This window comes from Kogia breviceps, chromosome 14, assembly GCF_026419965.1.
Source record: "Kogia breviceps isolate mKogBre1 chromosome 14, mKogBre1 haplotype 1, whole genome shotgun sequence".
Classification (NCBI taxonomy): Eukaryota; Metazoa; Chordata; class Mammalia; order Artiodactyla; family Physeteridae; genus Kogia; species Kogia breviceps.
In genome coordinates this window covers 84,557,872-84,669,003 of record NC_081323.1, presented here as the reverse complement: position 1 = coordinate 84,669,003, position 111,132 = coordinate 84,557,872, and the positions used below count along the sequence as shown (strand labels likewise).

Below are 111,132 nucleotides of genomic sequence, written 5' to 3'. Positions count from 1 at the left end.
CACAACTACTGAGTCTGCGCGTCTGGAGCCTGTGCTCCGCAACAAGAGAGGCCGCGATAGTGAGGCCTGGGCACCGCGATGAAGAGTGGCCCCCCTCTCGCCACAACTAGAGAAAGCCCTCACACAGAAACGAAGACCCAACACAGCCAAAAAGAAATAAATTACGTTTTTTTAAAAAAAAAACCACCCACTCAATTGTCAGACATCTTCAGGGCCCGAGAGAAACTACTACGGCAGTTTTGTGAAAACAGCCACCGCTGGCTTCACTTTGACCTTCCTCTGTGTACACCCTTCTTTCAGCTCCTCTGCCACAGACATACAATTATTAAGTATTATTATTGCTTGGTAATAACTATAATTACTACAAGGACTGCCCGAGATGAAAAAGGAGAAATCGAATTATCAGATGGACTGGTGTCAGAACTGGACAGTCTGTTTGTATCTCGAAAGGCCTGAATCACTTCTTCGTCCCCAGCCTTCACACGGGGCGCACAGACTGAGGGCGGAGACCCCAATGCGGGAGACTGGACCACTGCAGGGCAGTGGACGGGTCCAGCGTTCGGCAACAGAGATGCCAAAACCTCCCGCGCTCCTAGAGAGGACCCGGAAGCGCGGCGCAGTCCCGGAAGACGAGGTGCTGACACACTTCCGGCCTTTGTGACTCATTGTGTCTGTGTCGAGGCGTCAGGAGGGCCTAGATCCGTGCGCGGCGCCCTTCGGTCGGCCTGAGCCCCAGAGTGAGCTCCCCTTGCTCGCCCAGCGCCCCCAGGCTGCTCCCGGGGCTCACGGTGAGACTTGGGGCCGGCCTCTGGGGGGGCAGGGCGGGGCCGCAGGGGTGTGTGCGTTGGGGTGGGCTCTGCAGCTGCGGCCCCGGGGTCCCCTCCGGGCGGCCGGGGCACAGCGTGACGCGAGTCCGTGCCCGCGTCCCCGCCCCAGGCCCGGCCGTCCCCTCCCCACCGCGGGCCCAGGCGGGGAGGGGGCGACGGCCCTTGACCGGGGGTCCTGGGAGGCCGTCTGCTGGCCCCTTCCGGGCCCCTCTCCTGCAGTGTCGTCATCGTCGCTAGACGTTTCTGAGAACCGGGTCGCGGGCGAACCGACCCCTGTCTGAATGTTCTGCTCTGCTTTCGTCGCCATTTGCTTTGATTCCAGTGAGAGATTTCTTTTTTCGGGGTCCTTGCAGGACCTCGAGGTGAAACATGCGGAAGGCTGAGAAATGGGCACGTTTCAAGGTGCCGCATACGTGTTTCCAGATCACCTGCTTCTCCGCACCCCACCCCAACCCCCGAGCGGTGATTAAAGAGCTTTTGAAACCTAGTCAGAGTGGGTGAAGAAATTTGGATCTAGTAGAGATTATATGTACATCCCACTCTCTTTCAGCTTTATGGACTATTTCGAAGGCTTTTGAAAACGAGCTGTCCGGTAGATGAAGTGGATTTTCCATTTCTGGGTAGCAGTTATTCTGCCTGACTTGGAAGGGGTGAAGAGTGAAAGGAATTTGTGGAGATTTCGCGGGGCCATTAGGAGACTCAGTGACCTTGGATAAGATAAGACACTTCCGCCAACTCTCAGTTTTGTCATCAATCAAATTAACTAGGTTTTCTCCAAAGGCCCTTCCAACTTTGAGATAATTTGCTTTGGTCAATGTAGTTGAAAAATTCAGCTGCAGTTCAGCCTGACACTGACCCCCTGCCCTCCGTTTCCTGCAGTGCCTCCAGTACTCAATAAGATACTTTCATTATAGAGAGCAGCTGTTACATGGCCTAGGACCAAAGAAAGCATTTATTGTACAGACCATTGCTAGGCGGATTGGAGGTGGTCAGTAAATAGTTGTCGAATTGAATTGTGGATTCATTGCAACCAGTCAGCAAAGCCCTGTTACTGTATTTGCCAGCCACGTGTGGAGAAATAGCTTTGTTACTTAGGGAACTATAATGATCATTTGCCCCAGAATGTTTCTCCAAGTTTATATTATCTCTGAATTACTACGCACGATGTTTGTTCATTATTTCAGGCAGTTTTCACCAATCTTAAAATACAAACAGGGAAGCTAGCTACTTAATATCAGTCTTTTGCTGAGGGAAGCTAGCTACTTAATATCATAGTCTTTTGCTGATTCCCTACTTGATCTAAGCATTTAAATCTTTTCTAACTTATTGTTTCTAAATACAGATGAGTGTTATGTTAAATGTCACCTTTTCATTCTGAGTATCAGTATTCTTTGGGTAGCTAGTTGTCTTTTAAAGGTAGCTTTTTCAGGTTTTAAAAACATCTTAGAGCTCTGTTCAGAAATGGGTGGGAGGCAGTTTAAACTTTGAAGACTGTGCCCTGGAAAAGATACTGGCCTGTTTAGAAAATAGCCTTTGGAATAAACTGAGCTTGTAACTCCAAGCCTTTTTTGTAAGAAAATCTTTCGTATTTACCTTCGGGGAGACCCAGGTACTCGGGGTAATCTTATCTAAATCGGATAGTGTGTCAGAATGGTTTTCAGCTCAAAGGGACCCTAGAGGTAGTTTTCGGCTCCTCTGTTCCCTCCCCCACCCCACCCCAATTTGACAGATAAGGATACTGGATGTCAAAGAGGTTAAATAACTCACCCAGGGAGGGACTCACTCTTATTCATGGGAGACTAGAATTCAGGTGTTCCACCCTGTGCTACTTTCACTATTACAGGATTTCTCCTGTTGCTTAATCTTTTAAGCAGGCTGAAAATTGGAAAGTATAGTTACATCTCTTAAGTTTATTGAAAAAATTTAAAACACTTCTCTAGTGCCTACTAAATGCCAGAGACTGTTTTAAGTGCTTCATATGTGTTAACTCCTATAATCCTCACAGCAGCTCTGTGAGACAAATACTGTTTTTTAACCCAGAGAAGAAACATTTGTACTTAGAGTAACTAACCTAAAATCAGCTGCTAAGTGGTAATGCAGCTTAGTGAAACTCTTCCATGCCTGTAATTTGAGGGCAACTTTGAATACTGTATGAATGGGCCAAAAAGAGTCACATTCAGTCAAGTATTTTTTAAAAACTAGTGCTTGCAAAGAGGTCATACTAAGAGATCTAAGAGGTACAAAGACGCCTGCTCTTAACAGTAGTCCAGTCGAAGAAGACAGCATGAAAAATTAAATTACCGAGAAAGAACTTGACTAACAAATGCTTGGTGGAGACCATTAGGGCTTAGAGTTCAGAGAGAGGAGAAAAGATTGTGTGCGCAGATCCTCTGAAACCTAAAATAAAACCCAGCCCTTCTGCCACTGTTGTGACTTTCCTCCTGCCCAAAGTAGGAGCAGAGAAATGTTGGGGTGGGGAGGGTACATGTCGAAATTGGGGGAAGAGGGACTGTGACCGTGCCCTCATCTCTGTCCCTTTAGGTCTCACTTCCTCCTCAGAATCCCTTCCTGTTGAGTCCCACTGACCCAAGGAGGATCCTACTCTTCAAAACTGGCTAAGGTGTGGGCACAAATTAGGATTCCTTTCCTTTAGTCTCCTTAAATGCCTAAGATGGAACAGAATTTTCATGAATGAGATTTCTGACACCAGGCTAGATGCCGCACTAGCTCTGCTCAGTTGTCTCTTTTGAAGGTTCCACCTGGTTAGAGGTTAGATGATTCCCACTTGCATCTCCTGCCGTGTCTCCTTAGTCACGCAGCTCTCCAGTGAAAACAGTGGATGGCAGGTGAGGCCCATTCCTGAGTGGTCATCCTTCATAGGCCTTCCTCTTCGAAAGGATCCGTGTGTCCACAGAAGCCCTTCCTTACCCCACACGTTGGGACAGAATTAGTTTGGTATGATGGTTGGAGCTTGAACTGAGGGGGTCCCACAGACCTAATTTCAAATCCTCGCTCTACCATTCAGTTGCTCTGTGACCTTGGGTATGTTATTTAACATCTGTAAACCTCAGTTTTGTCATTATACAGTGAGACGACAGTGGTACCTACCTCCTGAGGGTGTTGTGTGAAATGCCTGAGAAAGCACTCAGTTAACATCGGTTCTTCCTATAATGCCTACTAGAGGCCTCTTGAACAGATGAGGGGCAAGTTGCATTTTAGCTTAGCTCTGAAGGATAAGTAGGATTTGAAAAGTCAGAGAAGACTGGAAGGGAAATCCCAGGCATTATCACGGGAGAAAAGGATGGTGTTCAAAATACAAGACGTATTTAGGAAGTACTGAGTAGACTCATTTTGCTGGATGGAAAAGGTTCATGCAGGGGAGGGAGAGAAATTCATGGGAAATGAAGCTTGATGGGGAAACTGGGCCCAGGTGCTGGGGAGTGTTGACTGCAAGGCTCTAGAGTTTTAGGAAGAAGATCTGAGAGAAAGGTGGGAGGTGAACTGGCGGGGGATGAAGGCAGGGCACCAAAGAGAGGATGCTGGCCTCCACGGAGCTTGGTAGAAAAATAAATATGAACAAAGAATTACTTCTCCCTGGTGCTTGGAGACTGAATGCATGTAAGGAGAGAGGAGTCAAGGAAGGTGAGATTCTGCGCCTAGCTGATAAGATGTTCGTGGGCTGTCTGATCACTCATTGCCACTAAAGGCAATAAGACGGCAGGGGGAGCTGTAACGGTTTGAGTTGTTTTTTTCTTTTCCTTTCCTTTTTCTTTTTCTTTTTTTAAATATTTATTTATTTATTTGGCTGTGCTGGGTCTTAGTAGTGGCACGTGGGATCTAGTTCCCTGACCAGGGATTGAACCCGGGCCCCCTGCATTGGGAGCGCGGAGTCTTAACCACTGGACCACCAGGCAAGTCCCTGAGTTGTTCTTATTTCTTCTGTGCCATTTAACAGTCTCCCCAGTTCCCCAGAAGATAAGTAAACAAAAGTCCTTGTCCTTGAGGGGCTTAGTTGGGAGGTGGAGATAGGAACTGCAACTAAAGTGATGATGATACAAGGAGAGTAGAAGTGCCTAAGATAGGAACAGAGAAAGTACCAAGGGCGTTCAAAGGAGGAAGATATCTTATTTAATTCAGAATGTCAGAAGAAAATGTACATCTTGAAGGGTGAGTGAAAATTTGGCCAGTAGAGGTGGATAAAGGTGGGAGATTGGTCCCAGCAAAGGGGTGAAGATGCAGAGTCGCACCCTATGCTTGGAGAACAGTAACGGGCCCGGTAGACGGAAACGTAGGGGATCACGACTGAGGAAAGTAATGGGAGCGGAAAGGTCCAGTGGGGTGTGTTGTGGGAACACTGAATCGGTAGATGTCAGGGATTCATTGACAGTGACTGAGGGGGAGGAGGGAATGACCGGAAGCATACTTTGGCAGTACTAAGTTGACCTTGATAATGGTGTTCGTATTAGAAAGGGGAGAAGTGGACGCTAGAGAAACTGTATGGAGCTAAGGCCCTAGTCTCGGCAGGAGATGTGGAGCCTGGATTAGGGTGGTGGAAGAAAATTCTGGGAGGCCTAGCTGGAAGAGATAGGCTCTATTTTCACTTTTCAGAATGAAATAAAGAGCTAAGCCTTACAGGAATTATTTAGCCTCCAGCTGGGAGAAAGCTAGCCAAAGGAGTGATCTCTTGGACTCCCTACTCACTGCCTCTTCCTCTCAGGGTCCCAGCTCCAGGGGGGCTGTTTCCTGGAAGCTGCCTTGTAGCCGTCAGTCACTCCTCGGGGCTTCTCCAGCACTCAGGCTGTAACCTCCTGCAACTGTTGGCACATCTGCTTTGTGCTGTGATTATTTGTGTAAAAATAGGAATGGTGCTTCTCATCTTTTTATTCCCCTCGGTCTAGCAGGACACTTTGCATACTGTAGATTGCAGAAATGGTTAGGAAATTGAATACTCGTAACTGTAAGGACTTTCCAGGTAAAGCTGCTGCTCTGAAGTTGAAAAACAGTACATTTCCTGCAGCAAGGTGGGTGGAGTGCAAAACAGGTCTGAAGGAGTGGATGGGAAGGGCTAGAAGATGGTCTGCAACAGGACTTTTACCAGTTTAAAATCATTGGAGAAATGACTTAATTCCCACATTGTTTTTACATTTATGTAGAAAGCCTTTTTGAATATAATATTCTTTATTGTTATTATAGACTGCTGTTTCAATAAAGATTTCTGGTTTTCATTAAGGACCAAAGAAAGAGAGAGAAAAAACTAATCCTGTGATAAATCTCAGATTAAAATCATATTCTTTGCGATTAGAACAGTCATCTCCAAACTTTTCTGGTCACACGTTCCTGTCAGTAAAAACTACTTAGAAAAATTACATACATGTACCAGTGTTTTGTATAATTAAAAAAATACATTAAGTTGTGCTATTCTAGAAAAAATTATGTGCTTTCAATGTACATGATCATTTTTCCATCAAAATTACTAATAATTTTTCAGTGAGAGCCATGTAATTAAAAATACTTTGCTAATTTAAAACTCTTGACTTATCTCATTGTTATAGAGCAATTGGATGCTCTGTCTCTAAAAGTTGAATTTGATGCTTAATTTTGATGGCTGTAGAGGTGGAAAAAAAAAGATGCTTCACAAAGATTTGTCAGTTCAGATGGAAGCGACACATTTGCCTCTGCTTAGCAACTCATGATTGATCCTATCCACCAACCATGTTAAATGTTTTTTCTTGAAATTCAGCTAGTACGTTTCCATTTTCCATGCCCTTAAATCACCTGTTCTTACAAACTAATCAAAAGGTGTTTTATAAAGGGTGGAATGAATTGGGAGATTAGGTTTGACATAAGTACATTACCATGTGTAAAATAGGTAGCTAGTGGGAACCTGCAGTACAGCACAGGGAGCTCAGCTCGCGCTCTGTGATGACCTAGATGGGTGGGGTGGGGGGGAGGGAGGTCCAAGAGGGAGGAGATACATGTATACGTATAGCTGATTCACTTCGTTGTACAGCAGAAACTAACACAGCATTGTAAAGCAGTTATACTCCAATTTTTTAAAAAAAGGTGTTTTATAATTTTAACAAACAGATTTAAGACCCACTAAAAATCCTCATTTGGAAGATTTTTAAACTAATTAGGAAATATTTCCAAGTTTTTTAAATGTGTAGATAATAAAGATTTTCCAGGAAACTGAGTATCATTTTTGGCAGTTAAAATTATATAACAACACACATCTGTTCTTATAATAGATCTTTCCTCACACTTTTTTTTTAAGCAGCTACTTTCTCACTTATCGGTTGACTTCTTTTTTTTGTTTGTTTGTTTGTGTTTTTTTTTTTTTTTTTTTTTTTTTTTTTTTGGTGGTACGTGGGCCTCTCACTGCTGTGGCCTCTCCCTTTGCGGAGCACAGGCTCCGGACGCGCAGGCTCAGCAGCCGTGGCTCACGGGCTCAGCCGCTCCACGGCATGTGGGATCTTCCCGGACCGGGGCACGAACCCGTGTCTTCTGCATCGGCAGGCGGATTCTCAACCACTGCGCCACCAGGGAAGCCCATCGGTTGACTTCTTAAGTTTGATTTAGTTCCACATTTTTTTTTACCTTCTAACTTGGCTGAGTTAAAAGTTGCTGTGCAAGGGCTTCCCTGATGGCGCAGTGGTTGAGAGTCCGCCTGCCGATGCGGGGGACGCGGGTTCGTGCCCCGGTCTGGGAGGGTCCCGCGTGCCGCGGAGCGGCTGGGCCCGTGAGCCGTGGCCGCTGGACCTGCGCGTCCGGAGCCTGTGCCCCGCAACGCGAGAGGCCGCAGCAGTGAGAGGCCCGCGTGCCGCAAAAAAAAAAAAAAAAAAAATTGCTGTGCAGTTTTCTTGTTTGTGTGTGTTTGTATCGTTAGTATTTCCCTAATTGTAGTTTCTCTGAAAGAATCTTTAAAGCTGCTTGTCTCTCTTTTTTTTGAGATGTAATTGAGATATAACATTATATTGGTTTCAGGTGTACAACATAACAATTCAATATTTGTGTATATTCCGAAGTGTTCACCACAATAAGTCTGGTTAACATCTGTCACCATAGTTACATTTTCTTTTTTTGTTTATTTTATTATTTATTTTTGGCTGCATTGGGTCTTCATTGCTGCATGCAGGCTTTCTCTAGTTGCGGCGAGCGGGAGCTACTCTTCGGTGCGGTGCATGGACTTCTCATTGCGGTGGCTTCTCTTGTTGCGGAGCACGGGCTCTAGGCGCACAGGCTCAGTAGTTGTGGCTCACGGGTTCTAGAGCGCAGGCTCAGTTGTGGTGCACGGGCTTAGTTGCTCCGAGGCATGTGGGATCTTCCCGGACCAGGGCTTGAACCCGTGTCCCCTGCATTGGCAGGTGGATTCTTAACCACTTTGCCGCCAGGGAAGCCCTCTACATTTTATTTTCTTTTGATGAGAATTTTTAAGAACTACTCTCAGCAACTTTCAAATGTGCAGTACAGTATTATTATTAACTGTAGTTACCATGCTGTACATTACATCCCCAGGACTTAATTATTTCATAACTGGAAGTTTGTATCATTTGACCCATTTTGCTCACCTCCTCCACGCTTGTCTCATGTGGGACATGTGACAGTTCAGCATTTAGACCAAGTGAGCTTGGTAGTGTCCATTTGTACATTAAATATGGTTTATTTTTTCTCACTTTTAAAATATAAATAGATATTCTGATATTTTCTTTCTCTGTCCAAAGTAGATCATTTTGTACTGACCAAGGCACCCATAAAAATAATAGAAATAACTAGACGGTGGGTTGGCAAGTCCTGGCCTTCAAATGTGGCTTGAGTGTTGACTCTCCTAGGTAGGTAGCTTCCTGCTCCTGAGCAAATCACATGAGCCATCCGAGCCGCAGTCGTGTCATCTGTGGGATGGTGCTCCAGGGGTGTCGTGGGAGGGGGTAAGATGGCTAGCGTGCTGCTGAAGCGGGTGCCTGGCACCCCACTAACATTCACCTCTCGCTGGGCTTAGCGTGTAAACACACGATGTCACAGCCTGCCCTCCTCCTGGAGGGACGGTGCTCAGGCAAACACTGAGGGGGGAATTTGCCAGTTGGAAGTTTGTTTGCAAACCTTAATATCTAAAGTGACAGGGAAAACAGTGTGGCTCTGGAGGCTTTTTTTTTTCCTGTTTGCTATTCAGAGGCATTTTTAAAAATTTATTTATTTATTTATTTATTGGCTGCGTTGGATCTTCATTGCTGTGCGTGGGCTTTCTCTAGTGGCGGCGAGCGGGAGCTACTCTTTGTTGCAGTGCACGGGCTTCTCATCACGGTGGCTTGTCTTATTGTGGATCACAGGCTCTAGGCGCGCGGGCTTCAGTAGTTGTTGCACGCGGGCTCAGTAGTTGTAGCTCGCGGGCTCAGTAGTTGTGGTGCACGGGCTTATTTGCTCCGCGGCACGTGGGTTCTTCCCAGACCAGGGCTTGAACCCATGTCCCCTGTGTTGGCAGGCGGATTCTTAACCACTGCGCCATCAGGGAAGCCCCCAGAGGCATTTTTAATGCCTTGATGTGTAGTCTTGTATGAAGTATTAACAGCACAGGTCACTTTTCATAAATGTACCAATAACTTCTTTTTTTTTTTTAAACTCCTTCAGGAATAGTACAGAAACAGATATCAGAAGACATTTCCCAGGACAGAAAGGAGAGCACAGACCCTGTTTGGATCAAGTCAGGTCCCTGAGCCTGAATGATGACTGCTGAGTCAAGGGAAGCCACCGGTCTGTCCCCCCATGCTGCCCAGGAGAAGGACGGCATCGTGATAGTGAAGGTCGAAGAGGAAGATGAGGAAGAGCACATGTGGGGGCAGGATGCCAGTCTGCAGGAGTCTCCTCCTCCCGACCCAGAGATCTTCCGCCAGCGGTTCAGGCACTTCTGTTACCAGAACACTTTTGGGCCTCGAGAGGCCCTGAGTCGACTGAAGGAACTTTGTCACCAGTGGCTGCGACCAGAGATAAACACCAAGGAGCAGATCCTAGAGCTGCTGGTGCTGGAGCAGTTCCTTTCCATCCTGCCCAAGGAGCTCCAGGTCTGGCTGCAGGAATACCGTCCCGATAGTGGGGAGGAGGCTGTGACCCTTCTGGAAGATCTGGAGCTGGATTTATCAGGACAGCAGGTAAGAAGAGGGGACACCTGTCATGTGTGAGCAGCACGTGGACTTTGAGACTGGAGCAGAGAGAAAGTTACTTAAGGTTCATATTCATAGTCCTCGTGGTGCTTTGATCCTGTTCTGCTTGGATATTAAAAAGTATTCTGGCCCTGTCCTTCCTGCAGCCACTGGTATATTTACTGTCTTTTTTCGTTTGTTTAAATTCCTGTTTAAAAGGTGATTTACCCACAAGCCCAACCTGTTTGTCCTCAGGTCCCAGGTCAAGTTCATGGACCTGAGATGCTCGCAAGGGGGATGGTGCCTCTGGATCCAGTACAGGAGTCCTCGAGCTTTGACCTTCCTCATGAGGCCACCCAGTCCCATTTCAAGCATTCATCTCGGAAACCCCGCCTCTTACAACCACGAGGTAAGAAGCAAGGTTTCACATAGGGGGAAAGAAGCAAACTCTTCAGGATGGGGGTGCCCTCTGTTGCTAAATGCCTGTAATAAGAGAAACATGTTTATTTCTATTGTCGTTATTACTAAATATCAGAGGAAATATAACTTACAGACCAATTTCAGGAGTTAAATAATGTTACCAAGGAGGTAAGTGAAATGTGCATAATGAACTTGGGTGGACATTATAGTATTTGTTGAATTGTTAGTATTCTGGATGTCTAGCAGGTTTGTTTTTTTTTTTTTACAGGAAAGTCCTAGGAAGAGATGAAATGTAGCCAACACTCTAGTGTGTCGTAAATTATCTTTAAAAGGATCATTTATCAATTCATTTTATTTAAAATGTATAAAATGCTGTGTAACATCACTCTATTTCTAGGTTACTTTGAAAAATTCCAAAGAATGGAAAAAATATTTTGTTTTTGGTTGAGGAACATGAGGCGAAAAAAAACCACTTCAGGGTCATGTCAATAAAAATCAGTTGAATTTTTTTTCCTTTGAGGGAAATATTAACAATATTTTTATCCAATTTTAAAATCAAAGTCGATACCTAGAATATCAGTAAAAGAAAAAAAATAACATGCTAAAAGTAGGTTGTTCAGCAAGAGTTGACAAAGGCACAGTCCTTAATCAGTGTGTTTATTTATGATGACATTCAGGATAGGAATGTTAGAGCTTAAGGAAGTATTGTCTTCGGTGCATTCTGCAGGATAGCCAGCGCTCGTAAGCTGGAGAAAGCCTTGGGAGCCAACCAGTGTGCTGTGATGTTTATCCACCGCTCTCCGCCCAGTCCCGTTAGGTCCTCGTAGGGTTTGTGAGCTCTCTGCACACTCCACCAGGTGAAGTCAGGAAATGGAGGAGGAGCTTCGTGGTTTTAAGTGCCAGATTAGGGCTTCAGGTTTCCAGAGTAACAGCTTTCCAGACCCTGGAACGTACAGTTGTTACACCGTAAGTAGTTCTTGAAGGAATTGAGGCGTAGGCACTTTTTCTCAGTTTCTCTGTGTGCTGCTCCTCTTCCAGAGTGTCTCCCAGCTCCCAGAGGGTTAAAGTGCTGGGGACTCGATCTTTTTCGACACTTTGCTTCAGCTTATGTTATCACTGTATATTCTGAAATAGTTACAAGGTTTACTAATTCTGTTTCAAATTAGTTTTTCTAGTATCTTTGCAGAGCTGTAACGTCATCTGTTCACCAGTAACATTTCAAGACCTAACGTTACTTGGCAAGGGAGGATTTTGATTTTGCTGTTTAAAATTTTTCCAGTTTTTCTTGCACATCACAGTTAGTGTGATCCTGTGTTGTAGACGTCTTTTATTAGATGAGTGTCAACCACCAGACCTTTATACATTTGTAAATGTCTCACTGACATTTGAACCATGTGTTGTGCATTTTATCCAAAAACTGTGGCTAAGTGAGGGAGAAAAGCAGAGGGACAAAAAAATGGCAGAAACTTACCCAGAAGTAAGAAGAGCCCCTTCCTTCTCTGTGTTTCAAGATATTACTACTAAAGATTTTTAAAACTGTTGCATTTTCCACAACTGAATGGGATTCTGAAGTCCTGGTATGCTGTTCGTTGGACTGGAGAAAATTAAATTATGAGCCAGGCTTGAATGTGGGCTGAGTGTTACCTACTTCTGTGGCTGAGAGTAGGAACCCGGGTTCCAGTTCTGGCTCTGCCCTCTTAACAGGATGACGTTAGGCAAGTTGTTTCCCCTCTCGGGGCCTCGGTTTCCCCTTCTTTAAAATGAAGGAGTTGGACCAGGTGATTTTAAAGACCCTTTTATGACTCCTTGTTACTCCTGCTCAAGAACAGAGGTCTTGGGAAGACACAGATCATGCCTTTTCTTTCTTATATTCTCTGTAGTTCTCAGTTTATAGTCTCTGTAGTTCTCAGTTCTGTAGTTAAACACTGAACATTGGGCATGCTGGTACAGGAAAGAGGGTGCCCCTGGGCCCTTCTTTGAGGGGAGGCCCAGAGCAGAGCTGGCTTCACTCACAGCTCCTTTCTCCTCCCTCAGCTCTCCCTGCCACCCACGTTCCTGCCCCTCATCACGAGGGGGGTCCCCGAGACCAGGCGATGGCATCTGCACTGTTCTCGGCAGATTCCCAGGTGAGCTGTGGGCCCCTCTGCCCTCCTGAATCCCTCGCATCTGCCTCTTCCTGGAGCTCTTCCAGCGGTCGTCACCAGGACACTGGCTCTTGATGTCCCTTCCCACAGAGTAGCCCCACTCCCACCTGTCCACTAGAGCCTGGCGTGGTCACCTTTTCTTTCCCAGCATCCTGGAGGTTTGCAGTCACCTCCGTCCCTGACTCCAGGTTTGGGCAGTGGGACTGTCCCTGGACTTTGGGGGAACTGAGCGTGGGGGTCTCGTGTTATTTCAGGCGATGGTGAAGATCGAGGACATGGCCGTGTCCCTCATCCTGGAGGAATGGGGATGTCAGAACCTGGCTCGGAGGAATCTGAATAGGGACACCAGGCAGGAGAATTATGGGAACGTGATTTCCCAGGGTAAGATGGCTGCAGGATTATTGTCTGATAAGATTGTATTGCCTCTTTTTCTGTTAGTTCTGGGATCTCTGATGTGTTAGAGACTACTGAGCCCTTTTCTTCAGACCAGATAGAGAAGGAGAACAATTTGAGTTTCTTTAATCCCAAAAGCCTGGTACTGGGACTTCCTGATTCCAGGTGGATCTTTTACCTCTAGGTAGTTTTTGCTGTTTGAAAGCAGAAATACTTTTATGTTCTGAATCCCCACCTCTTCAACTACTCTGTCACCATTGAGGATTCTGCTTCATTCCCTGTGGATACAATTAAGTGCTTTTGTCAGGAGGCGTGTCTGTATTTCCTAGTATAGAGGGCCAGGTGAGAATTGATCATCAATCTAATCCTAACCTGGGACCATGTCCCTGAACCTACACTGCATCCTGCCATGGGCCTTCAGTCTTGCATCCTGTGAGTGCTGCTGCACGACAGCTCTGTATAATTCCATGAACTTGCACCTGTACCACCCTTATGGTCAGGATTCCCAGATTCCAAACCTAATGGTGATCTTCTGTGAAGAGCTCTGGCTCCTCCTGAATGTGTAGTAAGAATAAAGAACTTCCAAGAGGCATCAACCAGATAAGACAAGGTGACACGGTTGACAAACAGTCCCACTTGTCTCTATTAGGTCTTAACCCCTGGGAGACAGTACTGAGAGCAGGAGGCTCTCACATCAGTCCTGTCATAGGGAAGGCCACTTCCTAAGACTTCTGCCTGGGGAGGGCAGTGGTAGGGTGATTGAAGGGAAGTTACAAAGAAAGGATGTTACTACAGAAACCTCAAGTTTTGTTTTGAACCGTAGGGATAACTGGGGTTTTGTTGTTTCTTAGTACTTGCTCTTTGGATGAGGTGAAAATTAAGGCAAAAAACTGATCTCTTTTTGTGAGCCAGGTAGTACCCACCCCTTGCTAACTTAAAACAAAACCAAACATTGGGAACAGCCGGGAAACTATCCAGATTATCAAGGACCTAGGCTTGGAATTCAAATGAAGTAGACCAATTTCCTCTTCCTTATGATCAGGTCAGTATTGTGATTTCATCATTCAAGTCAGAGGTTAGATACTCACCTTCAGTGATTGTGTTGAGATAGTGCACACTCACTTGGAAAGGTTTCTTAAGGCCAAGTAAATAAAGAATAGATTTGGGATAGTTTGACTTTTTCCTAGACAAATGTAAACATGCATAAAATAGTGTTTTTGTACTGAACAACTTTTAGTCTATACTTAAAAAACAGGGTGGCACCCAGAATATAGCAGTCCGCAGTAAGAATATATTCCGGTGTTTTAACAGGCAGATTGCTAAAATCAGAGGGTCAGCTCTGCATTTGTAAGATCTTGTCTTATATTGCATCCTTTGTGGGCTGTCTCCAGAATTGTTTTCAGTCTCTTTGTTCTCAGTCGTTTGTTAGTGCTGGTTTCAGTTACATGTACTAATGCCCCAACCAGTTTCTTCACCCTCATCCCTGTTGCTTGAGCACTGTCAGCTCTGTGCTGCTGTCCCTGGTGGAGAGAAACTAGTTTCTGTGTCTGAAGGTCTGCGTAACCTGCCAGGTTCTTTGCTCCTTGTTTTGCCTGTTAACTATCACCTTGTCAATAAAAATCTCACAGAATTGGCAGAGTATTTGCTCTTTTTTTTATTAATTGCATTCCTTTCTTTCTGGTAATACCACTTATCATTATCTAGGAAAGACCTGTCCGTTCTTTTTTTTAACTCATAAATTCTTAATTAGTACTGGAACATGATTTTTAAAAAAAATTTTTTTTTTAGCCTCACAGCATGTGGGCTCTTAGGTCCCCAACCAGGGATTGAAGCCGCACCCCCTGCATTGGAAGCATGGGGTCTTAACCACCAGACCACCAGAGAAGTCCCTGGGCCATGATTTTTTTAATGTGTATTTATTCTTTCAAATTAATTACCAGTGACCAAATTATAGAACCATGAGTTGTGACCTCTTATGTTCCTTAATTCCTCAGCCCTTCCTTCCTCGCCTGGTTCTGTTCCCTCTGCACACTCCCTCCGTTGTCCTTTCCACGCTTTGCCTGCCCTCTCATTTCCCCGTTCTACTCCCTGTTGTCCTTGTGTTTTTTCCCTTGTTTTTCTACTATTTTATCTCCAGTTAATATTGTGAGGTCATTTTGCAGGCAGGTAGAAGCTTCCTGGAAAACAGTGTCACTTGAGTAACTCACATATTCAGAAGAAAAAGATGCTATTTGTATTTTTTATTTATTGTGTCAGGTTGTGAAAACAGGAATGAGAATGAGGAGTCCACCTCAAAGGCTGAAATTGCAGAAGACTCAGCATCACATGGGGAGACCACAGGAAAATTCCAGAAAGATTTTGGAGAAAAACGTGACCAGCAGGGCAGAGTAGTAGAAAGGCAGCAGCGAAACCCTGAGGAGAAAACTGGAAAAGAAAAGAGAGATCCGGGGCCAGCTACAGTCAAGGAAAAAAAAAACCCCAGCACAGGAGAGCGAGGTCCAAGGGAAAAGGGTAAAGGACTGGGGAGAAGTTTCAGTCTGAGCTCAAACTTCAACACCCCTGAAGAAGTTCCGACAGGAGCGAAGTCCCACAGATGTGATGAATGTGGTAAATGCTTCACAAGGAGTTCAAGCCTTATTCGCCATAAAATAATCCACACCGGAGAAAAGCCCTATGAATGTAGTGAGTGTGGGAAAGCCTTCAGTCTTAACTCAAACCTTGTCCTGCATCAGCGAATCCACACAGGAGAGAAGCCTCATGAATGTAACGAGTGTGGCAAAGCCTTCAGTCACAGTTCAAATCTCATTCTGCATCAGCGGATCCACTCTGGGGAGAAACCCTACGAATGTAACGAGTGTGGGAAGGCCTTCAGCCAGAGCTCAGACCTCACTAAGCATCAGAGAATCCACACGGGGGAAAAGCCCTATGAATGTAGTGAATGTGGAAAAGCTTTCAACCGAAACTCGTACCTTATTTTGCATCGGAGAATTCACACCCGAGAAAAGCCCTATAAGTGCACGAAGTGCGGCAAGGCCTTCACCCGGAGCTCGACCCTCACTCTGCATCACAGAATCCACACCAGGGAGCGAGCCTCCGAGTACAGCCCTGCCTCCCTCGATGCTTTTGGAGCATTCCTGAAAAGCTGTGTGTAAAGCGAGAATTTGTCAACAAGCCATTCCCCTTTTTGTTTCTAGAATTATTTCAGAGATGTGTGCCCATGGAGGGGAAAAAAAAGCCTCAACAGGTTAAAAAAAAAAATCACACTTATGGATCCTTACAGTCACATCAGCAGTGTTCTGCCTTTGCCTAGTCTGTGGGCGTGTAACTCCTGCACAGCCCCTGCAGGGAAATGCTAGTCATAGGGATGGATAATCCACATGCTATTTCCACACAGGATAGAAGCACACACACAGGAAAATGTCAAGCTTTTCAGTAATGAGGAGACCCTTTAAGGCACTCTTGAACTCTCCGCAACCATAGTACATAATTGAAAGACTAAGATCGGCTCTGTGAAAATGACACTGAGGTTCAAAACCTGCTTGCCGCAAACACGCCCTACTTGGCCAACGTCTTGCTGAACCTTATTTCTCCAAAAAGAGGGACAGTTTGAACAAAAACTACATCGGCACATGCTGCTCAAACTAGTTAAATATATACAGTAAGTTCTGTACAGTCGCTGGTAGCCTACCAAAGCTATAGAAATCTAGGACTGCGCTGTCAGTATCAAACCAAAGATTTCTATCTCTTCCTGAAAGAGAGGGCATGTGCACCAGTCTACAGTTCCAAAGGACGGCTGCAGATGTAGATGGTTCCCTCCTCATGACTGAGATAAATCCTACTGAAATGGCAACCGTGGTTCAAAACACTTCTCTCCCTTTGCGAAATCCCCGAATGCCCTAAAGCACTATCGCGTTCCTAACTGCGTTTCTCCACAGGTTAGCACTTGATTGCATACTGTCTTTGAATCTTTTGTTGTTCCACGTGTGAAAGTTTTCATCCCTCCCCAAAAGAGAGGCTCCTCTTGTTGGGGGGGGGGGGTATATTTATGTCCCCGACAGCCCTGGACGCAGTGCTGACCACGTGAGAAGTGCTCATTAGGCCCGACTTCTCGCAGGGCTTATACATTCACGACAAGGCCTGTGAGTCTCGAGTACCTGAAATACGGTCGCGTGGCCCAGCTTGTGAGCCCGAGGTGTGGCTAAAGCTCTAGGGTCACATGCTATTTTTGTCCTAAATATAAACGAAGGGTGCTGGTCAGCCACCAGCATAGACTATCTAGACACGGATCAGAGAGTAAACACCGTGAAGTGTCAGACGACTTTGTTGTCATCCGTCATCTTAAAGGACGATGTGAACACTTACTAAGGCAAAGATGGCAAAGATCTTAACCAGAATTTCTTCAGTCAGTTGCTGAACGACATGGTGATTTGGGCACTTTCTGAATCATTTGTAACTTTAAAGTTCAAAAGATGTGATTTCTGTTGCTTTTCAGAAAAAGGAACATGGGAGGGAGCATGTTGTTTCCCACACCTTCCAGAAACTTCGGGAAGACATTTGAGGTCGTTAGCTGGCAATTACTAAACGTGTCTGTTGCTCTGAGAAGCTCACCAACATGCTAGGATGTGGTTGGTCGTATTGTAGTCATACGGCACAATGTCTTTTCTGTTTCTCATCACTAGAGACTGAGGTGAGGTTATGAAACTTTGGTCTTTCCCATCGTCGGTGCAGAAGGGTGCGCTGGCTTCTGCGTAGAAGCCAGCGACGGGCCATTTTCAGACGCGCACACGGGAGGTCATCGGGCAGGGCCTTGGGTAGAGATAACCGCCCGTGAGAGCGCGCGGGTGGCGGCGGACAGCCCGCAGGGACTTAGACGAAGAGCACACGTGAAGACTAGCCCGTAATGGGGGGCCCTCACGCAGAGTCTGAGGTTTTCCGCCAAGAACCAGAACTGTCGCTCGCCACTGGTTTGCTAGCCAACATCCCCAGCCTGTGAGACAGTGTCACTTCACGGGGAGCCGTGGAGGTGGGGGCAGCTGTGGCCTCAGCTTTGGGCCAAACAGCACTTTCTCTCTGGCCCCTCTCTAACTTGGAGCCGCTCCAGCTTCCCGGTAGCTCCTAAGCAGTTGCATCAGTGTTGCCTGGGGGAACTTTAAGGAAGTCAGCTGGTGACCAGAGTAATTCTATCCATCCAATTTAAGAAAAACAGGAGAGAGACTCCAGAACAGCACACCTAAGTAACTTTTTATAGTAAGGGAAGGTAGAAGAAAAGCTTTTAGGAATTTTCTTCAAAGAGTGAGACATCGTGGTGGTCCCATAGAAAACTGCTGATGCTTTTGAGCTAAGGCTCTTGCTGCCAGGAAGCAACTGGAAGCAGTGAGGCGCTTAACTCCGGACACCGATTGAAGCGCCGACTGTTGTAAACAGGGAAAGAACGCTCGTCAGGTCCACCCACATTGGCTTTTTTATGCGGACATGATTCAGCCATCATTTCTTTTTAATGGGAGTTAGCTATAACCTGTGCCCCACATTTAATTCCCGTTTCCTGGGCCATCGTACTGACTGTGTGGGATGGCCACGCGCGTTGCTCCAGATCCTCAGCAGATGGACTCCTTGAAGCAGCTGTTTGAAGACAAGTTTTCTGAAGAAAACCGGCTATCACTGTTTATTAAAACCATCCGCATTGCATTCATTTATCAGCTCTTCAGCGCAAAGTGTAATAGAGTCGTGGCCCAAAAGGCTTACAACATCTAAATTAGTGCTCAGGATGGTATTTGAAAGTTCTCGACTGACTGAAGTATGTTAACAGTTTAAGTACTCTAGTTAACTGTTAGCAAGGTAGTTGACCCAGTGGAAGTTTTTGAGAGGTTTTTAAAAATATACCTTAACCTTGCCAGGAAGAGAAGTAAAAGTCTTCAAGTTGTGGGGCATTTATTTCTACTTCATCCTGGCAGGCCAGGCTAAAGCCTAAGACTACAGATGTATGAGGCATCTTGACATGGAAGGCACTTAGTATTTTATTAAAGGCATAAAAGTGAAACTGCTAAATATGTACAGAGAGGTTGACACATTTGATACCTCAGACAATTCACATCTTACCTGGCGTCAGAGAAGTCATCCCAGGAAGGAACCTCTTGAATGTGATAAATATGGCAAAGCCTTTAATCACATCTCAGCCCCTAGCATCAGAAAGCTCACACTTGTAAATAAACTTTATTAATATTATATGTGAGGGAAACTTTCATGTGTAGCACTCATTGCTTTGGACAGAAAATGAATTCCGTCAGTATGTTCCAATCATGTATTGAATTTCAGAAACACTGCAGAGGAAGCTCAATCTTAACTCCAGAGGATCCACAGAAGAAAAAAAAATGTGGGGAAATGCTAAAGAAATAGCAAAATGTACAACTTCTGACAAAAATTGTTAATGTTGGGTACTTCTGTATATTTTGTATGACCATAATGTCAGTGTCTGTGTTTTGTACGTCCAGCCCCTGTTGTTATTCTGTATATTCCCTGTAAACAGATGATGTATTTTTATTTTAATCTATTTGACCAGAACACATCACTCCAAAAGAGCAAAGTTTTGGAGTAGTGAAGAAGTTGACGTGGTCATAGACAAAAAGTCAGTTCGCAGAACTGAGGAAGGGGAAAACGAGAAAAAAACCTTTATAGTTTGGTGCTTATCAAGTCAAGAGCTTAGGAGATGAGTGGAATCGCTAGGAGAGACAGGCGACTAGGGCACTAAAGTGGAACAGTCTGCAGCTTCCTGAGAGTGTCCTCTTCAAAGCCAGGAAGTTGACCGCTTAGCTGCCAGATCAGCATTTCAAGCAAGGAGCATGGGTTCTCTGAGCTTGTCGGGGGAGGGAGAAGGTCTGCCCCCCATCAGTCAAGAAGAGGGCATGTCCTGGGAGGGCCAGTGGGGCCACTTACCTTGACCCAGTGGTGCGAAGCATAGCCCTGCTTCCTCCACGAACTCTTAAATTCCTGTGTTTAGAAAACTTGGGATAGGAAAACACCAGGAGGGGCTCTTGCCTGGAAAACAGGCACACAGGCATCCAGTCCCTGGGATTGCAGGGAGGCTTGAGAAGCCTTTTGCAATATTCCCGTCTCGGCTGTGTCTCCTGTGTACCCTCCTTGCTCCCACTCACTTCCCCTGGCCGGTGATTATGAGGAGAGAGGGCTTGTGGAGATTCATAGCTGCGAAAGAACTTTTTTCTGATTTTTATCCTGGAGTTGATCACCTTTTATTGCAGGGTCTCGTCGTCCTGACGTCCTCATCTAAAGCTAGCATCCTACCATCCTCACGGAAGAGTCCCCGTGTGAATTGGAGTAACAGTATCAAAACGTAGTCACACAGCGACAGCAGTGCTTACCAGCGGAGCCGTGTGTCTGTGGCTCCCGCTCTGCACAACTTCTCAGACATACTGAGGAGGGGGGGCTGTGGTTCCCCAGCTACTGAGGGAGGGGGCTGTGGTTCCCCAGCTGGGAAACCACGCGAAGCTCTGCAGATTGCAAAGTGAAACGTAGAATCAGAGAAAAGAAGTCAAGCGGTATAAATAGATCTTTTCATAGAAGCTAGAGTAGATTTTTATTTCAACTACTACTGGAGAATATAATAAAAAGTATTATTTGAAAAGTTTCCCTAACATTTAGGTTTCGTTTTTAGAATGGACACACTACTGTACATTGAAAAGTAGTTACTTATTTTGCTATTCAAATTAATTTTTTATTATATCTAAAAATGAAATTATCTGTTTTACTTTTCAGAGCTTTTGTAAAACAAACTTGAAGTTATAGGGAGGTTAAGCCATCTCCAATTCTGCAGGTCAAACAAAAGTTTGGGAACTATTTTGGACATCTCATAATACAGAATGTCTTCAACATGAGAACGTAGTTTCATATTGTCTGGTTCTGTTTTAACAGTGGATACCACAGACCTCATGTTTTTCTCTTGTCCTAAAACAGTGGAAGGTAAAGTGGGCATTAGGTTGACTTCTGAACAATGGTCTGCTGTCCGTCTAACAGGTTTTTTGTTTTGTTGTCCTTCTAATCGTTGAGATTCTCACCTCCATTTACTAAAGAATCATGACTCACTTCAGATTACACGGTAATCGGCAAAGTTAATGGGTCTTAAAATTAAATTTTCTCCCTTCAGCAAGCACTCATTAAGCAGTCAGGCCGAGTGCGTTAAGATACAAAGAGTAAGTTCTGTGAGGGATTGAAAGGTGATGCTCAAGCTGGGATTTCATTCCAGTTTCAGATGCAGGTTTCAAGTTCCTTTGGTCCAGGGAAGGGACCGGGCAGCCCGAGTCGCTATTGTTTAGTCTCCCGACAAGGTCAGGTTTGCTCGGAAGGAGAGTGCGCGGGGGCAGGGTTGCAGGGGCCGGACTCCCAGCTGCGGAAGAGTGGGGGAGGAGCCCTGCGGAGGGAGAGGAGAGAGACTGGGGGGCGCGTGCTGGGGGCCGGAGCTCGCCTGCCTTCCCCACCCCCTGCCTCCACTTCAGCCGCTTGACAGAGTAAAGTTTTTAGTCCGCCGAGCGAGGAAGCAGGTTGTGACGGCACAGGAAAATCTTGTTCTAAAAGTCTGTGAATTTAGGGATAAGGGGCAGGATATGCAAGCAAAATCAGTTATTTTCACATGAACATAAGTATTTTTATTAACTTTTAGTTAAATAGAGGTTATTACACCCAGGTCGACACGATAAGCCTAAATCTATATAGAGAGCTAACTCAGGCATTGATTGTCTTGTTTATCTGTAGACTGGATAAAACAAACCTTTCCTGTTTTGTCAGTTCCTAGTTTCTTAGTGTAGAATAAATTAGACGAAAAGAAACCGACTTGTCTTTGTATATCCGCAGAATTAAGTTATTGCTGTTGATACCTGGCCTTTTCATTTCCCTGACCTTTGAAGCATCCAGATGCTTGGTAGATGTTCAGTGAATGATTTTTTAATTGAATTTGTTCATTTAAAATTCTCATTAACATTTCTAGAACGGCTTCTTTCAGTAAATAATGGAATTTTAGAGGAAAAGTGGGGTTTTTTTTTTTTTTAAAGCTAGGAAACTCCTCCACTGAAAATAGTCATTTGAGCACTAAAGTTTCAGTCGTGAGAAATGGCAGGAAAATAAATTGGTAATGCGTTCATAGTCAGTGGGCCATTTCAGGAGGCCAGTGGTGTCTGACAAAGTTTAGAGTAGCGAGGTGGGGAAGGAAATTGTGGGGATTTGTAATAAACATTCTCTTTATGTTGTTTCTCTTCAGGATCATGATAAAACAATAAATTATCATCTCTAGGTGGCAGTAGTTACGATGTTTGTTTTTTGTTTTCCTTGGTTGCATAAAATGTGTGTTTTGGGTAAAGAAAAAAGTATAATTTCAAAGTCAAAAACTAGGACTGTGACACAAACAGTCCTCACCCAAATGACATGTTCTAGGTAATTTCACAAGCGCTTAGGTAGCTTCTTGGCAACATAATGAAAAACCGTGGAATAAAGTTGCTTTTAAATGATCCCCCAAAATAATTTTTTCACAGGATGGAACCATTAAACTAACCTTTGGAGACTGGGATTGACATATACACACTACTATATATAAAACAGATAACTGATATGTACCTACCATATAGCACAGGGAACTCAATGGCCTATATGGGGAAGGAAGCTAAAAAAAAAAGAGTTGATACATGTATAACTGATTCACTTTGCTGTACAGCAGAAACTAACGCAACATCGTAAATCAACTGTACTCCAATAACAAAAACAAAACCTTTGACCACTTTATGTGACTTAAAAAATTGAACATCCTGATAGTAAGAGCAACATGTAAAGTTGATATTTTAGACCTTCAAACTATGAACTCCAACCTGATAACCTTGCTTTTGCAGAACTTACTGAAACAAACTCAATGTGATTTTTTTTCACTTTGTCTCATTTAAATAATTGATTTTTTTTTCCACCCTATTTAGAAACCAGAGAGAAATGCAAAGTGTTCTGTTTTCCTCTGTTCTTCAGTTTCCTTATCCTAAAGGAGTACTAACCCCTGCCTCACTTGCTTTCCAGGGCTATGGTGAGATAAACAAATTTTTTTTAAAGTAAAAGGTGGCACATGTGAAAAAGCAATGTGTTTGTACTTAGGTATCACAACCAAATCTTAATTCAGGGGTACTAAACCCTATCCTGTCCAACTATCTTAGCCTAGGTTCCCTGAGAGCTGAACCTGAGGCCGGGGCTCGCGTGCAGATGATTTATTTTAGGAGATGATTCCAGAGAACAGCAGGCTAGACAGAAGCTGGAAGAAATCCAGTGCATTATTGAACTCGGTCACTGCTGTGGACGACGGGCCCCGTGAGAGATTCTGGTCCTGAGTTTATTAACGGCTGCGTGTGGAGAGGACCAGAGACTCCAGCGTCCCCAGTGTTGAGAAGAGCCCCAGGAGTCGTAAGGGTCAAGGTGACCTTCCAAGAGCATCTCAGCCTTTCACTGCGTCCAGTTCAAACCCTGGTAGCTTCCTCCTCCCTGCATTCCTGTGCCTTAGTTACAGAAAGCTGCCTGGGGAAAACCTGCAGACATGGCCCCTCCATGGCCCTCGCCCCTGCTAGCCTACCCTCCTCTCGGCCGTAGTACTGGGGCCGCTGTCCGGGTGTTCCCTGCTCCCCACGCTCCCAGGCCCACCATGGCCTCACCTCACCCTTTCTCCGCAGACCCCCCTTGATGTGCTCTCCCAGGGGCCTCAGGCCATCCCCATGCCTCGCTGGCTGGTCCTCCCTGCTCCCGGGAGCCCCTCCCTTGCTGCCCGCCGGCGGGATGTGGCCTTGCTCTCCAGCGCCTCCAGGCTCCTCCCCACCCCTCAGTGCCTGTTCTCCATTTAAATAAGCACAAACTTGTAGCTTTAAGGAGCAAAAGCAAATTTTTTAACTCTTTGGTTTGACTTTGACCCTTCCTTTTAGCTACCAAATTCCTCTGCCACGTGGACCAGAACTGCTGTTTTCATCTCTTCACCGCTGATATCCTTCCTCTTAAAGCCCCTGGAACTCAGCTCTTTTTTGTGCGTTTTGTTTTTTTTTTTTATTTTTTGGCCACGTTGTACAGCACGCAGGATCTTAGTTCCCCAGTGATGTGCCCCCTGCAGTGGAAGCACGGAGTCCTAACCGCTGCACCGCCAGGGAATTCCCTTGTAACTGGGCTCTCATCCCAGCCTCTTAGATGGCACCGTCGGAGGTCCCCAGTGTTCTTGACAGAGCCCTTTCTCTCGCCTTCATTCTCCCTTACTTTTCTAGAGCGTTTGACGTTTCCTTGAAACCTTGTCAGCTGTTTGCATTGCACCGCCCATCAACTCCTCTCTCTCTCCCTCCTTCACTCCTGAATAATAACCACCATGAGCTTTCTCTAATCCATTCATCAACTTTGTAGAGACAGTTGCCCCATGACACAGATGTGGACACTGAGGCCCGTAACGTGAAGCAGCTGACCCCGTGAGTGGCAGAGCTGGATTCAAAGCGAGGCGTGTCTGACTCCAGCAGTCAGGTTCTTTCCACTACTTCATGTCCTTTCTGAGCTGAGTTATCCTCCCACCTGCATACGCCACCCGTGTGATCCCACAACTACGTTTATGGAGCGGCCTAGCATAGTGCTTACACACGCGGGCACCGGAGCCGGTGTGCCCAGGATCAAACCCTTCATCTACCACTTACGTGCTGTGTCTTAGTTTCCTCATCTGCAAAATGGACATAGCGTTATAAGCATTAAATGAGCCGTTACATGTCAGGCAGCTCCAGCAGTGCCTGACCTACGTGTTCCAGAACTACTAGCTATTATTTCCCCCATGGACCTCTCACTCTTTTCTGAATATGAATTTACCCCTCACAAAAGTCTCCCTTCTTTAAGTGAAACATGCTGGCAGTGTCCTCCATCCCATGAGTCCCTCCCCAAAAGACGTTACCTTGAAATCAGGTCTTTGTGAAAATTTGGGACCCATGACAGTCCCAGATGTTATGGACAGAATTTCACATGGCCTCTGAGTCTCTCCAGCTGCACGAATCCCTACTCAGTTCTTTCCCCTGCCCCAATCCTTCTTCAGCTCTTGCAGTTCCAAATCCTCCGGGGAATGGTATTTCTCTGGAGCCATGGGCATCATTGCACAGGTTTAAGAGGCCTTTCTTGTCCCAAACGACACATCCTTTCACCAGTAGCCACCACCACTGCCTCCAAGTCTCAGGTGTCTTTGGCACGGCCTCCACTCCAGATGCTTGAACACACACGTGCTAGCACGCCTCCCCCCCACGCCCCCGCCTGGGTTATCTGTCATCATGCGCCCTGCGTTTGGTTCTGGACTCCACATTTTAAAAGAGAGACAGACCAACCGCAGGCTGGTAAAACCAAAACCACCTCAGGTGTGCAATAAAGGGTTTTGCTTGGTGAGGAGAAAACACATGAGAACTTGGTCTCTGCCCTCAAGTATCTAAAGGCCTGTCATGTAGAAGAGGCATTCAGTTTGTTCTGCCTCCAAGAAATCAACCTAAATCCCTTTCAACAAGCATTATTGTCAGGCCGTGTGCTGGGTGTCAGGGATAATAAAAAAGAAAGAGGTCCAGCAGTGAGTAAGGCAGATAAGTAAAGCCAGCTCTTCCCAGCTGCTACCAGGACTTTGGGCAAATTAGAAAAAGGCACCCCTTCCTCAAGACACTTGCCTGCCTTGTGCTAGCGAGTTGTGATAACCGTACAACTCCTGAGAAGAAGATGACTGGTGTTCCCAGGGTTCAGCAGGGCCCAAGGTGCACACCCAGAAGGAACGGCCCTAGTGGAAGACGCTCGGAGAAGGAACCTCATTGCAGAGCCAGCCAGAGCAGGTGTCTGCATCCAATCAGGTCAGGTATGACACCCAGGGGTCCTGGGCAGGAAGGGGTTTTGCAAGGGGGGGAGGGCTGGGCCAGATGCCCGTGGTGATCTCCTTCTACTCAGAGATTATGCAATTTTTTTCTGGGTTCTTCCACCAACAACGGGGAACAAGCCGGCAACCTGCTCTTGTAAAAGCCTTGGCGGGAAACTGTACTCTCTCTTGTCAAGAAGGCAAGTGGCCCTCTCCAGAGGGGGTAGGACAACAACAACAGAAAAGGATCTGTGGTGGGCAGAGCCACAGCCTAGGGCAGGGCGTGGCGGGGGGGGGGGGGGCGGGCAGTGCGCTGACATTAAAACAGAGATCAGAAATAATATGGTAGCCAAGAGTTTTGAAGATGAAAATGTCCTTACTATTGGTACAGGTAATTACAAAGCTAGTTCACTCTCATGTGATCCAAACGCTTTAAAGTTCTCAGAGCAGGTTATTATGCCCATTTTCCGGATAATTAAGCTGCATCTTCAAGTCCTCCAAGGCTCCTTAGCAACAGCGCTCCAGCTCTAAGCTATGGGGTTGTGTAACTACATCACCTTTATTCTCTTTTCATTTTCTTTAGCTGGATGAATGTCTTTGCAGCTTCCCAACAGGCTGTACGGGTGGAATCCCTGTGGGAAGAAAAAAGGGAAGTTTTCAGAGCTGTGATGGGTGAGGAGCTTGCCTTGTTCTAAAAGAAACCAAGGTTTGATCGCCCTCTGCTGGCCAAGCATAGTGATGGCAGCAAAAGTAAGTGATGGCGAGACTGAGCGAGGAAGATCCAGAAAGCAACCTTTTTAGAGAGAACCACTGACCACCCTGCTGGAAGAGGAGGGAGGGAGCCCAGACCTGCAGTAGCTAGCGTAGCTTTTCCCCTTCCAGACCTCTGCTACCAAGCGGGGTCTTTTTCTTTTGCAAACCAAATAATCTTTCAAGACCAAAGACTTCGTTGTACAGCAGAAACTAACACAACATTGTAAAGCAATTATACTCCAATTAAAAAAAAAAGACAAAAGAAAACCGAGCAATGCAGAGAAAGTTAAGTGGGAGAGTATAGAGGTTATTTAAATGAGGAACGGTGGACCCTCAGAGGGTCATCATACACTTCACATTCCAAGATTCAGAAGCAACTTTCAGACAGGATCATAGGACTGTTGTAGGTGGTCTTTGGGACAGCCACACGTGGTAGTTTCCAAATATTTTGAAGGACTGACAAGAACAACTACATGCATTTTGTGAGAGAAAAAGATCAATCAAGACTAGGATCAATGTGGGACTTCCTTGGCGGTCCAGTGGTTAAGACTCCGTGCTTCCACTTCCGAGGGCCTGGGCTCAATCCCTGGTCGGGGACCTAAAATTCCCCAAGCCCCGTGGTGCAGCCAAAAAAAAAAAAAAAAAGACTAAGATCAATGAGTTGAAATTACAAGAAGGCAGATGTTTGCTTTTTGTTTGTTTTATTTATTTTATTTATTTTTTGCTGCGTTGGGTCTTCGTTACTGCACGCGGGCCTTCTCTAGTCGCAGCGGCGGGGGGGGGGGGTTCCCTTTGTTGCGGTGCGTGGGCTTCTCATTGCAGTAGTTTCTCTTGCTGCGGAGCACGGGCTCTAGGCGCGCGGGCTTCAGTAGTTGTGGCTCGCAGACTCAGTAGTTGTGGTGCACGGGCTTAGTTGCTCCAGGGCACGTGCGATCCCCCCGGACCAGGGCTTGAACCCGTGTCCCCTGCATTGGCAGGCGGATTCTTAACCACTGCGCCACCAGGGAAGTCCCCTAGATGTTTGCTTTAATTGAAAGAACTTTTAGCAAGTAGAATTCTCCAGAAGGCGGGAACTGTCCTCTAGTAAACTCCCTGCCACAGAGCTTTGCATGTTAGGAGACATCACACTGTGTGCCCCCAAGATGACATGTCACTTAGTCACCATTTATTGGTCTCGTCTGTATTATCATGGACCATGTATTATTATGGACCATGTCCATAGTTATTTGTTTACGTATCTGCCAAGAACTACGTGTATTTTTCATGTTTCATTTTCTCCTTGTGCCTGAACCCAATGGCTGACACATTGTAGGTTCTTGGTTAGTGTTTGCTGAATGAATTCATTGGCAGAGTATGAGGTTCTTGTAAGTCAAAACTGTTCTGAAGAAGAAATGCAGAGCCACCAGCCACAATGGCTAACTTTTCCTTCGTCTGCTCTCTTGTGGTTTTGTCATATGGCCATGGTTATATCAACAGATGATAATGGATCACGTAAGTTAACTTATTTTACCACAGTCTGATTTGGATGGGAGCATACGGATCTTTTTAGTCTGCTGAGATATAGTAAGGACACAGGACTGAATTAGAGCATCTGGATTCTACTCTCAGCTCTGCTACTAATTAGCTCACTAGTGTGCCTCGGAGCTGACCTCTTAAGGCACAGGTGGGTTTCTTCATCTGAAAACAAGAGCTTAACCAGCTTTTCCCTAAGGTCTCTCTTGACATCAGTATTTTGCAACTCTAGGCCCTTTGCTGTAGAAAGAACGACGGGCTTGGAACGGGAAGGATTTCCTTTAAGCCTCAACATAACAACGTACTGGTTGCATGACTCGGCAAAGATCCTTTTGTCTAAGAGGTTGGACAGAGCACTGCCAAGGCATCGATACATGTGTGGCTCAGGAATTCCCTGGCGGTCCAGTGGTTCGGACTCTGAGCTTTCACTGCAGAGGGCACGGGTTCAATCCTGCCAGCCCCACAGTGCGGCCAAAAAACCAAACAACAGCAACAACAACGAAACACGTGTGGCTCGTGGAACTATGCAGGTTTCTGAGGTTTCTGGTTTCCCCCTCAGCCCGAGTGATTCTGTTCTATCTAGCTCTTGGCCACATTGCAAAAGAGCATGTGGGATGGGAGATAATGTGACTATTTTTAGAAACAATCTGCTACACACATTTATCTTCAATTTATCAATCCTTTGAAACACAATCCTGAGAATACTTACCCCTGTGAAATCTCTGTTTTATAGACCAGGAAACATGGGCTCAGGAAAGTAACTTCTCCAGTGTCATACAAGTGAGATGTGGGAAAATCAAGATTCAAACTTGGCTCTTTCTTCAGAGTCTATACTTTTAAGCCCCTTACTGCCTCTGAGTTAGAAGAAGTCAGGATAATTGTGGTGTTTAAGGCACTAAGTTTGGGGGTAGTTTTTTATGTGGCAATAAAGAATTGAAACCAAGTGCTTAACACAGTACGGGCCCACAGTAAGTACTTAGAGGAGGTGTGTGGAGGGGGTGGTAATGGTGAACGAAGGCCATTGGGGCTGGAGGTGAAGGGAAAAACTAACAGGAGTCTGGGGCAAGCTGTAGGTCATCCAGCCCCAAAATTCACTCTGCAAAACTCCTGTCCTCCCCATTCCCAGGGCTCTCCCACTTCAAAGCAGCACAAGATGATGCAGGAAGTGGCCGTTTTTGAGCAACTCTCTTAGAAAGTCCTTCCTTGTATTGAACTTTTCTTTCATTTCCAATCATTGCTCTTAGTTCTGTCCTCTGGGCCCCAGAAGACAAACTTCATTTTCAAGTGACGACACTTCACAAATTTGAAAACTAAGACCGCTTTGTCTCTCATTCTCCCCTTGTCCTCTCCTACCTAAGGTAAGAAAAATTCTCCAGATTCTCCTAGGTGGAATGGCATGGTGTTCAGAGCTCACACCTCCCGATGATTTCGTCATTTCTGGATGATCACTGGGTTTTGAACACTCCTCTTAACGTGTCCCACCCAGAAGGGGCCCATCTTAGACGTCTGACCAGTGCGTGGGGGAATGAATGAAACAAGACTGACTGTGTGATAACCGTTGAAACTGGTCCGTTGGTACATAGGGGACTCACTGTTGATCTTTTGTATGTCTTTGAATTTTTTTTTTTTTTTAATTTAAATGATCATAGAAAACATCAGGGAAAAACGTCTCATCTCTACAAATTTATGGTGCATTCTGACACGGTATCCCCTACGCAGGCACGTTGCTGTCCCTCAACATGTGTGCCTTTTGAGGGACCAGGCAAAAGCAAACTCATGAGGGCCGGACGGGGTGGGGCTGAGATCGAAAACATTGAGAATCTTACAGTCCCGTAACCTGCAGTTGATCAACAGCGGCGGGGGAAAAGGTAGGCAAGGACCTCTGTACCAAGTCCTGGAGCATCAGGAGCCTCTGGAAGGCGGCCTCAGAGATTTCTGCCCAGGAAGTTTCTAACCCGCAAAGCCCCAAGGGCACACATCTGAGTGTGATAACTGAATCTCGGGCTTCGTGGGCTAAGCGTGGGGCTCTGTGTCCATAAACGGGGACCGAGTTCTCACGCGGTGCCCGGCCCGAGGGTCACAGGGGAACCGGCCTCTGAAGTCCACGAGGAGGACCGAGGCCGCCGCGCCGAGCCCACGCCTCTCCTTGGCCCAGGGCGTCGGGGGTGGGGTGCGAAAACCGCCAAGACTTCATCTGGTCGGCCCCTCCTTGGTTAAAAAAAAAAAAAAAAAAGGAATGGGAAAGAGGTCCCCGCCTTTTCACGTTGCGAGGGCGCCTCCACTAGGCACTTTCGCTCCTCGACCTCCCGAGTACCCGAGACACCGAGATGCCAAAAAGACCTCCCAACTTCCTAGAGGGGCCTCTGCGGCCCCGCACAGCTCTCCCCGGGCGGGGCTATGACGCACTTCCGGCTGCGTCGGCGGCGGAGCGCGTCGAGGTGTTCCAGCGGCCCGAGCGGGTTTGACTCACGGTGAGCCTACCGGTCCGCGGTTCGCGTGGCGGGCGGAAGCGGGAATGTCCACCGAAGGGTGCGGGGAGGGACGAGTGGGTTAGGCAGCTGTGGCCTGTGGGGACTCCCCAGACCGGTCCTGGGAGTGTGGTGGGAGGAGCCGCCAGTCCCTGCCCAGTCCCAGACGGCGGAGGCGTTTGCTCCCTTGAAAGCATTCCCGCCCCCCCCGCGAACCCCCCTAGGGGGTTAAAAAGTAAAAGTTGGTCTCTTTCGTGTTCCAGGGCAGTTTTTCTCTGCGCTCGCTGAGCCGAACGGCCCGTCAGTCTGAGCGGGGCTGCTTTCTCTTTTTCCCTGGCTCTCAGTAGGAGGTCCGAATTCAAGGCTAACTGATAAGAATTCGCCCGAGGGTTGGGGACCTCGTGTGAGAAACTGGGCCTCAGAAGTCCTGGGGAGTGTCTGTTCCAAGGGAGGGAATAGGGAGGGCTTTGTTCAGTTTAGAAAGCACGTTAACAGGGATCTGCTCCAGTTTGGAAACCCATTTTTAGAGGACCATTTATTTATAAATAGTTTGTCAAGAGAAAAGTGATCTGGTGAGTGAGGTACTTGGAAACCTCTTATATAAGGAGCAGTTGAAAGAACTGTGAAGAAAAGACAACTGTTTTCAGGTATTGGAAGCCTACAACGGAGAAATAAGTTTTGGTCTAGGACCAAACTAGGATCAGTGAAGAAAGAAGATAAAAAGTGATGCAGAATTTGGTGCGGTTTAAAGAAAACCTGTAACAATTAGAACTGTCCACCAGTAGAAATCTGTGCTTCATGAATTAATCAAGTTTGCCTTTGTAGGAGTTTTCAGGTACAGAATGAGTATGTCAAAAGCATTCTAGCATTAATTGGTAAGTCGTGTTAAATTGTTAGACTGTAATCATTTGGTTTATTTATGCCTCATCTTGTTCTAGAATACATTTGGAGCGCTTCGATAAGGGCATATAAGCTTTGGGAAATCAGCATAAAAGAGGGGTGGAAAAAACCTCAGAACAGAACAAAGGCCTCTGCTTGTAGAAGACCATGAACTTTTCCTTGATGGGCCTCTTGTGCTAAACATTCTACCGAGCTTAAAATAGTTCACTGTGGTTGAAGACAGTGTGAGTAATGAAGCCCCTGTTTTCTATTCACATGCTTTTGTATTTTATAAGCACCTTATTAAGAAAAATTCGAAAGCTAAGACCTTGAGGGCATCCCTAAATGAACCTTTAGACAAACGCAACATGACCAGTGAGGTCATGACCAATACTGGCTTTGCTAGAGGCAGACAAGGAAATCTGAGAGGCAACAGGGGCTGAAATCTTTGAGACCTTGTTGGCCTCGTGATGATTTTGGCTTTTACTCTGTATGACACACAAAGCCTTGAAAGGTGTGAGCGGAGGAATGATGTGATCTGGCTTGTGTTTAACAGGCAACAGATGATGGACTGGTGGGACAGCAGTGCTGGAGGTAGCGAACTCTGAGTCTCTTAGTTGTAGAGATTTGCTCATGAATTGTGTGCAGAATGTGAAGGAGGAGTTGGGTGCCCAGGTTTTTTGGGTCCGGAAAAAACGGTGGAGTTGCCATTAACTAAGATGAGCAGCTTTGGGGAAAAGATGGGAAGTACAGTTTCAGGCGTGTTAAGCTTGAGATGCCACTGGACATGCTGGTGGCAACGTCAAGTGGGTAGTTTGTTGTGTGAGTCTGGAGTTCAGAAGAGAGGTCCAGGCTGCAGGTAAGTTGGCAGCTGTTGAGTATATAGATGGTACTTAAAGCCACGTGACTGGATGAACTCTCCAAAGAGAGTGAGTACAGTTAGGAAGAAGGCTCCAAGCACCCAGCCCTCTGCTTGTTTGTGGCCTTGCTGAGGAATGAATTTGAATTGTGGGCACTGCAAAACTGGTGTGCTAGAATAAACCATTGAGCTGTTGAGCCAGCCCAGCCAGTTGCCCAGCAGCAAAATCTAGGGAAACTTTCCTCTTTAATTATGACTATGTATGTGTTTTGCAGAGGCGATTGTGTGATATAGTGTCATCTGTGAGTTTGAACTCGCCAACTTCTGGGAACAGATCCCATGTGAACATGATACAGGACACTCACTGTTTAATGCCCCCTGTGCTGGGTTATAACTCCTAGTGTCTTGCAGAGTTTCCCAGGCTGGATCCCAGAAGCTGAGCAGTCTTTCCTGTTCTTGGGGTGCCCTCCTCTGAAGAGAGTGGGAAATTTTGTAACCAGTTATGTTACAAAGTTATTCCAACACTTAGGAGGTCCACTTGAAAGGATGTCTAAGGAATGCTCCCAGCGCTGCTACATCTATATTTAGGTTATTTTGGTGCTAATACCTTTATTTTAAGAGACTAGATGACAGTGCTTCCGACCCCCACCCCCCACCCCCCACCCCCGCTCAGTTTTCAAGTAATCCTGAACTTGAGAGCTTCAGTAGTGTACTGGGTGCAGAGGATAGCCTAAACGAGTGTTCAGTGCTGATGCTGGTCCACTGTGTTGGAATACCTGTTGGCACCTCATAGGATGCTTCAGAACTTGGGTACAGTAGAGGGGAGTCCCAGCTAGCATCCCGAGACTTGTATTGTGTATCTGTCTTAGGCATCCCTGCAGTCCTAGCTTCGAGCCCATGGCAGGTATTCAGCAAACGTTGAGTGAATGGATTTCACTTTTTTGGCATATGAAGAAAATGGAAGTAATTATATTTACTGTAGATGTTTTCAATATTCTAATGTATCAACTGACAAATATATAGATGTTTAAAACTTAAAAGAAAAAATACTCTTAAACATCTTTTGTTTGTATTGTCTATTGTGGTTTAATTTTTCTTCAGTTTCCTCTCAGCAGTATGTGTCTCATCAAAAGCAATACCTCTGAAAGAACATAGGTTACTTTTAGTCTAATCTCTTGTCATTCCATTTGTCTTTCTGTGAAAGCTAAACATAAACGGCATTTTAAAACAAGAGTATGCCCTGCTAAAAAATGGGTCAAGTGAAGCTCAAATTACATCACGAACTATGCTCAATCATTTAAAAATATGCCAGTTAATTCCCGGCTTCTAACATGATTCCCGGTTCTAGCCCTGGCATTTGACTGCTAAATTTTTAATGCTGAAGCTAAAAGTTGTAGGTTTAGACAGACTTCATTTGGCCAGTAGATGGCCTGTTGAGATCTCAGGAGTTGTAAAATTCTGAAACAGTTTTTGGAGCAAAGTTAATTTAAATTTAGTTTTAAGTTTACGCCACAGTGCTTTTTTTTTTTTTTTTTTTTTTCAAATCGAGGTATATTTGATGTACAATATTATATTATATAAGCTACAAGTGTACAACATAGTGATTCACAATTTTTTTTAAAGATTATTCTCCATTTATAGTTATTATAAAATATTGGCTATATTCCCTCTGCTGTACAGTATACCCTTGTAGCTTATTTCTTTTATACATAGTGGGTTGTACCTCTTAATTTCCAGCCCTATATCGCCCCTCCCTCCTTCTCTCACCCTACTGGTAACCACTGGTTTGTTCTCTGTATCTGTGAGTCTGTTTCTTTTTTATTATATTCACTAGTTTTTTTTTTATTTTTTAGATTTTGCATATAAGTGATAATATACAGTATTTGTCTTTCTCTGTCTGACTTTTCACTAAACATCATATCCTCCAAGTCCATCCATGTTGTTGCAGATGGCAAAATTTCACTCTTTTTTATGGCTGACTAGTCTACCATTTTGTGTGTGTGTGTGTATACACGTGCACACCCCACATCTTCTTTATCTGTTTATCTGTTGATGGACACTTAGATTGCTTCCATATCTTGGTAATTGTAAATAATGCTGCTATGAACATTGGGGTGCATGTATATTTTTGAATTAGTGTTTTCGTTTTCTTCAGACATATATGCAGGAGTGGGGCTGAGCCACAGTGCACTTTTTCAGAGAGTGGAGGCAAAGTCAAATCAAAATAGGATATCCTGAGCTGACTCCAGAAAGATATTTGACAGTCATTGTTATATGGTAGTTTTACAGTGGCCATAATTTCCACAATTTCCTGTGCTAAAGGTGTGGCTATAAAGACCAAAAAGCATACATACTTTTTCTTTTGGTAATTTTATGGTAACCATATTTTCATAGGTATAACCTGTAGCCCTAAAGAACCAGAAACCCAAAGGACCAGTACTCCTGCTACGCAGAGCCCCATTTTAGTGACACTGTTTCTGGAGTACCTATATGATGACCAAGGTACTGGGCATGGCCGCAGTTCTGGGCCCTAGAACTCCACAAGAGCAGGGGCCTGTGATTGTGAAGGTCGAGGAGGAGGAGGAGGAGAAAGGGAAGCACCTTCCCAGCCTGGAGATGTTCCGCCAGCGCTTCAGGCAGTTTGGGTACCATGATACCCCAGGCCCCCGGGAGGCCCTCAGCCAGCTCCGCGTGCTCTGCTGTGAGTGGCTGCGGCCCGAGCTGCACACCAAGGAGCAGATCCTGGAGCTGCTGGTGCTGGAGCAGTTCCTGACCATCCTGCCCCGGGAGCTCCGGGCCTGGGTGCAGGAGCACAGCCCGGAGAGCGCGGAGGAGGCCGTCACTCTCCTGGAAGATCTGGAGCAAGAGCTCGATGAGCCGGCGCAGCAGGTAGGCCGGGGGGACCTTCTGCTCTGTGAGATTTGGGAAGCGCAGCAGCCATGCACGAGCGGGTCTGCTCCCACACTGAGAGTAACTGGATGGGCCTTCCGCTGAGTTAGACCAGGTCTCCTCCTGGTTTTCTTCTGCTGTCCTACATGGAATTAGGGAATTGCCCTTGGGAGCTGAATGGGATGGATGCTTTTCTCTTTCCTAGAGGTTCTACATAGCTGTCCTGAGATTTTCTTTTGTTCGGGTTCTTAAAGTGAGCTGTGCGCAGACCCAGCTGTTCCTAATTGTCTCTAGGCCTCACCGCCTCCCAGTGGACAGAAACAGTGGTGGGAGAAGATGGCATCCTCAGGAACAGTGGAGGAATCCCTGAGCAGCCCGCAGCCACGGTCTGTGGAGACCAGTTACAAATACGAGTCTTGGGGGCCCCTCTACATCCAAGAGACTGGTGAAGAGGAGGACTTCAGTCCAGAGCTGAGAAAGATTCAAGGTAGGACCATCTCTCAGGCCCCCACTCGGCGCCCAGGCCCTTGTGGTTGAAGAAACACTCGTCCTAATTCCTGGTTGTGAGGTGGTCCCCTAGGCTGACTCAACTGATCTGGCTGACGAGGCAGAATGAGTTCCTTTCCCCCCTCAGGTGTGTCTCAGTCAGTCCTGGCGTGGGAACAGATGACACGCCTGTAAAGGCAGAGTTGAAGTGAGTGTAGTAAGGAGACTGTTCGTGGAAATGAGGACAGCTGGAATGAACCAGTAAGAGGTGGTGCTGCTTCATTTGTTAAAGACTTAGTGAACTTGCTGTGACCAGTTTGGGATTCTGCAGAGATGGTCCTGCTAATTTCTTTTTCAACTTACCCCTCATTAAGCTATTTAAAATGTTTAACTTTTCTTAAGTTATTTCCTTCTCACACATAGTTCATGGCAACTTGAAGGGAAATCTGTACGTATAGCCAAGTGACTGCTCATCGTGGGGACTGAGAGGGATTTTAGCTGCTGCTTCAGTCAACAGTGGACGGTGAGGAGGGGGTGAGCCTAGAAGCAGCTGGTAGCAGAGGAGGGAAAGAGATGGTGGGTGGAGAGAGAGACAGGGACGAGGAGAAGGTGGCTGAGAGGAAAGTACCTTGTTGACTGAGGCTTCTGGACTTGCGGAGGGATGACACTTCTCAAAGGGAGCCCACTTTTCAGTGTGACTTTCTCTTACTCCCCTTTTCTGTGTGTGTGGATGGTTAGGTGGCCTTTTAAGAGGTACGACTGCCTCGTGAAGTGCCCTAAAAAAGCTAAACTGCTTCAGTCTGATTTTGACAGTTACTTTATAACTAAGAGAATGATAAGACATAGCCAATGTAGGTGAAATGATGAGAGTTAAACCCTCATGGGAGTTAAGTACTGTCATTCAGATTAGTAAGGATCTGGAACTAGAATGATTATAAGTGGACCAAACGTCCTCTTTTATTGCTTTTATAGTCAGCTTCTGTGAGAATAAGGATTTTGTGAGTTTGCCACTAGCCTCTTCTCCCTTAATTATCCTTTTTATTTTCCTTTATCAACTTTGACCCTTCCACAATCTTTCTTTCTTGTTTCTTTCTACCTGAGCATCACCCAGCTCCTTTGCTGCTGTCTCAGTGTGCTTGGTTTTGCCTCATTGCCCTCTATACCCGAAGTTCTCCTGGCAGAGAACACCAAGTACTCCTCATACCATGATAGCTTCTGGTAGGGGGCTTGCGTGAAAGTCTGGCATCGTCAACTATGTCTGATAATGACTTATTTGTATCAGTGTGATACTGTAACTTCATAGAGCAATATTCCGTTACCCCTTAGAATCCATCAGTGTCACCTGATTCTATTTCTCATTTAACAGTTTCTTCTCAGGACAGGAAACAACTGACATGTCCTTATTCTACTTACTGTTTCAGATCATAAGTCGAACACCCAGAATGAGGAATCAACAGATACGCAGGAAAGTTCTGAAGAGTTTCACGCAGAAGGATTCAGAAGGGATTCTGTTCCCATGATTATTGCCAACAAATGTGAGGCCAGGTTAGAAAGGCAGTGGGTTAAGCTGGAAAAGGGAAGAGGAACAAAAATTCCTCTCCAAGATAAAGGTTCCTCAAAAGGTAGAGAAGTAATGACTAAACCTGCCCCAGCAGAGAGACGTTACATATGTGCTGAGTGTGGGAAAGCCTTTAGTAATAGCTCAAATCTCACTAAACACCGGAGAACGCACACTGGGGAGAAACCGTATGTGTGCACCAAATGTGGGAAAGCTTTCAGCCACAGCTCCAACCTGACCCTTCACTACAGAACACACTTGGTGGACCGGCCCTATGACTGTAAGTGTGGAAAAGCCTTCGGTCAGAGCTCGGACCTCCTTAAACATCAGCGAATGCACACTGAAGAGGCTCCTTACCAGTGTAAAGATTGCGGCAAAGCCTTCAGCGGGAAAGGCAGCCTCATTCGACACTATCGAATACACACCGGGGAGAAGCCGTATCAGTGTAATGAGTGTGGGAAGAGCTTTAGTCAGCATGCAGGTCTTAGTTCTCACCAGAGACTCCATACTGGAGAGAAGCCGTATAAATGTAAGGAGTGTGGGAAAGCCTTCAACCACAGCTCCAATTTTAATAAACACCATAGAATCCATACCGGGGAAAAGCCCTATTGGTGTAATAATTGTGGGAAAACCTTCTGCAGTAAGTCCAATCTTTCCAAACATCAGAGAGTCCACACTGCAGAGGGAGAAGGGCCTTAACTGTCAGGTATGCTCTCTTGATGGTTTTTCTTTTTTTAACTTTAGAACGTGAATGCTAGGGAGAAAGCCCAGTAATTGCAATGTAAACTTTGGGGTAGATTTCGTTTCATTCGACGTTGAGGGGACAGAGTGAGAGCTCAGGCGGGGACACATGGGGGGGTTCCTCACCTGCCCGCTGGCTGCAGCAGGGTCCCCTCACCGCACTTCGAGTCCCATAAACCATGTGGACGTTGCCTTTTGTATAGTTAAACTGCTGTGTATCCGGTATAATTAAGGAGGAAACATTAAAACTGTTTAACTGTTTTAACATATATTCAAGAATTATGATTTATAAAGAAATGAGCCATGTTGAACACAGTTTAATCCAATTCAGAATAAACTTACAACATCTTGTGATGCCTCAGGACTATTTTATTAAAAAATTGTATGTTAGTTATTCAACACTATTCTAGAGAGGAAACTTCCTACTGGTTTTGCTTTTGGAAAATTTGGATTTGGGGTGAATAGAACTTTCAGTGCTTGTGAGTGTGTGTGTCAGGAAGTTGCGGCAGGATAGCTGCAGCTCAGTCTTCATTGTGCTTTTCCTGTGTACAGAACACGTTTTTCCAGCATTTGGGAACATTTTGTCAGCCTCATGCTTTTTGGGCGCGTATACTCGTGTCTCTGCCAAAGTCTGAAAATCTGACTCCCTGAGAAGCTTCCTACTAAATTCCAGAAGCCAGTAATACACAGTATAATTACCTTAAATCCATCCTGTCTTTGCCCTCTGACTGCAAACTCTTTGATTTAAGGTATGGCTTTTGGCCAGTTGGTCCTCCTGTTACCTGGAAACCCAGCAGCTTCACTCTTTGCTCCTGTCATTTGCTGATCTTCATATTGTGAGTTTTTTCCACCTCTTATTAGTAGTCACTGAAATATCTCTTTGTCTGCTGCCGCAGCCCTAGTGGTCACGCAAACCTGACATGCCAGGATTGGGGACAGCAAGAAAGTGTCATGTCTAGTACCAGTTCTGATCGCTGGAAACTGCCTCGTGTGCCATCCTGGGATCAGATTAAACTACAGGTAATGAGTCTATGCAGCAGCCAAATGTATTAGGGCGGGCAGGGGGCAGGGGGCGGGGGGCGGGGGGCGGTCATTACTGAAAAAGAATCAATAGGGCTTGAGATCTGAAGGGCTCTTACTGTGCCGGTGGCCTGCTGACGGTCTGGACATCCCTGCCAGCTCCTTAGACTCGACATTTCGTGGGAGCCATCCTGTTTGTATATTAACCCTCCCGGAGGCCCACCGGGAATTTAGCGCTGAGGTGGCGGCTGGCTGTCTGTAGGGCCCCCCCCGAAACTGCTCCAGCTGAAGGCTGTGAGGAGCCTGCTGAGCCCTCGTCCTCCTCTGGTGAGAGCGGACTGGGCCCCCCACCTGTCCCGCCCCTCACCTTCCTCACTCTGTGCTGCGGTAGTTTCTGATGGGTGTTGACGTGCGGCAAAGGTCCACACACTTCCTTTCAGCTCCCATCGTTCTGTCTGCGAGCTGAAGTCGTCCTCTGATCTCCTTGTCTCCAGACGTTCAGCCTGACTCTTTGCAGACCCCTTGTCTAGACAAGTCACAGCCCAGGAGGCCACTTCTCCCTCCTTGGAAAGTTGGTGCCAGACAGACCGCTCACAGCTCTGCCCGCCACATTCCCCTCACTCTGGCCTTCAGGGCCCCTCCTGAGCAAGGCCGCGTGAATCAGCACGTCTTTGGTTCACACACCGAAGTGGTGAGCCGATCCCTCTGTGAAACACAATCCCTACTTGTTTCTCCCACCAAGTCACAAGGGAGTGAATTCACAGGCGTGAGCAGAGAGAGGGGCATCAGTTCAACCGAGGCAGGAAGCGTGGGGCTCCCAGGCTCCTGCTTACACACCTTGTGGCTAACGGATCTGCTCAGGTCGTCCGAATGACTAAATGCACATTGTTAGAAATCGCAGCATCGCGGTCTGTATGTATTCGGGAAGGTGGGGACAGATTTGGAGGAGAATGAGCATTATCTTGAGAGGCTTCTGCCTCAGCTGAGAGTTTTGCATGGTCCTTTCCTGTGTCAAGGGGGAAGGGAGGTGCTTTTGTTAGGCCAGAGGTCTTGGGAATTTAGGGCTCCAGGTACTCAGGCACACCTACCCAAGTGTCACATACACCAGGATCCCAGTCTTTCCCAAACAGGGCCTGGAATTTTGGCATCAGTGACTTGGGGAGGCTTTTCATTCAGCCACCTTCGCGGTTCGGCCGCCCTGACAGTTAAGTCCTGCGCCTGATTTTCAGGCCCGTCTGCTCTCAGTACAGACGGTGCGGTTCTTCTCAAACGCTGCTGTGGAGGACTTCTGGCTGTCACAACAGGCCCTGAACTGATAGTTGGCTGACCCAAGTCTATCATTTTCTTTCTTCAAAGCTTGAGAGAGAGAAACTCTGCAGCCCTTATAACTGCCACTATCCCAGTAATGCTTGGGTTAGATAGAAGTATTGCATAAGCTGATGCTTTCCCTGGTACCTGTACCTCGTCTCTTGCCAGGACTAGTAGGAAAAGTAGTAACTGCCATGGGGTAGAACGCCAGGGGTTACCACCATTACATTTATCACCAGGCTCCTTTTTTTACCATCTGACCAGCAAATGAGCTGCTCCAGAATCCCATCCTGGGGGCTCCATTTCTAGGGCACTTCCAGTACCAACTGTCATAGTTTGGATTTCCTCTAAAACAGAGCCCAGGACCAGGGCATGGGGGCAGATAGTTTACTTAGGGAGATGACCAGAGGAAGCAAGGAGAGAGGAGGGAAAGCCAGTAAGAGACGCATTATTGAGCTGGTTCTTCTGTAGCCAGTGAGTGCTCAGGTCTGCTGGGGACCTTCAGAGACGTCAGGTTGCAGGTGGGGGAAGCTGGTGTACCTGACCTCTGCTCAGTCCCAGTGATCCCTCCCATGGTTAGGAGACCAGTTCCTGCCTGGCTCCAGAGAGTGGCTGAGCGCCCCTGGTGGGCTGGGCAGGACACTGTCCCAGGGGGCTGCGAGGCTGGCTTGGTCTGAAGATGCTTGTGAGCGTTGCCCCGTATGTCACACGGCGACACACATTTAGACACACACAGATACACACGTACACTGGACCCCTGGCTGGGGCTGCCAGATTTAGCAAATAAAAAAGCACATTTAGATTCCAGGTAAACAGTATGTTTGGGACATACTTCTTATGCTAAAAAAATTATTCAGTGTTTATCTGAAATTCAGATGTAACTGGGCATCTTATCCGGCAATCCTAGCCCCAGTTTGTGTGAACAGCGATGCTTCCACCTCTGTGTCTCACCTGATACAGATAACAAAAGCTTAAAGAACCAAAGGAAAAATAAGAGAAACTGGACAGCATCAAAGTACTTCAAAGGACACCATCAAGAAAGTGAAAGGACAAGCCACAGAATGGTAGAACATTTTTGCAAATCATGTATATATGTGATAAGGCACTTTTATGTTGAATATATTTTACAACTGAGTAATAAAAGAGACAACCAGTTAAAAGATAGGCAAAGGATGTAAATAGACATTTCTCCACAAAAGATACAAAAACGGATAACAAGTACGTGGAAAGGTGTTCAGCAGCTGTGCGGGAAATGCAGATGAGAACCACAGTGAGACCACGCCATACCCACTAGGATGGCTATAATAAAAAAGATAATATCAAGTATTGAGGATGCAGAGAAATCAGAAGCTTATATACTGCTGGTGAGAATGTAAAATGAGACAGCCACTTTGGAAGGCAGCCTGGCATTTCCTCAAAAGTTTAAATAGGACGTTTGAGAAATTGCTACCCTAGATATATACCCAAGAGAAATGAAAACATTGACACAAAAACTTGTATACAAATGTTCAAAGCAACATTATTCATAATAGCCAAAAAGAAGAAAAAACCCAAATGTTTCCATCAGTGGATGAAAGAATAAACCAAATGTATATGCATACAATGGAATATTAGCCATAAAAAGGATAAAGTGCAGATTCACATTACAACATACATAGATGAAACTTGACGTCATCATACTAAGCAAAAGAAGCTAAACACGAAAGGCCACATGTATGACTATGAGTCCAGTTATGTGAAATGTCCGCGATAGGCAAACCCATGGAGACAGAAAGTAGACCTGCAGTTGTCTAGGGCTGGGGCAGCTGGAGGGGAGTGGAGAGTGACTGCTAAAGGGTACGGGCTTTCTTTTTAGGGCGATGAAATGTTCTCAAATTGTGACGGTCAGTTACACAACTTTGGATACTAAAAGCCACTCGATATGGTGTATGGATTATGTCTCAATAAAGTTGTTTTTAAAACACACACACACACACAAACTCAAGCAAACAAATACAGAGCCTTTGCCGAGGGGCCAGCCTTGGTGGAGCAGCGGAGGATTCACGCTGAGGAGACCCATGGGCGCCCACGCAGGCTGCTGCTTAGTAGAAGGTGCACTGGGGAGTCAGATGTGAAAAGACATGAAAAGATTCATGCCAGCAGCTACCCTCGCATGTAATAACCGTAGGGAAAATTTCCACCGGTTTCAGCTGGATCGAGGAGCAGGAATTCTGTGTGAGAAAACCCCCTCCCATCTGATGCTCTGACTCTCAGAATGCAACCCTTTCTAGATCGCAGCGCCCCCTCGCTGCTCCTGGAGCGTGGCCCACACGGTCCTCTTCGAGAGCCCTTTGCAGCTGCTGTTCCTTCTGCTTGGAATGCTTTTCCCCTGATAGGAACATACTAGGATTTTAGCAACCGGGGAAAGGAGGGAAGGACAGTGCAAACAGGGAACAGTACCAGCAAAGGCAGGGTGGTGAGGGTATGCGGCCCACTCTTGAGAGAAGGTGCTGGTGGGTCCTGGGGAGGCTGGTGTGCAGAGAAGCCTTAACGGCAGATCGTGGAGTCAGTGACGGGAATCTGTGACAGGGCAGGGTGACAGTTCCCGAACAGGCGTGAGACATGAAGGAAATGGGGCGGGGCTACCCCAGGGAATCGTGCGGCTGCCGGGGTTCGGTGTTTCCATGGTGTAATTAGACCGGATAAGTATTACTAAGAAATTCTGTATTTAATTTGGGGTACATGACGGGTAATGTAAGTGGCATTAAAGGCAACTTTTTGGTCACTTGCTACTCTTTATGATTCTGATGGTGCATCAGCTTCTTCCTGCAGAAGAGACGACGTAAACTTTCTTTTCACTGGAACTTGTCACCTGGCGCCCACACTGTGATGAGGCAGACGGGGGCGGGTGGGGGGAGGTGGCAGTGGTGTTTCATGGCTCCGGACGGTTTTGTCTAGACGATGCCTGCCTGCCCCCGGCCTTAAGTACCGTACCGCACAGGACAACACGCAGCGCAGAAATTTCTGTACGTGGGCATGAAGGTGGCGGTGACTGTAATGTCGAGATAGTCTGGGCCGGCATCCAGGGGGATATGCTGGAGGCTTGAGGGAAAGAGAGGTCACACCCTGGTGGCCAAAAGAGGAACGGTTGTCTGTGTTTACCAACCCACGTTCTCAGCTCGGCGTTAATGCTGTTTGCTCAGTGAAGCCTTTGGGGACCTCCATGTGCCTCACCCCTCCCCATGGGGAGCACAGGCTATAGCTGCTCTTGACTCCCTCGTTTCATTTGTAAAGAGAGAGTACCGCGGCGGAATTAAGAGCCCAAGCTCTGGAGCCAGACTGCCTGGCTTTGAACCCCTGCTCCACTGCACTGTGTGTCTTGGTTTTCTCCTCTGTAGGAAGGCGGATGTTAATAGGACTAACAGCACGTATGACTGTGTGACAATAATACAGACTGTACCGAAGACGGTCCATGCTGGCGTGTAGGTGAGCGGCCAGTAAAGGGCAGCTGTCATGATGGTTACCAGCCTCTCCTGGGCTCTCACTCTGGCTCCCATCAGGGTGGCGCCTCCTTAGCGCAGAACAATGGGCGGTTCGCCTCTGTGTCCCCCATGGCACTCGCTGAGCTGCTGGCGAAGGGCTTCAAGGATCAGTGAGAGGAGGTCTGGGGAGACTGATGAGGGAGGGCAAGCCCGGGCTTTGGGCTCCAAAGCCTCTGAGGCTCAGTGCACCATTTATTGTGCCTGGAGAACTCCTCTCCCTCCTCTCCTTCTTTTCTTCTTTCCTGAAGAAAAGGGAATAAAAATGGGGGCAATAATAGTACCTACCTCGCAGGATGGCTACAAGGATTGAATGGGTTACCAGATAAAATGCTTAGACCAATGCCTGACACATAGTAAGTGCTCCATGGCTGTTCCTTCTTACTACTTTTCTCTTTTTCTTGGTATATTTTTTTCTGATGATGAACGCCGTACTTATACATGGTAGAAAAGTGTGAAAACGTAGGAAAACCCCCCACCATAGTGAGGGAGCCCGAGGTGCGAGCAAACAAGTAAAAGGTGGAGGAGGGGGGAGATGAGCAGGGTAATGACGTGTGTACAGATGCAGAGGCAGCTCAAGGAAATGATGTACTCGGTGGCGGCGGAAGGTGCCGTCCCCCACGCCCTGGAAAGCCCCCATGGACAAGGTGAAGCTTACATACGAGGAGGTTTTCAAAGATGAATAGGAGTTTGTTAGGTGGACGAGGCGGGGAAGGGCATTAGCATGTGCAAAGGCACTGGGGCATTAAATAGCGTCTGCGCCGCCGTCACTGTAGTTGTGCATCGCTCCAGTATAGTGTGTACGGGAGGGCAGGAGGGTGGGCGCTGGGGTGAGAGGGGTGCTAGGAGGGGGGACGGGGAAGTAGGCAGGGCCAGGAAGTGAAAAGCCCTGTGTCATGATGAAGAATTTGGACTTCAACCTGGGGGCTGAGAAGGGGCCCCTGGAAGGCTTGGACGGGCTGTCAGCCAGTTCGCATTTAGGAGCGACGACTCACTCATAGCAGGACAAATGGTTGGAGGGGACTTCGGGAGCGAAGAGACCTGCTGTAAGGCTGGTGCCAAAGTCTGGGAACAAGTCAGAGACGGCCTAGGCCAATGCAGAAGTCCCAGGAATGGGCCAGGCAGGATAGGGAGAGATGTGGAGGGTGAGGAGATGGAGGGCAGCAGCGCAGCCAGAACAAGGCCCGGGTTTGGGGCTTGGCTGACTGGGAAGCTGATGCTCTCCGCAGCCAGAGGAGGGGACACACGAGAGAAACTGTGCCGTGCAGGAAGGTACTAAGAGTTCTCTGTCATTCCTGAGAAGCCACTCTGGCGACCGTGTTTATCTGCGTATGCAGAAAATGGTCCATGGGAATTTGGACTCATTTACAAAATCTTCAGTGCTTCATTATTGACACATTTTAAATAACGTACCTGGGGATGTGTGTGTATGTGTAGCTGATTCACTTTGTCGTAAGGCAGAAACAAGCACACCCTTGTAAAGCAATTACACTCCAATAAAGATGTTTAAAAAAAAAATAAAGGTTGTAAAAAAATAAATAAATAAATGTTTTAAAATGTACCTGACTGGGCTTTCTTTTTATTTTTTGAAGTGGAAAAAATCCTTAAGTAAGCTCTATAAACAATTTATGAAAATGAAACCAAAAAAGGGAAATGTCTTTGGGGAGGTTTTAAAAACAATCTTTTAATTTAAAAGGCACAGTCTGTTAGGATGTTCTTCCTCCACCACCAGCCCGCGGCTCGCATCCCTGTCAGCTGCAGTGTTAGGTAAAACCAGGCTCTTCCTCTACTTGGAAACTGAACACAACTTCCTCTCAGAATTATTGCAGTTGGAGCTCGGACGGGTGTGAGTGGGGGTGGGCGGGGGCATCACGAATGAAATTGCTTTTGCCAGGACTGATGAGATCTCGGAATCACTCCGCAGGTGAGAAGGCAGAGCCGCCGGTGGAAGGCAGAAGCTTACAGGGAGGCAGCGCGCTGCGCAACCTGATTTCCAGCCGTCAGAGAGCTCAACAGTGGAATCACCTGCTTTTGCCTGGGGTGACACCAGCCTCCCATCCCTGATGAGACCACCGCAGAGACCCGAGAGCCGGCTGCCCAGGGCTCTGGTGTCCAGTGTGTGCACTGAGTGGAGGCTGAAGCCCACCTTGAAGCACGCCCTCTTGGACTCCGCTTTTCACTGGCGGGAGGTAAGGAGCTGGAGCGGGGCGTGGTGGGAACACCGTGCGCGAACCACCCCGCGGGCAGGAGGTAGGGCGTGTTTGGGGCCTTGTTTCTCATCTTGCTATACGATGTGACAAAGATTCTTGGCTTGAGCAAACCTTACTCAGGCTCCCGAACCTTTTCTTAGGCCCCTCTGTGCACTTCCTTGTCAAATCCAGTTCTAGCAAGAAGCCTGCTAAGTCAGTCTAGCAAGAGTTCCCCATCCTTCACGTCTGATCTCCCTCCGTATCTAGTCAGATACCTCATCCTGCACCATCGCCCCAGGGTGATGTCTGACCGCCCTGGCCTTTCTGCACCAAGAATCCTGCTAAGTCAGTTTAGCCAAAACCCCTCTTGCCCCTAAAGCTTCCCCTTAGAAGTTTTCTATCCACTGACCTCCGCCCTGCTCCTTAGCTATAAATGCCCATGTGGCCGTGCTGTATTCAGAACTGAGCCCAGTTCTACACTGAGGCCTCTTTTCCCCTATTATATTAGTTCTGAATAAAATCTTTTACCGCCCTACTACCCACCCCTGTTTTCTCAAACATCTGGTTTTCAGATGTGTGAAGAGCAGTAAAGGAGAAGCTGTAAAAGTATGTAGACACCAGCTCAAGGAAAGCCTGGACTATATGGCTAAGGAGTTTGAATTTTATCCTTTTAAGGAGGGAGAAGACATTGAAACTTTTGCGTAAAGGAGTGACAAGATGGGTGTAGAGTTTAGGGGAGATGAACCGGAGAGAAAATAAAGGTATTAATCCATTAGGAGACTATTTATGTGATCCGGAGGAAAAGTCATAAAGACCCGAACTCTAGGGTTCGCAACAAAGGAAACAAAGAGGAGGAACTAGGAAGGAGGTAGTAGAATTGTAACTGACAGGACAAGGCAATTGCCTGGATGATGCCTCCTGACCTCACATCCAAGGCGTCTAGGCCATGCCCTAGGCAAGTTCAGTTGCTTTCTCTTCTGTAAGACGGGGTTAATACTAACACCTGCCTCACACACAGGTTGTTGTGAGGATTAAATGATTTAATATATGAACACCACTTGGCAAAAGGCCAGGAAGAGTGTATCCCACGTGTCGGCTATTATTACCTTCACTGGAAGCCCCACCACCTCCGTGACTCAACTCTGACACCTTCCCCTCTGCCAAGTCCGTCTTTCCACAGCTTTGCTTACTGAACCTGCCCAGGACTCGACACTGGTCAGATGTAGGAGCATGAGCATAATTAAAGAAAACTCAGAAGTTTAGACCCTGAGAGGTTTACAGAAAATTGGGGGCAGTATATGGGGGAAAAAACGTATTTGGTTTGCAGCAAATAATTTGAAACTTTTAAGAGGCCCGAGTGTAAATGCCCCGCAGTCTGCTAGAGACCCGAGACGGGAGCTTGAGAGTGATCAGTACCCCATGTGCAGATTTAAAATTTAATTGAGGGCTTCCCTGGTGGCGCAGTGGTTGAGAGTCCGCCTGCCGATGCAGGGGACGCGGGTTCGTGCCCCGGTCCGGGAAGGTCCCACGTGCCGCGGAGCGGCTGGGCCCGTGAGCCATGGCCGCTGAGCCTGCGCGTCCGGAGCCTGTGCTCCGCAAAGGGAGAGGCCACAACAGTGAGAGGCCCGCGTACCGCAAAAAAAAAAATAAATAAATAAAATTTAATTGAATAGAGGTTAACAGTCGAAGCCATGGGAATAAATGGGTTCCAAGATAATGGCATAGGAAGAGACCACCGATACGTGACCGAACATTAAGGAATGCTCAATTAGGGGCTGAGAAAGGAGGAATCATTAGGAGAAAAAGGAATGAACAATCAGGAGAATCAGATGTTGTAGCTGTTTCAAAGATTTTTTTTTTTTAAACATATTTCTCACACAATGGCCCTGCTCAGTCTCAGGGGCCCCCCTAAGATGCTCTGAGGAGTGTCACTAAGTCTTCTAGGGGTAGGGGTCGGGGGTGGCCAGAAAGCTGAGCCCTGCTGTGCAGTGACTGTCCATCACCCAGCAGTTCAGACACCTGTTCAGGGGTCTTTCCCAGAGCTTCACAGTTGAACCTGCACATGAGCAGCCAGGCTCAGGCCCACCCCAAACTGTCCTGCCTGGAACCTCCTCTCCTTTACACACGGGTCTTATAAGGTCTAGCTCAGGTTTATCTCTTAGAAATTTCCTCCATTTCCTTACTATTTCTTCCTTCTCAGTGTAAATGTTTAGGCTCTACCCTCAGGAATTATACTCTGTAGGTCTGACTTGGGGCTCAGACACCTGCATTACTAACAAGCAGCCTCATGACCCTGCTATGACAGTTCATGGTCTACACTTGGTCAATCTCAAGTCTGTGGTGGGTGTCAAAGAAGAGCCAAAAATGATGAGTTTCATGGTAGTTTTAAGAAATTAAAAACGTATTAGTCAGTCACAATATATGATCCAAAATTTTTCAGAGGTCAGGGTTCCAGACATTTCCTCGTCTTTCCCATCAGACTTTCATCTCAGCCTTCTCCATGACTGTAGCCTCCCACCAAGAGCCAAACCAAGAAATCTCAATATGCCTATTGGGTTTTTTTTTTGGGGGGGGGGGGCGATTTTTGGCCAAGCCATGCTGCTTGTGGGATCTTAGTTCCCCGACCAGGGATGGAACCCGGGGCCCTGGCAATGAGAGCACCGAGTCCCAACCACTGGGCCACTAGGGAATTCCCTCAATATGCCTACTGTTACCCCACATCCAAGTATGCTCTTGTCAAGAACCCCATACTCAGAAACACCTTTCTAGTTCTGGTTGCTGGTGTTAAGTATCGTGCAACACAGAATGCCGTGCAGCACATGAAATCCTAAAGGTGGGTACGAATTTGTAAGCGGCTGTGTAAATGAGACAGTCTGTGGCACTCTGCAGAGGAAAGGACAGAGTCAAGGGAGAGAGGTCACAGATTTGAGACTAGAAGAGAAATCGCTGTCTGTAAAAAGTTTTAAAGATTAATTTTTAAAGATTCCATTTACAGTCACTAAAGTTTCTTGTTTAAACGGAAATAAATTTGGCCCCTGCACAAAAACACACTCCATCTGTCCTTCTGAAAAACTATTCTGTTTAATAGTGCATTTGATTTATGCTACAGGATGAGCAGGATTTGGAAAATATAATGAAAGGTCATCCCTTCAGCTGGGAAAACTCGGGGAGCTCCATCCTAAGCCAGCAAGGAGCCCTGATGCCAGGCTCAGACCTGAGCTTCCTCCTCTGGGCTGTGCTCTCTGCATTCACACTTGGCTGTTGAAGTCAGAGGTGGGGTCGGGAGAGGTCAGGCTGCTGAGGCCAGATGTCAGAGGTCATCGGTATCAGAGGGCAGGGCAAGCTGGCCGAGCAAGATCCTAAAAGTGTCCTTAGTTGCTAGGGGTTTAGATTAAATCACTTTCCATCACAGGAGTGGCAGGAGGAAGAGGGAGAGAGGAGGGAACGAGACAGAGGCCAGTGCTAAATGCTTTTGATCCTTTCCTTCCTGTTAGACTCACTGTCACAAAAGGGAAGAGTGAGCTCTCCACCCAAATCGTCAGACTGCTCTTGGACACTTGGTCTTGCTGCTCCAAGAGCCCTGAAGGATATACAGTCACTACAGAAAACCTCTCTTGGGGTCTTCCCCCATGCCCAACAAAATAACAAATCCCTCAGCACCAGATTTCCATAATTAATGAAGTCATGAAACAAAATAGCACATTCCTTATCAAAATTTAAAGCTGGATTAGAAGCAGTGGCTTTGAAATACAGCTTCCATTTCCCCTTTCTAGCAGAAACATGACCCAGAACATTCTTTCCACTTTCTTCTGTGCTGACTATGCTGACTCCAATTAGAGGAATCCTTGGAATTTTATTCCTATTGTGCTTCCATCCCCACCTTGGAAATGGTGTGAGAAAAATGGTCTAGTGCAAACTCCCTTCCCAAGTGGAAGGAGACTGGTCCCAGAGCTTCCCTCTACTCCCAGCACTTAATCTGCTGCTTGCACCCTAATTTTTCAAGGCTGGTGTCATTCCTGGGAAAACTGACTAGGTTGCTAACCGCTGTGCCAGGATGATTTGCCCAATATGCCCCATTCTCTAAGGCGAAAGGATGGAGTCGGGAGGGACACGTCCCAAATTGTTCATACTTATATAGTAAGGCAGGAGCTCTTGAAACTCAGAGGAAGTGAGGAAAACAGGCGTGTGGCTCTCTTTCACGTAGACTCTCTGATATTTAATTCAGCAGTAACTCGGAGAGAACTTTTGCTCACTCCCATTACATTCAAAGGCTTCTCTCCAGTGTGAATTCTCTGGTGGCGAACAAGAGCTGAGCTGTACCTAAAGGCTTTCCCACACTCACTACATTCATAGGGATTCTCCCCTGTGTGGATTCTTTGATGCTGAATAAGGCCTGAGCTATAGGTAAACTTCCCTCCACATTCCATACATTCATAGGGCTTCTCTCCAGTGTGGATCCTCTGGTGCTGATAGAGGTGTGAGCTCTGGCTGAAGGCCTTCCCACACTCGTTACATTCATAAGGCTTCTCTCCAGTGTGGATCCTCTGGTGATGAATAAGGGTGGAGCTCCTGCTGAAGGCCTTCCCACACTCGTTACAAGCATAGGGTTTCTCTCCAGTGTGGATTCTCTGGTGGTGAGTGAGGGTGGAGCTCCAGCTGAAGGTTTTCCCACACTCGTTACATTCATAGGGTTTCTCTCCAGTGTGGATCCTCCGGTGGAGGATGAGAGCAGAGCTGCAGCTGAAGGTCTTCCCACAGTCGTTACATTCGTAAGGTTTCTCCCCAGTGTGGATCCTCTGATGCTGAATAAGGTGTGAGCTCTGGCTGAAGGCCTTCCCGCACTCACTACATTCATAGGGTTTCTCCCCGGTGTGGATTCTCTGATGCTGAATAAGGTCTGAAGTTCGATTAAAGCTCTTGCTACATTCATCACACTTATGGGGTCTGTCTCCCACAGGAAGTCTCTGCTGGGAAATAAGGTTGGAACTCACAGTGAAGCTGTTCCCCAGGTTGCTGTATTTCTCACTTCTCCCTCCCATGGGGCTTCGCTTTTCCTCAACTGTCACTTGACCAAAATCCTGTATCTTCCTATTCAGTCTCTCTCCAGAGGAGCTCCCCAGCTGCCTCTTCAGACTGACTTCTTGTTCATAGGCTTCTTCAAACTTAAGACCCTGAGAAATATCCTTTTGGAATCTTCCCAATAGCACCCCGTGTGATCCTGTATCTTCAGAAATTTCTGGATCATGTTCAGTTCTGGTCTCCCCGTCTGGCACAATACAAAACACAAATGTCACTTGTTCTTTGTGGGAAAAAGAATCAAAACCAGAGACAGTATAATCACATAATGTTCACAGGCTAAAAGCACATGCCTCTTACCTGTGTGCAAAGAGGCCTACCCAGCCTGTACGTAGCTAAGGCAGAATAAGAGAACCGGGCCAAGGAAACAGGGAAGGAGAAAGGCAGGAAGGAAAATCGAGAAAAGAGGTAGAGGTGGAAGTGTAGAGAAAGTTGGATCAGGCAGAGGCAGGGAACCAAAAACAGAAGAGAGAGGACATACGGTTTAACGAAGTGACAAAGTCCTAGAGGTCAGAGACTGAAGATAACCTGAGAGATGGTGACTGCAGAACAGTGAGAGGATGAAATGGGGAGCAGGTACGAGAAAGTAACCACAGACGGTGTGGAGAATAGTGGGAAGCTGATGAATACAAAGCGACAAGGGTGAAGCCCTGCAGCCCCAGGAGAAAAGGACACTCGGGTCTGTAGTCGTGGCACTGATATGCCAAGTCCATGGAAACGGGCCTGAGACAGAGGTCAGTCCACCTCTGGGCCCCAGGCCTAGAAAGCTGTGCTACAATGTGAGGCTGTGTCAACAGTTTCCAGGTTTGCCTTCGCCATTTTCACTGCCCTGGGGTTTCTAAGGGAACTTCAGGCACAGAGGACAAGGGTAAAGGGTCCAGACTGTGAGCATTTTTAGTCTGTCAGCATTGTAAGAGTGAAGGCAGGGCAGTGAGTGTTAGGGACAGAAAGAGCTGTATCTCCCTCACCTGAACAGGTACCTCTCAGGACCTCTCTGCTCAGTGCCCTTCAAACCCAGGACCCTCGGCTCTTCCTCTCTCTCCAGCCCAGAGATCATGTCAAAATTCAGAAATGGGAATCCTGCTCACAGGGAAAGACATGGGACAAGGTTTATCCTGTTCACACCAAATGGCCCCAGAGCTCAACCGCAGGCCCAGGATCTACAGGGGACAGAGAGGAAATGCGTGGCGAGCTCTCAAATGGGAGTCAGGAAGACGCCCTGGCCTTGCCCGGGAGAATGTCCTCACTGAAAGCAGGTGAGCGTGAAGGAATGAAGCGTCCACGGACAACGGGTTAGGAAGCTAACTGCTCCCTAACACAAGCTGAAAGTTTTACAAGAGCAGCAGCTACACTAGGTCCATCCACAAATCAACAGGTCCCTAAAGGAAGTCTGACAGAGAAGGGGAGGAGCTAGACAGAGTTCCAGATGTTCACTTGGGCACTGAGCGGTGCCTCACATGTTTAGGGATCCCAATATGTAATCTTTTGGAAAATCTCTGGGTTATATGTTAATGTTAAGTCCTAAGAATAACATGGAAAACAGTGCCAGGTTTAAAAAGAAGTATAGAACTGAAAGGCCAGGGCTCGAGTCCTGCCGGTCACTAGCAACAGGACCGTATGCAAAGCATTTAAGATCTCTGACCTCTCTTTCCTCACCTATAAAATGAGGCGAATTCCGGCTACCTCAATAGCTGCATCACTGTGAGGATTAAATGAGAGAATATCTATGAACGCTCTTTATGAGCTGCAAATTACTGTACAAATGGGAGCTGCTACTATTGTTCGAATTTTCTGAGACTAAGTCAGTCCTCAGCTAATGATTTTCAGTGGCTCAACTATCACTAGCAAACAAGGAAGCCGAGAAATGCCAAGGGAGCTTTGCCGGGGGAGCATCGCCCCTTACCCAGGGAGAACACGTTCCCGTAGTTCTCCAGCATCACGCCCCTGTAGAGGTCCCTCTGGGCAGGCTCCAAACGCTTCCACTCCTTCCGGATGAAATACACAGCCACGTCCTCAAAGGTCACCAACTCCTGAAACGACATGTTCTCCCGTGCAATTTCAGGCTGAGGGATGGGACTGGCAGAGCCAAAAGCTAATTCGGGGGGCTGCATAGCGCGTATCGGGAAGTGGGGGAGGAGGGCAGGGTGCAGGAAGAGAGAAGAGAGGCCGAGGCAAAGTGAAGGTCCACTGTTCAGCAGGAAACGCCCACCGTCCTGATAGAGGGAATCATAGTTTAGGGCACCGAATGGGATGTTGCTACACAAATAACTTCTGCAAAATGGGAAGGGAAAGAAGGGTAAAGAAAAGCACAGCTTACCTGGGCCTTGGCCTTTAGCAGAGCAGCTGCCAACATCTCATCCCCCAGACTGTCCTTGCCGGAAAATGCAGGAACTTTTGAGGAAGGAAGAGCTGAGGACAGTTAAAGGGTCCCTGAGTCAGTCGATCTGCACTCGAGCCTCTCGACCTACAGAAAACTCACAGGTCCTGGGACGACCAAGGACCCACCCCCTCTTACATTTCTAAGTTCACTCCTTCTGCAGCTACGGAAGGTGCTTACACTGACGGCCGGCACGCTCAGCGTGGGCCTTCGTGCCTGAGGCAAGACGCCCACAGCCCCGCTGACCCAGGCTCTCTGCTCTGCCCCAGGCCCCTTTCTTTCCTTCCAGTCACTCTACTCTCCATGACATCTGCCCAGAACTACTGTTAGTGGTTCGTGTATTCCCGTCCAGCCTCCCAATCTGGCCAGAACACCAGCTATCCTGTTCACGTCCCTGCCGTCATTCTCCACATCTCAAACTCCTGGACAAAATTCTTGTCCAGAGGAAAATGGGCTTCATCCCAGCCCTGACTGAAGACACACTGCCCACAACTCTGCTCTTTTTTCTCTATCCCCAGATCAAATCTACACACTACAAATGTTTCCTGTTTCTGTGCTTGATCATGTATCTTGTTTCCGGTTTCTGTGCTTGATCATATATCTTTTCCTGTAATTCTTTTTATAAAAAAACATTTATTTGTTTTGGCTCTGCCAGGTCTTTGTTGCAGGATCTTTAGTTGTGGCATGCGGGATCTTTAGTTGCGGCATGTGGACTTCTTAGCTGTGGCATGCTGACTCTAGTTCCCTGACCAAGGATCGACCCGGGCCCCCTGCATTGGGAGCATGGAGTCTTATCCACTGTGCCACCAGGGAAGTTCCAAGCTATACTTAACTAATGGCTTCATTCCGCCTTTCCCCACTAGGCGGGGAGCTAGTGAAAGGCAAGGACTATGTCCTTTCCAGTCTGGATTCCAGAAGTTAGCCCAGCACTTGGTGAATGAGGGATTTCAACAGATGATTGCTGAATAAAAAGACGAGGGAACCCTGATTCCTTACCACTCTCAAGCAGGGCCTGAGGTTCCTGAGATACTCGATCAGCCTGAGTTTCCATGGGTCGGGCTTGAAGCTCGGATCTCTGGTCTCCTATTTGCAGTCAGCAGGAAGCAGGTTTTGAATGAGAATGAGGAAGCACTGTAGAAGGAAAAGTTCAAGGTTCAAAGATAATTTTTTTAAAATTTTATTTATTTGTGGCTGCACTGGGTCTTCGTTGCTGCACGCGGGCTTTCTCTAGTTGTGGCAAGCGGGGCTACTCTTTGTTGATGTGCGCGGGCTTCTCATTGAGTTGGCTTCTCTTATTGTGGAGCACGGGCTCTAGGCGTGTGGGCTTAAGTAGTTGCAGCACATGGGCTCAGTAGTTGCAGCACGTGGGCTCAGTAGTTGTGGCTCGGCGGGCTCTAGAGCGCAGGCTCAGTAGTTGTGGTGCATGGGCTTAGTTGCTCTGCGGCATGTGGGATCTTCCTGGACCAGGGCTCGAACCTGTGTCCCCTGCATTGGCAGGCAGATTCCTAACCACTGCGCCACCAGGGGAAGTCCCAAAGATAATTTTTTTAAACCCTCCTGGATACAGACAGAGGGGAAATAGCATTTCAGTTAGTACCAGAACAGCAAGGAGGAAATACAGCAACTGGGATTAGCCTTTTAGGTCAAAGGCTGAAGTTCTTGGGCCACATCCCACTTTAGGCTCCCCCCCCAACACTGAGTGATATTTCTAACAACAAAAAATGGGGAACATGGGTGCCAAATGATGCCATTAGCAGAATGAAATATGAAGCAACTACTCAAATGAAAAATATTAAAGTGAAAAAGAGTGTTACACACAGACTGCAAAATGTAAGTATCATATCAACTTTTAAGAATACTTGGAATAATGGATAAAGCTAATGTATACAGATTTTTTATTTTATTTTTGGCTGCACTGGGTCTTTGTTGCTGCACGTGGGCTTTTCTCTAGTTGAGGCGCACAGGGGCTACTCTTCATTGCGGTGTACGGGCTTCTCACTGCGGTGGCTTCTCTTATTGCAGAGCGTGGGCTGTAGGCACACAGGCTTCAGTAGTTGTGGTGCATGGGCTCAGTAGTTGTGGCTCACAGACCCTAGAGTGCAGGCTCAGTAGCTGTGGCGCATGGGCTTAGTTGCTCCACAGCATGTGGGATCTTTCTGGACCAGGGCTCGAACCTGTGTCCCCTGCATTGGCAGGCGGGTTCTTAACCACTGCGCCACCAGGGAAGCCTATACAGATTTTTTTTTAAACCCTCGTAAATGTTAGAATTAGTAGAAGAAAAAAAAACTTACTGTGGTAGGTTTCTAGGTGTTATATTAAATGTAGATGCTATCCTTAGAGGAAGAGGGGCCATGAAAAAGCACCCAAATAACAGACACCATGGGGGAGTTTCCATAAGTTCTGTCTTAATTTAAAAACCCTGAGGAAACAATACCTGTCCCACAGAACCAGGGCAGATAGCTCAGATCTATTAAATTAAGATAAATTCAGGAACTCCCTGGCAATCTAGTGGTTAGGATTCGACGCTTTCACTGCTGTGGCCTGGGTTCAATCCTTGGTCAGGGAACTGATACCCCACAAGCTGTGTGGTGTGGCCAAAAAAAAAAAAAAAAGATAAGTTTTCTGCTTCCAGTCTCAGTCGAAGGTGAGATGTTACTGAAGCATTTAGTCCCTTTCTGTGGTCCTTGTGTCGTCTGCTCACAGGGATGCGTGTATATATTCGCCAGGTTCTGAGAGACTAGTCCCAGGTGCTGTGTTTCCTCTCCCCGAGAAGGTAGCAGCCAACCTTCTTTTTTATCTCCCTTCTCTCTTAAGAGATTTCCTTGGATCAGAATGTAAGTCCCTGAAGCAAGAACCAATGCTTTTTAAAAAGCATACGATTATTTATTACTCCATGTCTGTCCCTACTAAGGTCCCTATTCCCCGGCTGCTGTTCTCTGTGGCTCCAGGGAATAAGATGTAACATTAGTACCTAGACTAAGGTTTGGCTCTCAAGTACAAGTTTGTTTTTCACAACTGAGCGCTGGGGCAAGAATCAACAGATGAAGAATGGGTGCAGGAGCCGCCAGCGCATCCTTACACTGAGGCAAGAACAGGGAAGACCCCTGGATTTTGTCTGCCTCCCTCTTTATTTGCTCATGTAACAACCATTTGTTGAGTGCCAATTAACAATGCAAAGCACTACTGAAAGGAGTAAGAAAATCAGCAACGCAAAAGGTATTTGCTTCATCATTACAGACTACTGCATTCACATTAAGACATAAAAAGAGGGGGGCCCTAAGAGTCACTCAGAGTTCAGAGAACTCTAGTCTTTGGGCAGCAAGGGGATGTAGAAGGCCCATCACCAGTGCCATTACACAGTGAAAAGCAATGAATCAGGCATAAGCCAGACCCACTGGCGATCAAGGTGACACACCCTCTTGCCGCCATCCCCCTCTTGGCTGGGGCCCTTCAACTCTTTCTCAGAGCCAGCCATCTTTCTCTGTCAACGAACTTTACAATCTCCAGGATTGCTTATAAGTAGGCACCCCCAACAAATCCGCTCTCAGTCTAAACTCTCCTTTAGAAAGGAAGGGAAAGTCAGAGGCTCTGACTCCGGAGAAGAAAGCAACACTCCCTCCTCCCAGCTGGGTTAACCAAAGCTGGAGCTCAAACGGATATTGTTGAGAACAAGTCCCTGGTGTCTGGATCAGTAAACAATGTTTCTCATAGAAAGAAAAACCTCCATTGTGCCCCCAGAGCTTCAGGTCCTGGCAGGGCCCTTCCCCTGCTCCACTGCCAACCCCACTCTCTGGAGTGCTCGTGGGGACTGGGAAAGATGACCTGGCAGTGAGAACAAGTCATGGAAAGCTTTACCTCCTGGATTCTTTCCTTCCTTCTCTGGAGTTGGTCTCTAAAAGGCCAGAGTATCAATTATTGGGAACTTGGCAGCCTCTGTTCAAGTTCTTGGGAATTCTGACTTTAGTTGATGCCAATGCTAATGTAGGACTAAGGAAAAAAAAAAAGGCATTTAAAATGTTTATGTAAACTTCACTTCTAATCTAGACATTTAGAGATAAGAGGAAAAGAAAGGGGACATATGCTAATAAATACTGATTAAGACCACAACTGGTATTTGTGTTGCACCCTTAGAGCTGAAACAGAAGTCAAGGTTCTCCAGGTCAACCTCCCACCCAGGGCAAGAAACACCTTCTCAAGTTCCTAAGGTTCTGGCTGCTAACTTGCTGGACACTCAGCTGCTTCAGCAGGGAGTCCGTCCCATTGCTGCACAGCTTAGCCATTAGAGATCTTCGGATGGTAAACTAAAAACCTGTCCCTTGGACCTTCACCTCTCAGAGGCTTAGTGCTCTTTGCACCTTCAATGGTAGAATCTTCTCCTTCCACACAATTCTCCACCAAACACCTGAAACCAAATGATGCTCACTCCACAAACTTCTCTTCTTGGGGATAAATACCTTCAGTTCCTCTAATTACCCCCCAGACTTTAGGTTCGGCATCCTGATTATCCTCTCCTGGAGTTTACACATGCCCTCCAGAATGGAAACACCGGTCGGTGTTGAGCCCCACTTGGAAAGCGAATCAAATCAGGGATCCATTACAACTGGAAATGGGACACAGTTGTACCACTCTACGAAAAAGACTCAATTTACTGGGCGCCAAGGGGATTGTTCTAGAATCTGAATAGTTTTAACTGCGCACACTTCGTTGAACTCCTCATTCTCTGGTGCTCAGACCCAGCCCAGTGAAAAATGGACCCTCTCTCGTGCCGCGGGCGCGGTAACTGTAACTGTGTTAACATCAAATGAAAGCGTCTCGGGGAACGACCAAGTTAGGGTCGTTGTCATCAGCTGTTTTAAAGAGAGAAACGCCTATTCAGCCGTACCAGAACTTTAAAGTACTCGAGTTGGGCGCTGTCACAGAACCATAACCGCAGCCCCTTTCCTCCAGCGACGCAGGGCCCGCTGGGGGGCGGGGTCCCTGGGGAAGCGGAGTCAGGACCAGAGCCTCCGGGCACCCTGCTCCTGGCGGGCCTGGGGACCCCGCGGGCCGCAGCGGCACGGACACCACCCCTTCCCCGGCGACCACTGCCTCCGTCCCACCGCGAGCCCCGGGGGCGGCCGGACTCACCCTGGGGGCAGGGACGGGAAGATCGGGGGGCCGGACACCGACCAGGCCCCGTCGGACCCTGTCACAGACCCACACACCGGGGACAGAACAAAGAACGGAAGTTCCCTCCGTTTCGCTTCCGGGTCTGTCCTATTCACCCCCACCCCCACCTCCCCCGGTCCCCCCACATCCACTTGTTCCCTCTAGGAAAATGGAAGGTCTTCGCCTCTCGGTGGTTTGCTGACTGGGCACAGGGCCCCAGCACCGACGCGACACTCCAGGCCTGCCGCACGGCCAGCCGCGCCCCCTGCTGGCCAGGCTGGGTTGGGCGCCGCGCACCTGGTCCGCAGGACGCATGCTCGGCCGGGGCGCGGAAGGCGGGGCGCAGGGGGCTGAGTGGGTCCTGGCTGCGCTCGCACGTGGTCTCCCGCGGGGCCACCGAGGGCCGAGCATTGCTCACCGTGTCCGAGGGATCGGAGTCCCAAGCCGACACGCAACGAACAGGAGGACTATGGAAGGAGTCAATATAGAACATTCACCCTTACTTGAAGTTTCCAAATAAACCAAGTTTATGCTTCCAAACAAACCAAGCTTTGTGTTTGTTTCATGTAAAAATGCCTCCTTTAAATTACTAAAATCTGAAGAAAACATTCCGGCCCATCAGAGAGCTCACGTGAGGACAAAACCTGTACAAGACAAGCGATCAGGAAAGACTTGGGGAAGTTACCGATGTAGATCCATCCAGATCGTAGAAAACTGGTGAAGCCCCTTCACTGTGAAGAAGGTGTGAAACACGTGAAATGCTTGAGGGAATGAGGAGCGAGGCTTCATGGCTCACTCAGTTTCACTCACTTTTATGCCCTCACAGGAGGAAACCTGGTAGTGAGAGAATCAAGTCTTTCAGATGATCTACAAAATGAACTCTTGTGATCTCCTGATTTCCTTTATGGCCCTGCCTCGCAGTTGATCTCAATTTTTACTGCCTCCAATATTTATAGCGCACCCATTCAGCTCTGCAATGTAACAGACCTTACTCTCCTAGGACTTCCCTCGAAGGACAGTAATCTAATCAATTCCAAGAAAATACGGTAAGTGCTAAGAAAAGGTGATGAAGAGCAGGACCCTGTCCAGAGGTGAGAAGACTTTCCAGCAATGATACAGGCTGGTGAGGGGAAGAGAGAGTGTTATCTGCACAGACAGCAGCCAGGGCAAAGTTCCCGAGGTATGAGAACAATTCACAGGTACCAAAACTTGAGGGTGGCCTGAGAGGGGCGGCTGTGTGACCCATCTCCAGTCCTTCCAGACCCCAGTGAGAATCTGAGCACATACTTGGAATAGCCAAGCCATTCAGTAGTCTCAGTTCTCCCCCTCACAAAGGCATTTTTTTCTTTTCCTCTTCAGGAAACAGCTCTTAGATTCCCAGCACCGTCAATATGATCAACTCTATTACTCTGGGGCCTAGAAGTCAGTTTGCAGCCGCCTGGTTTAATTCCCAGCAAGTTCTCAAAAGCCCTGCTATTAATGCTTTTCTTGAGTCTGTGGACTTAGAAGTGCCATGAGCCACGGAGGGGATACCCAAGGCAGTCCATCAAGGTGAGGAAGAAAACATTTAAACTTCCATATAGCTTTAATCTAAAAGAAAGGGGAAAAAAATAGAGTAAAAAATGTAAGCCTTGGTAAGCACAGCCGCTGAGGCTTGATCGGCTCTGAGTAGGAAGTTCCTGACCTGGCTGGAGACGGGGGCCCCCACCCGCCCCCGCCCTGCCCCCTCCTGTCACCTGGGGCCAACGAAATGACCATTAAGATGCCATGGGACTTCCCTGGTGGTCCGGTGGCTAAGGCTCTGCCCTCTCAATGCAGGGGGCCCGGGTTCCATCCCTGGTCAGGGAACTAGATCCCACATGCCACAACTAAGACCCAGCGCAGCCAAATAAATAAATAAATATTAAAGTGATGAAACAGTCCATTTGTCCTAAAGTAAGCTGCAGCTGTGGCTTTGCAAACAGATTAGAACAAAATTGTATCTATCTTGTTCTGTATCTCAGAAGAGACTTCCACAAGAATTCATCTCTGAAGCCTAGAATTTGGCTTAGGATTTTTCATATCTCTATTTCCTCTTGAATCAGATTTGGTAAGTTAATTTCTTCTATGAATTTATCTGTTTCATCTAAAATCTCAAATCTTCTGGTATGATATTATTTGTAACATTATCTTATCTTTGAAGTATCTAATTTTGAGCAGTTTTCAAAGTATGTTCTGTGGACCTGTACGGGTGTCTGCGACCAGGTGGTCTGGGAGGTCAAAACTGTTTTCATGAGATAGATTTTTTTTTGTCTTTTTCACTGTGTTGACTTTGCAGTGATGCTACAAAAGTAATGGTGGGTGAAACTGCTAATGCCTTAGCATAAATTCAGGTAATGGCGCAAAACTGAACTATTATATTCTTCATTGCCATGCATTCATAGTTGTTTTAAAAATCCAGTTTCATTTAAGAATGTCCTTGATGAAGCAGTAAAAATATTAATTTCGTTTTAAAAATAATAAGCCTTATCAGAGGTCCATAGAAGGAAGGGTACTGGTGGCCGTATTTGGGTCTCATGTCAGACTGTAGCCGTTTTCAGACAAGGATATGAGGACCTGGGGGAGGGGGCATAGGGAAGGGAGGCGTGGAGAACACACAAATCTTCCCAAAGGGTGTGAGGATGCAGCCAGTTCTGAAAGAATCAATTCCCAGATCCTTCTTTCTTTTTTTTAAAAGTTGTTTCAAACTAGTTTATTTAGGGGTTCCATTTTCACTCCTTGATAGATTTTATGTATTTCTCATATGCTTCTTCACTCATTAGGTCATCTAGTTCTGAAGGGTTACTGAATGTCATCTTGATCAGCCAACCATCTTCATAACAGATTTGTTGACAAGTCCTGGATTTTCTGCTAGAGCTTCATTCATTTCTGTTACATCTCCTGATAGAGGAGAGTGGAGTTCACTAGCAGCTTTCACACTTTCCAAAGCACCAAATTCCTCGTTTGTTCAATTTTGTCCCAACTTCAGGCAGACTACAGTAAACAACATCTCCCAAAGCTTTCTGTGCAAAATTCCCGATTCCCTCGGTTCCCACAGTGTCTTCTGTTGTTACCCATTCATGTTTGCCTGTGAATTTACGACCCGACAGCGGAGCCAGGCCAGTGTGCCACAGCGACGGAGACGGGGCACAGGCTGCAGACCTCGGCCCTGCACAGTCCCCACGGCTTTCAGTGCCATGTTTGCCCCAGATCCTTGTTTTCTATCTGTTCACGTTTAAAACTGCTCTCCTGGAAAGCATCCCAGTGGCCAGGGCACCCTCTTTCTCGGTCGCCTTCCCCACCTGGCAGAAGATGGTCAGGCTTCTCACCCCCAAATCTTGCAATGGTGCATTGCCCTCAGGGTGTCAAAACTTCTGGGGTACCAAACAAAAGGATTCTTTGGGAATCTTGAGGCCCATATATATTTTTTTATTGTTGGAGTAAAATTGCTTTACAATGTTGTGTTCGTTTCTGCTGTACAATGAAGTGAATCAGCTGTATGTGTACCTATGTCCCCTCCCTCTTGGCCCTCCCTCCTACCCCCCACCCATCCCACCCATCTAGGTGGTCACAGAGCACCGAGCTGAGCCCCCTGTGCTGTACAGCAGGTTCCCACTAGCTATTTTATACATGGTAGTGTATATATGTCAATCCTAATCTCCTAATTTGTCCCACCCTCTCCTTCCCCCACTGTGTCTACACATCCATTCTCTACGTCTGCATCTGTATTCCTGCCCTACACATAGGTTCATCTGTACCATTTTTCTAGAGTCCATATATATGCGTTAATATATGATACTTGTTTTTCTTTTTCTGGCTTCCTTCACTCTGTATGACAGACTCTAGGTCCATCCACATCTCTACAAATGACCCAATTTCGTTCCTTTTTATGGCTGAGTAATATTCCATTGTATATATGTACCACATCTTCTTTATCCATTCATTTGTACTTGGACATTTAGGTTGCTTCCGTGTCCTAGCTATTGTAAATAGTGCTTCAATGAATGTTGGGGTACATGTGTGCTTTTGAATTATGGTTTTCTCAGGGTATATGCCCAGTAGTGGGATTGCTGGTTCATATGGTAGTTCTATTTTTAGTTTTTTAAGGAACCTCCATACTGTTCTCCATAGTGGCTGTATCAATTTACATTCCCACCAACGGTGCAAAAGGGTTCCATTTTCTCCACACCCTCTCCAGCATATAATGTTTGTAGATTTTTGATGATGGCCTTTCTGACCGGTGTGAGGTGATACCTCACTGTAGTTTTGATTTGCATTTCTCTAATAACTAGTGATGTTGAGCATCTTTTCATGTGCCTCTTGGCCATCTGTATGTCTTCTTTGGTGAAATGTCTATTTAGGTCTTCCACCCATTTTTTTTCCACCCATTTTTAAATTGGGTTGTTTGTTTTTTTGATATCGAGCTCCATGAGCTGTCTGTATATTTTGGAGATTAATCCTTTGTCCTTTGCTCCATTGGCAAATATTTTCTCCCATTCTGAGGGTTGTCTTTTCATCTTGTTTATGGTTTCCTTTGCTGTGCAAATCCTTTAAAGTTTAATTAGGTCCCATTTGTTTATGTTTGTTTTAATTATCATTACTCTAGGAGGTGGGTCAAAAAAGATCTTGCTGTGGTTTATGTCAAAGAGCATTTTTCCTATGTTTTCCTGTAAGAGTTTTATAGTGTCTGGCCTTACATTTAGGTCTGTAATCCATTTGGAGTTTATTTTTTGTGTATGGTGTTAGGTAGTGCTCTAATTTCATTCTTTTACATATAGCTGTCCAGTTTTCCCAGCACCACTTATTGAAGAGGCTGTCTTTTCTCCATTGTATGTTCTTACCTCCTTTGTCATAAATTAGGTGACCATATGTGCATGGGTTTACCTCTGGGCTTTCTATCTTGTACCATTGGTCTATATCTCTGTTTTTGTGCCACTACCATACTATCTTGGTTACTGTAGCTTTGTAGTATAGTTTGAAGTCGGGGAGCCTGATTCCCCTAGCTCTGTTTTTCTTTCTCAGGATTGCTTTGGCTATTTGGGGTCTTTTGTGTTTCTATACAAATTGTTAAATATTTTGTTCTAATTCTGTGAAGAATGCCATTGGTAGTTTGATAGGGATTGCATTGAATCTGTAGATTGCTTTGGGTAGTATAGTCATTTTCACAATATTGATTCTTCCAATCCAAGAACATGGTGTATTTCTCCTTCCGTTTATGTCATCTTTGATTTCTTTCACCAGTGTTTTATAGTTTTCTAAATACAAGTCTTTTGCCTCCTTAGGTAGGTTTATTCCTAGGTATTTTATTCTTTTTCTTGGTACCCCGAAAATTCTGGGGTACCAAACAAAAGGATTCATTGGGAATCTTGCTGCCAATATCAAGTAGGTGAATAAATCCTTTGTGATTCAAGTGATTTCCTATTATTTCCCTCCAAAAAAAATGAGATGAGGACAAGGCCATCGCTGGTGATAGATCAGAATATGATTTTGGAAGATAAAATTGACACTGCTATAACTATATTCCTTTCACCATTCATCTCACTTAAGTAGGGAATTCCCTGGCAGTCCAGTGGTTAGGACTCAGCGGTTTCACTGCCGGGGCCCAGGTTCCATCCCTGGTTGGGGAACTAAGATCCCACAAGCTGTGCAGGGCACGGCCTAAATAAATAAATAAATAAATAAAATTAAAAAACAAAAGTAGCAGGGCGATCACCTCCATGCTTTGCGATAACCTAGAGGGGTGGGATAGGGAGGGTGGGAGGGAGGCTCAAGAGGGAGGGGATATGGGGACATATGTATGCATATGGCTGTTTCACTTTGGTGTATAACAGAAACTAACACAGTATTGTGAAGCAGTTATACCCCAATAAAGATCTATTTTTAAAAAACCCCAAAAGTAGTAATAGACATAATATTTCATTCCAGTAATAAGTAATGCCCATCTATTGAGAAAAACAAGACAGTTCCCTCTATCTCACTGAGATAAATTCTAATAAAAATAACTTTTTGTTACTCATAGATCAGATTTGTTATACATTTCTTTTTAAAAAATATTTATTTAAGTTTTGGCTGCATTGGGTCTTAGTTGCGGCATACAGGATCTTTTGTTGCGGTGCACGGGCTTCTCTCTAGTTGTGACACGCAGGGTCATTAGTTGCAGCAGTTGCATAGGTTCCAGAGCAAGGGGACTCACTAGTTGTGGCACTCAGGCTCTAGGGCGCAAGGGCTTAGTTGCTCTGTGGCATGTGGGACCTTAGTTTCCCAACCAGGGATAGAACCCAAGTCGTCTGCATTGCAAGGTGGATTCTTAACCACTGGACCGCCAGGGAAGTCCCTGTTGTACATTTCTATTTTGATCACTTGTGAAGTCCTACTTATCATGATAACCCAATCCAGGAGAAATTTTTTTTTAATACTTAAAGCCTTATGTTCATAGAAGACTTTAATTAAATTTCAGTTTATATACAATTTTTTTTGCAGAGAATTATGGTAAGTGGATCAGTTATCAATAGGTACCAATCTTGTTTCATCTGCAGCCCCACTCATCCTCCTCCTGGTTATTTTGAAGCAAATCCCAGGCATAACGTCATTTTTTGTGTAAATATTATTTTTCACACTTTAAAAAAAATGAAAGTAAAGTTGAGTTACAATATTATATGAGTTTCAGGTGTACATTAGAGTAATTCAGTATTTTTATGTAAATATTTATTTTACGGAATAATTATAGTATAATTGCCCATATGATAAGGACTCATGAAATATAGAACTATGAAACCAAACCTCTGAAGGACAGAATCGCCCCCAGCTGAGAACCACTGAGTTAGGGTGAAAAGGTCTGTCCCTGAGATTGGTTAGGGTGGCTGCCGTCCTTCAGAGAGCGGGTGAGGCTGGGGAAGGGCACCTCGGCTCTGGGAGGAGCAGCTGGAGCCGAGTACCAGATTCCACACTCCAAACGTGGCTTTGGGAAGAATAGCGTTGTTGCTCGCGTCGTTTGTCTCCTTTGAGAGAGATTCAGGCAAGTTTCCCAGCTGACCGAGCTCAAGCTGCAGTCCCATCCCGGAGGGACAATTGACAAGGACGCTGCCCCATCTTTTCTGCTCCAGGGCAACCTGGCTCCCCGGATGTAGAAAAAAGGTTTTAGCCGATTTGTCTGTGAGCTGCCTTCATCCAGTGACACACTGGAAAGAGCTGGCCTGCCAAAGCTGCTGCCCTGAGGGCAAGACCCTGTGCCAGCCCCAAGGCCAGCCTGGGAGCAAGGACTTCCACTCTACCCTTGTGCTCAAGGAACCACCATCACCAGGCCAGTTTCTTCCCATCACCTGGCCCCTCCTGTCCAACATCTCAATATAGGAGCCAAGAGGACTCAAGACAGGTGTCTAGGGCTTCCCTGGTGGCGCAGTGGTTGAGAGTCCGCCTGCCGATGCAGGGGACGCGGGTTCGTGCCCCGGTCTGGGAGGATCGCGGCTGGGCCCGTGAGCCATGGCCGCTGAGCCTGCGCGTCTGGAGCCTGTGCTCCGCAACGCGAAGGCCCGCGTACTGCAAAAAAAAAAAAAAAAAAAAAGACAGGGAATTACCTGGTGGTCCAGTGGTTAGGACTCCACGCTTCCATTGCAGGGGGCACAGGTTCGATCCCTCTGGGAACTAAGATCCCGCATGCCCCGGTGGCTTGGCAAAAAAAAAAAAAAAATTCAACTTAAATAAAAATAAAATGCTGCTTCTTTAAAAAAAAAAATACAGGGGAAGGGAGCAGGCTTGACGCTCTGGAGAGGGACAGACTGGACGTCTGGATGTCCTTCTATTCCAGCTCTGTGCGTGTGTGAGCATTCTTAGGGGATCCACCTGGACCCCAAACTGAGTTAGAGGGGCACTCTAGTTAGTTTTTAGTGGTTATTGGAAAGGGACGCATGATTCTATAGTTCTCTTTCACCTTTACATCAAGTGCCCTAAGATTCTGTACGGGGATGGCATTCTTCACATCCCTGGAACAAGAGAGGCCCCTTAATCCTGTCTTCTGGTCACAACTGTTGTGCTAATCTCGTTGGATCACCACTTTACACCGCACAGCCCAGGGCAACAGCGGCTCTGGGGCATCCAGCTGTAAGCGTTTCCTGCTCAGTAACTGGAGGTTCCTGGCCTCAGGGAGGTGTTAGCGCTGCAATCCGGTGCTTCATCGCGCGTGTAATTTAGCCTCTCCAGACTAACTCGTGCAAAGTAGGGGAAGGAGGGTGCACCGAAGGGCCCCGGACGGCGCGCAGAATCTGAAGGCAGCATCCGTCTCAGAGTTGGGAACTCAAGGAACTTTAAGGGAAGCAGGCAGTCCCTAAGCGATCGGACCCAGCTTCCTCCTCTGCGGGTCGATTCCATTTTCCCCTCTACGAGCCCACTCCGCTTACTCATGCGCATGCGCACAGGACCCCAGGATTAGTCGGAGGCTCAGCCACCCTTTCTTGTCCGTACTGAAGGCTTCTCTGAGGCCAGAGGAAGGGAGATAATGCGCTTTTACATCCAGGAGTGGGTCCCATTGGTGGCCACAGGACAGGAAGGCCTCTGTTGGGAGGTCAGCTCACGTGTCAGTTATTTTCAGCTGTGGCAAAAATTCATATGGGTTTTTTTGCAAATGAAGTTTTCAATTTTAGATAAGTAGCCAGATTCCCTGGATGGCACATGCTATGAACGGCTATGGCTGGGCTGGAGCCCAGAGTCTGTCTGCTTCCTGTGCGTGGAGGACGGGCGTCCTGCACCCGCGCCCGGCAGGTCATCTCCCAGTGGCCGCCACACTTGACTGCGGCCCTTCCGTTTATCTCCACGGGCCGCTGCTTGTTCCAGTAAGGCCTGCCGGTATCCCTCGAGTCGTGACTGGCTCCCGCAAGATGTTCCGATGAAACTCCAGGTAAGATTCATCCTCTGAAACTACAGGTGAGGAGATGGAGAGAGATGTATATATATACCCGCTAGTATTGTTAGAGATCAGGAAGTCGACGTAAGTCATACCAAAGAGCCTTTATTTCCTGGTAAGCAGGAGGCAGGGTGAGAGTGCAGGGGTCAGGGTTGAGGAAAAAGGGGCTTCCAACCAGGTGCCCAGCCTGGGAGCCTGGGACGAGTTACAGGTGAGCAGAGACTCCTCGGCACTTGGATGGCCAGCAGGCTGCGTGGTTTTAGGGTGGCGTCGTCGGAAACAGGGAGAAGGAGGTTGCTATGTGGGAGATTTCATAGAGGTAAAACCAAGAGCGCTTGGCAACGGATTAAACGCCCAGAACGAGGGACCCAGAGGACTAGAAGAGATGATAATTTTTTGACCTTCGCTGCATTGGGATCCACTCAGAGTCTACTAGTTCCTGCAACATTTGAATACTAGTCATTCTCTTTTTCTGGATTGTAACTCCCAGGGGAGAGACATGTGGGCAAATTTATCTTAGTTACCCCCACAGAGCCTTAATCAATTAGAAAATTAATGATGCTTTATTTCTAGATTAAACTCTTCTGGCCACCTCCAGGCCTGAATGAAGGGTGAATGCGTATCCTCTCTTGGCTTATCTTCCTGGATAAAGAGCTCAGTGGTGTGTGTGTGTGTGTGTGTGTGTGTGTGTGTGTGTGTGTGTGTGTGTGTGTGGTGGGTGTGGGGTTCCGGGGGCGGGGGGCGGGGAGGAAGTGCCCAGGAGATGTGGTCTGCGCACAGCTGACTAGCCCGTCGTGCGTTCCAGGAACACACTCGAGGCTGGCACCATAGGATTCTATGAACTGAAGCTGGCCAGCTCGTCCTCTCTTCCCGCCACATGGGGGGCTGCCACAAGTGACCCAGGGGGCCTGTGCAGCCCCAGCCCAATAACAAGCCCCGCTTGTTTTCATCAATGTGGGTTTGGAGGGGGCAGTCATGGTGGCCTTGTGAGTCATCACCCCTCTGTGCAAGGCAAGGGTGTCCGGACAGGTCACCTTTCAGGCCACTGGCTTATGGCAGTGCTGCCTAAGCCAGTGGCCTGAGTATCTGCTGGGCTGGGCTCACAACCCAGCCGCAGTACCTGGCTCCTGGTAGTAAGGTCAGGGGGTTCGGCACAGGGGTGGGCAAGGCCCTGAGGACTTCAGGGTGAAACGCAACAGCGTGCATGGGTGCAGAAAGAAAGGGGCCCCCTGGGCTGGGGCATTTACAGGAGGCCAGGAGGTACCAACCGTCCATGCAAGGGAAGGGGCAGCAGTGAATCGTGGTTGCTGACCCTGGAGTGCGAGGCCCAAGAAGGAGAAAGCTGAGGGTTCAGCTTCCCCTCTGCCGCCTCCACCGTGCCCTGCAGGCTAGCTTTCCGCGCTGCGCTGCAGCCGCAGCTGGAGGGTTAGTGGGGTCCGCCGCCGCCGCCGCTGGTTATTGTTGCCCCTGACAGACGTGTTCGATTCCTTGGCCCTTGTTCCTGTAGGGGAAGAGGTGTCTGAATTCAACTGATGCTTCTGCGCCTGTATGCGTAGCAGGAATCGATGGCTTACATGCTTGAACTTTTCCAGTCCCTTAAGTGTTCGAGGGGATTTTCCCATCCACGGACTGCTGTATGTAGAGGGTGACAGTGGAACACGGAGATCACTCCCCAACCCTCCTTCCTTCCACCGCCGATGGTCCAACAGAAACAATAAAGACCGTGAAGCAAGAAAGGGAAATCACAGCTTTTCTTAAAAACGGGGTTGCCGCCTGTGCTCTCAGAGGCCCCTGTCACTGCAACAGCGCCACCTGCTGACACAGCCGCAAGGTACCTCTGCCACTGAAGAACTCCAGACCTGGGAGGCTTTGTAGCTCTCCAGCCTGATACCCCATTTGGGGATGAGTCAAGTCGAACCTGACAGTTAACGAGATGGGAAGAGCCTAAAAGGCCTCGCTAGTCCAATAGAAATGGTATATTTAAAAGCGCAGTCAGCCTGGCCCTTGAGGGATTTTACATGAAAAAGTGGCAGCTACTGCCTTGGGAGAAACCACCTGAAACAAGGTCCTGAATCTGTCACAGCTTCCCCTAAATGCCCAGCCTTGGTTCACTGATGACTTAGCCAAGGTGAAAGCTGATGGGTGCGTTTGGGTGGCCACTGCCATCCAGCTTCATGGCCAGCTACGTAAAACCGAAAGTGGATGTCACCGTGGGCAGAAGTCGAGGCCATTCTCATCCTGAGTCTGGCCAGCACTCCCCTTGATGAACCTTGTTACATTTTACTGACTTGGGCTGCTGGCCAATGGCCTGGCTGCTTGGTTCACTTGGAAGTGACAGATATGGAGAAGTAAAGACACACCCTTGGGGCCGTAAACTATGGAATCACACCTTGGTCCTATCTGACAGATGGGTCATTCATGTGGATGCCAGAGTGGGGACCTGGTCTCTGATAAGACTCCCTGGCTGTTGACCAAGCCTGCACGGCCCAGAAGCTCCCTCCTCTCCTGTTCCTGGTAAATGGACCCCATCGAACTTTAACACCTGCTATGGGCTCTCTTGATGCTGGTGTCCCTGTTCCAGTCCAGTTGGCTGACTCAGGCCACATCATTATAGCCCTTGAAACTGTGTCATGTTTCAGGCTTTGCAGATCCTCTACAGTCTGATATTGATGCACCTTCTGTTACAAAAGCCACTCACCGGGGGCCAACAGTCAAGGTGTTGGATGGACATTCCACACTCCCTGCCACCCACAGCATCTGGGCACCAAGCACTGGAATGACGTCTTTCAAGTCAGCTCTGCTTCCCTCACTTCCTTCTGGTCCACACGCTGTAGTAAGGCAGCCTGGTCCCTGAATGTGACTGTCCCTTCTTGGTTGGCCATCTCTTGGGTAATGATCAGGATGAAAGGGATGGGGGCGCTTTCTAGACTTATTTGGAAAATCGAAGAGTCTGCCCTGACCACTTGTTGGTATGGCATTTTTTTCCCCTTTCCCCTAATAGCTACCCTCGGCCAGCCTGGCTGGTAGACTCTCTTGAGTACAGCCCAGCCAAAAGGAAGCCTAGAGAATTCCAGCTTAATTCTGGCCCAGCCATCAGGATTCTCTTGTTGGATTGATGTGGTTCTAGATCATGTGACTGCTCTCTCCAGCTCCCCTATAGTGGCTCACACTTGCTGTGGCAGGCCGGACAGTGGCCCCCAAGATTTCTGGGTCCTAATCCTTGGAACCTGTGAAGGGGACTTTGCAGATATGATTAAGTTAAGAATCTTCAGATGGGGAGATTATCCTGGATTATCCCAGTGGGCACTAAATGTAATCCCAAGTGTCCTTATAAGAGGGAGGTAGAGACAGATTTTACAACAGAGGGCAATACGGTAATGGGAACAGAAGGACAAAGAGAGAGATTTGAAGACGCTGCTAAAATACTGGATTTGAAGATGAGGAAGAAGCCATGAACTAAGAAATGTAAGGAATGCAGTTCTAGAAGCTGGAAAAGACATCAAAAGGGATTCTCCCCTAGAAGGAATGTGGCCCTGCAGACACTTTGGTTTCAGAGCAGTGGAAACTATTTCAGACCTCTGCCCCCCAGAACTGTAAGACAATAAATGTGTGATGTTTTAAGCCACGAAGTCTGTGGTAATTTATTTCAGCAACGATGGGAAAGAAATACATGTACCACGGTGGCCAGAGTAATGGGTCTTTGTAAATTTTGTAAAAATGCCTCGTCACTCACACCTGACCCTTCTGAACTAAAGGTCTGGAAATAGGGGATAATTGGAGAAAAGGAGAAGCCATTACTGGGATGTGACATCCACCACCATCCATAGTTACTTTTTCTTGTGATGAGAACTGTTAAGATGTACTCTCGGGAGCTCCCTGGCGGTCCAGTGGTTAGGACTCTGCGCTTTCACTGCCAGGAGCCCGGGTTCAATCCCTAGGCAGGGAACTAAGTTCCCACAAGCTGCTTAGCGCAGCCAAAAAAATAAATAAATAAATAATAAAGGTGGACTCTCTTAGCAGCTTTCACATATGTGCCTTCTTTGCAGGCTCTCTGAGCAGACCCTCTGCTCTATTCCCCACCAGCCCAGTCACCTCCACTCTGTCTGTGGAAGGAAAAGTTAACAAAACAACAAAATGATACAGTATGTTTAATTTTATTGGAAGGGGAAAAAAGAACAGTGGGATAGCTGCTTTAACACCATCATTTCAACCTGAGGTTTTGATGGTAGTTTTTTTTGTTTTTTTTTTTAACTTATAGTTTTGGCTGTGTTGGGTCTTCGTTGCTGCGCGTGGGCTTTCTCTAGTTGGGGCTACTCTTCGTCGTGGTGCACAGGCTTCTCATTGCGGTGGCTTCGCTTGTTGCAGAGCATGGGCTCTCGAGGCACACTGGCTCAGTAGTTGTGGTGCAGGGGCTTAGTTGCTCCGCGGCATGTGGGATCTTCCTGGATCGGGGATCAAACCCGTGTCCCCTGCATTCGCAGGTGGATTCTTAACCACTGCGCCACCAGGGAAGTCCCTGATGGTAGTTTTTAAAAATACAATGCACTTTAAGGAAATGCTCAGTTGAGCTTACTTCCAAAGCATGTATAAACAACTGATTCAATTTCCAAGTCATCTTTAAGTTTCACAATAACCACTGTTTTATGTGTTGTATAGTTATCTGAAAAATATTTCAAAGGCATTTGAAACAACAAAAAGACAAAGGAATTCTCTGATGATTGAAACAGCAATGCAAACTAGCAACTTCAACACCAGAATAATTTTTTTTTTTGAGTTTTCAGTCTAGCTGAGAAGCATTATAGTCCTCAGAAGCTGCCTATTATTTAAGAGATACATGTTTCTGACCTCACTTTTCCTAAGAGAAGTGAGGCATGTATAGAGAAGTGAGGTTTTCCCATAACCCTCTCAGTTGACGGGGAGGTTTTTCACTCGTTGGGGATTAAAACGAGAGAAACTCTTAACTTCCCTTTGGCCAGAAGACGTCTCTCCCTGCAGGATTTCTCAGGCCCCTTCCTTTGAGGGCTGCTTGCCCTTTAACTTCCCTTCACTAAGGCTCCATTTAGGAAAGATTGCTTAATTCACAGAAGGCACCATCATGACCAGAAAACATCTCCTGGGACCTGCTGATTCTGGGCACGAGTAGGCTCCATAAGGTCAAGATACGGTCTCTACCTGTTCTCTAAGAGCTAACACTTTGCGTTCAGCGCAGACATACACTAAAAGAGCCAGCGAAATCGTAGGGGCAACAAGGTGGAGTAAACGCAGTGTACACAACTTGCTTGGGTGCAGGGTTGGGGAGAGGGCTGGAGTAGGCCAGGTTTGCCAGAGGTGAGTTTGGAAAGAATGATGGAGATGGAGGGTACAGGGAGGTTGGAAGAGGTTAGAAAACACTAGGGGGCGTTCCTAGTTCCCCAGGTAATACACAAGGGGGAAAGGTAGGACGTGTGGATGGAGCCTCTCCAGACCAGGCTCCACCGCCAAAGCAGTCACTCAAAAATCATTTAGGTGCCCATGTGTTAGGTACGGTTTTGGTCACAGGGGTTACAGTGATGAAGGCGACAGAAGGCCCTTAAGTGGGGGTGAGGGAGGCGTGTGAAAGGAACCGACGTGAGGGCCAGTGTGGCTGAAGCACGGGGACCGAGAAGCAGAAAAGCAGAGGCCAGGGCCGGCTGGCAGGCAGGGGCCGGATCTTGCAGGGCTTTGCAGGCCGTGGTTAGAGGTTTGGGTTTTATTCTGAGGGCAGCAACGGGACGTTTCATTCATTCTGCAACAGCCTTAGGAACTAGGTAGTCTAATCCCACTTTTACTGACGAGGACGATCAGGGTGGGGTTAGGTAATTTGTTCAAGATCAGGTGAAGGCTAGAGGGGGTACGAAAACCTGCCGGCTGTCCCCACCCCAGGGCCGCCCGCGCCACCCCACCGAGGCTAGGCAAATACAGCCGGCTAAGCCCAGGTTCGGGGCATCCGCGCGCCACGGCGACAATGCGCATGCGCCTCTGCCTACGGAAGCCGGAGGGAGGGAGCGAGCGAGCGAGGGGGCGGGGCCGACGCTGGCGGGCGCGGGGGAAATGGCGGCGGCGGCGCCTGCGGCGAACGGGACCGGAGGGAGCAGCGGGATGGAGGTGGATGCTGCAGGTAATGGGCCGCGCGGGAGCGGCTTCTGGAGACTTCCTTGGGGGCGCGTCGAGGCCGTCCTGGCCTGCCGGGAGAAGTCGGGGGGGCGGGTCAAAAGCGAGCTCCCTGGGTTAACTTGCGGGAGGGATGTATGGCCCGACTCTGCCGTCTCCCACTCCCGTCTCCCGGGAGGACTCTCACCCCCTCCTCCTCCTCCCTTAGTCGTGCCCAGCGTGATGGCCTCCGGAGTGACTGGCAGCGTTTCAGTCGCTCTTCATCCCCTCGTCATTCTCAACATCTCAGATCATTGGATTCGCATGCGCTCGCAGGAGGGGCGGCCTATGCAGGGTGAGTGTTCGGCGTAATTCTCCAGCCTCCTCTCCTTGGTCGCCTCCCCCAAATGGTGGTCTTTCCCCTTCCTTTACTGCAGCCAGTTCCTCCTCCGCAGATCACCGTTTCCCTAATATTTGGTTCACACTGACCTCAGACCCTCAAGCTGTAATGATTAGGGAAGTTTGGGGTTCCCTTACCCTCCCCTTATGTGTCCTTCTCTCATCCAGTGATCGGGGCTCTGATCGGGAAGCAGGAGGGCCGAAATATCGAGGTGATGAACTCCTTTGAGCTGCTGTCCCACACCGTGGAAGAGAAGATTATCATCGACAAGGAATATTATTACACCAAGGAGGAGCAGTGTGAGAGGGGAATAGACGTGGGGGGAGGAGTGGGAGCGGGAAAAAAAGCAGAGTGGGGAAGATGGAGAGGGTTGGGGGAAAAAAGAAACGGTATAGGATGAGAACGGAGGGAAAGTGGAGAGTAGCTGAAGAGACTTAGAAAAAGGACACATTCAGTTATTCCCTGCATTGAAGGTAAGGAGAGAAGACTGGGATTAATTATTCTAAATTGAGCCAGCATGGGGAGGGGAGAAGCTGGTAAAAATACACCAGGAACTTCAAATTAAGGAAGGATGGTTTAAAGAAATACTCTGGCCCCTTCCTCTCCAGTTAAACAGGTATTCAAGGAGCTGGAGTTCCTCGGTTGGTATACCACAGGGGGGCCGCCTGACCCCTCCGACATCCACGTCCATAAGCAGGTATACACACTCACACTGGTGCATGCTGGGGCAGAGACTAGAGGATGAGGGGAAGATGGGCCCTGACACTCGTGTGTGTCCGCCCCCTCTTCCAGGTGTGCGAGATAATTGAGAGCCCTCTGTTTCTTAAGTTGAACCCTATGACCAAGCACACAGATGTGAGTAAACCTGACCCCGTGCCCACTGTGTCCTGCTTGTCCATCGCTATGGCCATCTTTCATTCTCATCCCCCGCTGTCTTTAACTGTATGACGTCTTTATCGATTTGAATCTCTCTTTTGCAGTTTACCAGCTGAGACTTTGGGTTAATCATTTAACCTCTGAAGTGCATTTTCCCCGTGTGTAAAATGGGGTAATTCCTACTTCATTAGGTCCTCGGGAAGATCAGATGAGAAAATGTAATGTGAAAGGGCCAAGCCCAAGTTTTTGGCACTTAACATATAGGTTCAGGTGTGTGTGATGTTAGTAAGAGCTGTTCTCCCATCTCTTCTTTACAGCTTCCTGTCAGCGTTTTTGAGTCTGTCATAGACATAATCAATGGAGAGGTAGGTAATGCCCTGCCCTTCAACCCTCAGATTCTGCTCCTGGCGTTTCCTCCTTTTGACTCTGTGTGCCCTGTAGGCCACAATGCTGTTTGCTGAGCTGACCTACACTCTGGCCACAGAGGAAGCTGAACGCATTGGTGTGGATCACGTGGCGCGAATGACAGCAACAGGCAGCGGAGAGAACTCCACTGGTAGGGGAGGCCGGAGGGGCTTCGTAAGTGGGGGGCGGAAGGTGTGGCCCCGCTCTTCCTCCACCTTGGCCCGTCCCTGTGCCCCTGCAGTAGCTGAACACCTGATCGCACAGCACAGCGCCATCAAGATGCTGCACAGCCGCGTCAAGCTCATCTTGGAGTACGTCAAGGCCTCTGAAGCAGGTAGGACAGGTGTCTCCCGGCACTTGAACCCCTTTTCCTCCCTCCTGGGGAAGCGACAGCGCGCACGTTAACACAGCCTCTGTCGCGCCTTTAGGAGAGGTCCCCTTTAACCATGAGATCCTGCGCGAGGCCTATGCTCTGTGTCACTGCCTCCCGGTGCTCAGCACAGACAAGTTCAAGACAGACTTTTACGATGTGAGTGTACAGCCCCGGACAGGGAGGTGGGGCTCGCGCCGCCGTCTCTGCACGCAGGACCTGGGACCTGGCTGTTCCCTGGGCATGCGGTGGGGGGCCCAGAGCCCCTGGGGAACCGGCTCTTCCTGTTCCCTCGCAGCAATGCAACGACGTGGGGCTCATGGCCTACCTTGGCACCATCACCAAGACGTGCAACACCATGAACCAGTTCGTGAACAAGTTCAACGTCCTCTATGACCGACAAGGCATTGGCAGGCGGATGCGGGGGCTTTTCTTCTGAAGAGAGGACACTTGAAAGGATGCAGCACAGGGGTCGGACAGCTGTCGAGAGGAGGGTGCTACGCTCCGTTTAGAGAAACCTGTTGCTAATAAAAGGGGAGCAGCCCCTCCGCACCCCTTCTAGTGGCTCTGTCCTCTCTGTTAGGTGCCACACTCTTTTGGATCTTAAAGCCTTGATCCTACAGGCTCGGTGGATGGCCGAGGGGGCGGTGTTTCTCAGTTACTGCAGCACCGTTTACCACAGGGAGACACGTGCCTGAACCCCAGAAGGCAGAGGTACTCGTGTCCATACTTGGAGCCCATAAACTGGAGTGGGGCTGGGAGTGAAGACGCAGTGCAGTCTCTGTACCGGTGCCGGGCAGGCCGAGCAGGACCTCCCGAGGAGACCTGTGAGTGGCCGGAGTAAGGCGAGCGTAAGGGGAAAAGATAGGAATCTAGAAAACTCAAAATACCCTGTTTTAACAGAAGGTAGCAAATCTACAAACGCTTTATTAGCAAAAAGAATGAGTAAAACCAGTGCAGCTTGGGCAAAAGAGGGGATCCTCCTTTCCCCTCAAGGGCATCTCTAGATCTTTAGAGGAAGGGGAATTAGGGCGATGTGCAGACTAGACAGCGGTGTCACACAAAAGTGACCCGTGTCCGGGCGGCGTTGACCTGCCAGACGTTCAGCTCCTCGTACTCATCCAGGGCCGCCTGGAACTGAGCAGGTGTGAAGCCGCGAGACACGCAGCGCTGCTCCGCCTCGGAAAACCGGACGCTTCGGCCCTCGGAGACCAACTCACGGACAGTGGCAAATATCACGTCCGCTGGTCTCTGGGTCCTGGAGGAAACAAGCATGGGTGTGCAAGGTCAGGGTACAACAAGAACACCCAGTACCAACAGACAGCAACGGTCAGGGTTAGAATTCTGAGGCCGACATCACAGACGGAGGGATGCAGAGGCCACAAGAAGGTCAAGGTAACTCCTGACACCCTTCACGAAGCCGCTCACCTGGCTGCTTGCCCCTTGTCACCCAGAAGTGAGTCCTTGGACATCTCCATTAGCCGTATGGCTTCATTCACATCCTCCTTCTCCACAGTGTCCACCATTCGCAGACGTGCCTAAGGGGAAGGTAGGGAGAGATGGGAACGGGAGGAGGGGGGTGGAACAAAGTCAGGGACCGCCACCCCCCCCCCCCCCCCAGCTCCAGCTCTAAGGTTGGGTAACCCATGTGTTCCTACTCACAAAGGAGTAGAGGCCCCTCCCCTCCCGCCAAGCATCCGCAGTGTGGGGCCGGCACTGTCAGACCGAGACAAGTGCAATGCCCAGGGCAGCGTCCAGCAATTGCCCAAGTCTCCGCCTCTCAACACTGGCCAGTCCCGGTGTTCAGCTGTCCTGTGAGGGAGACCAGACCCTTCTGAACTCCACTGGGCTCCCCACCACGACAGATGGAGCTTGGGGAGGTCAGCCAAGAAAGCAACTGGCAGAGAGGTAGTGTCCCTGGGGCTCGGGAAGTGCTAGCTCAGCAGTAGGTCAGGTAATCACACTACCTGCACGAACAGCACTTTGGAGCCCCCAGGACTAAGGTCCAAGATGTGAGGACAGAAATGAAGGTTCCTAGCACAGGATCTAGGACACAGGGAGTGAAGTTAACCCATCCACCCCCTTGGTGAGGTCGGAGAAGCAGGGAGAAGGCCTTTCCCTCCACGGGCGCTGGGCGTGCCCTGCTGGAGCAGCAAGTACCCACAGTGCGGTAGCACGGAGAGGACCACTATCTGCACTGTCAGCACTTTAGCCCCGGCAGGGCCTGAGCAGAGGGGGGAGGCAGCGAGAGGGGCCACGTTAAGGCAGGCTGCCCACTAGAGCCCAAATGGACCATCCTCCAGCAGGACAGACTGGCACTCACCAGAGCAGTGGACAGTCGCAGAATAGCCAGCAGAGTCCGGGCGGAAGTATAGGTGGCGTCCTTACTGGCCCAAGCCTCTCGCCTCATCTCCACGTACGCTGCTGTGATGTAGTCGGCCAGAGACTCTGGCACCGTGGGCTGCTTCTCCCGGCACATGGCTATGTAACGTCTGTGGGAAAGCAGGAGAGAGGGGTGCAAAGAGTACGTTTTCTCTGCATTAAGATTTTTCCATTTAAGAAAACTTTGGGGGGGGAGTAAAGGCTTGTAAGTAGGAAAAACAAAATCAGCAGATGAGTATTTGCTTGCTTAAGTACCACTGATGGATTTCTCCAAATGCTGCATTTCAAGTTATTCCCAAATTTTTAGGAAAATGGCCTTTGCGTGAATATGATAAATCCACCTGTCTTAGAAACGGTTTTGTTAACTTCAAGAGAATAGGTAAAAGGAAGAAAAACTTGAGGAATCCCTGGGAGCCCCTGGACAGACTCCACGGAGAGAATAGTGCTATCAAGTACCACGCAGCAGGATGCAGCGCTGCCAAAAATCTGAACCTGACTCAACCCTGAGATGGACGGGTGGTGGAAGTAGCATGAAAGGCAGCTTCTGCCTCAGGGTCTCCCATGGCCAGGCTGGGGGGACCTAGACTCACTGTTCTTAGACCCAGGACATACGGTGGAGGAGGAGTGAAAGCTTTTCAAGAGACGCACACCCAGGTCAAGACGTTGCCCCCCATGGCACCTGGGCAAGTTACACCAGTCCTCGCCCAGCTCTCCTACCTCATAAGCTTCATGTCCAAAGGTTCAAACTGGGCGGGGGGCTGCCGGCTGTGCTGGTGCACATAGGTGATGTGCTGGGCCAACCTGGGAAGAGGGGAGGCAAGTAGGAACCCCGTCTCTTTGGTGCTGCACGTCACACCCGAACTCTACATCTTGGCCCCTCAGCTCTCCACCTCACAGCCTGGCAGGGACAAACTTTCCCATTAAAGTCCATCAACATTTCAACCCTGACCCACTCTAAAAACTGTCGACCAGCCCCTGCTGTATGAGGGAAAGGTTCTGCAGTTTCCACGAGCAGACAACGAGTTTTTCAATTTCTCCTCCCTCTCCAGAGATTGTTACTAAGGGGTGTCTCCTTGAGTGCCGAGCTGCATTCACCTCAGGTCATTGTCGCGGTCGGGCCGGTCCTGGATCAGCCAGAGGAGATCAAATCTGGAGAGCAGCGCAGCAGGAAGCTGTATGTTCTGCTCCAGGCTGCGGCGAGGGTTGTAGCGCCCATAGGCGGGGTTGGCGGCAGCCAGGATGGAGCAGCGGGCATTGAGCGTTGTGAGAATGCCTGCCTTGGCAATGGAGATGGTCTGCTGCTCCATGACCTCGTGGATGGCCGTGCGGTCAGCCTCCGCCATCTTGTCAAACTCATCAATGCAGCACACGCCCTGGTCAGCCAGCACGAGGGCGCCACCCTCCAAGGTCAGCTCTCCACTCATGGAGTCTCTCAGCACAGCTGCTGTGAGCCCCACTCCAGAGGAGCCGCGGCCTGTCGTGTACTGGCCTGAACAAAAGGGCCAGGGAGAAAGAAAATAGACACGTTTAGGAAAAGCGAAGAGAACAAGGGAGCAACAACGGGGCAAAGGACAGAAGAAACAGGGTTACTGAGGCAAGGCCTGTACTGAACTGCTCTGACCCGGCCAGGCCTTCCCGAGGCAGCTGCAGGTCTGTGGGTGGTGGCGCTGACCCAATCTCCATCCCCCAACGCTCCCAGAAGAGAACCAGCACGGAAGCGTGGTGGTCCTACTCCTGTCCTCTGTTTGCCTCTCCCAGGGTCTGACTACTCACTGCGGGGGGCCAGGCGGTCAATGTAAGACAGGAGCTGAGACTTGGCCACGCCGGGATCCCCCATCAGGCAGATGTTGATGTTGCCTGGAGGACGGGAAGGAAGTCCCCGAATGACTATTCCTTCGACGCGAGTTGTCCGAACACAGAGCAAAGTGCTTTCGAGATCTGCCCCCGTCATGCCCAGCACCATTTCTTTTAATCTCACCCCGTGCCCATGAAGCCAAGACGCCTGCTCTTTTATTCTATGGCCTATGGGACGCTGGCCCCGGTCACCACCCTTCTTCCTGAGCCGCGCTCACCCCTGATCTTCATGCCCCGAGGGGACTGGTCCACCCCTCCCACCAGCAGGAGCAGCAGCGCCTTCTTCACGTCTTCGTGCCCATAGATCTCTGGGGCGATGGAGGCTGCCAGCTTTTCATAGAAATCCTCCTCTGTGACAAAGGGAAAAGTCAGAGTGTTTTCTGTGGGATCAAAAGTGCTCGGATGAAACTCACGTTCCCAGTCCTTCCCCAGCCCCTCACCTGCAATTTGCCTCAGCTCCTCCCGGCTCAGTTCTCCTGCCTCAGCCTCATCATCCTCACTCTTACTCATCTTCACAATCCGATGGGCTTCCAGGTACGTTTCCGAGAGCAAACCCTTGGGCAGGAAGACGCCAGAGTATGTATGCAGTGCTTTAACTCGCCCATCCACGTGACTCCCTCAGGAGTTCCTGACAAAACCTTTCGTTCTGCTTTGCTTGGTGTTCTGCTATTGACACTTTTCTCTGTGGGGCTGGATAAGAATAAGGGGATGAGGAGAAAAAGGGAAAACCACCTCCTCATTTTAAACTCCCTTTCTCACCTGGACCATCTGTCGGAACCCAGCGCGCAGGACCGGCAAGAAGATACCGGTGACGCTGACATGGTCCCCGGGCTGGGCAATCCTCGTGTTCTCTCCTTCCACCAGCACCGTGATGCTGCGAGGGATGTTCCCCACGGGCACTTGGTCGCTCTGGGGGAGAAGGGTACGTGAGGCCGCCAAGGACGAACCTCCCCGCCCCCGGCACACCGCCCTTCCGCTGCCAGGCCTGCTCAGCCTCACGGAAGCCTACAAGAGGGAAGCTGAGCCCTCCTTTACCTCTTCCCAACTCAATCAGAAAGTTCCAGTTAAACCTCCCTGCTGCTCTCGATGGCTTCTCTGCCTCAGTTCCTCTCTCTCTTGTTCTACTTTCTTCCTTCTACTCCAGTGGACTCCCAAGCTCCGCCTTCCCTGGGTCCTGGAACACACACCCCAAACTCACATGTTCTTGCATCTTCATCTCCTGGAATTTGATGAACTTGGAGCCACGTGTCTGTAGATACAGCCGCCCTCCTGAGCGGTTGGTCTGGCACTCCTGGCTCGGGCACATGATCAGAGGCATGAAAGTGGGAGACTGGATCTAGAATGCAAAAAAGGAAGCATCAAAGGAAATCATAAGGAAAGGAGCCCCTTAGAGTCAGTTACTTGAATCACATTCCTCTTTGTCGGAAAAAAAATCATGGAACTTTCGAGAATGTCTTAAGTTAGTCCTGGTGGATATCAACAGACACAAAACACACAGAATGTATAGCAAGACCATTCCACGCTGCAAAGGAGATAAAAAGTGAACACGCCAGCATGTTTTACTATAATCAGAGAAAATAACAAGTCAACATCAGGAAACAAAACTAATTCTTACAAAAGTCACTGTTCGTTGCTTCATACATACCGGCTGATAGGTCTCTGCCCCACACTGGTCACAAGTGTAAGTGGCCACCACCATCCTGGGTTTGACTTCAGAGACGCGAGTGACGATTCCACGCACCGTTACCAATTTCCCCACAGAGTCAGCCCGTACTTCCCGGATCACGCGAGGCTTGTTACTACTGGGGCCTTGAAAATACAGCTCGCTAAGGGAAAAAATCGTCGTTAGCAAGGCTCTGGGGATCAAACCCCACCCCCCTCCCCACCCAGACTACTCACAATCTGCGCATGAGTTCAGGAGGGTACTGGTTCTGCGGGCTCCGGGCTGCCCCAGGGTCCCGGCTCCGCTGCTCCATCATCAACCGGTGCTCAATGTAAACGTCCAAAACATCTTTATTCACCACCTAAGGGAAAACAAAGGGAAATAGAAAAAAAATCAGGATGGTGAAAGGAGAGCGCATAAAGGGGGCCAGGCAGAAATCACCGCCCCCTTTCTGCCAGCTTGGAAAGCTAGCTTTCTGCCCCCAAGAACCTTCTCGAAAAAAACCCCAAGTTCCATGCCCTGCATGTTTCTCACCTCCCTCTCCTTGTACTGAGGCAGCAGCTCTTGTACAGCATCAGCGAAGAGCCTGGCATAGCGCTTGGTGTTCTCACAGATTGAATCCACCAGCTCAGGGTCATCCTCAGCTACGTCATCTAGGTCTACGTACACTGCCACTTGCTCCCGATGAGCCAAGCGAACCTGGGGCGGGGAGGAGAGACCCACGGGGCCAAACTTACCTTACCAGTGTCGACAAGCAAAAATCTGTCACCACAAGCTCAGCACACAGGTCCCAGGCCCCACATGGGAGAAACAGCAGTGTGAGACAGACCAAGACTCACTTCTCAGCCCCGCTAACCCCTGAAAATACCGTAATTATTGTGAATCTAGTGATACACAGTTATCAGGTATGGAGCTAAGCCGGTCACTTACACAAAAATGCACTTGCTAATAGCTCTTATAGCTCAAGTCACCGCCCCATTCCCTCTACCCAACCTTAAACTTACCAACTGGTTCCCATACTTGAACTGCTTCTTGCCAAATTCATCATCCTGGTAAAACTCTTGTAGGAACTTCTTCACCTTTTCTACAAAGAAAACGTAAAACCATAAGAATCAACCTTTCTTTAGATACCTTACTGCAAAACCCGTCTGAGAGATATCTAAGAAACCTCCATTTAAAATGAGATCGAATAACTCACCAATCGAAACAACATTCAAATAAGCTTACCTAATTCTCCCCAAACAGGGGAGAACTCTTTTTCACAAGCCTGTTTCGGCCTAGGGAAGAAAAAGTGGCCCCGGGCAGTTTAGAGTATTAACCGATACCCTCCCCGCAGGGGAATTCCACTCTCTGCCTTAGTTAGAAATCTCAGTACCGTTTCCTAAGGGCCTCCCAGAGCCGGAACACACTCAGGTCTCAAGGTTCTCAGCGTTTCTTCTACGCGTTTTATTCTCCTTTTCTTTCGGTCCCTAAACCGCTGCTCGCACTAGGATCTCCGCCACCAGGCCCGTCCTCCGCCCCACCCCCTCTCCCGCCACGGCTTCCGCTCTTAGTAAACAAAGAAGCACATGGGCCCAGATGCCGCCGCCTCACAACCCGGGATTCCTCCGCCCAGGGCGGGAGCCCGTCCGGCGATTGGCCGGCTCGTCAAGGGCCACACCGTCCCACCCCACCACTTCCTCCCTCTGCCTCTGATAAGCACCCCTATTCCAGGCAGGCTCCCACCCTCAGCGGCTCTCTCCGAGGCCACCGCGCGGAAGGACACTTGTTTACACACGACACTCCTTCCAGCAGCGTCGCGCAACTTCCGCCCGCCTTCACTTCCGCTTGGAGGTGGGCCTAACGCGGCCAATCCCCGAGCGCAGCGGCCGGCCGGCCTGCCCGCCCCCCGGGCTTCGGCGCGTCTCGGGCGCTCGGAGCGCCTAAGAGCGTGGAGGGAAGTGGGACTGGGGGTGGCCGACCCTGAACGTTTGACAGGGTCCCCTGAGGTCCTGGTCACGCCTTGGCGCGACCCTTCCTTCTGGAACTTACAGCCGGGGTGTCCGCCCATCCACCACGACCCCTACTTTCCCGTACGCGACTACCAGCTTTCGCCCGACCTCGGCGCCCCGTGCGCATCCCAGGCACCGTGTGCCTCCAACCCGCCACCTCCCGACCCAGCTTCGGGCCTCGCGCGCCGAACCCGGCCCCCCAGAACCCCAGCTCACCCAAACAGGTGTTGACCAGGAAACTTCCCGCGCAGGACGCCCCTCCCACACTTGCAGACCCTCACCTTTCTCGAGCGCGTAGTCCTTAAGTGCCATTGCTGCCGAGGGCTGTGCGGCAGCAATTGGCGGGCTCCGAGCCCTCACCCCGGGACAGCTAAAAACGTCCGCGCGGCGGACTGCGGCCGACCAACCGAAATTGGCGCGAAACGTCGCTCCCCACGTGATCAGCGCCGCTGAGTGCAGGCCAATCGGAGAAGATGCTCTCCGTCCCTCCCACTCGCCACGGGCCCCTGCCACGACCAATCAGCGGGCGAACCTGGGCTGAGTGACGGGGGAGCGGCGCGGGTGTCAGGAGGGAAAGGCTGGGCGAGGCTTGGGCGGGCGCCGGGTTTCCCGCGGTCGAAGGAGAATCGCTCTTAAAGGGCCAGCCCACTGCCGTCCTTTTGTTCCGGGGCCGCACGGCGGGGCAGGCCCAACCTTAGCTGTCTCCTGGTCTACTCTCCAGAACGGCCATGATTTCCCAGTTCTTCATTCTGTCCTCCAAGGGGGACCCGCTCATCTACAAGGACTGTATCCTTAGCCAGCGGGGCCGCGGGGAGGGGCTGGGTGGGACTAGTGCCCCCGAGCCAGCCAGTGTCGCCAGCTCCTTAGCTGACCTTCCACCCGGTCAGTCCGCGGAGACAGCGGCGGCCGGGATGTGGCCGAGCTCTTCTACCGGAAGCTGACGGGACTGCCTGGAGACGAGTCTCCAGTTGTCATGGTAACCACTGGCGGGGGGTGGGGTGGAGGGGATGCGCTTGGTGGGTCTGGGTGGGGGGCGCCTCCTCCCAGGGCTGTTTCCTTGAGAGCTTCCAGTTGGGGGGTACATTCCTTTAAATAACATTAATGGAAGTGTATTGAGCGCTCACAATGCACCAGGCACAGCTCCCCGCACGTCTCAATCCTCAGCCACTCTGGAGTAGCTACTATTAACTCCATTTACACATTAGGAAGCTGGGCCCTGGGGAGGTTTCGTATGTGCACAAGTCACGCTGCTAGTAAGTAGGGGAATCAGGATACCAGCTCAGGTCTCATGGGCCAGGAATCACCACAACTCTTTCTTGCTAATGCTTTTTTCCCCTGCCTCTGCCTCAGCACCACGATGACCGTCATTTTATTCACATCAGACACAGCGGCCTCTATTTGGTGGCCACGACTTCAGAAAACATTTCTCCCTTCAGCCTCCTAGAGCTGCTCTCCCGGTGAGGAGGGCGGGGCTGGGCACCCGGGCGTGGGGGTCAGAGAGGAGGGGGGTACGCACACTCTGTCCTGTTCTGCAGGCTAGCCACGCTCCTGGGTGATTACTGTGGCTCCCTGGGTGAGGGGACCATCTCCCGCAACGTGGCTCTGGTCTACGAACTTCTGGATGAAGTGCTGGTGAGGTCCAAGGATGTCCCTCCGTGTCCCCCATTCCCTGAAGATGCTTCCCATGGTTGGGAGGCTGAGTCCATTCATTTTCACCCCTTCCCCCCCCTGACCACCCAAAGACTGCCCTTCCTTTGCCCGTAGGACTATGGCTATGTACAGACCACATCCACGGAGATGCTGAGGAACTTCATCCAGACGGAGGCCGTGGTCAGCAAACCCTTCAGCCTCTTTGACCTCAGCAGCGTTGGCTTGGTCAGTCCAGGGACAGATGAGGCCAGGATTGAGGAGGGTTAGTGGGAAGTGCCATGCGTGAGGATTGATTGCTTTGGATGATTTCCAGTTTGGGGCTGAGACTCAACAGAGCAAAGTGGCCCCCAGCAGTGCAGCCGGCCGCCCGGTGCTGTCCAGCCGCTCTGACCAGGTGAGGGAGGGATTGATGGGTTCAGATCCTCTGATTTTTCTTGCAGCCCCCAGAGTCCAAGATCCCAGCATACCTTTCCACCTCCCCTAGACGTGGATGATCCCTTTCCTTACCCGTGTCCCCACCCCAGGGCTGCAGCCTCCCCTGTCCTGTCCTTTCTGCCTGTCCACATTAGAACACAGGCCGATCAGCCCCCAAATCCCTCTTTCCTTAGAGCCAAAAGAATGAAGTGTTTCTGGATGTGGTCGAGAGATTGTCCGTCCTGATATCCTCTAACGTAAGTTTGGGCCCCCAGCCCTGCAGCTGAGGACAGGCGGCCTTTGGGAAGTGTGTTGGGGAGGTCACGTCTGGGCACTGACCTCCTGTCACTCTCAGGGCTCGCTGCTGAAGGTGGACGTGCAGGGAGAGATACGACTCAAGAGCTTTCTGCCCAGCGGCTCTGGTGAGCAGCCTGCAGGCTGGACCAGGGTGGGGTTTGGGACAGGCTCCTTGGTGGCGTGTATGGGGTATTTGGCAGCTTCCCCTGTTCTTTCCTCTGACAGAGATGCGCATTGGCTTGACGGAAGAGTTTTGTGTGGGGAAGTCAGAACTGAGAGGTGAGGAGAAAGTGGGTCTTTCTCTCGTAAGTCGAGGTCACTGTCAAAGGTTTCATGGAGGGAAGTTAGGAACAGATCCCCACCCCTTCCCAAAATACGGGTTAGGAGAGGGATCTTTCTCTCTCTCTCTAGGTTATGGGCCAGGAATTCGGGTGGATGAGGTCTCGTTTCACAGCTCGGTGCATCTGGATGAGTTTGAATCTCATCGAATCCTCCGCCTGCAGCCACCTCAGGGTGAGGTCAGGATCGGGCTGGCCTAGCATATTCCACCTACCCAGGGGAAGGGAGGCGGTTCAGGTGTGAGGAGACCAAACTCACCTCCGTTCCTCTCTGGTCTCAGCTGACGGTGATGAGGTATCAACTCTCAGATGACCTCCCCTCCCCGCTCCCCTTCCGGCTCTTTCCCTCCGTGCACTGGGACCGAGGCTCAGGCAGGTGAGACCGTTGCCCTGTTCTAGAACTTCTCTGGAGCCCAAGACAACGTGTGTACGCACGTACGTGTGTGTGTGCACGTATATACACGTATCTGTTTACCCCTCGGACTGGCTGTGAAGGAGCGGTGGCGGTGGTGATATTGGCTCCGAGTTAGTAAAGGCACCCTCCCCCACAAGTGGACCCAGCTCCGTAAATGTAATGGCCCGTGGAGTTGGGTGGATTTCAGCCCTTCTCTCTCCGTCTTGGGGCCAAATCCACACAGCCACACGCGGGGGCCCTGTGTGAGGGACGGTGAGATGCCGGGAGGACAGGGCCTGAGTAATGGCGTTGTGCCCTCCCACCCAGGCTCCAGGTTTATCTGAAGTTACGATGTGACCTGCCCCCAAAGAGGTAAGCGGGGGTAGCCAAGCCTAGTCCGGCTACGTAGGGTAGGAGACAAGGCCAAGATACCTGCTGTTTCCTCCTTCAGGTGCAGCCACCAGCCTCAGAATCCAGCTTAGAGGCTCTAGAGTTTGGGAAGGGGGTGGGGTGGCACTTGTGCAGAACTCCAGTCGTGACAGCAATGAAGATGGGACACGTCACGACCTTCCTGGGGCTGACTCTGTTCCTTTTATCCCTGCAGCCAGGCTCTCAATGTCAGGCTGCACCTTCCCCTGCCACGGGGGGTGGTCAGGTGAGCGTGTGTGCACCGTGGGCCCGCGGGTGGGTTTACCAGCTTCTCCGGACAACAGGACGGCACTGGGGGAGGAGAGTGGGAGCTGTGGGATGGCAGGGGGTAACCCAGCACCTGTCCTCTCCCGACTCCAGCCTGTCTCAGGAGCTGAGCAGCCCAGAGCAGACGGCAGAGCTGGGGGAGGGAGCCCTTCGCTGGGACCTGCCTCGAGTGCAGGGAGGTTCTCAGCTCTCAGGCCTTTTCCAGGTATCAGCCGCTGAGTCTCGAAGGCCCTCTCCCCCCACCTCCACCTTCAGCCCTGACCCGTAGCCTCCTAATGCGGTCGGCCCGCGTGGTCAGCCTCCTGGCCCCTTGGCTCCCCTGCCCTCCTTCCTGCTGAGGCCTTCAGCACCCTCCTTCCTGCCTCTGCCCCTCACAGATGGACGTCCCGGTCCTCCACGGGCCTCCCGGCCAAGGGCCCTCCACCGCGGCTCCTCCTCTGGGGCTGGGCCCCGCCAGCCTCTCGTTTGAACTTCCCCGGCATACGTGCTCTGGCCTCCAGGTTCGCTTCCTCAGGCTGGCATTCAGACCATGCGGCGTCGCCAACCCCCACAAGTGGGTGCGACACCTAAGCCACAGCGACGCCTACGTCATTCGGATCTGAGGCTCCCAAACGAGGACACGGGTGGCAGAGGAGGAGGTCTGTGCATCAGAAGGACGATGTTTCCTCTCCCAGCGGCCTGGCCTGTGGCTGTGGCTCTGGCTGTGGCTCTGGCTGGAAGAGTCCTGAGTCCTAGAGAGCAGCGGGGCTCTACAGGTTCGACCGCCCGTCCCGTGGGATCTGACCCAGGAAGGACTGAGGTGGATCACAATTTAAAAACCAAACTTTTATTCTGAGGAACTGACTATACAATAGACCGAAAGAGAAAGTCACGTGGCGGAAGCTGACTGCTATTTCCTTCCACCCAGAGTGTGTGTGTGTATGTGTGTGTGAGAGAGACAGAGAGTGTGTGTGTGTGTGTGTGTGTGTGTGTGTGTGTATGTGTGTGTGAGAGAGAGAGAGAGAGAGAGAGAGAGAGAGAGAGAATACACGGGAGAGAAGAAGGTCAGCCGACGTGTGACAGCATCAAGGCGCAGGCGGAGGGGAGCCAGGTCCGGGGGGCTGTGAGCCATTAGCCTTCGGAGTCCCTGGAGCGGGAGGGGGGCTCTCCCCAGCTTCCGGTTTCCCCCCACATAGGGCGCTGACCCCAAGCGGGGAGGGGGCTGAGGTCGGGGGAGGGGCTGGAGAAGGATGGGAGGTGGGGCCTCCTTTGCCCTCCCCTGTGGGGGGCAGAGAGACCACGATGTACTTCTGGACACTGCCGGGGCCAGAGGGGGCAGTGCTGGGGGGCGCGCTGGTGGCGGTGGAGACCAGCTTGACGATGGGCTGCACGCTGGGGACGGTGGTGGTGACGGGAGAGGTAGTGGTGGAGCCTGAGCCGGGGGCCGAGGTGCTGAGGGACAGGACCTGGGCGGGAAGAAAGGCAGTGCCGCTTGCCTCGCACTCTTCCCACACCGAGGCCGGGGGATACTTCTTTCCTCGCTCCAACCAAATAATCAGCGACGTGGTGACACAGCCCCCACCATCCCTGGTCCCACATGGCTCCACATACCTGTTGGGTGGAGGAGGCGCTGGAGGATGACGACATGACGATGAACTTGGTTGGGGGAGGGGAGGGCTGAGGCGGGGCAGCAGCTCGAGCAGACACCAGTGTCTGGACGGGCAGCGCAATGGAGCCCGGGACCTTCAGCAAGCCAGGGGTCCGCGGGCCAGGCTGGGGGGCCTGTGAGAGGGTCAGCGTGGGCCGGGGCTGTAGGAAGCAGCAGCAGGAAGAAAATGTCACCATCTACGAAAAGAAGGGCTCCTCTTGCTCCTCAGTGGGTCTCACTGGGTTTGGGACATCATCACAGAGGGGGCCTAGACGCCCCCCCAGACGGCTGACTCAGGGGGCCCTGTGTCTTACAAAAGTCAGTGTGTGTGCCCGAGTACGTGGTGTCTGTCTGAGTCCCGCCTGGATGGGAACCAGCGCCGTGTTTTTCTTCGTTTCACCCTACCGCTTGCTCCCCCGTCCTCCCGGACCCTGTGCTCACCTGAGTGATGGTCAGAGTGGTCCTGTTGACCTGCTGGGCCTGCAGAGCAGCCTGGGCCCGGGCCTTGACAACGTGGGAGCAGAGGAGGGGCCCGAGGGAGCCAAGTTCTGCCCGATAGGCATCCTGATTGTCAGGCGGTGGGCGCAGCTTTGCCAGAACAGGGGCGCAGTGTTTCTGCAGAGAGAAAGCAAAAGGCAGCCGGGTGGAGGGAGGGCGGTGACTCTGAGAATCACGACGGGGGACGGGGTGAGAAAGGAGGTCACCCGCTATTTCAGTGTTGTTCCTGCTAGAAGCCAGGCTGTGCTGGGTTATCAGTGTGTAAGGAATGCTGTGGTTTTGCTTCATAGAGAACTTGGGCACCAGCTGGTGGGAGTGGAGAACTTGCTGAGTAATTACGCTCGTGCTATCTAAGGGCCAGCCGGTCCACAGGGCAAGTGCCTTGCACAGAATGGGCCAGAGTGATGCAGAAGCATCAGGGCCAGTGCAGGCTTGAAGTCACAGGCTGAGAGTTAAGACTCTTATTTCTCACTTAACCCCTTAGTGCCTCCGTTTTTCCAGCTGCGAAACAATATGGGACTCGGAGGTGCGCCCTGAACGTAAGAGGCAAAGATGGGGTAGATGAAATGGAAGATGCTGTATGTTTGCTAAACATTGTCCTCTCGCGCGCGTGTGTGTGTGTGTCTGTGTGTGTGTGTGTGTGTGGTGGGGGGTGGAGAGGGGGATCAGCGGGAAGAAGTGGGGGAGGGCGGGGGTGGGGCTCTGTCACCAGAAGGAGGCTCTGCACGTGGTCAGCCCCTATGCGGTCGATGTTGCTCAGCACCGGGCCATCCAGGACCCCGCGGATCCGCTCCCCCTCCTGCTGTAGCCGTGGCAGAATCAGAGTCTTAATCACCTGTTGGAAGCGAAGGGGAGAAGCCGGGGCCCTGGGGTCACCACAGGGTCTCCCGGGTCAGGGGGCTGTTGCCCACTCTGACCTCACGATCCCTCCCCTCCCCCAGGGCTCCCCCCGCCCCCTCCCCCGCTGGGGCCTAACATCATGTCCCAGCTCTGCCAGGCCTGCGATGGAGCCGTAGCGCGTTGTCCACGGGGTCTTCTCGTCCACCCAGCTCTGTAAGGGGATGGAAGATAAACCCAAGTAAAGGGGTGTGAAAAGCTAAGTACGAAGGACCAAGGTCTCTCATACACACATTTTCCTTGTAAACCATTAAGACATGCCAGCTCCTTCCCAGCCACCCTCTCCTCCCCAAAGTAGCCGCTATTCTGACCTCTACCACCAGAGATTAGTTTTCCTGGTTTTGAACTTTAAGTAAATGGGATCACACAATCAGGAAGAAAAAAAAAAAAAGACACTACAGATGCAGCTCAGGTCCCAGTCGCCACCCCGCTGCCCTCTGGCCCGTGGTTTTCAGCATCATTTCCCGCAGCCACACTGGTGTGAGTGAAGCTCTCGTCGTTCTGGTGACAAGCCCGGGCCGTGATGGGGAACGGCTCACCTTGGTGAAGGTCTTGGTGATTCGGGACTGGATGTTGTTAGTGGTTGTGCTGAAATGCTTGCAGATCTGGGCCACCAGGCGGGCGGCGAAGTCCCGGAGCGCCCAGTGATTGTCCACATCTGGCCGCAGGCACAGCTGCCTGCTCACGATGCACGTCATCACCGCCGGGATCAGCTCGTGCACCTGAGGGAGAAGCCTCGAGTCAGCGGGTTCTGACAGATGGTCTCCTGGGGGTGGCGGCAGGGTCCCCAGAGCCCGCGACGAGAGGCGGCCGGGCAGGTCCACTCACGTATTTCTCTAGATACAGAGTAGGGTTGTCCATCAGCGCCTTCACCATGCGCATCAGGTAGATGAGCAGGGCCAGGTTGTTCTGCACCACGTTCACGCGCACCTGGTTGGGGGGAGAGAAGGGATGGGGCAGCGGGACCCTTCCGGTGAGCTTCCTCTCCCTCCTCCTCACCCCGGAAGCTCGTCCTAGGTGCCCCCTCCCGCGTCCTCTCACCCCCTCTGAGATGAAGGTGCTGAAACGCGGCAGCATCTGGTAGAGCCCCGGATCCGTGGCGATGCTCTGCAGGGCCTCCTGCGGGGGGGAGGGAGCGAGTGAAGAGGGGCCGACACTGCAGGGGGGGAGGCCAGGACGGGGTGGCAGGGCCTCACCGCTCTCTTGGCCTCACACGAGCCCACACAGGCTTCTGTGATCTCCTTGTAGTACAGCTGCTGCTCCACAGACAACTCGTGGAGGCTTCGGGGCTTCAGTCGCAGAGGGGCCCCCTCCAGCAGCGGTGGCGCCTTCTTCTCTTTCCCTGTGTGAAGGGGGAAGACAGGTTTAGACAAGAAAGCTCCAGAGGAGGCCTCGGCACCAGACAAACCGCAACCCTCCCCTCCCGCCCCCCCTGGACCCGGCTTCCCTCGGGCTTCTTGATCCTCTCTGGGGCTCCTGGCCTGAGGTCTCCCCCTCTGCCCTGACCTCACCCACTTCCCAAGTGACCACGTGGCTTTGGGGCAGGAGGCCTGGCCCAGCAGTACTGACCTTTGCCGTCAGCGGCAGCGGCCCCCTGGCCTTTGCCTTTCAAGGGGCCGTCCTCCTCCTGGCCGGGCTTGGCTGACTTCAGGGGCTCTGTGGCCTCAGCCTTCTGCTGCTCTTTGGGAGCTGGTGGGAAAGCAGGGCGGGAGCTGTAAAGGGACGAGGAGGGAGAGGGGTGGCTGCTGGACGCTGGGCACGGAGGTTACCTGGGGGTGGGTTCTCTGGAATAGCTGGCTGGCAGCCTTCAATGCTCAGCCAGTGAGCTGCAAGGAAGGAAGGTGTCAAGGTGAACTGCTGAGCGCAGACATCAGGAAGTCACACCACACTCAGGGATGCGTGCTTTCCTTCCTGTTGCTCACCGGGGATCTCACACTGAGGGCTCCTTCACCGTGTGCTTCCTCACACCCGTACGCATTGCTCCTTCCCCTCCTCCCCATCCCCTGCTCTCCCGCCCCCTCGCCCCCTTCCCCGACCTTTGAGGCAGACATCCAGGGGCACTCGGGGCAGAGGGGTATTGATGATGTCGCTCAGATCAACCTCTTTCTCCTCGTAGAAGTAAAGCTCCCGGCCGCCACCAGAGGCGAAACGGAAAGGAATGAACTCCTGAGCGTGGAAGCCATACAGTGGCTACAACAGGACAGAGAGAGGCACTGGGATGAGAAGGGAGCCCGAGCAGGCAGGTCTGGCTGAGGCAAATGTGCCGCATGGGAGGTCTCAGTACCCTGCCCCCTCAGTCCTGTGCGTCCCCATCACCTCGACGTTCTTTAGCTTCAGTGCGTAGTCAATGTCACTGGTGGTGAGCTTCTGCCGCTTCCCCATGTGCATGAACTTCAAGGCATCCTAGGGACGGGAGGACAGACGTCAGCCCGAGACCCTGGGGAAGAAGGCGGCCTGGGCAGCATCCTCCATACAGCGCAGTGAGGCCAGGGTACCTGTGCAATCTCCTTGATGCGGTAGCTGACCTCATCTGTCAGCAGCTGGCAGGTCTCCTCCTGAATCTGAGCGATGCCCATGGACTCGGCCACCACCTTCATGGACTCCGAGGGCAGCACGGTGTTGCTCAGTTTCAGCTTCTTCTCCTCGGCCATGCTGGAGCCCCTCCTCCCCTCCCCTGAAGGAAGATGCCCCAGGGCGGAGAGATGGAGACCCTGGCAGGGGGGGGTGAGAGGACACCTGAGAGTGACATCCCAAGAAGAGGGGCTGTCCGTTCAGGAGGGGCCGCAACAAAGGGAGGACGGTGGAGATGTGAGGGGGGAAGGGGCTCGGGGGGTGCCCTTTGTCCCTCCCCACGTGAGCAGCACCGGCTGAACAGGAGGAGGTAGCACTTGGACCCAATTCAACACAATTTATCGAGCTGATTCTATGCCAGGCACAGTACAAGCGAGGTATAGTGGAATGATCTCAGCTCTCGGTTTAAATCCCGGCCCCAGCACTACCGAGCTATGCTATCTGGGCAAGCTACTTAAATTCTCCCAGCTTTGGGTTTCTTCTCTGTAAAACGTGGAAAGCATCTTTTTCCCCTTAGGTTGTTAACGTGCCTGCTTTCCTGTCTCTTGCTCCATCATGCATCATTATTCACACTTGACAAAACTACAACATTGGTTAAAAACTCTGTCTGAGCCGATGTGCCCTTACGATTGAACGTGATGAGAAAACGCACAACCATCCTGACCAATGTGCACTTTTTTCATGGCCACGAACTTCAAACGGGCCCTTAACGCTGCCTGATGGTCCTACATTTCAGTGCACCCAGGCTCCTTCTGTCTCATCTGACACCTCTTCTCCTCCCTGATTTCTGGCCATCAGAAGAGACCTCCCGAGGCTCCCAGCACCACACCCACCCACGGAGCAGCACCGGCGCCCACATGCTCTGCCTTCCCTTTCACTGTAGAGATTCTGGTCCTGCCCCTCCCCAACTCAAGCATCCCGCCAGCATTCCCCCCTCTCCCTGTATCATCATCAATTCCTCGACCTACCAGATCACTCCCATTAGCCCTACAAAATGCAGTTATTTCTCCCATCTTCAAACAACAAAACAGTGGTCCACCCATACTATGGACTATTTTTCAGCCTTTAAAAAGGAAGGAGATTCTGACACACGCCACAACACAAATAAACCTTGAGAACATTGTGCTAAGTGAAATAAGCCAGTCACAAAAGGATAAATAATGGATGGTTCCAATTATATGAGGTTCTTCGAGTAGTCAAATTCATAGAGACAGAAAGCAGAGTGGTGGTGGGTGCCAGAAGCTGGGAAGGGGAGAAGGGCGAGTTATTGTTTAATAGGTACAGTTTCTGTTTTACAACATGAAAAGCATTCTGGAGATAGATGGTGGTGATGGGTGTGAGTGTACTTAATGCCCCTAACGTGTACACTTAAAAATGGTTAAGGGCCTCCCTGGTGGCGCAGTGGTTGAGAGTCCGCCTGCCGATGCAGGGGACGTGGGTTCGTGCCCCGGTCCGGGAAGATCCCACGTGCCGCGGAGCGGCGGGGCCCGTGAGCCGTGGCCGCTCAGCCTGCGCGCCAAGAGCCTGTGCTCTGCAACGGGAGAGGCCACAACAGTGAGAGGCCCGCGTACCGAAAAAAACGAACAAAACTTGGACTTCCCTGGTGGCACAGGGGTTAAGGATCCACCTGCCAATGCAGGGGACACGGGTTCGAGCCCTGGTCTGGGAAGATCCCACAGGCCGCAAAGCAACTAAGCCCGTGCGCCACAACTACTGAGCCTGCGCTCTAGGGCCCGCAAGCCACGACAACTGAGCGCGCGTGCCACAACTACTGAAGGCCGCGTGTAGAGCCAGTGCTCCACAACAAGAGAAGCCACCGCAATGAGAAGCCCACGCACCGCAATGGAGACCCAACGCAGGTAAAAATAAATAAATACATAATTTTATAAAGGAAAAAAATATTTTCTTTATCCCACTTTCTCTACTAGCGATACTCTGGGATTTTTGGGGCTCCTCTTTGCAACAAAACTCCCTGAAAGAGCTGTCTTATCTCTGATTCCTCTTGAACCTATCTACTCAGGCTTTTGACTCCATTAGGTACCTGAAACCACTTATCAAGGTCATTGTGACTCTACATTGTCAAATCCAAAGTCCCATCTCCTTCTCCATCTTCCTCGACCTCTCAGCAGCACAGGGCATAGCTGCCTACTACCTTCTGGAGACACTGTCTTGACACCACTGCTACCCCACCTTCTCTTGGTTTTCCTCCTCCTTCACTGGCCACTTTGTCTACGTTTTCTCTGCTGGTTCTTCCTCTTCTCCTTGTCTGCTTGACGTTGCAGTGCCCTGGGCTTGGTCCTTGTACAACTATGAGCTATACTTATTCCCTTGGTGACCTCAACCATTCTCACAGCTTTCAGTATCGCTTATAGGCTGATGATGGCAAATTTATATCCCCAGCCCAGAGCCTTCTTCCTAACTCCAGAACTGTATATCAAACTGGCTTCTTAGAATCCCTTCTAAAGTGAACTCCTGATGCCCCCCACCCCACCAGCTCCAGCCTCGGCTTTTCTCACCTTCAGAGCAACGCCATTCATCCAGGTGAGCCCTCACAGCAAATCCACCAGGTGACCCAACCTGATCCTCTGCTCCCACTGTGTGACCAGCTCCCCAGCATCTATCCCCTGGGGAACTTCAACAGCCTCCTGATAAGGTCTTCCTGCTTCCATCCTTGCTCCCTACATCTATTCCCAACATAGCAACCAGAGTGATTCTGTCAAAAAATAAACCACATTGGGTCATGTCTCTACTCAAAACCCTGTACTGGCTCCCAATGTGCCCCAGAGTAAATTCGAAATCCTTATTATGGTCTACAAGCTCCTCCGTGATTTACTCTCTCCCCATCACATCTCTGACCTCCTTTCCTTCCTTCTTCCACGTTGATCCAGCCCCACTGTCCTCCTGGCTGTTCAAACCTTCGCTCTAGTCCCTCTGCCTGGAATGCTCTTCCCCAGATGTTCCCTGGCTGCCTATTCCCATCACCCTGTTTAATACCGCACCCCACCCCCGCTCTGCTTTTTTTAAAAAAAAATTCCCAGGGAATTTAACATCTGCTGATACATATTGTATTATTTCTTATTGTTTATCACCACCACATCTCCCCTTACTGCACTGTGTGGCACAGGGATCTTTGTTACGTTCACTGATGTATTCTGAGACCCCGGACTGGTGCCTGAGACACACTAGATACTCAATAAATATCTGTTGAATAACTGAATGAACTGTAAGGCTTAGGAATTAGGTGCTCACTAAACCCTCAAGTACCACTGTTATCAAATGAACAAGATATAAGCCCAAGCTTGGAATCTACTTTGTGTCCAAAAGGAAAGTGGCTCGCTTCAATCTGGCATTAGGAAGACTAATGTCAAAAGTGTTTTGGACTGACTGCGAGGTGTACGTGGAGGGCGGGTGTGGGCCTGATGGAGTGGGGGGGAAGATGGGGGCCAAATACAAGTTAGTTCTTCTCAAACCATCCCAGGTCTCCTCCCCCGCTTTTGTAAGTCTTATCTGCAGGGAACACATTTATTCAACATACTATGTGCCTGGAGCTGGGTATGCAGGAGGCGGTCATGTCCCAGTTCCCTAGCGAACTCCTACTAATCCTTCAATACCCCGCGGTACCCTCTGCCAGTAAAGGCTCAAATAACACGCCACGGCCTCAGGAAACCTCAGGTCAGTGGAGTCGGCAGGAAGGCTTCCCAGAAGATTAACTTGACCTAGATCCGTGTAGCAGTTTCCCCAGCAGGGAAGCAGGTCTAAGGTCCCCAGGCAATGGGTACAGCGAGAAAGAAGGCGTAGAGAGCCCACCTCATCCCCCCAGCACCCTCCAATGCAAACACAGAGTCCCCACGCGCACGGACACACAACCAACCGTCCTCCTCCGGGTCCCCACACGGGCCCTTCAAAGGGTCTAGTCCCGGGTACCACTCAGACCCGCCCCCGCCAGTCGAGCGCCCAGCGCAGGAAGAGCCTCTCACCACAGCCAAAGCGCCTCTCACCCGGCGCTCGGCTCCATGTTGGCCCCGCCCCCTCCAGGAGCAGGTCCTGGCAGAGACTGGGAGCAGGTCACTGCCCCTTCCACAAGCCGGAATAAGCCCCCTAGGCTCACGGCCTGAAATTATATAAAAATGCTGTCTCTGTGCCTACGTGTAAGGAGCACACCCTCTTGCTGTAATTACTTCAGTTTATTCCTTCACTATCCGGCAGCCAGGACCTTTGGGAGGCGCCACAAAACCAGGCGGGGAAGCCCGCAGTGCCGCGCCGCGAAGCCCCGCCCTCTTCGAACCGGCACTGCGCTTGCGCTTCCCATGCCAGGCTGAGTTGCAGCCGACCGCCTCGGGATTTAAAGGGCCCGCTGCCTGCCCGAAGTTGGTTTGAAGGCAGAAGGTGGTTGGCTGTGGACGGCACTTGGTCATGGGACCTGTGCGGTTGGGAACGTTGCTTTTCATTTTGACTGTGTCTGGGACGCCGAAGGAGGAGGACGATGACACAGAACGCTTGCCCAGCAAATGCGAAGGTATCTAAAGGGAGTAGCCCCTATTCGCATCTCTCGGCCCCACCTCCGTCTGGGCCAGACCAAATGGACCGTGATGGGTGGGTCACCTGACCTCCTGATGGAGCCCGGTGGAATTCGAATGGGGTCAACGGAGGGAACGCATAGCGCTACCCCAAGACTATGGCACCACAATTCCCATGAGACATCCAGAGGGAGCCCGCTTTTTCTTGCTGGTTTGGGCCCCCCAATGGTTTGTGGGAATTGTAGTGCAGAGACTACCCGGCCACTTTACTGGTGTGTGTGTGTGTGTGTGTGTGTGTGTGTGTGTGTGTGTGTGTGTGTGTGTGTGTGTGTGTGTGTGTGTGTGTGTGTGTGTGTGTGTGTGTGTGTGTGTGTCTGCCCGGCCACTTTACTGGTGTGTGTGTGTGTGTGTGTGTGTGTGTGTGTGTGTGTGTGTGTGTGTGTCTGCCCGGCCACTTTACTGGTGTGTGGGTGTGTGTGTGTGTGTGTGTGTGTCTGCCCGGCCACTTTACTGAGGGGTGTGTGTGTGTGTGTGTGTGTCTCATTACCTGTGGACATCCTCTGCTCCACCCCGGCGGAGATGCTCCCAAATTATAGGCCCCACGCCCTCCTGAGGGGTTTGGGAGTGAGTAAGTCAGCCTTTGAAGCTCATAAAAGAAAGAGGAGGCCATACAGCTGGGAGAGGTTCCCCATAATGGTGAGGTCTTGCAGAGGGTGTGCACCGTATGGATTTTACAGTGAACAGCATCTTCTGTGGCTGTATCACCTATGGGGCCCAGCTGGGAGGGGGCACTTCAGAGTGCCCTGGTCCCCTGGTTTGTTGCCTCCCTGGCTTTAATTTCTTCCTGGATTCTTTTCCCCTTCGCCTCACTCCACGCGGCATTTCAGTAGCAATGTTCCTCCTGACTTGGTCCTCATCGCTCCTCTCCTTTCATTTGTGTCCCTACTCTTAACCCCCTACACCTGTCAGTTTTTTTAAACACAGACTCTGTTGTGTATGTCCTTGCTTTAATGCCTCTTCAGGCCTCCTGCTGTGATTAGACTACAGCCAATGTTTTTGGCATAGCATCCAAGTGTTTGTGGTCTGGCCTCCATCTTTCTTACATTTCCATACCCCACCTCCCATCCCCAAAGTGCCCATGCTTCAGCCATATTGAACCTCTCAGCAGTCACTGAGCCTGCCTCATCCTCTCACACCTCTCTGCCTTTGCACATTGTTTTTTTCCTTTGCCTGGAATGATCCTTGCCCTTCTGTATTTGGTTCTTCAAGACCCAGTTTAAATGTCACCTCCTTTGGAAGCCTCCTTCCTTATCTGTCACCTCCCACTGCATTGGAGGGAAGGAGAGTACCTGTGTCTCCCTGTGTATCCTTAGCATAGTGCCATAGGCACATTTGGGACACTTTTGCTCCTTGCCCCTGTGTTTAGTTGGCTTGGCACTTCTGTATAGGCCTGTCCTTTTCTTGGGACCCACTGGTGCTGGGAAGACAGTGGTGGAAGAGACACAATGCTCATCCTTGAGGAAATCGTAGGCTAGTAGGAAGTCCATGAATGACCATTGAGTGAATTTTGCATTTCCTAGTGAGATTAAGTCTCTTGGTAGAGTCCATTACACGATATTGTCATCATCTTTTTATCTATCCCCAGATACATTGGAAATGTCCTGTGGATAGATCACGGGTCTTATTGCTCTCTGTATTGCTATTGTGCATCCAGAAGGGGCTCAATAAATAACTGCAGAAAACAGCAAACACTTGGGCAGTGCTCACCACGTGCTAGGCACTATTCTTGGGGCTTTACATAGATTGATTGATTGAATCCTCACCACACCCCTGTGAGAGACGTACTATTATTATCTTCATTTTAGAGGTGAAGAAACCAAGGCACAGCAGGATTGTCACCCAGCTACTAAGTGGCTGAGTCAGGATTCCAGCCTTGCCAGGCTGGCTCCAGAGCCTGCACCCATAACCATTGGGCTCTGCTGCCTTGCTTATCTGCCGAATGAGTTGCTGGTATGTTTGTCTTTCACGTCCCCTTGGACATCTAGTATGTAAACTGCTGAGCCTGGAGCTACAGGAAGAGCTGAGTCGCACTGGCCGATCTCGAGAGGTGCTGGAGCTGGGGCAGGTGCTGGACACAGGCAAGAGGAAGAGACACATCCCTTACAGTGTTTCGTGAGTTCTTCTTGGTGTTCTTCCACCTTCCAATCCCCGATGGAGCCCTGGAGCGCCCACAGCATCCAGGGAGCCTTTGTTTCCCCTCTTCCCACAGAGAGACAAGGCTGGAAGAGGCCTTGGAGAATTTATGTGAGCGGATCCTGGACTACAGTGTTCATGCCGAGCGCAAGGGCTCACTGAGATATGCCAAGGTCAGACTCTTCTCCAGGGCAGGGTCCCACCTCTCAGAAACTACAGCCTGTACCCCCTGAGGTCCTCACGATGTCTGCCCAGCTCCCCCCAGCTCTGGAGAGTCCCCTCCCCATCGTAGACTCCCTCATCTCATCTCTATGGAACTCACCGGGGTCTCCAGTAGTTGACAAAGCTGATATGGCAAAAAGGGGAGGAGGCAGGGCAGTGGCCTGGGCTGATCTCAAATTCCCATCTCTCAGGGGCAGAGTCAGACCATGGCAACGCTGAAAGGCCTGGTGCAGAAGGGGGTGAAGGTGGATCTGGGGATCCCTTTGGAGCTGTGGGATGAGCCCAGCGTGGAGGTCACGTTCCTCAAGAAGCAGGTAGGATAGGATACTGCACTGCCCAGGAAGGTGAGAAGGGAACTTGAGAGGGGAGCTAGATCCCAAGGAGGTCCATCTTTGAGCAGAGCAGGGACTCTGCCATTGACTGAAGTGGGCCCAGGAGCATATCAAGAAGTCATAATGGAGGCTAATGATATATACTGCCACTTACTGAGCACCTACTGTGTGCCAGATTTGGGGCCACATACTTTCCAGCTGCTGCCTCATTTTACCCTCACAACAACCTGATGTGGTAGGTACTATTACCACTTCCCATTTTACAGGCAAGGAACTGAGACTCGGAGTATAATAACTTACTTGGCAGAGTAGGTGCTGGTAAATGTCTGTTGAATGAATGAGGATCACACATCTAATAAGCCAAGTTTAACCTCCTGGTTCCCTGCCTTTCCGAAGTGGGGTGGGGAGACAGGGAGTGAAGAGCAGAGAGGAGGGTCTGCAGAGGCCAGCAGAGCAGATACCCTTCTGACCTTTCCACCTGACCAGTGTGAGACGATGCTGGAGGAGTTTGAAGACGTCGTGGGAGACTGGTATTTCCACCATCAGGAGCAGCCCCTACAGCATTTTCTCTGTGCAGGTCACGTGCTCCGATCTACTGAAAGGGGTAAGCCTGGGGGCTGGCCCCTTTCTTGCCAGGCCGCAACCTTCCCTCTCCCGAGAACCAACATCTAAATTGTTTTCTATCACCCAACCTAGCATGTCTACAGGAAACTTGGACTGGAAAGGAGACGATCACAGAAGGGCAAGAGAAGACAGAAGAGGAGGAGGGGCAAGATCAGGAGGAGGAGGAGGTGACGAACACACCAGGCCACCCCAAGCATGACCCAGAGGAACTCTGACCTTTGCCTTTGAGCCTCCAGGAGGGACAGGGGTCTTGGAGAAGAACCCTCTGAAGTCTGAGCGCTCCCTGCCCCACAGCTTTCATAGTGTGTGTATGTGTGAGTGACCCCACCCTAGAGCTTGTAGCTCTTCTCTCCCTTGTAGTCTCAGGCAGGATCCTGGTGGTGCAGCATGGCATGGCTATGGGGAGAAAGGTGGGAGCAGTAGGCGGAAGCCCGGCGCCGACAGATGAGTCCTCTACCTGCCATTTATCCCCTTGTCAGGTGTGTGTGGTGACAGTATTGAGATATTTAAATATGTCCGCTACTCCCCACCGGACCCAGAGGTCAACATGGCTTAGCAGCAGTGGACCTTGGCAGTCACTTTGCCCCTCGAGGGTCTGTTTTTAGACTCTTATAACAAAGAAGCAGAATGGACATTCTCTACGACCTATACACGCTGCCGCTGCCGGAGTCTAGGAGGCTACATGCCAACAGTCTGTGAACGGGAAGGGGACACTGGATGGGGAAGGGGTAGTATTGATAAGTTAGGTGGGGTAGACACTTGGTGTACTTCATATTAATTTCACTGCGGGGCCACCACGTAATATCAAAGGTGCCAAATTTTCTATAACGCTAGTAAACTTTTTAAAAAATATCAGCTGGGCCCCAAATTTCAAACAAGTGCCGTGCACACATCTTAGCTGGCCGGTACGGCAGCGCCCAGTGAATAGGGCCGTTGGTCGCTGTCCTGTTAAAAGCTAACGGTGCTTTGTAGTTTTGCAGCCCAAGGAGGGTGGCACGGATCAGCGCGCTGAGACGGGTTTCAGGCTTCGGACTGCGCAGCCGCGGTCCGCGCATGCCTGAAAACGCGCCGGAATTGAGTTACGTGCGCGACGCCTGGGTCGCCATACTTGGGTTACGGGAGCTCGCAGAGGACAAACTCCCACGCTCTTTTCCGGTGTGTCTTCTTTCCTCAGAGTGAGGCAAGATCTAAGAGGCGCTAAAGCTAGGTCCAAGGTAGAGAGCAGCTCCGGTTAGAATGAAGAAAATAACAAGGTTATCTCCGGAGGGTGGCGGTTGAGGACCTCACACGCGAGCGGGGTGGTGGCCGAAGACGCTGAGGGACGGGTGCCTTCTCGCCGAAGTTCAGTTGGGCGATGCCAACTTAAGAGTGTAAGAGGGGTGGCAAGGAACTGAGATTCACTCCGCGGAGGCTGGGCGAGTGTGGAAACCCGAAGGGAGCGGACAGTCGCCGAAGCCCCATTTCCTTTCCCCAGCCAGTCCCTCTCCGGCCATGAGCACCGAGCCGGTGCGCACCGAGCCGCTGCGCGGGGAGCCTCCTCTGCGGGTGCCCGGCGACGCCTTTTCTGTGGTGGTTCTGCTGCAGGGCTACGCGGAGCCAGAGGGGGTCGGCGACGCTGTGCGCGCCGACGGCTCCGTGACCCTTGTTCTGCCCCAGGCCTGGGGCCCGGCCTCCGGCCACCGAGAGCCCCCGCCCGAGGGCTACGAGGCGAAGACCGCCCTGGAGGAGGCGGCCCGTGGCCCCATCCTCGTGGACACCGCGGGGCCCTGGGCTCGAGAGGCGCTCCTGGGGGCCCTGGCGGGGCAGGGCGTGGCCCCGGGAGATGTGACTCTGGTGGTGGGGACCCACGGACACTCGGACCACATCGGGAACCTGGGGCTGTTTCCCGCGGCGGCCCTGCTGGTCTCGCACGACTTTTGCCTCCCCGGGGGCCGCTACCTCCCCCACGGGCTGGCTGAGGAGCAGCCTCTGCGGTTGGGGCCGGGACTCGAGGTGTGGGCCACGCCCGGCCATGGTGGCCGGCGGGACGTGAGCGTGTTGGTGGCTGGCACGGCCCTGGGTACCGTCATGATAGTGGGCGATGTGTTTGAACGTGATGGGGACGAGGACTCGTGGCAGGCGCTGAGCGAAGACCCGGTGTCCCAGGAGCACAGCCGGAAGAGGGTCCTAGGCACTGCCGACGTGGTCGTGCCTGGTCACGGAGCCCCCTTTAGGGTGATCAGGGAAGCCTCGGCGCCAGAAACAGAGGGTCTGGGGAACAGCCGGCCAGATCTCGTGATCGGAGACAAGGAGCCCACGGTGCACCGATAAACCCCAGTCTTGACTGGATTCCTTTCAAGGACCCCAGCCCCCCACCCACCAGACAAGGAACTGACGTCCAGGACACGAGAGGATGTGTCAGAGAGGAGTCATGGGTTGTCACTTCCAGCCCTTCCAGGAGGCCAGTTTTCCAGCGAGGACAGAGTACTTTTGCCACAGTTGTCACCAGTATCACTAGGACCAAGGACTGGCTCAGCTGTGTGCCACCTCTCGGGCTTCATTAGTAAAATGGGAGAATGTTCTTGGGAGAGTCTTCCAAAATAAAAGTAGAAACTGCATTGAAAATCGTACTGCCCTTCAACTATTCTCCAGTAAAAAAGAAAAAAATCATACCGCCCTAAATGTAAATGTGAAGCGTTCATAGTGATAATCATGCAGATACAATCCAGCAAGTGCAACAAGGGGACACTTTGGCGATACATCGCCTGTTTGTCAGAGGAGGCAGCTTGCTGAGAGAAGGTGCAGGGCAGACAGGTATCATTCTAGTCATCTGACTTTAAGTTATCAATTCGTTCAATGAATGCTGCTTAACACACCTGCAATGTCTCAAGCACGGCTCGAGGTCACGGGGATACAGCAGTGAGCAAGCCAGACAAACTCAAGGAGACAGGTAAATAATAATAGTAGTAAACCAAATAATTATGGGTTCTGGTTACTGATATGCAGAAAAAGCAGGGTGAGAAGGGTATAAAGTACTGGGGTGGGAGAGTGGTCAGGAAAAGCCTCCGAGGTGATGTTTGATGAGAGAACTGAATGAGAAAAAGCTGGTCACATGGAGGCCTGGGAGAGGGGCCTTCCAGGCCCTGGAACAGCAGGTATAAAGGCCCCGAGGCAGGCTTGACCTACTTGAGCAGCAAGAGGACCTCGGGGTTGGGTTGCAGAGCGCTGGGGAAGAGTGACAATAAATGAGCCGACAGAGTTACGCAGCGCCATCTTGCAGGGCCTTGGTAACCATGGTGAGGGGTTTGGATTTGTTCTGAGATAGAAGGCGTTGGCTTTATACTGATGCAAACATTTATGTTTTAAAATAAGCACTCTTGTTCTGAGTGGAGAAGGGGTTGGAGTGGGGCGAATGGGCTGGACTAGACCGAAAGCCATTGCGGTATTCCAGGTGAGAGAGCTTGATGGCACCTGCCCTTATCCCAGAAGTCCTGTTGTGGCTGTGGTCCTCTTCACAACTGGGTCCCCGAGCCTGGGCCGTCCGTTCACACAGCCCCAGGATGGACAGAAGTACTCGGGGAGAGGAAAGAAAGGAGGAAGTCCACCTTGTGGACGATGAGCCTCTCCGGGTGGATGCTGTCGGGCAGGGCCAGGCTGGAGGTCATTTCCCAGGGGTCCACGAAGGCCACATGGTCAGCAAAGGCAGCTCAGAGGAGCCGGTTCTCCTGGAGGGTGAACCAGTTGCTGCTGTACATGGACTTGTAGCCGGTATTGGCCAGTTCGATGACCACCAGAGTTCAGGGCTCCCAGGCCAGCAGTGCAGCCACGGCTGCCCAGATCCCTGCCCGTCGTTGCACAAAGATAGAAGAAAGGTGGTGAAGTGGGTGCCCAGGCACCACCACGGTGTGGGGGCCCCCAACCAGCCCCCCCCCCACTTCATGGGCCACCAGTGGTAATGAGGCCACTGGTGTGTGGAGGGCGCGCAGGGGCCAGCTGTGCAGGCCAGTGCCGCACTATGCCCCGAGCAGTGTCCACAGCCATCAGAGAACCCAACTGATGCGTGGTGTGTAGATCCACTGGCTTCGGGGCTGCACGGAGGACGAGAGAGGAGGGGGACGGGTTATTTAGAGCTGTACACTCTCAAGTTATACAGATAAAAGTTCCAGTCTCGACTTACTTTCTAGAACATGGGTATCCTGCCCCTGACGGAGGGCTGGTCACCCAGAGCAACACATCCCTTTGGCCACACTGATTGTCTCCAGGATGGACGGGTGTCACCTATGCTAGTCCAGTCTTAGTAATCTTAGGGGTTTTGCTGGAGCTAAGGGAAAAGTTTCGTTCTTTCCTGCAAGACTGACATGGGAGGATGGGTCATCTTGCCCCCTTGTTGGAAGAGCCCGCTGCTGCTGGGGCCACCAAAGAGGGACTGAGAATGAGAGAATGAAGCTGAACGGTAGGGGGCAGAAGTGGGCAGTGAAGAGAAACAGACCAGATGACAGGTGTGAGCCCGGGAAGCCAGATCCGCTGCTAACTCATGAGTCACCTGGGCTAATCAACTTCTTTCGTGCCTAAGCTGTTCTGTGTTTTCAGCTGTTTACAAGATGAGTTGTGACTGGATACAAACACTGATGGAAATGATCCCTTAGAGACAGGGAGTGAGGACAACAGCGTGGGGAGAGGGCTGACAACAGGGAAAAAGTGCTTAAGGTATTAGGAGGTTGGACCCAGAGTGATTGTGTCTTTCAAACTTCTTTTTTGTGAAAACTCTTAGGAAAACTGGACCTATGTGATCAGCTTCCTCTACTCACAAGTCATTGGCAGACATTGGCTGCAGAATAACCCAGGCTTTCTTGCCCAGTTCTCTCCAAGAACAGCTCTCTGCTCCAGTTTGGCTGACTGCCTACTGCCTTTCAGACACCCACACCCTCCTCTCGGGCCTTTGAGCCCGCTCCCCCTCCACTCCTCATCCTCTTGCTTTTCTCCACCATCTCAAACACCCAGGCTCAGCTTTCTCACCTCCTACAGAAAACCTCCCCTGAATTTGCCAGCCTTATTTAAAACTCTAGCTATGCCTTCTCTATATTGTTCACTTAGCATTAGGTGATACCTGGTGTTGGTCATTATTTCTGGAAATGTCCTCTCCCCACTGTGCCCCTTGAGAGCAGAAGCTGCAAGGCCACTTGAGGTCTAGGCCCAGAAATTGCACAATATCACTTACATCACATTCTGTTGACCAAAGCAGGCCAGCCCAGGTTCAGGGATGAGGAAATAGCCTCTCCATCTCGATAGAAGGAGCTGCAAAGAATTTGGGGCCGTTTTTTTCTGTTGCAGCGCACTACCACAATGGGTTAGTGCCCGGATTGGTGATGCTAAAAGTTCCCCTTCTTTTTCTGGGGGTGGGGTGGTTATCCTAGGTTCTATTTTTATTTTTTGATTTTTAAAATTGAAGTATAGTTGATTTATAATATTATATTAGTTTCAGGTATACAACATAGTGATAAAATATTTTTATAGATTGTACTCCATTTAAAGTTATTACAAGTGGCTGTATTTCTCTGTGCTGTACAATACATCCTTGTTGCTTATTTATTTTATACATAGCAGTTTGGATCTCTTAATCCCATACCCCTATTTTGCCCCTTCCCTCTTCCCTTCCCTCACTGCTAACCACTACTTTGTTCTCTATATCTGTGAGTCTGTTTCTGTTTTGTTATATACATTCCTTTTCTTTTCCCCCCTTTGGCTGCGCTACATGTCTTGTGGGATCTTAGTTCCCTGACCAGGGATCAAACCCAGGCCCCGACAGTGAAATTGCCAAGTCCTAACCACTGGACCGCCAGGGAATTCCTGTGTTTTGTTATATACATTCTTCTTCTTGTTGTTGTTATATACATTCTTAAATGCAATCTTTTATGCCTTCTCCCATTGCCCAAAGCACCTGTCAATCACATCACATCATTCCCTCTTCACTTCCGGAAGGGGGCAGCACTTACTTCACAGAGAAAGCAAAGACCATTGTCCCAGCTCTCTGCTTCAAGCCACCTTACCAGAAAACTGCATCTGCACTGAGGCTCACCTGCAGAAGAGGGGTGATTTACCCATTTATTGTGGGTGTAGCTGTAATTCATTCACTTTCACATGCGTAGTATTCAATTTTGTGAATTACCATGTAGTGTCGGGAAAAACTAGTTATCCACATGCAAAAGAATAAAATTAGACCCGTATGCCATAAACAAAAATTAATTTAGAACAGACTGAAGACTTAAATGTAAGACCTGAAGCAATAGACTCTTAGAGGAAAACATAGGGAAAAAGCTCTTTGACATTGGTCTTGGTTGTGATTCTTTTGGATATGACACCAAAAGCAAAGGCAGCAAATGCAAAAACGGGTGGGACTGCCTCAAACTAAAAAGCTTCTTCACAGCAAAGGAAATAAAGTGAAAAGGTAACCTACAGAATGGGAGAAAATACTTGCAAACTGTATAATTGGTTAATGTCTAAAATATATAAGGAATTCATACAACTCAATTGCAAAGAAGCAACCCAATTTAAATATTGTCAAAGGACATGAATAGACATTTTTCCAAAGAAGATGTACAAATGGCCAACAGGTATATGAAAATGTGCTCAGCATCACTCATCATCGGGGGAAATGCAAATCCAAACCACAATGAGATACCACTTCACACCTGTTTAGGATGGCTATTATCAAAAAGATAAGTGATAACAGGTGATGGCGAGATTGAGGAGAAAAGGGAACCTATGTGTACTGACTGTTAGTGGGAATGTAAATTGGTATAACCATTATAGAAAACAGTATGGAGTTTCCTCAAAAAATTAAAAATAGAATTACCATGGTAATTACCATTACCATATGATCCCAGTCCCACTTCTGGGTATCCAAATGAAATGAACTCAGTATGTTAAAGAGATATCTGTACTCCCATGTTCACTGTAGCATTATCCACAATAGCCAAGATATGGAAACAACATAAGTGTTCATTAATGGATGAATGGATAAAGAAAATGTGAGATACACATATGTATACACACAGAGGAATATTATTCAGCCTTAAAAAAGAAAATCCTGCCATTTTGGGGCAGCATGGGTGAACCTGGAGGACATTTTCTAAGGGAAATAAGCCAGACACAGAAAGGCAAATGCTGTATGATCTCATTTGTATGTGGAATCTAAAAAAGTTGAACTCATAGAACCAGAGGATAAAATGGTTGCCAAGGGCTGGGGAGTGGGGGAAATGAGGAGATGTTGATCAAAGGGTACAAACGTTCCGTTACAAGTTCTGGGGATCTAATGTACAGCATGGTGATTATACTCAACACTGTATTGTATACCTGAAATTTGCTGAGTAGACCTTAGGTGTTCTTGCCACATACACAAGAAAAGGTAACAACTATGTGAGGTGATGAATGTGTTAATTAGCTTGATCATGGTAATCATTTCACGATGTATATATATATTAAACCATCATGTTGTACACCTTAAAAAATCACGCTGTACAACCTAAATATATACAATTTTTGTTAGTTTTACCTCACTAAAGCTGGGGAAAAATAATTTTAAAGGGAGTTAATTTAATATTAGATATTGGAATGACAAATTCAAGTCAAAGCTGCTAACAATAGCAAAAAACTAAAAGAAGAAGTTGGAAAGATGGCCAAAAAGTAACAAATGGGAAAGCTGGTTTGAAGGCCACAGAGACTGTAAGGGACAGTTAATGGATCTAAATCATAAGCATGTTTGGCTCTGGGTTAGTTACCCCTATTAATAGCAACACCTTATGGTTAATTTAAACGTGACCCAAATAAGATCCCTTGCTCATTAATCTGGTATTGAATTTTCTATTAATTTGGTACTGAATTCAGAGGTTACCAAATAGGCATAGAAGAATCCCATCTCATAGTGGGCTTCTCCAAAGAAAATTTTTGCTTCTGCCAAAAATCTAGGCTAATAACTTCCTAGAGTGTGTTAAATTAACACAGGTTGAGATTTTTTCAGACCAATGGTTCTGTGAATTTGGACTGCACATCTACCGAAGGGCTGGCTTGTGGGAATAAATTCTCCAGAAAGAGTTTTCTCTGTCTGTTCTGAACCAAGGTCAAAGACAGTCAAATTCTCTGAAATCCTCGCTTGAGTGTGGGGTGGTGGTCTCCAGGTCACACAATATGAGGGTGTAGAACTTTGAGACCCTGACTTTATGCCAAGCGGGCAATTGCCTATTAGACTCACCACACTGTCAAAGACTTTGGGGTCTGTATCCTGCTCTTGGCTTCCTCAACACCAAATCTCAAGGTTCTTGAGCTTGGCAAATGCCCTCAAGGGGAAAGCAGTCTTTCGTGTATTACTCTCTGAGTTCCCAGTTTCATTTAGATTTTGCCCTCTGATAATTCCTTTAAAATTTGACAGATTATCAATGCATTTATTTATTTATTTAAAGTAGATAGAAGGTGGGGTTTTTAAAAAATAAATTTATTTATTTATTTATTTTTGGCTGCATTGGGTCTTCATTGCTGCACGCGGGCTTTCTCTAGTTGTGGCGAGCGGGGGCTACTCTTTATTGTGGTGCATGGACTTCTCATTATGGTGGCTTTTGTTGTTGCAGAGCATGGGCTCTAGGTGCGCGGGCTTCAGTAGTTGTGGCACGTGGGCTCAGTAGTTGTGGCGCATGGGCTTAGTTGCTCCGCAGCATGTGGGATCTTCCCGGACCAGGGCTCGAGCCTGTGTCCCCTGCATTGGCAGGCGGATTCTTAACCACTGAGCCACCAGGGAAGCCCAGAATGGTTTTTTTAAATTAATTAATTAATTTTTGTCTGCGTTGGGTCTTCATTGCTTTGTGTGGGCTTTCTCTAGTTGTGGCGAGCGAGGGCTACTCTTTGTTGCAGTGCATGGGCTTCTCATTGCAGTGGCTTCTCTTGTTGCAGAGCACCGGCTCTAGGCGTGGGGGATTCAGTAGTTGTGGCACACAGGCTCAGTCGTTGTGGCTCATGGGCTTAGTTGCTCTGCAGCATGTGGGATCTTCCTGGACCAGGGCTTGAAACCATCCCCCTCATTGGCAGGTGGATTCTTAACCACTGAACCATGAGGGAAGTCCTATCAATGCATTTAAAAATATTAAAAGTATTTTTGTCATTTAAAAACTTTGGACTTACTGAGGTATAATTTACATACAGTGAAATTTACTTTTTAGTGTTATAACTATGCATTTTGATGGACATGTAATTGCATAACCACAAATGCAATCAAGATACAAAATGTTTTCATGACCCTAAAAATTCCCTCATGATCCTTTGTAGTCACCTCCCTCTGGTAATCATTGATGTTTCCTTTTAAAATAGCTTTACCTTTTCCAGAATGTCATATAAAAATAGATCATAGAGTTTGTAGCCTTCTGAGTTTGGCTTCTCTCACTTAGCTTAATGTATTTAAGATTCATCCATGTTGTTAAATGTAAAAGTAATTTGTTCCTTTTTATTGCTGAGTAGTATTCCATTGTAAGGATGTACCAGTTTGTTTATACTGGGGTTGTTGTATTTGAAGGATATTTGGTGTATATTAATTTTATAAGAAACTGTCAAACTGTTTCCAGAGTGGCTGTACCATTTTGCATTCCCATCAGCAATGTTTGAGAACTCCAGTTACTCCACATCCTCACCATCATTGGTTTGTCAGAAAAAGTCATTTTTGTCACCATTTTAAAAATAAATAAATAAATAAATTTATTTATTTATTGGCTGCGTTGGGTCTTTGTTGCTGAGCACAGGCTTTCTCTAGTTGCGGCAAGCGGGGGCTACCTTTCGTTGTGGTGTGTGGGCTTCTCATTGCGGTGGCTTCTGTTTGTTGCGGAACACAGGCTCTAGGCATGCGGGCTTCAGTAGTTGTGGCTTGTGGCTCTAGAGCGCAGGCTCAGTGGTTGTGGCACATGGGCTTAGTTGCTTGGCAGCATGTGGGATCTTCCCAGACCAGGGCTCAAACCTGTGTCCCCTGCATTGGCGGACGGATTCTTAACCACTGCGCCACCAGGGAAGTCCCTTGTCACCATTTTTGATAGTTAGTTTTACTGGGTATAGTATTCTGGATTGGTAGTTTTTCTTTCAGTACTTCAGAGATGTCATTTTATTTTCTTCTAACTTATGACCCGAAGCCTGTTGTAATTCTTATCTTTGTTCCTCTTTGTATGAGATGCCATATTTTTTCTCTGGTTGCCTTGAATTTTTCTCTTTGGTGTTCTTTGGTTTAAATATGATGTGTTTATGGGTGTGGGTGTGGGTGTGTGTGTTCTTGGAGTTTTCTGAGCTTCTTGGATCTGTGGGTTGATTTTTTTTAATTGATTTTGGAAAACT

At 49.4% G+C, this 111,132-nt stretch overlaps 8 protein-coding genes across 22 annotated transcripts; 5 read left to right on the top strand and 3 right to left on the bottom strand.

Annotated features, from left to right (window-relative positions):
- Positions 1-642: 642 nt before the first annotated feature.
- ZKSCAN1 (zinc finger with KRAB and SCAN domains 1) lies at positions 643-38,282 on the top strand. 6 transcript variants are annotated; one of them, XM_059036788.2, is made up of 7 exons: positions 643-788; positions 9,450-9,967; positions 10,214-10,367; positions 12,413-12,504; positions 12,777-12,903; positions 15,172-16,012; positions 37,286-38,282. In XM_059036788.2, the coding sequence occupies exons 2-7, from the start codon at positions 9,542-9,544 to the stop codon at positions 37,881-37,883; spliced, it is 2,238 nt and encodes a 745-aa protein (XP_058892771.1). In that variant the 5' UTR covers positions 643-788; positions 9,450-9,541; the 3' UTR covers positions 37,884-38,282. The 6 variants fall into 6 exon arrangements, with proteins under 6 accessions (XP_058892771.1, XP_058892768.1, XP_066868238.1 ...); XM_059036785.2 differs by lacking the exon at positions 37,286-38,282 and having other exon boundaries at positions 15,172-22,219; XM_067012139.1 differs by lacking the exons at positions 643-788; positions 9,450-9,967; positions 10,214-10,367; ... (1 more) ...; positions 12,777-12,903; positions 15,172-16,012 and adding exons at positions 31,339-31,348; positions 31,452-31,637; positions 34,646-35,140; positions 35,435-35,627 and having other exon boundaries at positions 37,048-38,282.
- A 7,413-nt stretch (positions 38,283-45,695) lies between these two features.
- COPS6 (COP9 signalosome subunit 6) lies at positions 45,696-76,191 on the top strand. 3 transcript variants are annotated; one of them, XM_067012169.1, is made up of 13 exons: positions 45,696-45,960; positions 59,921-60,112; positions 60,565-60,650; positions 67,216-67,469; positions 73,813-73,938; positions 74,151-74,282; positions 74,592-74,680; positions 74,776-74,838; positions 75,177-75,224; positions 75,301-75,415; positions 75,506-75,598; positions 75,693-75,793; positions 75,933-76,191. In XM_067012169.1, exons 5-13 carry the CDS (start codon positions 73,827-73,829, stop codon positions 76,071-76,073), a joined length of 894 nt encoding a protein of 297 aa, XP_066868270.1. In that variant the 5' UTR covers positions 45,696-45,960; positions 59,921-60,112; positions 60,565-60,650; positions 67,216-67,469; positions 73,813-73,826; the 3' UTR covers positions 76,074-76,191. The 3 variants fall into 3 exon arrangements, with proteins under 3 accessions (XP_066868270.1, XP_066868269.1, XP_058892458.1); XM_067012168.1 differs by lacking the exons at positions 45,696-45,960; positions 59,921-60,112; positions 60,565-60,650 and having other exon boundaries at positions 66,986-67,469; XM_059036475.2 differs by lacking the exons at positions 45,696-45,960; positions 59,921-60,112; positions 60,565-60,650; positions 67,216-67,469 and adding an exon at positions 73,488-73,611.
- ZNF3 (zinc finger protein 3) lies at positions 47,612-58,664 on the bottom strand. 4 transcript variants are annotated; one of them, XM_059036805.2, is made up of 6 exons: positions 58,541-58,664; positions 57,269-57,400; positions 54,410-54,544; positions 53,354-53,445; positions 52,940-53,066; positions 47,612-51,226 (listed from the first exon to the last, which is right to left on the bottom strand). In XM_059036805.2, exons 3-6 carry the CDS (start codon positions 54,462-54,464, stop codon positions 50,157-50,159), a joined length of 1,344 nt encoding a protein of 447 aa, XP_058892788.1. In that variant the 5' UTR covers positions 54,465-54,544; positions 57,269-57,400; positions 58,541-58,664; the 3' UTR covers positions 47,612-50,156. The 4 variants fall into 4 exon arrangements, with proteins under 4 accessions (XP_058892788.1, XP_066868252.1, XP_058892793.1 ...); XM_067012151.1 differs by having other exon boundaries at positions 54,410-54,970; positions 58,541-58,651; XM_059036810.2 differs by lacking the exon at positions 54,410-54,544 and having other exon boundaries at positions 58,541-58,651.
- Positions 76,192-76,528: 337 nt separating the features above from the next.
- MCM7 (minichromosome maintenance complex component 7) lies at positions 76,529-84,451 on the bottom strand. Of its 3 annotated transcripts, XM_067012100.1 has the most exons (16): positions 82,909-83,296; positions 82,761-82,810; positions 82,538-82,617; positions 82,068-82,232; positions 81,770-81,894; positions 81,516-81,696; positions 81,069-81,206; positions 80,630-80,779; positions 80,311-80,425; positions 80,089-80,220; positions 79,790-79,873; positions 79,112-79,505; positions 78,734-78,817; positions 77,958-78,126; positions 77,063-77,172; positions 76,529-76,892 (listed from the first exon to the last, which is right to left on the bottom strand). In XM_067012100.1, exons 5-16 carry the CDS (start codon positions 81,847-81,849, stop codon positions 76,691-76,693), a joined length of 1,839 nt encoding a protein of 612 aa, XP_066868201.1. In that variant the 5' UTR covers positions 81,850-81,894; positions 82,068-82,232; positions 82,538-82,617; positions 82,761-82,810; positions 82,909-83,296; the 3' UTR covers positions 76,529-76,690. The 3 variants fall into 3 exon arrangements, with proteins under 3 accessions (XP_066868201.1, XP_058893460.1, XP_066868200.1); XM_059037477.2 differs by lacking the exons at positions 82,761-82,810; positions 82,909-83,296 and adding an exon at positions 83,806-84,451; XM_067012099.1 differs by lacking the exon at positions 82,761-82,810 and having other exon boundaries at positions 82,909-83,339.
- Positions 84,069-88,184, top strand: AP4M1 (adaptor related protein complex 4 subunit mu 1). Its single transcript, XM_059037480.2, has 15 exons — positions 84,069-84,310; positions 84,412-84,500; positions 84,875-84,981; positions 85,060-85,156; positions 85,289-85,399; positions 85,488-85,568; positions 85,783-85,845; positions 85,944-86,010; positions 86,111-86,164; positions 86,297-86,403; positions 86,505-86,599; positions 86,945-86,989; positions 87,222-87,272; positions 87,407-87,518; positions 87,691-88,184. The coding sequence occupies exons 1-15, from the start codon at positions 84,253-84,255 to the stop codon at positions 87,913-87,915; spliced, it is 1,362 nt and encodes a 453-aa protein (XP_058893463.1). The 5' UTR covers positions 84,069-84,252; the 3' UTR covers positions 87,916-88,184.
- TAF6 (TATA-box binding protein associated factor 6) lies at positions 88,124-97,119 on the bottom strand. Of its 3 annotated transcripts, none has more exons than XM_059037573.2 (15): positions 96,884-97,119; positions 92,831-93,046; positions 92,652-92,738; positions 92,372-92,525; positions 92,105-92,161; positions 91,905-92,024; positions 91,532-91,677; positions 91,377-91,454; positions 91,164-91,265; positions 90,875-91,057; positions 90,415-90,489; positions 90,148-90,273; positions 89,382-89,555; positions 88,904-89,101; positions 88,124-88,758 (listed from the first exon to the last, which is right to left on the bottom strand). In XM_059037573.2, exons 2-15 carry the CDS (start codon positions 92,984-92,986, stop codon positions 88,378-88,380), a joined length of 2,037 nt encoding a protein of 678 aa, XP_058893556.1. In that variant the 5' UTR covers positions 92,987-93,046; positions 96,884-97,119; the 3' UTR covers positions 88,124-88,377. The 3 variants fall into 3 exon arrangements, with proteins under 3 accessions (XP_058893556.1, XP_066868202.1, XP_058893555.1); XM_067012101.1 differs by having other exon boundaries at positions 96,905-96,960; XM_059037572.2 differs by having other exon boundaries at positions 96,778-96,935.
- A 55-nt stretch (positions 97,120-97,174) lies between these two features.
- Positions 97,175-101,646, top strand: CNPY4 (canopy FGF signaling regulator 4). The gene is made up of 6 exons (XM_059037207.2): positions 97,175-97,422; positions 99,469-99,595; positions 99,693-99,789; positions 100,030-100,152; positions 100,657-100,774; positions 100,867-101,646. The coding sequence occupies exons 1-6, from the start codon at positions 97,320-97,322 to the stop codon at positions 101,007-101,009; spliced, it is 711 nt and encodes a 236-aa protein (XP_058893190.1). The 5' UTR covers positions 97,175-97,319; the 3' UTR covers positions 101,010-101,646.
- A 639-nt stretch (positions 101,647-102,285) lies between these two features.
- Positions 102,286-103,400, top strand: MBLAC1 (metallo-beta-lactamase domain containing 1). Its single transcript, XM_059037204.2, has one exon. It carries the CDS (start codon positions 102,286-102,288, stop codon positions 103,102-103,104), a length of 819 nt encoding a protein of 272 aa, XP_058893187.1. The 3' UTR covers positions 103,105-103,400.
- Positions 103,401-111,132: the final 7,732 nt, after the last annotated feature.

Excerpts from the sequence above, each read along its gene's own strand:
- CNPY4 (XM_059037207.2), top strand. The coding sequence starts at position 97,320 with ATGGGACCTGTGCGGTTGGGAACGTTGCTTTTCATTTTGACTGTGTCT. Across the intron at positions 99,790-100,029 it reads GCTCACTGAGATATGCCAAG|GGGCAGAGTCAGACCATGGC; the intron begins GTCAGACTCTTC and ends CCCATCTCTCAG. Across the intron at positions 100,775-100,866 it reads GCTCCGATCTACTGAAAGGG|CATGTCTACAGGAAACTTGG; the intron begins GTAAGCCTGGGG and ends CACCCAACCTAG.
- MBLAC1 (XM_059037204.2), top strand. The coding sequence starts at position 102,286 with ATGAGCACCGAGCCGGTGCGCACCGAGCCGCTGCGCGGGGAGCCTCCT.
- ZNF3 (XM_059036805.2), bottom strand. The coding sequence starts at position 54,464 with ATGGAAACTCAGGCTGATCGAGTATCTCAGGAACCTCAGGCCCTGCTT. Across the intron at positions 53,446-54,409 it reads TCAGGCCCTGCTTGAGAGTG|CTCTTCCTTCCTCAAAAGTT; the intron begins GTAAGGAATCAG and ends AACTGTCCTCAG. Across the intron at positions 51,227-52,939 it reads CGGGAACGTGTTCTCCCTGG|ACGGGGAGACCAGAACTGAA; the intron begins GTAAGGGGCGAT and ends GTATTGTGCCAG.
- ZKSCAN1 (XM_059036788.2), top strand. The coding sequence starts at position 9,542 with ATGATGACTGCTGAGTCAAGGGAAGCCACCGGTCTGTCCCCCCATGCT. Across the intron at positions 9,968-10,213 it reads TGGATTTATCAGGACAGCAG|GTCCCAGGTCAAGTTCATGG; the intron begins GTAAGAAGAGGG and ends GTTTGTCCTCAG. Across the intron at positions 12,904-15,171 it reads TGGGAACGTGATTTCCCAGG|GTTGTGAAAACAGGAATGAG; the intron begins GTAAGATGGCTG and ends TTATTGTGTCAG.
- TAF6 (XM_059037573.2), bottom strand. The coding sequence starts at position 92,986 with ATGGCCGAGGAGAAGAAGCTGAAACTGAGCAACACCGTGCTGCCCTCG. Across the intron at positions 92,162-92,371 it reads CCTGGATGTCTGCCTCAAAG|CTCACTGGCTGAGCATTGAA; the intron begins GTCGGGGAAGGG and ends CCTTCCTTGCAG. Across the intron at positions 92,025-92,104 it reads TCCAGAGAACCCACCCCCAG|CTCCCAAAGAGCAGCAGAAG; the intron begins GTAACCTCCGTG and ends CTTTCCCACCAG.
- COPS6 (XM_059036475.2), top strand. The coding sequence starts at position 73,545 with ATGGCGGCGGCGGCGCCTGCGGCGAACGGGACCGGAGGGAGCAGCGGG. Across the intron at positions 73,939-74,150 it reads GGAGGGGCGGCCTATGCAGG|TGATCGGGGCTCTGATCGGG; the intron begins GTGAGTGTTCGG and ends TCTCTCATCCAG. Across the intron at positions 75,225-75,300 it reads TAGACATAATCAATGGAGAG|GCCACAATGCTGTTTGCTGA; the intron begins GTAGGTAATGCC and ends TGTGCCCTGTAG.
- MCM7 (XM_059037477.2), bottom strand. The coding sequence starts at position 83,836 with ATGGCACTTAAGGACTACGCGCTCGAGAAAG. Across the intron at positions 82,233-82,537 it reads TCAAGTATGGGAACCAGTTG|GTTCGCTTGGCTCATCGGGA; the intron begins GTAAGTTTAAGG and ends TCCCCGCCCCAG. Across the intron at positions 78,127-78,733 it reads TTGGACATGAAGCTTATGAG|ACGTTACATAGCCATGTGCC; the intron begins GTAGGAGAGCTG and ends GCTTTCCCACAG.
- AP4M1 (XM_059037480.2), top strand. The coding sequence starts at position 84,253 with ATGATTTCCCAGTTCTTCATTCTGTCCTCCAAGGGGGACCCGCTCATC. Across the intron at positions 85,157-85,288 it reads AACTTCTGGATGAAGTGCTG|GACTATGGCTATGTACAGAC; the intron begins GTGAGGTCCAAG and ends CTTTGCCCGTAG. Across the intron at positions 87,519-87,690 it reads AGCTCTCAGGCCTTTTCCAG|ATGGACGTCCCGGTCCTCCA; the intron begins GTATCAGCCGCT and ends TGCCCCTCACAG.